Source organism: Salminus brasiliensis, chromosome 1 (genome assembly GCF_030463535.1).
Source record: "Salminus brasiliensis chromosome 1, fSalBra1.hap2, whole genome shotgun sequence".
NCBI lineage: Eukaryota > Metazoa > Chordata > Actinopteri > Characiformes > Bryconidae > Salminus > Salminus brasiliensis.
The window spans coordinates 70,859,406-70,986,811 of NC_132878.1; the positions used below are offsets into that span (position 1 = coordinate 70,859,406).

A 127,406-nucleotide genomic window follows, 5' to 3' on the forward strand; every position below is an offset into this window, starting at 1 on the left:
GTGCAGGTCAGATTTTCTGTGTTCTGGGCTGAACACTATTAACAGTTCCTAATGGTATCATTCTTCTTCTGGGTCTGACAGCTGAGCTCAGCTTCATATTGATGTCTCATCATGTATGAAGATGTAAAAGCTGTATTTACTGCATCACCATCCGCTTTCCCAACAGTGGAATAATTCGATGCGGCCAGACCATCCAGGCCTGTGTGTGAGTCAGTGTGTTTATTAAAAGTGTGTGTGTGTGTGTGTGTGTATGTATATGTGTGTGACTACTGAGCCTATTGATCTGATTGGAGGTCAGAGATCAGGCAAGAAAGCCCACTGGGGGATTGTTTCGTCTTCTCAATGGCACTGTGATTATCTACCGTTAACCAAAATAAAACAAATCAACAAGTTTCCGTCCTCCCTGTGTTTATATAATGACTCCTCCTTAATGATCGGTTGCCTTGATAAATGCTCAGCGCTCATGTGCTATTGATCAGCCAATCAGATGAAGCAACAGATCCATACAGGCCGTGCCAGGGCAGTGCGAGAGTGTGTTTAACGCTAGTTCCTCTGCTTATATGCAGCGAGAAACAGCTCAGCATATTTACACTTAAATTTACACTTATATTTACACTAAAAGCAGTGACCACTGGCTGTGTTTGCTTATATAAAAATGATTCGTGAAAAAGTTGCCAGAAAGAAAATGTCTTTAACTTGTCAAAGCATCTTAACTTCCTGTTAGTGATCATGATTGACTCCAACTGGTTGCTTCTCTGTTTGACCACTTTGACCAACACACAGTACAATAAGAATGTCCAAGGAGCTCAGTACAGATCTGAGAAAGATGATGGTAGATTCACACAAGACAGGAAAGTAAGTCTCTTGAACACATTAGCAGATTCCAAGATCATTAGTTCAAACAATTGTACATAGGTACAAGTTTTGGGAGATGTAGACACTTTCCAAGTGTCAAGATTCAACAACCCAAGAATCAAAATAGCACAGGCCTGCTGTGAACTGAACGCTGCTGGATAACCAGTGGCACTGTCTACAGTCAAACAAGGTTTACATTTCCATGGTCTGAGAGGCTACCATCCCAGAAAGAAGCCCCTGTTCCAAAAACCTACACCTTTAAGCTTAACTACGGTTTGCATCTAACCACATGGACACGGTGTTTGGTCAGACGAGACAAAGATTGAGTTGGTGAGGTATAAGCCTCAGTGTTTGGTTAGCTGGCTATATGCTTCCATTATGTAGCTACATTTCCCTGCAGTCCTAAGTGGTGGGGTATAAGCTGACATTCTTCTTTAGAGGATACAAGTACTATACTTAATCTCTCTCTCTCTCTCTCTCTCTCTCTCTCTCTCTCTCTCTCTCTCTCTCTCTCTTTCTCTTTCTCTCTTTCTCTGTCTCCAGAATGACCGAGCTGCAGGACCTTGACGGTGTCCCACTGGGAGAATGGACAGGACTCCTGTGGGTCAGTTTGTGATTAGTGGGCAGGACCAGTTTAAACCTCAGCCTTCACATTGATCAATAACTGATGATCAGCAGCGCAGAGCTGTTAAGCTCTGCTGTTTGTCAGAAGATACAGACAAAAGAGAGAAGAGCTTCTAAACTTCACTAATAGATACTCTTACAAGTTATTATACTCATCTTACAATTTCAGATTACATTATATAATTACATAATTGCATCATACTATCATATTCAGAATATGATGTTATACATGTTCAGAAGTTATTTATCATCTGGTTACTTTGTGATGCACAAACCTTTTATTAATGTTTATATTAATCACTATTAATTGGTTAGGATCTTATCACACCACAATTATACTACCATACTACAATATACATTTGCAGTTTAAATGATTTAACATTCATTATTAGCACAGTTTACAGCTTTCAACTTTCAGCTGTTTGCAATTAACCAATCAAACAAGAAAAACTTAAAAAGCTCAACACAACTAATATAACAAGTGCTTTCTCCAAATTCAACCCAAAATGACAATTCTAGTGACGACTGTAGTCTTAGAATTAGTCCACCCCTCCTGACAAGTGTTTCAGTACTTAGTATGGCACTCTTCTGCTGTTATGACCCGCAGCTCCTGGCAGAGTTTATGAGGAATCTACACTAATATTCTTGGGTTTGCTTCTGCACCCTCCTTCTTCAAATCCCACCAAAGAATTTCTGTGGGGTTAAGGTCAGGCAACTGTGACGACCACTTCAGAATCTTCCAGGACTTCATCTGAAACCAAGACTTGGTGGACTTTGAGGTATGCTTAGAGACACTTCTTTCCAGCACACGCTTTGTTCTTTGTCCTCCAGATCTACCGCTCATCCAAACATAGCTGAATTCCAGGCTCCACAGAAGTTTTGGGATTCTGTTCTATGGACCTGCGGATCAGTGGTATGTCTGGAGGAGGAAGAATGAAACACATGCAGAAAAGAACATCCTGCTATTCTAACATTCTAAGCATTCAGAAAATACTGAAAACAGCATTCTATATCTATTGATCATCTAATCACCTAGGTACAAATTACGCTGAGAGGACATAATGAGAGCACAGCAACACAATCCGGTAATACTTACAGTTTTACAGTTATACTTACAATAATTACAGTTTTGTTGTTACAGTGTTACAACTGTGCTGTAATTTGGGAGTACCTTTACTAGGTAGCCTGCCAATAAAAGCATAGCTTTTATTTATATAGAAGTCATCTGTAAAAAGAAATTCAGTGTGCTTAATTCAGAGAGTGGCAAACTGACTTGTAACAGTGTGTCTGAGCACACAACAAAATTCACATTCTCATAACTTAAAATAGTCAATAAATGCATTCTATGGTACCCTTATTAAAATTGTTTACCAAACATAATAAAAAAAACTATAATATCAGGAAAAGTACTTATACCTCTCATAAGTATAGTAAGTAAATAAAAAATAAAAAAAAGTTATTTTGTACTGTAACTCAACTACTTCTACTCCAGAGGGTTTGTGTGCTGAGTCCACCTCTTCCTTTGAGTGAGGAGTAATTAAACAGAAGGTAAGAAGAAGCATTTAAAGGTGTAAACATCAAGGAGGTCCTGGGAGTGTTTAAAGGCCTTCTTTTGCACACATGGTGACCACTGCTGATGCTAATACACCCTGTCAGCTTTTACCACAGCGGAGGCTTCGGATGCATAACTCGCGCTAACTAGCACTGACCAAAGGCCTCATTTATCTGCCTGTGTTCCACCTGGAGAAAAAGCTTCAATGGCAACAACAGGTACAATTACTGTCCTTCATTAGACCTGTTTTTGTGGGGATTGGAAACAGGCACTGTAATGGACGGTACATCATCTAATAGGTCACTGGGGTATATTGTGTGTGAGAGACAGTTTCACACGCAGCATTGAAGAAATCACAGAGGTTCAAACACAACCGACAAACAGGCAAAAACACTTCAGTAATGACCCTATGGTCACTCAGCAGAGATAGGTCCACCTGGGGACCTCATTAATGCACTTATGGGTCAGAACCAGAAAGTGATACACTAATTATGACAGAAACTTCACAGGGTGTCCATTTAGCAACAAAACTAAACTCTAGCTGCACAGCAGCTTTACAATATGAAACAACGCAGTACTGCATTGCATGATACAATACGATACTGTTTGATAATGTTGATTATTTATTAAAAGAGCAGAAGCTGTGCTATAGTGACAGTATGGGTACTGTATCACAATCTAACTCAATTAAAAGAGCAGAAGCTGTACTGTAATTAAAGTATGGGTACTGTATCACAATCTAACTCAATTAAAAGAGCAGAAGCTGTACTGTAATTAAAGTATGGGTACTGTATTACAATCTAACTCAATTAAAAGAGCAGATACTGTACCATTGTGAAAGTATGGGTACTGTATCACAATCTAACTCAACTAAAAGAGCAGAAACTGTACTATAGTGAAAGTATGAGCACTGTATCACAATCTAACTCAATTAAAAGAGCAGAAACTGTACTATAGTGAAAGTATGGGGGCTGCATCACAATCTAACTCAATTAGAAGAGCAGAAACCGTACTATAGTAAAAGTATGGGGGCAGTATTACAATCTAATTCAATCAAAAGAGCAGAAACTGTTGTATAGTGAAAGTATGGGTACTGTATCAGTGTGTAACTCACTTAATAGAGCAGAAACTCTACTCTAGTGACAGTATGGGTACTTTGCCACACTCTAACTATATTATTGTGAAAGTGTGGGTACTGTCTCACATAGTATAGTTGAGTTTAAACTTAAATAGTTTAAATAGTTTGAGTTTAAACTTAATTAAATTATGCACATTACTTTTTATAAACTTAGTGTATTTCACTTCAACACTGTATGTTTGTGTATCTCACTAAGAGCAGTTACACTCAATCACAGTGTAATGGAAATGACAGTATAATGAAAGCATATCTCACACCGAGCTCAGACCTCATTATGCTCCTCCGCTTTCTCCCTTCTTTCCTTGTAAGGAGAGGAGTTATAGTGGAGCAAAGCAGCCATCACTTTTTCAACCGACTGTAAATCCTGCCCTGTCCAGCCCAAAATGAGGTCATCCCTCTCCGCCTGTGCAGTGAAGCGAGAGGGAAAGAGAGAGAGAGAGACAGGGCAGGGTTATTATTGGTGATTTTTCTGTTGGCTGTGTCTGTCATTAAGCAGAGCTGCATCATCTCCTAAAGACCACATGATGTGTGTGTGTGTGTGTGTGTGTGTGTGTATGTATCACATTCCTTCATTAAAGTGTTAGTTCAGTAAAGCAATGAAGCTAATGGTGCACCTGAAATGAAAGCTTCTAGCCCACCAATTAGCTACAAAGCTAATGCACTTAACAAGCAATGAACACATATATTCCACCAATGCGACCTTTTGCCTTTTCCACCAGTAAAAAGGGTAAACTTGACAGTGAAACCAAACAGAAATTTATCTGAAAGAATAAACCGGATGGATTTCAGCACCTTCAGACTTTCAGTTGTAATTGTTAATTGTCATGGTGTGTTTTTCAGTGAGGAACAAACAGAGTATTTACTTATTAACTGCTTGGAACAACGTCAAGCACTCAACTATAGCCTTATACCCTAACAAACGATGAGGCTAAAGCTAACAAGTAATTATAAGCTTATTCCCCAACAATGAACATGGTGCTAACTGATAACTCATCTCTCACTTGCCTCAGTAAAGCTCTAGTTGCCTTCTTTTTCGAATGCAGCATTAGGCTGCACCATTTAAGGTGTAACAGAAACTTCTGCTGCTCAAACTATCAAACTATTGGCATTCTTAAACAAGTAAGAATTGAGTGGTATGGTGTGAGACACTCTGTTCTAGACAAACGTACAGAGTCAGGATAGTTCACAATGGTGGGGAACATAGTCCCCTGAGATTTGTTTTATTCAGTTGTGCCACTACCTTCACCAAACTTGCAAATAAAACTCACACAACATGTTTAGACTCACTGGTGGTTTTGAATAGCAAATACAATGGCTATAATTCTGTTGTAGTCACTGTGATTCCTGATTCCTTTCACCACCCCTGTAAAGAAATCAGAGTCAGTAAGTTTCTCTAGAATAAACCATTTCATAGTAAACCCACTCTCAGTGTATTGGTCTAAACTACAGAGAATATGCAGCCTTATGAATTTGGAGAAGCTGGGACAATTCTCTTTTAGGTAATCTCTAATCGACTTGTCTGTGTGCCTTCTGATGCTGTGTGACTCACGGTTATCTAGAAACATGGGCTGAAATACGGAGCAGACGTCTCAAAGCCTGAACTGTGTCAATACTTTAGCCAATATTTGTAGATAACAGAATTATATAGTGGTGTAAATCACCTGCTGTTTGTTTATCTATGTTACATTATGATACAATACAATATTTTGGTACAACACAATTCAACATGATATCACACAAGACAACACAGGGTCAGAAAACCAAAAAAAAAGTCAAATTTATTTGTATAGCGCTTTTTACGACTGTTGTCACAAAGCAGCTTTACATAATCAGTAATTAGTAAAAGAAAGAAGACATGAAGGATCCAAGACCCCCACTGAGCAAGCCAACAGCGACAGTGGCAAGGAAAAACTCCCTTAGAGCTGGAGGAAGAAACCTTGGGAGGAACCAAGACTCACAAGGGGGACCCGACCTGTCCTCCTTTGATCAGAACTATTTATAAATTATTGATAAAAGTTACCAAACCATCTATACTGTTGAACTGCTTGATCATAATTAATATAATAATCATGGTGTAGTAGAACTTAGTATAGTCCTGACAGTGATGGTCAGAGTAATGAGAGTAATGATGGCTAATAGTGGTAATATTAATAGTGGCAGATAGGTTTGTTACAGTCCAAAAATACAACCTGGTGACTGGTGGCGCTGTTAAGCAAAACACACACAAACACACACAACCTGTCTGTAATGTACCTGATGAAAAATAGAGAAAACAGTACTAGGACACACCCTGCTGTTGGAGAAAACCCTGCTGATAATGACGTTTTTGGAGCTATATATATATATATATATATATATATATATATATATATATATATATATAATGGACTGACATCAGTGGACAAACAGTAAGGATTTCTAATTTCACTGTGGTTAAGGTTAGGTTCATAATAAGGGTTAAGGTTAGGTTTAGGTCTAGATTAAGATGTAAGTTAAGGTTGGGTTAGGGTGAGGTTGGGTTGAGATGTCTTAATTAAGGAACATTTCTAGGAGCCGATCAGCTTTCAGTCTGGAGTTACACAATAAACAGAAACAGTCCAGATTTAGGCGATTACTATAAAACAGCTTCACAGAGACACTAAAAAGATTTAGACTTTCCACGCTCCTCATCTGTCCTCTTTTACACTTAATAAAGTTAATTTAATCCACTGATTGGCATGCTTTAATGACCCTGCAGTTCATCCATCACAGCCCTCTGAGCATGCCCAGTACAGAAAGGGAGAACGAGAGAGAGAGAGAGAGAGAGAGAGAGAGATGGCTAGGCCGAAAGTTCTCTATCTTCGTCCCTGATCTGGCCGATAGACCTGCTTCCATCTATCTATCACTCTCTCTCTCTCTCTCCTGGCTTTAATTAGCCTCTTCATGCGCTGTAGCCTGCAGTGATTAAGCCGCTCTGCTGTTCCGCTCCCTATAGGCTGATGAACGGCCCTCCAGCTTATTAACTGACTGATTCTGATCAATAAAGCGCTGATGCTGAACATTGGCAAGACAAAAGAAAAAGCAATGTGTGCCATACACACGGCTCAGAGTCATCAAAGCTACACAATAATTAACCAAACACACCGAGGCCTAGCGCTGGCAGACCGTCTTCATTACAGTGGAAGGACAACAGAGTTACAATTTTTCACAATTCAGCACTTTAACCATCATACCGAGCTTTCATCTCACTCAGATGACCAAAACAACTTACATTCATTAAAACACATTTAAATATTCTTAGGGGTTTGGACTGTTTGGTATATCATCTACACCCAAAGCCATCTACACCCTTCTACACCCACTACCAACCCCCTACACTCAAAATTATCTACACCCAAAACAATCTACACACAAAGCCACCTATATGCAAAAGCAGCTACACCCAAGCCTTCTATACTTAAAACTATGAACACCCAACACCATCAACACCTGGAATCCTCTACACCCAAAAAATCTTTACACTCATAGCCCTCTACGCCCAAGGCTACTACACCCAGTCCTTCTAAACCCAACACCCTATCAAATCCCTCTACATCTGAACCCATATACACACCAAAACCATCTACACCCAAGGCTACTACACCCAAAGCTACTGCACCCAACACCCTCTACACCCAAAACACTCCCAAATCCCTCTACATATAAAATAATATACACCCAAATCCCTCGATACGAAAAAAAACATCTACACCCAAATCCATCCACACCAACACCCTCGACACCTGAAATCCTTTACAAACATTGTTTTAAATGGAAAACCACCAATACCCAAAACCACCTGAATTCAAAAACCCCCAAAGCCCCCCACACCTGAAATCACCTACAAATCCCTCTATACCCAAAACCCTCTATACCCAAAGCCCTCTACACCTGACATCACCTATAAAACCCTCTGTTCCTAAAACCCTCTATACTCAAAGCCCTCTACACCTGACATCACCTATAAAACCCTCTATACCCAAAACCCTCTATACCCAAAGCCCTCTACACCCAAAATCACATACAATCTAGAATAATACATACATACATTGAACAATAATAACTGATCTGCAACATGATACATTACATGGACAAAATCAAGGCTATTAAAAATCCTGTTATATTGGTAGAGCCTAGACAAGCTGTGTGTGTACATTTGCACATCTGTGTCTGCAATGGATGTGAGAAAGTAGCTGTCCATCAACCTTTGGGCATATAGTGCCTGAGAGACTTTTAAACACATTGTTTGGGGTGGAACTAATTATTACTTTAAGTTTGATCATGCACACACACAAGTGTGGGTGGGCCCCTGATTGACACTATCCCTGAATCCCCAGAGGACCCCCTGATCTGAGCCCCACCCCCCTCAGATTCCAGACATGAGGCTTTAAGTGAACGTTCTGCCCCCCTGGAAACCGCAGTCCTGCGGAGAACACGCTCCTCAGCACATTAAATATGTTCCTGTGTTTGTTATTGATCATATCAATCTGATCCTCAGTGTCAGGAAGCGCCGAGAGCTGCAGTCAGCCACTGTCGGGGGCTTTCTCTGAGGGGGGATTTGCTTTTCTGTGAGAAATATGTCTGAGCTTTTATATTCAACATCCTCTTAATGATCAGCTTGGTATGTAATGGACACCACGGGCACCTTCACGACGGCCTGTATTGACCTCTGTTCCTCCTGTGTGTGTATGTGTGTGTGGGTTGGGGGGCTGATGGGAAGCTGTTTTAAAGATGATGTTCTGACCCATTAGCCTCACTACAGCCAAAGTAAAAACATTCTCCATTTCAGCTGCATTGATCCACATACACACACACTCACAGGCACACACACACACAAAATTAATTCTAACCTAAAGCACATTTAGAAGCTCCAAATCAGATGCTATTTATAAGATATGCTTTAATATTGCATGTTATTCAGGCCTAAGTATTCACAGCTACTGATTAAAGTTGCTGATTGTAATAAGACATATAAAGGTATGAAAACATTAAATATGTCCTATTCATACACCTTCTGTACAAAACCGTTAGGCAGCACTGAAAACAGTTTAAAACTGTGTATTTTAGCAGTGAGTCTGTTCATCTGTAAAAATCTATATAGCATTAGAATAAACCCAAATAAACATAAAGACAGTGGTCAGTGAGTGTGTTTATTGTAAAACTCTATATAACATTAGAATAAACCCTAATAAACATAAAGTCAGTGGTCAGTGAGTGTGTTTATTGTAAAACTCTATATAACATTAGAATAAACCCTAATAAACATAAAGTCAGTGGTCAGTGAGTGTGTTTATTGTAAAACTCTATATAACATTAGAATAAACCCTAATAAACATAAAGTCAGTGGTCAGTGAGTGTGTTTATTGTAAAACTCTATATAACATTAGAATAAACCCTAATAAACATAAAGTCAGTGGTCAGTGAGTGTGTTTATTGTAAAACTCTATATAACATTAGAATAAACCCTAATAAACATAAAGTCAATGGTCAGTGAGTGTGTTTATTGTAAAACTCTATATAACATTAGAATAAACCCAAATAAACATAAAGACAGTGGTCAGTGAGTGTGTTTATTGTAAAACTCTATATAACATTAGAATAAACCCAAATAAACATAAAGTCAGTGGTCAGTGAGTGTGTTTAGTGTAAAACTCTATATAACATTAGAATAAACCCAAATAAACATAACGTCAGTGTTCAGTGAGTGTGTTTACTGTAAAAATCTATATAACATTAGAATAAACCCAAATACACATAAAGTCAGTGGTCAGTGAGTGTGTTCACCTATAAAACATATTTAAACCCAAATAAACATAAAGCCATTAAATCAACCTAAAAGGTATAGTATATAAATATCATATTATATACATTATACAACATAAATTTTATATTAATTTAGTAGTATAAATATACTACAGTATAAATATACTAAATCATCCCAAAGCTATATGACATAAATACCATATTACATAAGTAAGTTTCTGTATCGTTACATAAATATCTTTCCTTATATAAAAAATACAAAATACACAGTACATTTAACATTACATTATTCAATTATAATATATATATATATATATATACAATTATCTAAAAATTTTACTATGTCAAAAACAAAATAATCTTAAAGCTATAGTATATAAACACCATATTTTGTAAAGTATATATTCTAAAGTATATAATGTATTTATACCACATCATATACTAGAGTACATAAATAGTATAACTTTGTAATAACTGCCCTTTATATTATAGCCTATTTTCTACATATTTTCCATAATTAACTATATTTACAATCAATATACATGGATGTTGGTTTATTGCTGCACACAGTACGTTTCCTGTAACAGTAACTTTTCATCAGGTTCAGACCATAAAATATCATAATATCCTAAAATGAAACCTGAATGACTGAAAACACTTGAAAACTGCAGTGCTGGACGGTGGATCAGTTGTGATGTGTTCTAGCATCAGCATCAACAGCTCAATATCACACTCACAGAGGCAGATCGGCTGAGAGAGAGATAGCGTGTGAGTGTGATAGTAAGGAATGGAAATCTGAGCAGAAACGTTAGCCCGTTAGCATATGGCATTCTCAATATGTGGATGTAAACACAGGCAGAGCCTCGGTGGGGGGGGTGGTAAAACAGGCTCATGGGGGTCCATCCCAGTGGGCCAAGGCTTTAACACACACACACACACAGAGTAATGGGGGTCTCCTGATGTACAATCAGAGACTTCTGACAGTGGAATGACATGCCGAGGTCACTCTCTCTCTCTCTCTCTCTCTCTCTCTCTCTCTCTCTCTCTCTCTTTCTCTCTCTCTCTCTTTTGCGTCAGAGTTCAAGCATTAATGGCTCCTTCTTAAGTGAAAAACATTAACAGGTCAATTCAGACAGGCAGCTCCGATTACACATACACTGTGACTGTGTGTGGGGGACACTATTGGCTGTATCGGTAGAAAGGTCAAAGTGCAGCTATTAGACTGATGTACACACGTGTAACTTTATTAATAGGGCAGCAGTTTATCTCCTTTCTCCTCCGTTCACCCACATACACACATTATTGTCAACAAATGATAAACAGAAGCTTTCCAGTATTCATTATTAATTATTACGATGGATCTATACAGTCTATGGCCTTTGCAGAAGAACACATCCTTAAATATTTCCTTAAAAAAAAAAAAAAAATAGAACAAGAATGAAATACTTCAGCAGTTTAACCAATGAACAGCCACCATCCTGCCGATTTGTCACAGTATGTGAGCGTGTTTTGTTTATTAGTCAAGCATATTTATGTGAATAGATTTGTCAGCATTGCATTTTTTTGGTCATGACTTTTTTGTTTGTTTTTTTGGTCAAAAACAAAGAGAGGCTTTTTTATACGGCCTGCCAGCAAAGTGGTGGTGCTTTAACACGAGTAAATGAGGACGTTTTAAAAATGCAGAAACTAGTGGAGACAGTGGGGTTTAAGTATGGGTGTTAAGGAGTTAGATGTCAGGAAGGATGGAGGTTAAGCGAGGGAGAGAGAAAGAGAGAAAGAGAAAGAGAAAGAGAGGGAGAGAGAGAGAGAGAGAGAGAGAGAGACCAAAAGCCCTGTTAGGGTACATTAGGCTGAGAGAGGGTCATAAGGCTTCATAAATGTTTCAGTAGAAGTGTGTGTGTATGTGTGTGTGTGTGTGTAGTCACTGCTGCCACATTGAGCAGGAGCACACGCTCAGCTTTAACACAGTGTGTGTGTGTGTGTGTGTGTGAAATGTTTTTTTTGAGACTGACGATTAAAAAACCAAAGATCCTAAACAAGTCCAAGCCAACATTCACACACACACACACACACACAACTCTGGGTTGCGCCTTTGTACTCTGTGTAATGAATCCTTGAACTGAGGCTTCTTCAGTCTTCAGTCTCTTTAAGATCTAGCTCGCTCACGCTCACTCACACAGTGCCCGTGTGTGGAATTAAGGAAAAAATGCTGAGTGCTCATTAGTTTCTGCACACGCAAACACACACTCACACACAGGAAAGGATAACAGTATTGAGTGTGTGTGTGTGTGTGTGTGATGGGCCGTGTGTGTGCATTATGCCATACTGTTTCCATCTGACTCTAATCCTGCAGACAAACACTTACTGCTTACACAGAATACACCCTGGAGAAATTTTACTTGGGGAAAAATACACTAAGGGAAAAACAGTTGTGGTGGGATATACATACATGATTGGGGCGTCAGAGAAGCCGACAGAGTTGAATTTACCACATAAATGAAATTAGAGACAGAAACACAACTTTTTATATTTATAAACCAAAACCTTTAGCAGGAAATGATGATATGTCATCAATAAACAAGTGACAACCAAGTTCTGCTTGATGCAGTGCTGAAAACTGTCTACAATCTTTTAAAAGTTTGTTTAAGATAAAGGCTAATGGGCACCTCAAACAACATGAAATAAATAAATCAACAAGAAAATTTAATCTGCAGGATTCATCCAATAAATGATTGTAATTAAACTCATGATTACACAATTAAAGACAAGGCAGAACACTGAGAGTAAAATATAAATGGTAATAAAGAACACATTGCTACACCTCAAATGCACCAGTTAATACTGAAGTGTCTCTACCACACACACACACACACACACACACACACACAAGTCAGTGTTTAGCAGCAGGAGTCTCAGCTCCAATCAAAAAGAGACCATCCTGCAATTCATATGGAGAGAGAGAGAGTATGTGTATGTGGATCTCCCATGGTGCAGTTCAGTCTCTAACTATCACTCTCTCTTTCTTTCTCTGTCATGCATTCTCTCTCACTCGCTCTCCTGCTGCTCTGTTTGACTGTGGTGGAATAACTGTGAACCAGAAACAAAAACACCTCTCCCAAAGCACCCCCCCCACACACACACACACACACACACACACACACATACACACACCCCACACCGGGAAACAACGATGAAACCCCACTGTGTATACAGAACTGGTTCTATTGTATTCGTTACTGTACTCAAGTACTGCTGTAGGAGATTTATACTTTGGCTTTTTAGTGGAAGTTTTCATTCCACCTTAAATAGTGCTGCTGTTACGTGTTGGCACCCGAATGTAACTGCTGCACCATTTAAGGTGGAACGGAAACTTCCACTAAGAAGTTCATTTGTTTGTGTGTTTCCCTTCATGATTTATACTGGATATCAGGGGCATTTCTGCTGGGACACACATAGAGTTTGGAGAGGCACAGTTGCACCCCTCTCATTGCCTAATAATAGTACTAATACTATTAATATATTGCTAATAAATATTTGAAAAAAATATTAAGAAGAATATGCTATTGCTATGAATAATATATGCTAAGAAACAGTAATGCTGTCCTTGTACCATTAATTTATGGTAGTTATATAACACCGGCTGTTATGTTGGCAATATCAAAATGCTTATTTTGCAAGCTTGTGCTATCAATGCCCCTTTAACTAGCTAGCATATATAAAGCCTATGCTAACATAGGCGATGCTTTTGCTAGTGTAATTAACGCCTTTACTTCACTAGTCTAATATGTATTATTGGTAGGTTATACTGTTAGAAGTGGCCTTAACCAAAACATACAGCCTATCCATGACCACGATCATTCCCTTCTCTGTTGCGTGGCTGACTTTCTGTTAATTATTTTACTGGGGCATGCAGGTTTAGTGATGCCCCTGCTGCACATTTATTGGATTTTTTTTAAAAATGTTTTATGAAGATAGTGACAGTCCAGTGTTTGTTAGCAACATTAGCCTAGCATCTCCCATCGTAAAACTAAAGAAGCACACCTCAGATGCCAATGTCTTGGTTGATCGACTGCATCTGGGGTCAGTGATCAATCATGTTCATTTGGTTGCTCCCGGAAGTATATAGGTGTTAGATTCACTGTGGAAATTCTTAGTCCATCCAGCTTCTGTCAGAATGGGAAAGGGGAAAGGAGATGAAGGGAGCCTGAAGCTTGAATCTCACTTCTTGATTAAATGCTCCATTCAGCCTATAGTGTGAACAAGAGGTAAGGTATTCTTTGTATCGCAGTAAGATGGCTTTAGCTCACTGTGTATGAAACATTCCAGCACGGCTCTGAACTCACGTAACGGTCAGTGTATTTATCATTTCAGTTTCTCTGAATAAAGACTATTGATCACAGCGATTATCAAATAATCTCACCAGCCTGTATCATTAGCAGTAATGCAATTTATCCATTTACACTGAAGGGCCGTTTGGCAGCACAGGAGATGAATGAGGTGTGTGTGAGTGTGTGTGTGTGTGTGTGTGTGTGTGTGTGTGTCCCAAGAGACTCTCAGTAAAGCTTACTGAAGCTTCAGTAAAGCATCTGCCCATCTGCCCCACTGCTACTGTCATCTGGACACACACTCACACAACACACACACACACACAAACTCTGAGCTTTACTGGGTTTGATCTGCCATTCATCCAGTGAGCTGCATTCAGAGTGCTGTTCTGGACTTTCTGAGGATTATCTACTGTCCCTGTGGAAATCACCACCACCTTCATCGCCATCATCAAGCTGCTGGGGAACCCGCTTAAACTGCATGTGTAAACAGTGTGCTCACACACAACCATGCCAGCGACACCTGTACTGAGGACGAACCCCCATTAAAGTCATTTCAGGTACAGGTGCTGTAGTGGTCCCTAAGCAGTAAGTGTGGGCCAGAACTGGCTCCTACCTCACAGTATAAATACACCAACACTCCAAATGGACCTGCAGCCAGGTGGGCTAATGCTAGGTTCCCCCTCCGTCAGTTTGGACCAAAGTATCTGCAGTGGAGACCTATCCGGTGGGCGACAGTAGGGGCCTTTTTAGAGCAGTGTTTATGGACCACTCAGCTAACAGCCTGAGGCCAGACTCAGACTAAACCTGTGTTGTTGCTGACTGCTATTAGAGAATCAATATAGCTGATTGATCAGGGCAGCCCTTCACTCTGCTGCTGCTGAAATAGGAACTGACAGGTAACCACTTACAGGGAGAGGTGTGTATGTGTGTGTGTGTGTGTGTGTCACACACAGAGAGGACACCATGTCCAGTGTCATTGCTTTAAAGGGTGGTCTTATTTGGCTCACTTTACCGTCTCTCTCTCTATCTCTCGCCTGTTCGATCAAGCTTTCAGGTTTTCAAGGCCCTGATTGTAGCTCTTAGAGACTTATCACCTCTTATCTTATCTTTCACTTACCTTTAATGTTCAATTCATCACATTTTTATTAATTTCAGGGGTCGATTTTTTATTTATTTTTTACATATTTACCGATTATTCGTTTTTTATAAAGCCGAATTTATCTCTTTTTCTTAGGTTTCATTTTATTTGTAAAGCAGTGTGGATGGCCGTGTGTGGAATCTGCTGCAGGGGGTTCTTCGAGAGTTTTAGTGAAGACAGTGGTTCTATGGTTCTAATGACAACTAAAATAAACATGTGAATGTTTAGTTCTTTGCTTGGTTAGGGTAGATGTTTGTAGATGGTTCTGCAAAGCACCAAATGATGCTCTTTTCCTCATTGCGACATGGACCCTTTTACTTAGACTGCATTAATATTCCTGCCCTGTCTACTGTCGCCTCACTTACGAAGAATTACTATTTAGCAGTCACTACAGCTTATTAACCTCCGACAGCTGTATTCCTCAGAGACAATATCACTAATATCACATTAATAAAGAGATCAAACTGAATTATGGATCTCCGGGGCTGAGGGGTCAGAGTTTAATAGCTGATGGGGTTAAGTGTGAAATCAATCCCTGTAAACAAGAGCAGCAAAGATCCAGAGATTAGCCCTTAAACCCACTAACAACACATCACACACCTGAGATAACAGCACTCATTAGAACATCTACTGGATATTCCAGCGCTAGTGTGTGTGTTTAGACTGGGATCCCGCAGAAGGCTAAGCAAGAGCATCCTTAATTCACACAGTTCACTTAACTCCACATTTCTCATGTTAGCATCCTAGCATCTTCAGGACAGTTAACTAAAACTGGCTTTAAAAGGTTGATGGGGATTATTAAGCTAGAACGGAAGAGTGCTTTCTGGTGGTTGCCATTAACTAAGAGGTACTCATGATTAAAATAATTAGGTACTTTTGCTAGCTTTGTGTTTCTAAAAAGATTTGCTCATAATTATCAGATTAATGTTGCTGTGGTTCAATAAAAGGCCCTTTAGGACATTTTCCAGCTCAGATTTAAGCGCATGGGGTCTAAACCTCTCAGTGTTTACCTGGAAATTTTGAATGTAAAAACTGTATGGGCTGAATGGGTAGTTTGTTAGAATAGACACAAATAATCCATTGTGATCATTGTCAGCTTGAGCATTTCCAGTGCTCTTCTGGAGCAAGACCAGTATCCCCAGTTCCCATCGAACACCTACTCAGATAGGGAACATGGCTTTATAAGGTCAGCACCCTACTGACTGTTCACTGCTGGGTCACCCTTGGACCACCCAGATAAATGTCATGCGTGCAAGATCTAACTAGTTTTTAAACTTCTCAAACAGAATTAAAGTGCACAGAGACTTTTATTTTAGAAAATAAACTTGATAATGATAATGCCTTGGACGGATATTAAATAATTTAGTGAATGGAAATGAAGCTGAAAATGTGTTACTAATCTAATTTATGAAGTAAGAAATTAAGGAAAAATAAGTCATTTGGACTGTTGGTGGAAAACAAGCAATTCAAAGTGGCATTTTGTCTCACTCTGACTTTATGTTTATTTGGGTTTATTCTAATGTTATATAGAGTTTTACAGTAAACACACTCACTGACCACTGACTTTATGTTAATTAGGGTTTATTCTAATGTTATATAGAGTTTTACAGTAAACACACTCACTGACCACTGACTTTATGTTTATTAGAGTTTATTCTAATGTTATATAGAGTTTTACAGTAAACACTCACTGACCACTGACTTTATGCCTGTTAATTTTTTTCATGTCTTTAAGACCACATGATCCATATACATTAACAATGGTTTTATTATACATATTCGCTGTTAGTAAATATTTACAGATTAAAGGGGCAGATGCTCAGGCATGTGGGGTTCAGTAAGACAGATAACCGGTATGAAAATTGGGGTCATCTCATGCTAAAAAAGTACAATGGCCCCAATTAAAAGAAGCTGAAGAGATTCAGCTGAAAGTTTACAGCATCCCACCATGGGGTCTGTCCTACATATGTATGACCAGTAGCCTGGGGGGTACTTCAAAGGCTGACCACTGTGCATCCCTCTGAGGGTTGGTTTGCCCGTCACTATAGGCCTGTATCTCTTGCAGCTCTGATATGAGAGGGTAATTGAATCATCCTTTGGGGCTCGGCCTGTCAGCCTGCTGGTTTTGTGTTGAAGCAGTGAGGGTGAAATGGCTGCGGGGGGTCCGAGTGTGCAGCTAAAGGCAGGAGGCCACTGCGGGTCCCCAGCCACATCGGAAAGCAGAGCAGGGAACCTGTCGTAACAAAAGGGATGGATATGAGCAGACAAGTGTAAATGAACTGAACCCATTCACATGCAAAAAAACACACAGTGGGGCTGAGAGTGACTAAGCCAGGAAAAAGGCCTCTGATGTGCCTGTGCTGTTTTTCTAACAGCGGGGGAAGAGCTGTGACAGGACTATAGCGGTTAATCTAACAGCCTGTGTTACACGTTTCTGTGTGAGTTCTGGGTTTTAAAGGAAGGAGAAACATATGGATGTAAACTGTGTGCAAACACTGGGGCACATGCACTTATAACACACCATATTATTCAGCAAAGCATCTTGAAATCAATCAGGGACAGAGATTTGGTCTGAAAATTGAGGGGGCAACTTTAGTTTGAAGCAGCCAACATTCAGCCATTTATACCTAAACCCAGGAGAACAAGAATCTCCATATTCTTATGAAAGCTACTGCTTTATATGTCACTATTCAAATAAAAAATATCAGTATTATTATAATGAGTAGTAACATGAGAAATCTAGTTTATTACTTTTTTGGTGTCTGCCAATCTACAAGTTTCTGTCAATATTGTAGCAAACATATTTAGCGTCACCTCAAAAATAAAGAATGTGATGATAATAAACCAAAGTCAATGGGACATGTTCCCCCACATCCCCTCAAAACTGTAGCATTGTGTTCTATGGCATTCTATGGGCCTGTATAGATGTTTTGTAGATGATTGGCTTATCTTTAATGGACATTCACCTGAATATCTATTAACCCCTTATTACACACTAAGGTGTATTACCCAGTAACTACAATGACTTCTGTACAAATTTGGGGGCTATTCTCTTGTAATAAAGTTTATAATAACACTTTTGGCCCGTTGACAGGCCATAGGCTGTTTAAGGGGTTAAAGGAAGTCTATGAAGTCTTGAAATGTGATTCTGCTAAACCTAAGCTAAAACTGACCCTAACGTCAGCCCTTGTCGAGTAATAGAGTGTCTAAGGGAGGGGAATTTGTTGGGCACCTTCATAATAAAGTGTGACAGATCTAGTGTGTCCAATAATTTTCATTTATGAGGTTGTTGTAGGAACATGAAGAGGTTATTGAACCCATTTTTATGAAGTATATGAAGTGAGCTGATCCTCCTGCACTGAATGTAAAAATGTTTGGAAATATGTTGAATATTCATAAATGTTTGTGTTTAAATCGGTGAGTTGATATCACAGTGAGAAATATTAGATGTGTATGGGTGTTTTTGCAAGTGAAGGCAGTATTAGCTGATCATATGTTTGGAAATGTCTTTACTGTAACAGTGTTCACATGGCAGTAAAACCCAAACATTGGCGGTGGCAGATAACTGATAAGATGTTGACATATATAACTAGGAAACTATTTTAACGGTATATCTGGAATGAAAACTGTCATTAGGACACCCCCCAGCCCCACCCCACCACCACCATTAAAACATTTTGTGTTTTTGTAACATGTTTAAACATCTGGACATTAAACAATATACCTAAAATAAACATATTAATCTGAAGAAATGTCTCTAAAAAATGTTATGTAATTAAAAGAAATGTAATTTTCTTCTGCAGATGATTACATTATCAGACATTTAGTTTACCTTGCTCTTGATTGGTAAAGTGAGTGTTATCACCATGGTGAGATCCAAAGAGCTCTCTGAGGCCTTCAGCAAGAAGGTTGTAAAAAAAGATCTCAGAACAATTAGAAATCAGCTGTTCCCACTGTCTGCTAAATCACTTACAAGTGCAACAACTGTCAACATGATCAGGTCAGGCCATCCTAGCAACTTCAGTCCAACAGAAGACCAGAAATGTGCTGATAAAAACGGTGTAGGCAGCTGTCAGGCAGCTTCAGTGCAGTGGTTTTAGACAGTGTGAAATGGTGTGTATTTTCCACTTTAATCCACGGCTCAGTTTACTGTGTTTGTTTACTGTGTTTACAGTGTAGAAAAGAGGGGTGGGAATGTTTTTTTATTTATAGCAATTTAATGTGATGTCAGTGTTTGCCCTTTGACCCCGGGGGGTGTGGTCAGCGTTAGTGTTACTGAGTGCTGAGAGGTCAAAGGGCACCGTGAACACACACACACTGATGAAGTAACAGCTAATTTATCAGAGTGCCTCTCTCTCTCTCTCTCTTTCCTGAAACATACTCTCAGTGTCTCTCGACCACACACAGGCTGGACCTTGGGCAGCAGATGTGAGGACTGTCTCTCTCTCACTGTAGTGGTTACTCCATTGTCATTAATTTGCTGTTGGGGGAGGTTCAGGCCCCTCCCCCTCACACCCCCAGCATCACTTAGTAAAGTACACACAGGACACTCTGCTCAGTGTGTGTAATGTGTACAGATGTGTTAAAACTACTGGAAAATCCACTCTGATGCACTCAGATAAATTCCAAGGCTTAATACACACTGAGGTGTATTATTCAGGAAGTACTTCTGTACAAACCAGTGGGGCTATTCTTCAGTAATAGAAGTTTGTAATGAGACCTTCATAAACTCCGATAAACTCATATAAACTCAATTAAACTCTAAGAAGGTTTCTATCAACTCAGATAAGCTCAGAATAATTATTAAACAGTGATATAATTATGTAATCATCTAACAACTGAAATACTATATGCTGTAAATTAAATAGCATTTTATTATTTTAATATTAATTATTTTAGTGATTTAATCATCACTTTAGAAATATGCCACTCTTATTATTACTATTAATATTAGTAGTAGTAGTAGTAATTACATTATACAATAATAATAATAATAATAATAATAATAGATTATTCTTTATGTTTAATATCTCAAACTAATTAACTTTGGATTCCTGTGATCTCACACTGACTCATACTGAGTTCACAGAGATAAACGTCTGTGCTTACAAACACCAACATGTGCGCACACACACACACGCACACACACACACGTATAAATATAAAAGCAAATAATTCGACACATTTATTCCAGGAATGTAATAATAAGAATTATAATAATAATATTAAGTTTAATGATGGTGGCGTCACAGCATCACATAGAAACCAGTTGAAACAAACAACACACACATATTAACATTAAGAATAAAAATAAATAAGGTCACAATAAGTTACAGAACAAACAACATTTTAGCATCAAAGCCGCGTTAGATAAATATAAACATCTTAATATGCAAATATGTAAATAAGCTGCTGTCAAACTGGATCAGCAGTGAGGAAATAAAAACGAAACCATCAGCAGCAGTGATTCAACTCTCTGTGCAGTCCCTTGGCTTGTGTGTGTATGTATGTGTGTGTGTCTGTGTGTGTGTGTGCGTATAGTCTATGCAGTGTGTGTGTGTGTGTGTGTGTGTTAGGGCCGGTGTGTGAGAGTGAGTGTGTTCTCCATTCCTGCTGAACTCTCCCACAGTGGCCACTCTGTGTGAACAGAACACAAACATGCACTGTTAGCACCCAAACAGCCCATTTTAGATATTGCTAAAATATTGCTACAGTGTTACCAGGTGATCATTCTGATGTTGCTAAAAGGTTACTACAGTGTTACCAGGTGGTTGTTATGACATTGCTAAGTGGTTGCTATGGTGTTACCAGGTGGTTGTTATGACATTGCTAAGTGGTTGCTATGGGGTTACCAGGTGGTTGTCGCTAAGTGGTTCCCATGATGTTGCTATACAATTGCTAAAATATCATTCAAACAACAGTAACAGAGGATGATCTCACAGAAGAGTGAGGTAACTGAGATAGTGTGTACAGAGGTACGTAGTAGCCATGTTTACACACCTGTGTGTGCAGCAGTGAGGCATGCTACTCTCTGAGTGAGCACAGAGAGTGTGTTTAGTACAGAGGGGTGTTCAGTGAGGGTCTTACTTTCATGGCTCTTCATGTGCTGCTGCAGCTCCTCTGGCCCGGGACACACACACCCGCACACAGCGCAGGACAGAGGCTTGTCCTTGGTGTGTGTACGGCGGACGTGGCTGTCGTGCGCGGCGTGTGAGGCGAAGGCTTTTCCGCAGTGGCTGCACTTAAACGGCCGCTCGCCCGAGTGCTGGCGGATGTGAGTGCGCAGAATGCTGGAGGCTGTAAATGCCTGAAACCACAATAGTAATCATGAATACATTAATCAGCATTCCTCTTTAACAATGAATTATGAAAGTGACTGAACAATTCATACTGAATACAGAAAAATTTACAGTTCATACTGCATAATTATACTGGATATTAAATCATTTATAGTAGAAAATTAATCATGCATAGTAGATACTAAATAATTAATGGTGGATACTGAGTAATTCATAGTAGATACTGAGTAATTCATAGTGGATACTGAGTAATTCATAGTAGATACTGAGTAATTCATAGTGGATACTGAGTAATTCATATTGGATACTGAGTAATTCATAGTAGATACTGAGTAATTCATAGTAGATACTGAGTAATTCATAGTGGATACTGAGTAATTCATAGTAGATACTGAGTAATTCATAGTAGATACTGAATAATTCATAGTAGATATTGAGTAATTCATATTAGATACTGAGCAATTCATAGTGGATACTGAGTAATTCATAGTAGATACTGAATAATTCATAGTAGGTACTGAGTAATTCATAGTGGATACTGTGTAATTCATAGTAGATACTGGGTAATTCATAGTGGATGCAGAGTAATTCATTGTAGATACTGGGCAATTCATAGTAGATACTGGGTAATTCATAGTAGATACTGAGTAATTCATAGTAGCTACTGAGTAATTCATAGTGGATACTGTGTAATTCATAGTAGATACTGGGTAATTCATAGTGGATGCTGAGTAATTCATTGTAGATACTGGGCAATTCATAGTGGATACTGGGTAATTCATAGTGGATATTGAATCATTTAAAGAAGGTACTGAATAATTCTGAGTGGATTCAGAATGAATCATAGTGAGTACTGAATTCACAGTAGATATTCAATCATTCATAGTAGATACTGATTAAATTTATAGTGAATACAAAAGAATGTACAGTAGATACTGATCGCAAACAGTAGATACTGAATAATTCATAGTGATTGTTGAATAATTTACAGTATATACTAACTAATTCATTGTGAGTACTGTAAAAATTCATAGTAGACAGTGGGTAACTGATAATGAATACCACATCATTCATAGTGGATTCTGAATAATTAACACTGGAGACTGAAAACCCTTATTAATATTAAGTGATATCAGTGATAAATAAGACTGCAGTCCACAAAGATAGACTAAGGCAGTTAAACTCCCTACAGCTCTGTTGGTTTGACTGTAGTTACTGCAGAGCCCCCTGAAGGAGGTATGATTATTCATTAAGGGTAGTGGTTGTGTTTGGGCTTTTGTTCCAAACACATAGGCATAGGCAGATGTCTGTATTCCAGGTTAAAGTGATAGTTCAGGGTGTGTGCTGGCAGTGTTTAAAGTGAGAGGAAGCAGCAGAAAGTCACTCTTTGTGTAAAGCAAGACAAAGCTTGGGGGAAACTTTTGTTCCTCTGCAGGTCATAAATTAAAGACATAATCCCCCTGGACAAAGGGCTGGAGGGGCATCTGTCAGTAATTAGCATGTAAGTGCAGCCTGATGAGCTTTAGTGTGTTAAAGAGCCTGAAACACTCCTCCCTCACCTTACTGCAGTACACACACTTATACGGCCGCTCGCCCGAGTGCACCCGCATGTGCTTATTCAAACTGGACGACTGAGAGAAACTTTTACCACACACTGAGCACTGCAGGGAGAAAGAGAGAGAGATAGAGAGAGAGAGAGAGAGAGAGAGAGAGAGAGAGAGAGAGAGATCAGTATTACACACAGCCTGTCTCCATCAGTCAGAACCATCTGACTGATTTAAACAGAATCATTTATCACACCCAGATAAAGGGGAATTCCACCAAATTACATAATGCATAATTAAATGGCTAAGATCTGAAAAAAGTCATTCAAAGTGGGTGTGATGTAAAAAGCTTGTGTTTTAGAAACTTCAGATTTGTGTCAATATTGGTACTAAAATGTGTTCTTATAAAATTGCTTATCATTAAAATGGTGGGATACCTGCAGGCGTTGTGTAGCAAAAGACCTGAAAATTACTAACTGTTTTTCAGATTCCCCACAATTTTATATCATCAACATTACATGTAAAACTCTTTTATTAGGATAAATTTAGGATAAAATTTGAGATAAAAACTAAAATGGCTATATTTATGTTGTAGTCATGGTGATGCTTGCTTCCTATCACTACTGTAAAAAAGTGTCAGTAAATGTATCTACAATAAATAGATATTTACAAGATATTTATTATTAATATTTACAAATTCACAAGAAGAATATGTTTATCTCAAACACTAAATTATGCAGAGAATTTTGAAAAGCTTGTGGAATTCCCCTTTCAGCAATCCTGTAATCATACAGACACAGAAGCAAGTATTCACTAAAAGACAGCATTACTGTCTATTTATAGAGTAAGCCTTTTAGATCTGAAACACTGCAGTGAAGCAATCTGCTTTAGTCAGTGTTATCAAACAGTAGTTTCTGTGTGTGTGTATACCTTGTGTGGTCGATGTTTCTCGTGAACGTGTAGAATGTGTATGCGGAGGCGGTCTCTCTTTTCGAATGACCTGCTGCAGAGGCTGCAGGGGAAGCTGCGGTCACCGCGGTCCACACAGCGCGTGTACTTCAGGTGTTTATCTCTGTAATACCTGTACGCAAACACCTTTCCACAGCGGTCACACCTGTAGCCCTCCGCTGAGTCTGGAGGAGTGATAAATATTTACATCAGTAAAGATTATTAAAGAAGTCATTTAAATGCAAAATCACATCATTAAACATGTTACACTGCCTTTAATTACTGACCTACACCTGTGTGTGCTGGGTGTGTGCGTTAAATTGTTGTTATTACAGCGTTATTACAGTATTATAACAGGGTAATATCCACATTTTGACACATCTACATTATAGCAGTCATAGCAGCATTACACAGGGCTATATTTGCATTATAACAACATTTTAACAGTGCCTAATAACGGCACTTTAACATAGGAACAGCATTATAACAGCATTATAACGACATTATAACGGCATTATAACAGCATTATAACAGAATTATAATGGCATTATTTTGCCATTAACATGCTGGTCAGTAAGTAAAGGCACTTCAGTAGTCTGTGTCTAAAAACTTTATAATAACTTCATATTTAAACACGGACACAAAAGAAAAAGCTCTTACCCTCTGCAGGTGTAACGGCTTCGCTGTCTTCCCCGAACTCTTTGAGGGTCAGTGGTATCCCGAGGAACTGGACGTATGCATCTCCATACCAGACGAGCAGCTCTTGGCCGGGCAGCACCTCCCTGCAGGCCTCATAATAAATCTGACCTTTGACCTGCAGGGCCACCATGTTCTGCTCCTCAGGGAAACGAGCACACTGGACCAGCCGCATCCAGTGACCACGCGCCCCACGGCCATCCACAAAGTGACTCAGACGCCCATGCTCGAAGATCTGAACAAACACACACACACATACGCACAGTTACACACTTTAACTGCTGAATCACTAATGAGTCAGTTGAGTGAGTTTGAAATCATTAACCTAATGATCACTAATGTTCTAATAATGTCCTGAAGGCTAAGTGTGTACCTCCCACATCAGTGTGTTGTCGTCATGTGTTTTGATTTCGCTGGTGTTGACCAGTTTCCCTCTGAAGGGTCCGAACCGGCTGCCTTTAGGAACTGAGCTCCGATCCACAAACACTCCCAAATGCCGTACACTGCCACAGAGTGACTGCTGGATCAGTAAACCTGCACACACACATACAAAAGCATCATGCCAGTGATCTTCTTTTTATTATTATTATTATAAATATTATTTATTATTAATATTAGTAGTAGTAGTAGTAGTAGTAGTAGTAATAGTATTATTATTATTATTATTATTATTAGTTGTAGTAGTAGTAGTAATAGTATTATTAGTAGTAATAGTATTAGTATTAGTAGTAGTAGTAGTAGTTGTTGTAGTAGTAATAGTAGTAGTAGTAGTAGTATTAGTATTATTATTAGTAGTAGTAGTAATAGTATTAGTATTATTATTATTAGTAGTAGTAGTAGTAGTAATAGTATTAGTATTATTATTAGTAGTAGTAGTAATAGTATTAGTATTATTATTATTATTAGTAGTAGTAGTAGTAATAGTATTAGTATTATTATTAGTAGTAGTAGTAATAGTATTAGTATTATTATTAGTAGTAGTAGTAGTAATAGTATTAGTAGTATTAGTAGTAGTAGTAGTAGTAATAGTATTAGTAGTATTAGTAGTAGTAGTAGTATTAGTAGTAGTAATAGTATTAGTATTAGTAGTAGTAGTAGTAGTTGTTGTAGTAGTAATAGTAGTAGTAGTAGTAGTATTAGTATTATTATTAGTAGTAGTAGTAATAGTATTAGTATTATTATTAGTAGTAGTAGTAGTAGTAGTAATAGTATTAGTAGTATTAGTAGTAGTAGTAGTATTAGTAGTAGTAGTAGTAGTAGTAGTAATAGTATTATTATTAGTAGTAGTAGTAATAGTAGTAGTAGTAGTTGTAGTAGTAGTAGTAATAGTAGTAGTAGTAGTGATAGTATTAGTATTATTATTATTATTAGAAGTATTATTAGTAGTAATGGTATTATTATTATTATTAGAAGTATTATTAGTAGTAATGGTATTAGTAGTAATAGTAGTAGTAGTAGTAGTAGTAATAATAATAGTAGTAATAAAGAATAGTAAAAAAAACAAACCTTCTGGAAGCTCCAGCCCTTCAGTGTCGACGTCAGCTGCTTCACACACTGAGAAACATATTTAACATTTATTATTTATCACATATAAATATTCATCTACACTCACAACCTCTCAAACTGTACAGAATGTGACAGTAGATCAGATGATCCTCTTCTGACTAATAGAAGCTGCTGTTGGAGTTAAACAGTAGGACGTTATGAACAGATCTCTGCTGAGGCTGACTGATGGAGAACCCACAGTAAGATCAGGAACCAGCAGCATCTGAGCTTTACCAGTGTGGGTTAATGTGGACTCGCTGTTTGGAAGGCAACAGGTCACTGCTGTCCTTGCTGTTCACGTTATAACTACTTACTAAAGATTTTAATAAAGACATACAGTGGTACTGTATTATGTTGAATTCTGATGGTGTTATTCTGGAATGCTAATTACCTGAGCTGGACAGTCCAGAGAGCGTGTGTCCAGGTGTTTTGTTGTGGTGCTGTCTGGAGTAACCATACAGCACGGTGAACAGGTCCTCCTCTGTGAAACTGTAGGTGTGGGTGGGCTCTGGGTGGGCTGCAGTGTGTTTAGCTGGCGAGGATGAGGTCGAGAAGGAGGAGGAGGGTGAAGATTTATCTACAGGTGGGCTGCGGAAGGGCCAGGCAGGGTCAGGCACGCTCTGCAGTGGCTCGTCTGGCTCCTGGCAGGCCGGCCGCCTAAAGCATGCTGGGCCGAAGGTTGGGTCCTGCAGCACTGCAGGGGGACTGCTCCGACTGAAGAACGGTGGCGTACCGCTGAAGGGGAAGGGCATCACCAGTGGGTGCAAGGGGGGGTGCAGGGGGTGTTGTAGGGAGGGGTGCGTCTTCAAGACACTTAGAAAGTTTGGGCCAGGCAGTGGGCAGTACGAGGTGAGCCCAGCTGCACCGCGGTCCCTCTCCACGGGGTCAGCACCACACATGGACAGCAACATACCTGCAGGCATGGAGGAGGAACCTGGGAGGAACCGAGGAGAACCCAGGAGGAACTTCAACACAGTGGAGAATGTTCTGGATTGTGTAGGAAGAGCAGAGGAAGAGCAGAGGAAGAGCAGAGGAAGAGCAGAGATTAGGCACACTGTTGTTGTTCCATCAGAGCAGCTAAGATTACAAAAATGTATGAATTTAATAAACTGTTGAGTTGTTTAGAGACTCTCTCCTGTACGTACAGTCATGTGTAAAAGTTTGTGCACCCCTGTTCAAAGCGTAGTTCATTTTCTATGTGTAAGGAAGTGAACAAATGCTCTACAGGAAACAATTTGACATATTTCTGTTATTTACTGAATTTAATATTTAAAAAATTATATTATTATTATTATATTATTTCTGATCTGTTACATTTAGTAAATACACAATAATTGTATATATTATTATTATTATTATTATTATTATTATATTAATATTATTCTTATATCTTCTAAATGTCCTATTCTATTAACTTCTTTACAACAACTATCCATTTAAATTGAACATCCAACGTTTTCCTTGTATAGATCGGTTAACAGCCTTCACCAGCATCTAAATGATTCTTTGCGTTGTCATGGTTCTACATAGGCGATCCTAAAGAGCCATTGAAAAAGCTCATTTTCAGAGTGTAAAACAGCTGTAATTTTGTTCCTTAAAGAACCTTTAAATGGGTGGTTCGTTAAAAAGCCACATTAGTAAAAGTGAGAGTGGGGAAATCTCTTTAGAGCTGAAAGAACCTCCAGCCTAATGTAGGTTCTAATCTCTGTGTTTACTTCACTGGAATATTTTTATTGTGGATTTACTATGATTATTATTCTCTGCAATGATTCAATTAAATCTGAATAATATCAAGACTGCAGATTTAATTGAATCATTACAGAGAATAATAATCATAGTAATTCCACAATAAAAACAGTTTACCTCTAGTTCACCTGCTGGAGAAAACATTGTTTACCAATTGCCTTTTAGTCACTACTACTCCTTATTCTTATTCTTATTCTTATTCTTCTTATTATGTATTTGTTCGTTTATTTTTCCTATTATTATTACACCATTATTATTATTATTATTATTATTATTATTATTATGTATTTGTTCGTTTATTTTTCCTATTATTATTACACCATTGTTATTATTATTACTAAACCCGTTAAATTCCTATTATTGCTATTATTAAATTCTGTTATTACTGTTATTATTATTTATTTGTTTGATTGATGTTTAGGTAAGGAGCAGGGGTCAACATTAATGAAGCAGAACACACTTTTTAGGTTTTACTGACTGTCACACTTCATAAAACACACACACACACACACACACACACCAGTGCAAACACTCCACAGCATGCATGCATTAATATATTTCAGTCTAATGGAATTCTTTATCCAAATCACTCTTTGTGTAAAAGTGTAAATGGAAACGATGTTAGAGAGAAGAAACAGCGCGCGGCCTCTCTGCGCGCTTTACAGTATGAAGAGACAAACAGTGTCAATATTTTGCTACAATCCTTTTAATACAGTTAAATATAATAAATATAACAATATATAAATATAACATGTAATATTCATTTAAAAGAAAATGTATTTAATTCGTTTAAAATTCTACAGTTAACTAATTTAAAATTCTTCATTTCCACATGAATATGAAAAATGATATAATCGCGCTCTCGGTTTCAGCGCGTTTGGTAATAACTGGTATTTTGGTGGTTTTACTTGATCGTTTTTGAGCCCAGTTTAAAGTGTGAGTTTACAGTGAACTGATCCACAGCGGTCCTGGTTCGGGACGGGAGACGCTCCTGCTGCTCTACACAGGGATTTTAAAAGGGTCTATAGAGATGTGTTCTCTCCTGGTGAAGAACCCTTCATGTGTGCAGGTTGTTGTAGAACCGCTGCGTTTACTACAGAACCTACAGAACCTACAGTCTACAGAACCTACAGAACATACAGAACCCTTGGAGAACCCTTTTACAATGGTACCGTTTTGAGGGGCTATCAGCAGCAAGGCGCTGCTGGAGGGTCTCAAAGCAGTAGATACACACTCAGCTCAGTTATTCAGCTGCTGACTGAACATTAAGTCCTCACTTTACTTTTCCATGATAAACATCAGCCTCTGTGTGTGTGTGTGTGTGTGTGTGTGTGTGTACTCACCGCTGAGGAGCTCCTGATCCTGACCTGCTGGAGAATCTCGGATCTCCGCGCGCTCAGAGTGTGTGTATGGACTGAGGAGTGTGTGAGGAGTGTGTGATGAACTGTAAGGGGTCGGGGTTACACAGCCTGAGCTGCTATTGGCTCGTCAGCTCATCAGCACGTGCCCCTCATCCGCCTCCTCCTCTTCAGTAGATTCAGTAACACACACACACACACACACACACCTCTTACAAAGAAAACTGGACGTTGTAAACCGCACTCGCGCGCTCACAATTATTCACCTCTTTATTAATTCAGAAAAAATACAAAAAGTTATAAAGTCTTTAACGCACGCGACCCCCCCCCCCGCCAATGTACCACAACTATCACTAAATTATTAATAATAATAAAAGAAAATCCACCAATATGAACGATGTTACATAATAATAATAATAATAATAATAATAATAATAATAATAATAATTATTATTATTATTATTATTATTATTATTATTATTATTATTATTATCATTATTTAGTGCCAAATCATAAGGTATTGTAAATCGAGTGTAAGTGTGTAATATAATGCAGTATTAAATGTGTTAATAACAGCGAATATATTTTATTATTTTTTATGACGGTCAGGTTATTAAGGAGAATATTGAGAATACTGAGAATGATTCATCTGATAATGTTCATGTTAAAGGTGAGCTCAGGTTTCTTCACCGTATTAACAAACTGAGGACCATCTTTATTGCACTGCTCGCCTTCAATATAAATAAATAGTAAATAATAAATAGTAATGTAAGCATTTCACAGATTATACATTAAACCTACAGTAAAGAGTGTGTATACTGTGTGTAGAGTGTGTATAGTGTGTGTAGAGTGTGTATACTGTGTGTAGAGTGTGTATAGTGTGTATAGAGTGTGTATACTGTGTGTAGAGTGTGTATACTGTGTGTATAGAGTGTGTATAGTGTGTATAGAGTGTGTATACTGTGTGTAGCGTGTGTATACTGTGTGTATAGAGTGTGTATACTGTGTGTGTAGAGTGTGTATAGTGTGTATAGAGTGTGTATACTGTGTGTAGAGTGTGTATAGTGTGTAGAGTGTTTATACTGTGTGTAGAGTGTGTATACTGTGTGTATAGAGTGTGTATACTGTGTGTGTAGAGTGTGTATAGTGTGTATAGAGTGTGTATACTGTGTGTAGAGTGTGTATACTGTGTGTAGAGTGTGTATAGTGTGTAGAGTGTGTATACTGTGTGTGTAGAGTGTGTATACTGTGTATAGTGTGTATACTGTGTGTAGAGTGTGTATAGTGTGTGTAGAGTGTGTATACTGTGTGTAGAGTGTGTATACTGTGTGTATAGAGTGTGTATACTGTGTGTGTAGAGTGTATAGTGTGTATAGAGTGTGTATACTGTGTGTAGAGTGTGTATACTGTGTGTAGAGTGTGTATACTGTGTGTGTAGAGTGTGTATACTGTGTGTAGAGTGTGTATAGTGTGTGTAGAGTGTGTATACTGTGTGTAGAGTGTGTATACTGTGTGTATAGAGTGTGTATACTGTGTGTAGAGTGTGTATACTGTGTGTAGAGTGTGTATAGTGTGTAGAGTGTTTATACTGTGTGTAGAGTGTGTATACTGTGTGTAGAGTGTGTATAGTGTGTGTAGAGTGTGTATACTGTGTGTAGAGTGTGTATACTGTGTGTATAGAGTGTGTATACTGTGTGTGTAGAGTGTGTATAGTGTGTATAGAGTGTGTATACTGTGTGTAGAGTGTGTATACTGTATGTAGAGTGTGTATAGTGTGTATACTGTGTATAGAGTGTGTATACTGTATGTAGAGTGTGTATAGTGTGTATACTGTGTATAGAGTGTGTATAGAGTGTGTATAGTGTGTATAGTGTGTGTAGAGTGTGTATACTGTATGTAGAGTGTGTATACTGTGTATAGTGTGTGTATAGTGTGTGTATACTGTGTATAGAGTGTGTATAGAGTGTGTATAGTGTGTGTGTAGAGTGTGTATAGTGTGTATACTGTGTGTATAGAGTGTGTATAGTGTGTGTGTAGAGTGTGTATAGTGTGTGTGTAGAGTGTGTATAGTGTGTGTGTAGAGTGTGTATTCACCTTCACACCTGTGTAATGTGATCTGACAATAAATACAGATTTTGAATTTGATTTCATTTAATTTGAATTAATTTGATTTGATTTGAATTGATTTCAATCCTGTTACTTCACTGCGCGCCCTCCTGAGTGAGAGTGAGGGGCGACACATCCCCTGGCTCTGTTGGCGGAGCTCCACAGTAATGTCTAATATAATAATGTAATATGTAATAATAAGCGACCTGGATTAGTGTAAACACTTTCATTTTTCATTTAGAATAAATTAATAATTCACCCACATTTTAAACGGCCTCGATCCCCGAAACACACACACACACGCCCGCGCGCACACAAATATTATGAGCACTGTATTTTGCGCTGCCCGAGTTCAATAAATTAAAGTATCAAAATAAAAGATTTAAGAACCCATTTAAAAATATATCATTTATACATGATAACATTCTGATTTATCCAATCAGACACCGCTATTAAATAAACAAAAGTGTTACAAAAACAATAAAACAATAACTCATCTTTAACATAAAAACACTGTAAAATATTAATCTTACAACCATATGAACACGCGATATATTAATGATAAAAATCAATGTAAAAAAGTGTGGGATAAGGATTAATAAGGATTAAAATATTATTGAAGATTGCAGTGTCATGTTTAATAATGAATGGATGTGAAGAGAAGTAAATCGCAGGTTTACAGCTACCCAATCAGCAGAAGACCGACTGAATGCTGCAGCTGATAATAATGTTTATTAAAATGAATCCGCTGAGCGCTGGGGTTTATATTTATATATATATATACTCCGTCCCAGAGACTCTCCACTGTACCGTGAGGAGACCCCTAATGATAACGTGTCTGGAAGGTGGGTGGGTCTTTTAGGTAAATTACAGCGAATGTGGGCGGGGCTTTTGAAGGGGCGGGGGTTTCTCGTGTGTGTGTGTGTTTTGTCTGTAAGCTGGTGCACAACTAACATGACTGCTGCAGAGCTGAATCCCCAGCCGCAGTCTGAAGCAGTCCTCGGTCCTGACTGGATCACTCTGAATCCGTCTCATGTTAATGTGAACAGATGCTGAACTGAGACTGAACTGTGTGCTTGGTTCCTTTTCTGAACTCTGAACCTGAAGTTTCATACTTAGGGAAATCTGACTGAAAGGTACTCTGAAGGTACATGTTTCCAAGGCTGTTCAGGTTTTCTACAGTTTACCCTTTTAGACTCACTTTGCAGTTAAAAGTTAAAACTGTGTCATTTTGGATTCGACGAGTTTTGCAGATGTTTAAAAAATTGAATTAATAAATAGTTATTCATCATTCACTCATAACATTTTCATGTAACCATAATTTGTCAAATCAGCATAATTAAACGCTTACCGTAACATTAAATGCAGTTGCTGATTAAACAAGCTTATTTATTTATATTTCATTAGAATAGGATAGTGTTTCCATCTGAAAACACACATTTTATTCAGTGCAGTCATTTTACTTGCATATATCCTCTATAACACAAATCCATTCAAGTCAGAAAAACTATTTAATATCAACATATTTACACCTTTTACCATAAAGTGTAATAAAACCATCCCTAAAGAGGAGAGGAGGAATGATCTTAACCACAGACACAGCTGGTCAGGATACACCTGGATATCCTGCGACTTAGCTCTGGAACCTTAGCTCCGCTCATTTACTCTAGAGTGAGGGTCAGGGCCAAACTCTCCCTCTGCTGCTTATTATAATCTCCATTAATTTCTCCGCAGTTGGGTGTTCAATGACTGGTTAAGCACTGCATGCTTCTGGGCATACAGAACAGTAGCTATAAACACAGTAACAGCACAGCTGGGCTATGAAAAATCCTTATTCCCTTGTTAAAGCCATCCTGCTTTCAGCCTTTTAACAAATGGTTTGAAATATGCATCCAGGAGTTGCTGAGATTTTGTGAAATCCACCCCCTTTCAACATGCTGCATGGGCAGTACTTAGTAACACCCCTTCTGGCAAGTATCACAGCTTGTAACTGGTTATTGTAGAAGCTGAGAGTCTTTCAGTTCTTCTTCCTGGCAAGACGCTTCTAGTTCTGAGAGTCTTTGACCATCTTGGTGCACTGCTCCTTTGAGATCGATCAACCGATTGTCTCTTTTTCTGCTTAGGTAAGGGGACTGGGAGGGCCATGGCAAAACTTCAGGCTTGAGCATCCGGAGGTAGTCTATTGGGGAGTTTAAGATGTCTTTAGGATAACTGTTCTCCTGTAGATGCTATCATATTTGTGCAGGTATTACTGCACAGTAAAACCAATCTAAACACCAACAGCAATTTCTTAAGCAACTTAAAACCTGAAAATGCCTTTTTTAAAGCTCCTTATAGGTCACAGAGGAAGTTGGTTGGAGTAGTCAGGAACAACCCAAGAACCACTATGGCACAGGCCTGTGATTGACTGGAAGTAGCTGGAACACCATGGCCATGACCATAAGAAAAGCTTTGAGGTGTGCTTAGAGTAAAGGTGAACCATTCAATTGCAGCTGTTAAGCATGGTGGTGGCGGCATCATGCTCTGGAAGTGGTACACTGCCACAAAGGGGATGGGAAAATGTAGGAACATCTCAGAATTCTTGAGCATAACCTCAAACCATGAGCTAGACGACTGAAACCTGGGCACAACTGGGTGTTCCAACAGGACAATGACTCGGAACCTACATTAGAGGTAGGTACGGAGTTTGGAAAAGCTTCTCAAAGCCCCGATCTCACAAATATGTAGAATGTGCATAAAAGGTAGGGTCAACTCCACTAATTGCATCCATTTAAAGAATGGTCAAATATACTACAAGAGTTCTGCCAGAAACATCTGGTCAACTTGCTTATGGACATTTAACCAAACATTAGATGTGTTGCATGAATAATTATGACCCTCTCTTGAATTCAGAAAAAAACATAAAGCTGACAGAGAGGACTATGGTGGATTATGTTGGTCTATAGTGAGTACTGTAGTGAGAGAATATCGACGAAACATCATATATTAAATCATAACTTTTAGGCCAGAGCATCAGCAAGTACAGAAACACACTCCGCACACACTGCTGCAGGTGAACAGATGATATTTAATGTGAACACAACTGGAAAAATAATAATAATATTAATATTAATAATAATAATACATCTCAGCGCGCAACACTGTAAGCTTCCTCCAGAAAGTCCATATAAATTACAATATTGCTTCAGTTTATCATTTCATCATTTATCATCTCATTTCATACAATAACTGATTAAAATCTGTACAAATCAGAGAGAGAGAGAGACCGAGAGCGAGCGAGCGAGATGGAGAATATAAAGAGGAGAGAAAGAGAGAAAATGAGAGCGCGCAGAGCGGTGATGAAACTCGTTCATTTCTGTGATTCACTTTACAAATATAATACAGACGTTCTGTAGCTCATATACAGGACATTAGAACAGATCTAAGGCAGTACGCTAGGATTCAGCATTTCAGGTTCTTGCATTTTTAGCTCTACGAAATTGGCGACTACAAAAAGACAATTCTCAGAAGAAAAAAAAACAGAAAAACAAAAAAACAAAACAAAACAACAACAAAAACAACACAAACCCCAAAATCTAATTTTTAAAAAGTAAACACAAACCGTTCTGTCTGTAAATCGGATCAGAGCCGCTGCAATAAGATTCATTTTTAGGGCAAACAGTCGTTTTGCTCCTTTTCCTGATAAAAACACCTCAACTAAAAAAGAAAAACAAAAAACCCACACCACCTTCACTTCATGGCTTATTTATTTAAAAACTGTGACAATCTTTGGGTTTTTTGCCGAGGGTAGACACACTCTCTCACACGTACACACACACGAACACATGCACATACACACTTACACAAACGCACTCATGCATCTTCAAACCGGCTGTTCAACTGGGTGCTGCTGCAGGAGGGTGGCAGCCCAAAAGAAAAAAAAAAAAAAGAAAAAAAAAGAAAAAAAAGAAAAATAATCGAATTTGTTTATTATTTATTTAGCTGACACACTAAAGGGGTCTCTGCAAATGGCAGCAGGTCCACAGATAGTAAATAATCAGCCACTGTGACCCAAAAATAACAAATACATAAATGGTGGGATAAAATCTACAAGTTGAAACGACTGCAATCACTCTGTCGTATTTACAGTCCAGCAGTGAAGGCTTAAGCTGCAGCAGATCAGAGCTGAATGTGCTCAGATTCACTCTACAGGGAAGAAAAACAATGAAACCTGCTTTAGAAAGCACAGCGCTTTAGTTAAAGGCATACATAAGTGCATAAGCACTGGATGACATTTAAAACGCAGTAAATGAGTGTTTATGAACAGCTCACGGCAGTGTTCACAAGACGACGCAAGAGGTCTTGTGCAGTACTGCCATAAAAGTTCTCCCGTTTCAACACCGGTGAAATGAGGGACTGGGTAATAATCCGTAATGAGGCCAAGGCAAAGAGTCAGAATGTCAACACAACATCATTTGCATTACTAAAACAGCTTATGTCATCTTACGAATGCTGATATTTCAAGATGACATAACATGGTCTATGAAGTAAATGACACATGGGATGACCGTTCACTGTTACTGAGCATCATGAGTAATACATGTTGGACACTGAAGCCAAGGCAGGTTTAAGACATGTTCACTTTAGTTTAAGACCCCTTATGTCAATATAAGGACAGTTCCTTCATAAATACTCATGCACTGATTTTTAAGTGCTATGAAGTGCTAATGCACGCGCTATGAAGTGCCTTTGTAGACAGCCTTAAAAAAATGGTTACTGGAAACAGACCTTGGACACACTGTTCCTGAAAGCTCAATGCTGCCCCCTAGTTGTGGTAATAAACTAACAGCCTGGTTTCAATTAAAAGAGGGCTGAGAGACCCTCCCCCGGAGTCAATCAATTAATCAATACATGATTGGCGGATCAATGACTGTGGCAAGATTTTTGGCCTGAAGAGAAACTGAGCAATGATCACTAAAACATAATGTGTGTGTGTGTGTGTGTGTGTGTGAGAGAGAATAAAAGTAATACATGCTGGAACAGCCTTCCAGAAGAGCAGCGCCACCCAGAGTCGGCCAAACCTTCAAAACCCCACCAATCACTGAGTAATGTATCGATTTGGACATCTATTATGGTTTCTTTTTTCCCCTAAATATATTTAATCCACAATAATAAAAAAAACCTCTGTAATACTGGGTCCGAAATCTGGAGGAAAAAAATCTGCATCCGGAAAAAGTTCTGTACAAAAATTACAAAACAAACAAAAAAAAAACAAAACAAAAAAAAAACACCCCTAAATTTATCATCAAGTAAAAGTTATTGCTTGTTTTTTTAAACACCGCTTTCGATTCTGGCTGTCCTAAAGCAGCTGGCTTCAGAATATGTCGCCCCATGCGGCAGAGAAAGCACACTTCAGGGTCGGGTTTATGGCTGTCGGCTTCCTCCTGTCGGGTTCAGGTTTAAAGGCTGATAAGCGCGTAGCTGTACGCACACAGCGCACCGCAAACGGCTAAAATCCTCGCTTTAGTACCGTAAGAAAGAAAATCTCTTCAAAATGTATCCTTAGAAAAAAAAAAAAAATCCACATGTGAAACACCACTCGCAATCAAGAAGCAGTTAAGACCAGCCTGGAGGGGAGCAGAAGCTGAAAATCAAAAATAAATATCATACGAAACTTTTTTTTGTGTGTTGTTTGTATTTACAATCTACCAGCTAAAGCACGAGAAAATAATCACTTTAAATCTGAAACTACTGGACCAAAAAAACAAAACAAAATAAAATATTATTTTCATTAGATTTTTCTGTTAGAAAGTGATTGGGCTGCAGAGTTGCTCAGCACCTCAATCACCGTGATTTCTCTCATAGCTACTTTAACATACATCTACACTGTTAAAAAACAAAAAAAACCTATACATAATAAAATTTTATATTCGCACACAATAAACCTCTTATCTAAATTAAGCTTAAATTTTTACAAACTGTCACACTGTCCACACACCGGCCACCTCCCCCAGAGGCCTGCAAGTAAAATGAGAGAAAAAGGCAGAGTGGCCGAACGGCGAGCGCTGTTCCACCCGCAGTCTTCCTTCGCCTGTTTCGGGAACTTCAGAAATCAAAGCGGAGACGGGGAGCATCCGGAAAAGAGGAGAAATAAAGAGTCTGAGTGGCCTTATGTCCAAAGAGAGAGCGAGACAGAGAGAAAAAGAGAGAGGGAGGAATACATTCATTGGAGCAGATCCAGATGCCACCGTTTGAGTTTGTTTGGGAGGGGAGATCTAAGTCACACTACGGTGAATGCGATATAGACTGACAGAGGGGGATTTCAGAGCGCTTGTGTTTCTGTGTGTGTGTGCGCGCACAAGAGAGAGAGAGAGAGAAACAGGGCTCCATGGCATTGGGAGAGGCGCTTGAGGTCCTGTAGATGCGCACGTACGTGTGCGTGTGTGTGTGTATGTGTGTGTGTAAGAAACAGAGAGAGAAGTTGAGATAAACGGGGCTCCAGGGCGATAGAGGGGGCGCTCAAGGTCCTGCAGATCCTTGATGTGTGTATGTGTACATGTGTAAAATCCCCTATAGAGCTTAACCCCCTGCCGCTGCTCCTGCGTGTCCTGGGTCATTTCCAGTAGAGGTCGGCAGAGTGTCTCCGGAGCTGGAGGGGTCCCTGTGGAAACATGCGAGAGGACCGGGCGGGTTCAGGCTCCTTTTAAATGACTCACTTCACACTTGACACTCATTGGACACTGGAGGCCAAGACGACATCCACTCATGGGTCAACAGTACTTCTGCAGAGTGAGAGTGAGAGAGAGAGAGAGAGATTTTTTTATTTATTTATGTATTTATTTATGATCTTACTTTTAACAGACAAAAAAAATAAATGAAATAAATGTACTTCCTATATTTTCTATTAAGAGTGTGTTTTTGAACAACTGAATACAAACACACACACATCCCCGACAAGTTGCGACAGAACTTGCCCTTTCAGAGCTACCACTAAACTCAGAAAGAATTCTCAAATTACAAGCTCTGTTGCAAATTGAATATTTTTTTTCCTCCCAAGAACTGACATCTATATTCAGTGAAAAGTTATCTGCTCATCTACTGCGTTGGTTATGTGCATGCCACACACTGTAGGACGCTGAACTTCCACATTTTTGAGTTTTGCCTTTTGCATTTCGTCAACCTTATGTTACTAATTAACATTTAGAAAATCTGATTTAGAATCACCCATGTGCATGTTAAGATGCAAACCCCCCCCCCCCCCGGCCCCAGCAGAACCTTCATCAGCTTTGAACGCTTGACTGTGAAAAAGGTCCACTGATTAACACAATATAAAACTGTCTGGCGAACACTGAGAGGATCGCATTTGTAAGAATGATGGCAAAGTCTTGAAGGGCCTGACTAACGGTCTGTGAATATCTGAGCAGGGTGAGATGACACAATCTGCTTGTTATTCAGCTTTAGTGTGTTTACTCAGTGCCATTAAAGCAATGAAGTGTTAAACACTATCGCGCTACGTCATCAGAGGTAAAGTACAACTTTAAAAGCACTTTCAGCTTGATCTAAAGCCACCCACAGTTAATTATGTGCCTTAATGCTAAACGTCAGCCAGCAGGTGATGATAAATCCCATTCCTTAAAGCTACACTAATGGCACAGTGCTGAATTATTCAGAGCTCAGTTACTATAAACTCTAAGGGAGAATACATAGGAATGGTGGGACTGGGATGACTTCTGAACTAAACCCAGCATCTGCAGCCACCCACAGCAGCCTGGTTAAATATTCATACTGGTTAACGAGGCCTAAAAGCTCCTCTGAAACAACACAAACATTTAAGAACTTTAATGGTGTTGAATGCATAAGAAAAACATTGACCCTTCTGACTGTTCTTTTAAACTTCTCTTACGTGGCCTGGCTGCTCTTCAGTAAGAAAAACGCAGAATAAAGATGGCGGTTAAAGCGGTTATTGTGTTTGTACGAGATCCAGTTCTGTAATTGTTAGCTTTTAACATAGGTTAGCTCTTTTGTTGGTTTTCAAAGCAAAGAGAGTCTGGCACCTTCATCCATTCCAGGGTCTGGCGGATTTTATTCTAAAACTAATATAAAGTTCAATAAAACTGGACATTGCTGCTGTCTGCATGTGCCTATTAGTAATATTATTATTAACATTACTAGTAGTAGCAAATTGTAGAGGATGGGGGGTTCTGCTAATTGATTTTCTGAGGTGTTCTGCAGATTTTCTGGAGAAACTACAATGATGTAACAACTCTCTGTACTGAATAGGTATCAAGTACTTATATCATTCCTGATAATGAATTACATGTTTCTACTCGATTTCTTGCAGCCAAACACTTCAAGGCTTGTCTTGAAATGGAACTATACAAATATAAATAAACTACACTTATTTATTGATTCTTTTTGTATTAAAATACACTAATAGGATAACGCTTCCTGTTGTCTTACAGGATTCACAATTCAATGTTAGCTAACGCTAATGGTGGCGAACTTTCCCACACTGGACTTAATACCCCCCAGCTCCACACCAAACACAGACACCTGAGTCTTGTAACAGACATTGAGGCAACATAGTCTTTAGCATATGTGCACATTTGAAACGCTCTTTCACTATCAGCCCAAACTCAGATGCCCTCCGACACTTTTCCACCCATCTGCGGACCCACACACACTAATTACACTTAATTATTAATGAGCTGGTTTTATAGAAAAACATCCAATCAACTGCCTATACATGCAAAGACTATAATTCGCTCAGCAGGTAATGGGTCAGTAAAGGATGACGGTCAGTAAATGTGTGAGTGGAGAGCTGAACAGAGCTTCATTAGTGATAGAGTATCAGAGGCTGAGGTCATGTCTGAGATGTTCCCCCAGTCTGACAGACCCAGAGTGAGAAATGGAGATTTTAGTGCTGACCCTGTTTAACCTTCCCTTCACTGAAATACATGCATTAGGACCTGAGTTCAAAACAGCAGCAGACCCATTTACATTCACATCAACTACAACGCTTAAATCCAGTCTTAATACTGAACTGGTTTTTAGTTTGGCATTACTTTATATGGAATGCCTCATAGATGCTGACCTGACATTCAACTGAAAATGTATTCAATGCAACTGAACTCTAAGCTGAATGTAAAGGACTGTCTATTTAACATAACCCTGCACCTAACCCCAACCTCACCCCTACCCTGTTAGGGTTAGTTTCAGGGTTAGATTTAAAGTTAGGATTTAGGGTTGATTCAATGGTGACATTAGGGTTAGGGTTACAGTGTAGGGTTATGTTCTTTAGACAACTTAGGAGTTCAGTTGTATTAAACACATATTCAGTTAAATGTGACTGTATGAGAACACATCTTCCAGCTTTAGTCTGGTCTGTGTGGTCACAACGAATGAGAGTGTGCTGACCTGTTCCGGCCCCATGTTAGCCATGCTGCCCGAGGGCCCTGAGCTCATCTGGCCACCCATCTGCCCCATACTGCTCATGCTGCTGGAGTTGGGTGCCATGTTGTTCATGCTGCTGGAGTTGGGGGCCATGGAGACGTTCAGGTTCATCCCGCTGCCGTTATACACACCGCCGTTAGACTGCTGACCAAACTGAGGAGGAGACTGCTGCGGGAACATGCTGTGGAGAGCAGGAGGGAGGGAAGAGCATGTTAAACAGCATGACTTTAAAACCGGTACAGTTTATTAGTACATTACAGTTTAACTCATTTGATGCGACAGGACTGAAAGGGATATTCTGACTGGCCAACAGTGTTGTTCAACATGCTGCTAATCAAACTGTGGGTCAGGCTGTAGTGTGTACTACTGTGGTTTGGCAGTGAATTGCACTTTAGACCAGAATGGGGAACCCGTCTGGTTAGCTGATCTTCCAAAGAGCTTGTGTTAGCAATGGGGCTTTTTCCCACCACATGGGAAACCTTGGGTGTGACCAGGCTTGATATACATGTCAAGTAAATGTAAAAGTCAATTTTTGCTGCGTGCCTTGATCAAAGAATGAATTTTGCCAGTAATTACTGGTTATTTCTCTGAAACCAGTGAAAAAAAAATGAATAGTAAAGGTGATTAGAGTACAGAGCAGCTGGCTGATCCAGATTCTGTTATACAAAAACTTTGCAGTATTAAGATCATCTTAAATGGTACAAAGAGCATTACACAAAACACTCCCTCTACTATTTAATACTGATTTTGAGTTGATGCTTTTAAGAAATGCTGCTCAATAGCTGACAACATAGATCAGAACAAGCTTAAACAAAACAAAAAACAAGATCGGCAGACCAAAACTTAAACCTTAATGGCAAAACGATAATTGTTTTGATGCTATTCCATTAAAAAGACATAAATTATGAATCCATCTCCCATCCTAATGTAAACATAGCCCTGTGCGTGTGTGGTGCGTTTGTACCTGTTGGCGTTGACATTGCCCTGTGTCCAACCGTTCATATCTGGGGAGGATTGAAAGTTGCCGTTGCCTGGAGCCTGCTGCATCATTGGGCTCTGGGCGTGGCCCATTCTGGGGGACATGAGGGGACTCTGGGGGGTCGTAGCACCTCCGAACCCTCCATCAGGCTGCTGACTCATTCCTGATATACACACACACACACACACACGTAAAAGGTGTTGTATTAATTTCTAAGTGGTTCAGTAAAGCAGTTTTACACAGCGTGTTTACCAGCCATGTTTCCCAAATCAAATTCAAATTCATTAAATCCTAGATATTTGACAGAAGCGTTTTTTATCATTAGCATTACAATTTTTTTATTTATATTATTATTAGGGCTGTCAAACAATGCAATAACATTAAATTAATGGCACCAATGTGTAAAATATCAACACATTACACTAGTACGGCTCTTCGTCTGTTCTGCTGTCACTAATGTCACTAATAAAATCTACGACTGTAGCTGCTCTCGTTCAAACAGCTTTTAAGGCAAAACCAGCACAGAGGGAGACCTGTGAAAAAATCAACCAGCAGAAAACAAGCATAAGCAGCAGCTCCAGTGGTGCTCTAGTGCCCCTTAAGAGCCTACACTATAACAAGAACCCATGATCTGTATGAACGACAGTGGAGGAGCTGAACCACTGCCTGTATATATGATTTATACAGTCATTGAGGGAAACTGCAATAAGCACATTCTGATGTGAAGTGCACAATTTGCAGTCCTACAACAAACAGAACACACTGCTTTTATACTAAAACAGTTTTCTTTAGGGGGGAATTTCTAAACAATTTAAATGCGATTCATCACAATTTGCAACTGCATCATGTAATTACATTTTCCCCCCAATATTTGCTCCAAATATTGTGATTGCAATTACCTGCACACAAACAATTCGAAAAAAAGAACCCTGCTTAATTACAGAAAAGCATGGGATTAATCACAAATGGTTACATGAGGTCAATAATAATGAATAACTGTAGAAATTAATTACACTAATCATGATTTTGAAATTATTTGACAGCCCTTATTATTATCATCATTTCACCACATACACGCACTCACAAAAACAATGAAACGTACTCACTGCACAATTAAAAATACCTTTCTTTAGATTAGCCAATGATTAAAGCAGTTATACTTTTTTTAAATGACAAAAAAACACCTGTTTATTCCTAGCATAATCACAAAAGCACAAGTTATGAAGGGTAATAGAGAAGCTATTAAAAGGATGCAGAAGGTCAGGATAAAGGCCAGAGGGTAGCATGCAGGGTAGAGTCAGCATTAGCACTAGGTCAGTACTAATGAGCAGTTATTGGAAAGTGGCGAACGGGGCGGGGCAGCAAGGGGCAGGGCACTGTATGATTGCTTTAGAAATCAGCAGCACAGCTTTCACTTGACACGGTCAGCCAATCAGCAGCACAAACACTGACAGCAACACAGCACACACAAACACAGAATTGGCCATTATACACTGATATGAATGTAAAAAAATACCCATATAAATCTTCCACATTATTCATACTGAAGGACAATTAGCCAAGTATATTGGTGTGTGCACCACTACCAGCCTACTTATAGACTACATTACTAAAAACTAAATCTGTCCTCATATCTAATATATTAAATAATATATTAGACATTAGATATATATTAAATAATTATACACTCCATGGACAAAAGTATTGGGACAACCCTGCTCATTCACAAAGTCAATGGCATTATCTGCACCAGACACTCCTGCCCTATTGGCGATATTTCTCCACAGGGGTTAGACAAGCTATGTGTGCTTATGCATTTGCACATAATGCTTGCATAATACACTTATTGGAAAAAGGGTGTACACAAACATTTGGACATTGCGTACAATCAAGTCTGTCATTCAGTACCAAGTTAAAAGGGTTTGATTTGGTACTAAATGGTTCTTTGACGTGCAGCAATAGAAGAACACTTTTTGGAGCTATAACGAAAAACTAAAGGTTCTAATAAACAACCATCTACAATATTTTTGTGGGTTTTTTTTTAATACCACAGAGAAGAACCATTGAAGCACTCACATTGTTCTTTGAATTGGCATGGTTCTATATATCTGCTTTTATAAAGAACCCTTGAAGAACCCCTTTAGTTTGCAAGAAAGCACATAACAGTACAGTTTTTTAGGTGCTGCTGCCCTCTAGTGGGCTAACCTGTTTAACACCAAACAGTTTTTAAAGGACTAATTATCTATAGCTGAGCTAAAATTTATAAATATATATAGGGTTTTATATGTATTTCTGTTTTCATATTTACAGTGCTGACAAGAAAAATATAAAACTAAATAGATTTGATATATGTATAAATATATGCCTGTATCTCATTAACAGTGACATGCTTTATACAGTGAGTATAAAACACTATATTTTTGTTAATGACTAAAAAAAAAAAAAAAAAGACAGAATCTAATATCCAAGAAACAAACTAAAACAGAGAAAATTATAATGATAATTCTGATAACTCTACTCTCCACTCCAAATTCTACTACCATTAGTAACTAAAATCATCCATAAATCTTTATAAAGGCCGTTCATTTTTAAGAGTGTGCACTGCAGTTTGTAATTTTTATTAATTATTAATAACTTGATTGTGGTACTGTTTATCAGTTTAGAAGTGAACTTCGCAAAAGCTGGATTAGTTTGAACTGATCAACCAGATCAGTTCCAATTAGCATAAATCCCACTGATTCTGTCCTATTTGCTGTGCCCATCGTTAATTAGCGGCTGATTGATTCCTGATTCCTCATCATGAGCTGGGATCTTTCTGATAAGGCTGTAGTGCTGTTGTGCGTGTAAGTGTGAGAGTGTAAAGAGAATATGTGGGCAGGTGGTCTGATCTGCATGACTAGTAAAACATTGTGGCAAAAAGGCTCAGTGTGAACATGGCAGACACAGCCAGCTGCCGGACAGCTTCAGGAGGTGGTTTTAAATGCACAGGAGCTGAAGGATGGCCTTAATTCTTGAAAGTACTGAATTTCGTCACACAGTCATAATGAGGCAGTGGCTAAACAGACTCATGTCTCAAGATGTCATGTTCAAAGCAGAACCGGTGCTAATTCGTTTTGAAAAGTGTTCAATCATTGTACACAGATGTGTGTGCAATCAGCTCTGCTGTTTTTACTGGTGACTAAAATAAAGTATAACCTGAGAGTGTGTGTGTGTGTGTGTATATAAGCACAGACAGAAAGGTCAGGCAGTGTATACCTGGGCTGGGAAACTGAAAGGCACTGTGCTGCATTTGGGGGCTCATAACAGGCCCGAACTGTCCGCCCACGCTGCCCAGAATGCCCTGGTTAGCGAGAGTCATCTGGGAGCCATGCAGGGGGGCGTGGGGCAGGAGCTGGGGGGCGGGCAGGTTGGGAGACGCAGGGGAGAAGGGGCTGGTGGAGGGTGGAGGAGAGGCCAGGCCGGTACCGTAGCTGGGCGTGTAGGGGAACTGCTGGCCACTGGCTTGAGGGATCCGTGGGTTACTCAGCGGCCCGGGTAGACCTGCAGCGCCAGCCGGCAGGTTGGGGGGCATGTTGAGGCCGGGGTTCCGCATGGCCATGCTGCGCTGCTGTTGCTGCTGCTGCTGATGGTGCTGCAGACGCTGCTGGTCCAGCTGCCGCTGCCGCAGGTGATTACTGAGCAACTCTCGTTGCCGCTGCGCCAACATCTGAGCGTTTATGGTCCCCTGAGAGAGACAGAGAGAAACTGATTTCCACAACACTTTTCTACAATTAATTAACAACTACTACATGTGTATGGGTGGGAGTGGATATGTACAAGGGGGTATGGGGGTGGTTGTGGGCTTGAGACTTGTGATTGTGGGTAATACTAGTTATGGATGGGTATGGTAGGTTGTGGGCTTGGGTATAGGTGGGTATGGATAGGTATGGGTAGTTGTACTACTACTACTACATATTTAAATGTGTGATGAAAGGTTAAAAGGTCTCCAACACTTATTAATTCAAAGCTCTTTTTAGTTCATAGTTAGGACAAGTACACAGGTCATGTCTTTATTTGCCGTTTCTGATTCTTGATTCACAAACCTGATTTGGCCCATTAGGTCTTAGAGGTAGGTTCATGTTCGACACTCCACTCATCTGATTCATCATGGGCTGACGATTCTGAGAAAAAGAGCGAGAGAAATATTAAAGATCCCAACCTAAGATAAGGAAATAGCACCGTCAGCGTTCAGAACCTTCCAGCAGAACCCAACCTTCTACATGGCACCTTTATACACACACACACACACACACACACACACACACACACACACACTAAATCCAGCCTGTTCAAGCAAATGCAACTTTATTACAAAGTATTCAGGTGGGGAGCCTCTAGTGTTCCAGAAGTTCAGAGTGATTTATGTCTTTATGCTGCTCCGCTACAAATGGGACTTTGGTCTCTAAAATGAGTCGATTGTAGGGACATGCTGTATTACATCACTGCTTAAAAAGCAGTGTTTTTCTACCGAGAATAAATTAACTCACTCAGTAGTAACAGAGGCAAAGTGTGGTCAACACGGGAATCATAAAATCAGAGCTGGGACAATAAAACTCAAACAAGGTCAAGCAGCAGTTCCATAAACATACAGCAGGGGGCAGCTAGCCACACAGTGCACTGTATTAACGAAGCATTAGATTTCCAAAGACAAGCAATGCAATCACAGATGTAGTGTCCTAATCCCCTCAGTCAGTGGAAGGTGTTACTACTGCAGTGAAGTAATCCAGCAGTAGTAAAAATAAGAATAGCTTTCCAGAATTAAAGAACAAGCAGCTCAGAAAGAAGCAGCTCAGAAAACTACAAGTAGTTTAGTACCTTAGTGCTGATGATGAATTAGAACATCCAGGAACGACCAGCACAGGACAATACTGGAAGCCCAAAACTGGCTTCTTATTCTTATTTTACACTTCTTAAATTTCATTTTGAACAAATACACCAGACAGTTGCAGCTGCGCCATTTAAGGTGGACTGCAATATTCAAAAACTACGCTGGCGAATATGAAGCTTTTTAGAAATTGAGCGCTGCAGCTGCAGTCCGAGTGTGCGACTGTGTACCTGCTGTGCCTGTAGCCGATGTTGCAGCTGCAGTCTGAGTGCATTCGGTTGATTTGGGATGACACCGGTGGGTCGTAAGCCCGGTCTGGTCGGCATACGGATCATGGGGAATCCAGGCCTCTGTCCCAAGGGGCCGGCCATGTTGTGGAAGCCGGTGGGGTCCTGCAGAGGGGGGTAACCACCCTGAGCCATGTGGGGCTGCTGGGGGCCATACTGCTGCTGGGCGAACATGGGAGGCTTCTGATCCATCAGCAGGCTGGGATCCTGACTAGAGAACTGATCAGGTTCTACAGGACCACTCTGAGAAGACACAGATTAGTCAGTTGCATGAGTCAAGTCTGAGTCAACGCTCTGATGTGAACTTTGAGTACAAAACTCGGCTGTCTATATGAATGACTGACAACAATTTACTTAAAGAGGCAGTCAGACAGAGATGGACAAACTAGATAAACAGTTCTGAAATGCTCCTTTAAAGCAGGTGCCGGGTAGCCGGAGCTGTACCTGTCCCACTAATGCAGGAATGCCTAGTGCACGGTCAATCTCTTCCAGACCATCAAAGTCTTTCAGCGCAGTGTAGAGCTGATTAAGCAGCGTCCCCTCATCAGCCGGACCTTCAGCTGGACCCAGAACATCCTCCTGAGGGGCACTGTAAACCGGCCTAAAAGGAAATAAAACACAGAAATGAAGACAAAGGCACCCACATTTCAAATCTGAGGAATCTGAGATATCAGACCCACATGAACCAAAAACTTGTTACAGTAAAGGATACTGTACGAGTACTGGCACTGCACATCAACTACTGTTTAACTGGAGAATCTCTTGCTTTTGTAATCACACTCAGCTAACGCAGCAGCAGTTCATTTGTACATTTGTGTGTGGTGTCAGTGCAAACACTAAATAAATCTGAAAACGACAGGTGTGTATGTGTCTAGGAGTGTGAGTGAGTGGAAAGTTGTAATGCAGTGTGCTGGCTGCAGCGGCAGTGACAGTAATGAAGCTGTTTACCTGCTCTGGTTCCCAAAGGGCAGCTGCTCTATGGGCATCATGCTGTCCGGCCATGGAGCCGTCTGATTGGGCGGAGCCTGCTGCTGTTGCTGGGGAAACGGGGGGCCTGCCAGGCTCATGTCCATTTCCATGTTCGACTGGGCTGGAGGAGAACGAGGGCAAAGAAACAGACACAGACATGCATACAGATATGTAAAGTCTGCTGTAAGAGAAGACCAGATGAAGAAAAAAAAAAAGAACAACTGACAAAAAGAGAAGAAGCCAAAAATCAAATGAACATGACTGATCAATGAGCCCAGATGCAGTCCATCAACCAAGGCACAGACAGTATCTGATTTGTGCATCTTTAATTTACAATAGGGGATGCTAGGCTAATGTTGCTTACAAACACTGGACTTTCACCAATCTCACAAAAACAAAAACACCCCCAAAAATGCTCGTCTCTGAACCTGTCTATCAAAACATGATTTTTACAAACAAGATCTCGATGTGGTTTTGTCCACAGAGTGCATAGACCCTGGGGCAGCAATTTGGTGTAACCATTGCAATAGAACAGGATACTTCATGTCTTTTTTTCCTAAATCAGTTTTATTATAGTTTGCATTTTTGAAAGATTGTTATTGGCGTTTGGTTTATGGTGCTGAGATTCTAGCATCTGTTAGCTCCGTTAGCCTAGCATTTTTTGTTGTAAATTTGCACATGTCGGATACGAAACATGTCTTGGCTGTTTGTCTGCAGATTTGTTGCTGAAATATTCTTGATTAAATGAGGAGGAGATTTTTTTCTGGTTCCCACCATTTTTAACTTACAAACCTTTGTAAAGAGCAAAATTATAGATTTGGTGACACAATGTATGGTACAGTTGCTAAAAGCTAATGCAACATTGCTTCATCTTGAATTGATGTTACACCATTACTACTCCAGCACCATTGACTAAAACAGGCAAGTCTTATCTCATCATCTTCTGATTAGTCTTATTGTCAGTCGAGGTGCAGCAGTGTTAGTTTAGTTGCAACATTCATATTTTACATCCTTAATGAGCCTGTAGCTCAGAGGCTTCAGAGACATTGGGGGAAGAAATCTAAGTAGGACAAAACATATGGGGCTCGGAATGTGTGTTTACCACAGGGTGAGATAGCGAGGAGCTTCTAAAAACCCAGTTAATTTCTGTCAGAAAGAAATCCAGCCGAGACCCAGAGCTCCTAATAAGGGCACGTCACCCACTACAGAAGGATGCACGGCTGTAGAAGAGCTGAAGAAATGGCTATGTACAAAACCTAAGTATAAATAACTTGCCCTCACACCGAAGTGCTGCTCTTTAATAGCAATTTAATTTAATATAACTCATAATAAATCTGACTGCATTAAAGATATTTGCCAATTCCCCAGTCTGGCTCACATTATCATCAGGATTATGACTCTGTGCGTGTGTTGTGATGATGCGTACCATTGGGCATCATCTGACCCTGCAGCATGGCTCGAGGTCCTGGCTGCCCACTGGCTCTCATGGCCATGTTGGCGTTGGCGTTCTGAGCCATGCGGCCCTGCAGCGTCCCCTGCTGGAGAGCCTGAGTGGAGGGAACCGCAGGGGATGCTGAACTGCTGACTACACCGGACCCTTGAGACACCCACACATCCTGCTGCAGGCCTGCACGTCCACCAGCACTGCTCATCACTGTGAACGACAGACAGACACACACACACACACAGACAGAGAGAGAGAGAGAGAGAGAGAGAGAGAGAGAGAGAGAGAGAGAGAGAGAGAGAGAGAGAGAGAGAGAGAGAGAGAGAGAGAGAGAGAGAGAGAGAGAGAGAGAGAGAGAGAGTGAGAATCATTTTAAGAGTGTCTTTCTTTTTCACTCTGTAGGGGTGTTACCTGCTGAGGTCCAATCACCTGTCATGCTGGGCTGGTTGGGCAAGACCCCCTGGTTTCCCAACATGCCTTGCTGCTGCTGCTGCTGCTGCTGCATCAGGGAGTACGGGCTTGTGTTCCTCATCAGCGGGTACTGACCCGGTGAACCTTTAGCGGCCATGTTCATGTCCAGAGAGACACTCCGTCCAGGAGGGGTTCGACCAGGGTGCCTTGGACCGCTGAAGTCTAAATATACAAAAACACACAGTAGATAACAGCTTTAAAGAGCAACAGCTAAAAAAACATTACAGTTATTAAAGCGATCTGGTTTTACGGATTAATTGCTTTCATCAGACTAAGACCATAGACTGAGAACTGAGCTGTTCAGATACAATATCAGCCTTTAGACCAGTCAATCAGCCATAAGAGTGCGTTATGCAAATGTATCTGGTGTAGCTGTTGTTTTCTAAGGTAGAGAGAGAGAGAGAGAGAGAGAGAGAGAGAGAGAGGGAGAGAGAGAGAGCTAGCTAGCTAGCTAGACAATTGATTGAAATTTAGCAAACTGATTTCTTGAATTCGTATGCAAACAAACATCCCCTGCCACAAGTATTTGACTAAAAGGAACTGTGCCATTCCTTCTGCAAAACAGCCAGTAGAGAGATGTGTATATGTGTGTGTACATATGTATGTGTCTTACTCTGCTGTCCCATGGCGTGCATGGCTCTTTGCTGTTGCGGGGTTCCGCCCTCTCCGGTGATCTGCAGGATGTCGTTGATGATAGACTGCTTGTCCACTGCAGCGGGCAGAGGAACAGACCGGTTCTCAGAGAACAGGCCAGGCTGAGCGTTCTGCAGGTCATCCAGAATGTCGTCCAGCTCACTCGACTACACACACACAGAAATGAAGTGTTAGACAAACATAAGCAAGTCTTGTAGAGATAACTTAATATCAGAATTTATAATTCCACCTAAAATAGTGTGGTCGCGACCGGTGTCAGAACGCTAATGCCACAACATTTACAACTTTATATTAGTCAGACTAGGACAGCGGAGGTGTGCATGTGCTGACCACAGATTAGATACACCATCAGTCTTTAGACCAGTCAATCAACCACTGGAGGTCATGTAAATGTATTCTAGTGTGGCTACTTTGAGTTCTAAGGTATAAACTGTGTGAACGTTGCTTGTTTTGATGCCTGATCGGTTTGTTGCGGACAATTTCAAGATTGAGCCAAATTTTTGCTTCACACACCGATGTTCAAGAAAGTGGGACGGCCAACATTGTCCAATAAACTGCGATTACGTAGATGCAAGTCGTGTAGAGAGCATTTAATAATTGACATTTTCCATTTCACCTTAAATGGTGTAGTCGTTACAGGTTTCAGAACATAAATGCCACACCAGAAGGAGCAACCTTCTATTATATATGATCTGCATGATGTCTGACTATTAATGATTTGCTTCATTAAGTGCATGATACAATTAAGTGCATTATGTTGTGTAATCCATACAAATGTACAAATACATATTACTGATCGTGATGAAGAGCAGTCAGTCACGATTAATCACATTCATTTGTGTAGTTTAGGAATTGGATTAATTGCGATTAATCACATTCGTTGACATGATTAATCGTGATTAACTGTAAGAAACTGGGGTAAATCTGGGCATCCTGGGGAAAACTGACTTTACGGCTTTACCGGACATGTCTGAAAGCTCATTAAACCTGCCAGCCTACAGAGCTCACTGACCAACTGGTTTCCTTTCTGTGGAACCTATAGTTATGTTGCACAGGAGTCTGAAAACCTGGGATTTAATTCCCCACCACACTGACTGGAGAGGACACACACTATGCAGCTAACACTCGCCTGCTGAAACACACACACACACACACACACACACACACACACACACACACAGGAATCTAGGCCACCCTTCACACTGAGTTAAAGGAGGCTGAATATTACTCCATTCGCTCTGGATCAGTTACCATTTTAAAGGCCAACACACGACATCAGCTATTTCACTTTGAAGTTAACATATCTGAAACAAGCACAAGCGCGCACACACACACACACAGGTCAGAAAACAGCTTGACTTCACACAGCACACAATGTGTTTTTCTTGCAATTCCTCCAAAGTGTTCATATCGAAGCAGAACACTGGAGGAAATCCAAAACCTTTTACAGTAACTGCAATTAAACACATCACATGTGTTGTAGTCAGTCACGTTATTTGGTGTATCATTCACATTCACATTATTTCCATCACAACTAAATTTTGCTGCTCATCAAGCACAACTGATCACATTTTTGATGCTCGTCAATCATAATTATGATTGGACACGGATGGAATTTGGCCTCCACCTTTAACCCATCTGTGCAGTGAACACACACAGACACACAGACACACACAGTGAAAGTAAGCACACGAGCCCAAGGCAGTGGGCAGCCATCACTGCGGCACCCGGGGAGCAGAGAGGGTGAAGGGCTTTGTTCAAAGATTTCCCTCAAATACAATTAATCACAGCTACTTTAAACTACAGGCATTGTTTATTGTAATCAATCATAATTGAATATATATTACCTGTCATAGTCAATCACAAACATTATTATTTGTTGCTTTCGGAATCTTTTTTTAAACAAAAATAAAAGCCATGTTTGACTCAATAAAAATTAGCGGCCATAGAAAGCAACATCCTCCCAAGACTAACAAGCTCGCACACACAGCACCTGTAGTAACATGGGAAATACCAAGGTTCTGCCACAAGGGGGCAGCACTCATGACATCTCTATTACAGAACAATAAATTAATGAAGCCTCAGCAGCTCAAACTCATCAACTATTAATGCACACCTCATAACGCATACTTCTCTCTCTCTCTCTCTCCTCCCTCTCATTTCCATCTCTCGCTATTCCACTCTCTCTTTTGCCTTTACTTCCATTTCTCTGTCCTCCACCCCACCCCCAACCTCTCTCTTAATAATTCTCCATTCCTCTCCCCCTCTCTCTCCTGTGTATATCCCTCTCACCTCGCCAGATTCAGGCATCATTGTAATTTATCACAATAATCTTTCATTACTGGTTAAGTATGTTAGCTTTGGTAGCTCCAGTGCAGAACTTCAGAAACACCAACCATTACACAGTTTGAACTACCGCTTTAAAAGTGGAGACGGGCTGCAGGTGAAAACAGCCCACTGTTTATTTACTTTTATTTTACTGTAGAAACCTGAAAACTCCAAAAGAGACACGCACCAACCCACACATTAGCTCTGATTAAACTCTGCTCATCTACAGTGCAAATAACTCAAACACTCCGCCACTTCCCCTGATCTGTATTACAGCATATGAGGACCATCAGGTGTGTTACAGATACAGATTTCAGCTTTACTGAACCGTAAATAATGGTATTTTATTGAAACCTGATACCCCCCCCAATCAAATCTAGACATACAGTGAGTCTGTAATAAATCACACACACATGGCAGCGTGACCATGATGACAAACCCTGCTCTGATTTCTCCCTCATCAATAATTCACATAGAGAGAGCAAGAGAGGCAGAGAAAGAGAGAGTAAGAGAGAGACTTCAGTAATACTCTGATTTGTCTCTGAAGCTAAATGCAAGCTGCACTATAGAGAGTATGCATTGAAGTCATGTTCCCGCTGGAACACGCCCCCTTTAGTTGGACTGTGTTGCAAAACCTTCTTCAACATGGCTGCGTTTATTAGGGAATATGGCCGAACCAGGAATGAAATAAGCGATTGTCTGCTCAAGTTAAAGGCAGTCGGACCTGTTATGAGGATGAAGCCTCATCTCTCCCCCCAATCCAACCTGTTTTTAGAGTGTGACTTTGTTAAACGGCAATTTCGGCAGCAATCCCTTTACTTCGCTCCTTGTTAGCTTTTATCAGTCTGTAAGAGGATAGATCTGAATTCTTGTTAAATCTGTACAGTAAATCCCACAACAGCCCTTTCCCTTTCTTTGCATTCAAGCAGCATTCCCACTGAATGCACATGCTGCAACTCACTCAGTGGGCATGGTCACAGTGACTCTCACCACCTCTGACGTCATGTGCATACCCCCTATTGTTTGTGACGCTAAACCCTAGCTGCACTTTTGTTAATGAAAGCTGCACTTGAGTCTAAACGCTTTCCTAAAGCTAAAAGCTAGCCATATTTTCATTTTCTGAAGCTAAACGCTATCTGCACTTTTAAGACACTAAATGCTGTGTGTGGGTCTGTGTGTGTTCGTGCCTCAGCATCTCTCTCATCAGTCTGCTCGCCGTCCTACTGTGCTCTAATCACCCTTTCCCTGCAGAGGGCCCTGTGATGCAGCTCGCTCAGGAGGCACTTTCAGAGGAATTCAGGGGTTTTTTCCTGGGAACTGCAAAGCAGAGAAGACACTACACCAACTCACTAAGAGCAGTTCTGCAGAACACCGAGCGACACTCTGAGGGTGGATTATAAAAAAATATAGAGAAATCGGCCCAGAAGCACAGTTTCGGAATTGTTCCATGTACTTTAATCACAAACAAAATACTAAAATATTACTATGTTGATTATTTGCGCTGTGTGAGGTGTGTAATGGGTGTTTGTGTCAGTAAGGTGTTCCTTAAACAGCTTTGGGATTCCAAACCAGATGAACCGCATACACTGAGAACTGACCTTCCCTCAGAACCCCCTCTGCCCACCCCAACTGAGACCCCCATGAGCCAGATGGAAGTTCCGCTGTCTCTTTAGCCCCTCTACAGTATGAACATTGCTGGGGCGTGTGTGTGCGCTCGCATTAGGCTCGATGGGGGCCCCGGTGCCAGTACTGGAGGGCAGCGTCAGCCGCCACTGAAACGATTATTATTTAGAAATGTCACAGCGGCACTTCTGAACATGGCTGCCAGTTTCCCACAGCTCCAGCTTCCTGTGCTGGAGGAAAGAGAGAGAGAGTGTGAGAGAGAGTCTCATTTTCTCCCAGTGTCTCTCTCTCATTCTCCCTTTCGCTTTACAGCCCACCGAGTCATTTATATCCCTGCTGTTAGCCTTGCGCCTGAATCTGGGTCTCCACCATCCAAATAAATCTGTTCCCTGCTCCACTTTACAAAGATGGGGAGAGTGAGAGTGAGAGAGACTATTAGCCATCACATCTGGGATGTGTGTGTGTGTGCACCCGTGCACCAGAGAGAGATCTCCAGATGTCTGGCCAGTACTGATGAAGGCTAAAAGTGGAAGCAGCAGGAAATACTTGTATTTAGTGAAAATCAGGCTTTGCTGTACCACCATTAAAGGCATCTGATAGACAGGTACACTTAAAGGAGCAGTTCGGCATTAAAAAAAAAAAAAAAAAAAAGTAATTGATGCTTGATCACACAAGACATGTTTGGCATCTAACAGCTTATTTAGTTTAGAATGGGTGCGGACACATGCTCAGCCAGGGCACGTAGTTTTAGAGTCAGGTACTTGCAGGAACACAAATTTGTGCATTCTTCACTCTTCCACGTGAGGATAAAGTCACAAAGCAGTAGTACATCACCAGTATAAGCTAAGGTATATACACACAATAAATTATCACCATTAGCAACAAAGTAATAGTTGCATCCTTGCATGCGGCACTTTATTAGGCCAAAAGACAAGAATCTCCACTCACCTGTTCTGTTCGCTCGTATCCGGTGTCCGGTTTCTCTAACTTCACCCCACCCATTTTAACGCCTTCCGTCTTAATCTCGCCCGGTTCCATCTTCACACCTTTGTCCTTCAACATGTTATCGTCTTTGTCCAGCAGGTAGCGCAGAAGGGCGTTGTCCTTCTTCTTGGGGCTAACTGGCTCCTGTTTGGTGACTAGTTCGGCCACATTAGCGCCCCCTCCTGAGGCATCCTGGCATAGCTCCTTCCCCGTGGCTTCTGCCGTGAGCTTGGCCAGGTCCACCGGGGACGTGCTGTTTTGGAGGAGTCGGTGGAGGATCTTGTGCTTCTCCTTTAGGGAGGTGGCATGGGTGCCAGGAGCGCCAGACTGAACTCCTGGGCCCCCAGGTTGCTCCTTGCATCCAAGTTCTCCGCCTACTGGAGGTGGCGAGGTGGAGTCTATGGGCTCGGTTTTAGTGGTCAGAAGCTGAAGGAGCTTAGTGTGCCCTTTATTGTCAGCTAGCCTGTTTTGCAAATCCCCAGAATCGGGGTTACTTTTGTCGTCTCTTGGTTCTTCGCTGCCATCTCCCTGAACGTTTCCGCCGTGCTCCACTTGAGCCTGCTCTGCGTACGACTCCGAACCCCCCAGCTTGTGCAGGAGGTGAGCGTTGACCCCTGCTGGGTTAGCTGGCGATGCCAATTTTCTGTCTGGTGAGCCCAGAGCTGGACCCAGGCTGATGCTGTGGCATTCACTGAGCGCTTGAAGGGCGTTGAGCGAGCTGCTTGTGTACCCATGCGCACCACCCACATTGCCACTGCTGGGGCACATGGGCACAGGTGAATGGAGGGTGTTTGCGGGCGAGAACTGAGGCGGAGGCATACGAGGAGACCCCGCTATGCCAGGACTTGCACGATGCCTGGGAGAAAGCATGCCAGGGCTACCCTGAGACGGGCTGTTCATTTTCAATGGGTACCCGCTGCCCTGTGGTGTGGCCCCCTGCATAGGTGCAGCGTGGCTCAGGGTGCCGGGGCAGCCAAATCTGTAACCCTGCACTGGACCCACGGCCGGCGAATCTTTAGGGGCTCCAGGAGACGGGAAGGTGGAGGTGTTGCTGCTGATGGTGCTGTCTTGACCTTGCGAGGAACCAGCGTTGGGAGAGGTCATGGAGGTCATCGGGTTCATGGGTTTGCCAATAGATTGGGCAGCACTCATGTCAGGGGTCATACCACATACAGTCTGCTCCCTGGGAAAAAAAAGGACACCAGCACAGGAAACGTTACAAACCTGAGGTTACATCATGTGTTCATGTGTCAATATATCTCATCTACCATTCTGACATTATGATGGCCAGAGGGGCCTGGGCATCTTGTTAAAACTAAAGGGCGAATGAAGCAAACCACGGCTGGACAACCTCCTGCTAACTGAAGCTTGGGAGGAACCTTTCAGCAGGACAATGATTCCAAGCACAAAAACCAAACAGTACAGGAGAGGCTTAAAAAAAAAAAAAAAAAAAAGGTTCTACAATGGTCAAATCAAAATCTTTTATCAAGAATCTGTGACGCTTTTTGAAAGCGAACCAGCCAACCAACCTGAAAAACCTGAAGCAGATCTTTAGGAAGAATGGGAGACAATTCAATGAGCAAAGCTGGTAGAAACTCACTTCAACACAAATGTGCTTCTAACAAGGATCAGTTTGACAAGATCAGATTTTGACTGGACAAATGTGCTTTACAGGTTATATTATAGGTTTGCAATAAAAATACTGGCTGGAACAATCTGTGCAAGTCTCACTAGTAAACCACATCTGATTAATTAACGGGGTCAAAGTCTACTGAAAGACACTTTATTCAAATAAAAAAAGTGATTATAATAATTAAAAACTGATTAATTATTATAATCAAACACATTCTAAAATCAATGCAGTTGAATAAACTGCCTTCAGATTGATGCATCGCAGTGGGGTTAAAGGAAACAACTCATCTGAAAACTTCAGAGTCGAACGCTTAAAGCTACACACACAGCATGTTGATTGAGACCACTGCAGATATTAACACACAAAGAGCCCTTTGTTGGTAGTGTGAAAGGGTAATCTGGAGGGAGAAGTTACACTGTCTGTAAAAGCTGTGTTTTAAAAGCTGAACGTTCCCCCCTAAGAAACACTCCGGGTTTAATGTAGATTTGTATGGTACGCCTTCCAAACACTGCTGCTATTGTTCCACTTCACGCTCCCTCACACTGAGACGGGCTTCAGTGTTTATGGGGAAACTACGTTCAATGATTGGGGGGGGGGGGGGGGGGGGGGGTCAAAACATCTCATATATTAACATTATACCACTTGTAAATAAATAAACTCTACCTATCTATCTATAGCTCTCTAGCTATCTATCTACAGCTCTCAATCTATCCATCTATCTATCTACAGCTATCTATATTATTATGATTATATTATTAAATGAATAATCTTTGTACATCAACTACCATTTAACATTAAGTTCCTATTTTGGAGATACAAGGCTTTTGAGAGACACACACACACACACACACACACACACACACACACACACACACACAGTGTGTATAAACATACCTCTGGAGAATGTGCAGGGACATGTACAGCTGCGGCTCATTGGTGGCTGACGATCGGACCAGTTTACTGCGAGTGTGAGCTGAGACGATGGTGCCGTCGGACAGAGAGAAGCGGTAAACGGGACTGAAGGCCTGACCGTGCCTCAGCACTGCACACAACACAAAATACATTATTAAAAACACACTGCTTAAACGTTCAGCAAAGCGCCCACAAAACCCACAGTAAACTCAGAAGACAGCAACATCTGATCTTTAACAACAGTATAGTTGAATACGAGCTTGTCACTTAGCCAAATAGGCCACTGTTCCCTTTAATGTATGTGCTATAATTGTGTTTTCATTATTTGCAATCTAATGACCTTTTAATAACCTTAAACCATAAACAAACCTTAAATAAAGTACTTATATTTTAGATCTAACCTTCCTGCTGGTGCCGCTTGGCGTAGCTTATGTCTCCATCGTTCTGCAGGTGGAAACGCTGAATACACCTGCGCACCAAATCCTCCCAGCCCGGCTTCATAGACGCTCTCAACAGACTGGTGTCCAGAGAGGTGATCTTCCCTGTGTACACACATGCATGCACGCAAAGGTCACACAAAAACAAATAAATCACATCTATGTGCTTAGCTTATGAATCCCCTCTGACAACTTACTGTAAATCTGAAAATAACGTTTTTAGCCGAAACAAAAAACCTTGACACTTTAACTTTTATTTAAATGTATTACGTACTAACATGTTCACATCATGGTTCGGACCTTGTAGTTTTGATAAAACTTTGATACAGTGTAGGGATGCACTGCTACATCGGACCCGATACTATCAAAAGTAGCCAGATCGGGTATTGGATAATTAGCCTGACCCAAAGGACCGATCCATTCACCGCCGGTATCAGAGTAACTTACAGACATCATACACATACCATAGCATACAGCAAGACCTGCCCTCGACTTGTCATCAACTATCAGTGAGTAATCAAGCTCGTCACGCAAGTCACGCTTTGTTCGACCTAGTGTTGTATAGTTCCCCATGTGGTAGCTGCAGCAAGAGCAACAACTTTTGACTTGTAAGGATTAATGATGGACCCCTGAGCAGTGCTCTGCACTGAAATAGGAAAACACACAAGCAGGCTGAACAGTTATCAAGTGCATGTATGGAAACACTGGTACACTTTATTAGGTGCACCTCATTTTAAGAGAAATCATTGTAGGGGGGTTAAGCTGGTGTACATCACAATCGTCATTACTGAAGCGTTGCTAATATCTTTACACCAACATGTAGATTAGAGCTGGAGTTCCAGTGACAGATGACAAGACAAGAAAACAATGCATCTCTGTTACGCTGGGTTTTTTTTTTTGTATAAATTGCTGCATGTAGGTTACAGTCTACTGATGTAGACCCCCCCCCCCCCCCACTAGTCAGTCCAAATCTGCACCCCATGTCTAAATGACAGTAATAGAGCTGATCAGGCTGAGAGTGGAAGCATCAAAACTTACATCATTCAGTTTTTCATTCTGTTCTTTTATTGACTGGAGGTGCTTGCAGGTTTTCCGCAGCTGAGAAATGATTCAGTGTGGTGTGAGTGAGTGTACAGGGTGTTGTCATGGTTACCTTGGAGATCCTGCCGTGTGGTGAAGCTCTCGTGTGTTGAGAGCATCGGGCGCTCTTTCATGGGAACTCTCCGCGCAACACAGATCAGACAGGACTGCAGATCTACAGAATGCGAGAGAGAGAGCACAGGCAAACAGTGACTTCAGGAGCAAAGCGGTTTCATTTGATTTCTGGAAATGAAGCACATACATAAAACAACTACCACCAGATTGGTAGTCCCTTGCTGATTACTGAGTCATGTGCCATGACTGGTCTTTACTGGCTGTACTGAAACAAGTAGTGTTCAATAAAATTCAATATCAGGGTATATTTCCAATTACATTACACAACCAGGGAGGTTTTCTACACTCCTAAAAAAGGTTCTCCAATGGTTCTTTAGTGAAGACAAGAACCATTACAACTCCATTTGAATGCATAACTGGTTTATGCCTGCCTAAATGATTCACCATACAAGTGCAAGTACACTCACTTGTAGATGGTTACTAGAACATTCATATCTAAAAAAAAAACAAAACAAAAAAACAAACAAAATAAAATAAAAAGATATATAGATAGAATCTATATTGCACTAAAATCGCTGTGTCAAAGAACCCTTATTTCATTACTTACATAATTAAAAATGGATTCGATGTTTTTTTTTACTAAAATGACAAACACTGGTTCCCAGTTACCACAGTTCCCAATACTAGTTTATAGCATAGGCGCCCCTTAAATCAGAGCCACTACATTTAAGTGGCTATAGTGTATAGTAGATGTGTATCCAGTGTGACTTTGCATCATAGGGTTCCTCATTTATCAATGTGACCATGGGGACCTAAAGAGACCCAGTTATTTCTGAATAAACCTCAATCTAATATGAATTGTGAATTCGATCAAGCATATCATTGCTGTCACACAAAAGTCTTCTCTCCATTTTTGCATTTTTTGCTATAATGAAACATGTGAAAGCGAGGGAAGGGGGTCTTTATAAAATACAAAATAGAAGATCGGAGGACATACGTTAGTAGTAAAGGTGTGTTTCTTTATAGAGTGTAAAAAGTTCAGGTGTGTGAAGTCTGACGTGCAATGAAGGTCTTCGCTTACCCTCTCCTTCCTCTCTGATAGACTTTGGCTCAGAAACGGCAAAACACTGCATGGTTTCGTATTTCTGCTGCGCCTCCTGCTCCTGTGCCTCCTCCTCCGGCTCGCTGTGGGGGTTCACCAGCATGCGGCAGTTAAAGGTGTGGCTGTTCCTTCGAGGATTCTCACTGGTCCACGGCACGCCGTTTACTGTCACAGACAGAACAATAACATCATTATTACCATTATCATTGCCATTATTACTAGCACTATTATTACTTAACCATGCTCTGATCAGATCTGAACAACTGACATCACACTTGGGCAAAGTCCACGGCAATGAATCTCAGTGTTAATGAATTAATTCATTTATGCGTAACAAAAATTACTCATCACACTACTAAATTGTTATGACCTCCGTGATAAAACTTAATATTTTGTAGGTTATCATCTGTTCTCAATGAAGTTCATTTCAAGCACTCAATATGATTTAATCTATTTTCTGTTATGATCAGATCGTTTTTAGCTATTTAGTTTGTAGGCTACTAATAAGCTATGTGGACAAGAACAAGCACTTAAAGCTTTCACTTTGTAGTCAAAACTAAATGTACACATTTAAGTGAAATAAATGTAAGATGCCTCATAGGTTCAATATGTGATTTTTATCAAATGCAAGTGTAATTGTTTTTTATAACTGGTAATTACTTTTTCTGATAATTCTTACCTTGTGATACTCCTGGCATAATACTGAGAAAATTGGTAAATTGGGGGTTCAGTTTCTGACTGATGGTAAAGTCAACAAAGAACTACTTAAAACTTGTCTCTAGATCTTACTGCTGCAGTTCCGACAGAGGAGAAACACCACCAGCAAAAGTCCACACATGAAAATGAGAGCTTGGGAGTAAATCTGAGTGAACCAGTCTAGAAGTCTGTTCACTTCCAGCTTCACAAACTGAAACGCATCAGTTCAGACTTCACCAGAAAGATATGGCTGATGGCACTCGCTACAACACTGCCAGTGGTTTACACGTAGCAAACTGAAACACAAACCTGTAGCAGCTGATCTCAATCAATGTTTGTGTTCTAGACCTGCACAATAAATCAATTTATCTTCAATCTGATGCCTGCCTTCATATCACAGTTCATTAATATGGAGTGAAAAAGAAAACGAAAGTTTAAAAAAAAAAAAAAAAAAAAAAAAAAACAAACCTGCTGTGTGTGTGCATGATTTTACAATCCCACATTATTACAGTGTAAATATGGAGCATGTCCAGCTCTGGTCCTTACCCAGCGATTTGGGGAGCAGGTTTTTGATGAACTCTGCGTGGTCTCCTACGTGCAGAATGCTGTAAACACTGGTGTTCATCAGCTCCTCCTGATTATAGCGCAGGTACTGAGACACGTTCTCCGACACAAACACTATGTTACCCTCCATATTCACCACAAAGAAGAACCCGTCCAGGGCCTGGGAGAGAGAGGGGGTGAGAGTTAGAAGAAATCTTACATGCTTGTCAGCTTAATTTACATTTTATTTCTTTAAACTGTTTACTCATTTTAATCTGAAAAGGGAAAACAGAATATCACATATGGATCTGATCACTGTCCTGGTAAAAACACTTCATACACTTCAGTCTAACAGGTTTTAATGAGTTAAAAAGAAAGAAAAGAATTAGAGTGAAATACTACTTAAGAGAACAGGATTCTGGTAACTTTAAAACACTGACTGTTAATATAAAGCAGATCAGATACTGGTCAGACCAGATGCTCTATGATCTTTTCCGTTATATAACGCATCTAAAATGAAAAAGAAAAAAGTAGCATGTAAGCGTCTGACTCGGCACCTCCGCTGGGTTTCATTCTGCTGTGCTCAGCCCTCTGATTTAGGATTTAGTGTGATTTAGTATACCGCAGTTTAATAGTTTACACTTTACTTCCCTAGTCTTTTACTGAAGACTAACAGAACTGTGAAGCAGTACAATCAACCACTGATAGAGTAGAGAGTAATTGTAATTAAATCATTCATTTAAATGTTAGAATATTAAAACATTAGCATCAGTTCATCAATTTTAAATCTGCAAATACTACACTAACAATTTCTCCCTTTTATTATTACCTACTAATAACAAGGCTAAGATTAAACTTATTTTATTAGGAGTGGATCAACAATATCAACATTATTATTATTATTATTACTGATCTTAATTACAATAAAAATGTACAGTTGTAGGTAATCTGTAATCTCTACAGATCTTCCCCCACAGTTCAGGACACGTGATCCACTGCAACACATACAATGTACAGTTTACAGCCACTACACACCATTAGGGTTTGTAATCATTGGGCCATGAGCATGACCACACATCTGCAGCTCCATCACTCTGGTGTGTAAGTGGAGAGCAGAGTTCTATTAGTGTGAGGTGTGGGAGTCTTATATGGACACGGACTGAGTGTGAAAAGGAGAGATCTTCCAAGTCAACTTCAGAACGACAGACTGCACTATCAACTTTCGGTGTGGAGCGAGAGACAGGCTATTCATCCATCAAAAAAAAAAAAAAAAAAAAAAAAAACGCTATATGACAGAGGCCAAAGCAAAATAAAAGTCACCAACACAAACTGACAGACCTTGACGAAAATAAAAAAAAAAGCTCACTAATACACAGTCCTAATGCACTCCTAATCATAATCATCATTATTAGTATAGTACATTCACATTTAAGGCATTTAGCAGACTCTTATCCAAAATGACTTACAAAAGTGCTTTTTTTATTTACCCAAGAATAACCTCAGCTAGTTTGAATAGGCTAAAAAAAACAAAACAAAGATACCTCCAAGTTTAGACTCTACTAAACACAAGTCAGTAAGGTGACCACTCTGCTATTCGCCCAAGTCCTCTCGGAAGAGGTGGGTCTTCAGTCTGCGTTTGAAGACAGCAAGTGACTCTGCCGTTCGGACACCCAGGGGAAGCTCATTCCACCACTTTGGTGCCAGGACAGAAAAAAGCCTGGACACTTGTCCTCTGTGGATTTTGAGGGATGGCGGGTCGATCAGAGCCATACTTGAAGCTCGAAGGGCTCTTGGTGCGGATCGGCTTTTGACCATCGCCATCAAGTACGGAGAGACTAGTCCGTTCTTGGCTTTGTAGGCCAGCATCAATGTTCTGAATCTGATGTGGGCAGCAGCTACAGGAGGCCAGTAAGGAGAACGCAGCAGTGGAGTGACATGGTTTAATTTAGAACTACTATAAACTTTAACAAAATGAGGGAATCCCATTCAGCATTCAGTTGGGAGGGTAGAATAAAGACGTGGATGATTAAGCACAAATACGCCTCCATTAAAACAGAAGGATCACTATAAAAACTGTCAGTAAACACAATTACCAACACCCGTAAACAGACCTCTCACTAAACACAGCCCCCCATCCCTCCCCCGTTTCTGCTCATACAAGATAAAGCCATGTAAAGGCATGTAATAACGGTGTTTATTCATTGAGCAGTCTGAGCATCAGTGGCATGAATGAAATGATCTGCTGTTACATTTGCTCTTCAATTCAGCTCAAACACAATGAAGTAATCAGCTCCGTAAAAACACAGCCTCTTCAGCAGCCGCTTCAGTGACGGGTCTATTTAAACAGCCGGAGTCTGTGTGCGTGTGTGAGTGGGGGGAGAAAGAAAGAAAGAGAGACAGAGAGAGAAGAGAGAGCGCGAGAGCGAGCGAGAGGGAGGAAGAGGCACACTGGAGCAGCTGCTCGCCCTCATTCCCAATGCAGATTACAGGCTACAGCTCCATCAGTACAGCACTGTGCGTTTCTTGTTTGTGGGTTTAAAGAAACGGTAGCAGATACGGTCATGTTTGCAGAGAACAGTGAGTGCAGGGTCAGAAACCACATAAACAAGTCTATTACAGATTACTGAAGAACTCGCGATCTGAGCAGAGCTTTTTGGTTGAAGTCAAAATGACCGCTATGGCCATTCTAGTAGTTATGAGATCCAGGGCTTTCTAGTGTTTAATCATTTCATACACATGAAACAAACCATTTAACTTGATTGAAGTACAATCAAATTTGAATAAAATAAATGTTATTACTTTTTATAATAATTATTTTACCTGATGATACTTTTGTGGCATAATACTGGGAAAATGGGTAAATTGGTGATTCAGTTTCTGACAGAAGTTAACAAAGAACCACTTAAAACACGTCTCTAGATCTTACTGCTACAATTCCGACTGAGGAGAAACACCACCAGCAAAAAAATGATAGAAAACAAACCAGGCCAGCTTTTTGGTTGGCTTTCAATTCACCCAGTCCCCACTTCCATTCACAGATCCTGGCACCTGATGCAGCGGTCACATTTCCGATTTTGCATTCAAAGGGTGCATGAATACTTCCAGCACAGTTTAGAGTAAAGCCACTGAGTCAGTTATGTTGAAAGGGAGGAAAACGTGACTATCTGAAGAAATGTATGGCCATAACCCATCCCACCTCACGGTTCTCTAAACCCTTCCCTAAACACTAATTATCCAATCCCACCACACCTTCTTCTAAACCCCTCCTCTAAATAGTAATTATTCCAATCACAGCTGTAAGAGACAGGAGAAGCAGAAGCTCTACGGAGTTCTGCTGAAATCTGAAATTAGAAACATGCATCCTGTCATTGCTCAGCAGTACAACGGAAGCCTACCTCTGCATTTATCCTCACCCATAACAGATGTTCTAAATATAGCAAAAATATCTACAAGTATTCAATTTACTACAATTACTCCCCTACTTAAAGTACTTTTTACTTGTATTTCAGTCAATTTAAAATGAGTACTTTTGTTCTATAAATGGAGCACTCCTATAGCAATATTTTACACACGTGTCTCCAACAGGTACAGGGGTTTGGTCTCCGGTGTTATAATGCAAGTGCTGCATTATTAAAGGTGGCTTTTTATAGAATTAAGGTTTTGTTAAATCAGTATAAATACTTATAGCAGTAGCTCACAGCAAGAAAAAAAAAATGATAGGAACTGAAGGTTTACAATAGTGCTGTGTGTACAGAACATGGTGTGTGTTGGCTGCAGTATAGAGGAGTGTTTACAAAGGAATGCAGCTTTAATTAGCACCCAAGTGTCAATTAGACCACTGAAACCTCTCACCATCCTGAAGACCCTTTGCATTCACCATTTAGGCCTGTGTGTGTTCCAATGTAAAACTATAGAAGCAAACTTCAAACCTGACTCAGCTGATTGATTTGAGATTGAACAGGCTTGGACGCAGGGTAAATCAGACGTGAACTATTGCTTTAAAGGACACAAACCCAACACTGCTGCTCAAACAACATGAAATAGCAAATTTCTACAGAAACACTGACAGAATAAAGCCAAGAGTGCGTGTGCGCACACGCGCACACGCGCGCACACACACACACACACACACACACACACACACACACACACACACACACACACAGGGCAGAGAGGTGGCCATCTGGTGGGCATATTAAGCAAACATCAGAGAGTAAACAGATAGGAATGCCAAGTCCACCTTTATTAGCCAAACTGGTGCCGCTCAGTGAGAAAAGTGCTGATGGCCTGCGTGTGTGTGGTCGGCTCTGACCCACTTTACTCCTGCTGCCCACCGCAGCACACTTGCATAATTTCCTCTACGGAGGGAGAGCGCACACACACACACACACACACACACACACACACACACACACACACACACACACACAGGCGGTCAAAGCTCATTTACTCAGTGCTCAGGCTGGGCTACAATATAACCTCCTGATCTCCCCATTTGATCAATGCAATTTAATGCTGATTATTCAGATACTGATACAATACCATCCAATCTAATATGACTGGCTAGTATAGTATAGTGAGTATCACCACCTTTTACTGTAGCGGACTAGTGTTAAGTGACACAACTGCAGCCAAAGCGTCTGGGCGAGGAGGCCTTGGACGGATTTGCTTTTCTATGCTAATACCAAAAATAAATGTGACTTCTTCAATCCCGATCTTCTCCACTGTCACCCAGTTATCTATGCACTCACAAAAAATTCCTTTACACGGGTTATAAACCCTACGTTCTTTTTGCTTTGTTCCTGTACCACGTGGGAAAGAGCAGTTTCCAGCTTCATGCTTGAACAAGTTTTCGTTAAGGTGCTACCAGCTCTAGCTTCAAAGAACGCCGTCACCAGGAACGGTGTGCAATGCTGACGATCCGGGTCCACAGTAGGTACGAACCGGCTCGAGAGAATTCTCTGCCAATTGCTATAAACAGAAGAACCTTCATGCAGAATATGGGCAGATACCAACGTGATCAGAGTAAAGTACCTGAATGCCAAGCATCAGCCTGTGCTGATCTGATCACTTATATGGCTGAGTATCAGCTAATACCAGTCTGAGTACCGTAACCCGGAGTATAAGCAGACACTGATCCAGATACAGATTCAGAGTACCTTAATGACGTACTAACCAACACCAACCTGACTATTGTAATGCAGAGGATCAACCGATACAGATCCAAGTGTCTTAATGTGCATCAGTGCGTACCAGCACATGGTCGGTGTTCTGGAAACTCTCCACTGAGAAACATTTATTATTAGGTGGTTCTAAATGCAATACATTGAAAAGAAAATGCAGCTATTTTAGCTTAGCGTCACCTAAACCTTCTGATCTTCTGGACTTCCTACAAACATGTCAAAAATACGTCATAACATCTAAATCTGACACAGATGATCTAAGATGACCAATATGATCACATATTCCTAATAACTAAACATTCATATCGCTCTTGATGATCCTTGCAGATGTTTAATGTTCTAGAAATGCTGGCTGTACTCATCCTAAACCCAAAAACAATGACAAAATAATGAGAACATTAGCAAGGCCTGACATTCTCCGAATAGGCTTTTTTTCCAGCAGGGCTGTGAGGTGCAGCTACCTGCACATATGCTTAGATTGTGTGTGCACGTGTGTGTGTGTGTGTGTTCCCAGGCCACAATAAGGGGTTTTATGGCTATGGGAGGTTTTAATTAGCCGCAGCCGGCAGCGTGTGAACCAGCTGTCCATTACGGTGCCTCAGCAAAGGAACGCACGCTGACGATGTTCCACTATTTTTAGCAGCGCGACAGTGACGTCGGACCTGCGGGGCTATAAATACTCCCAACGCGACTGCATACAGTGTGTGCAGTGTCCTCAACAGCTTGGCTGTGGAGTCACATGACCGTCTGATTTACTACACTTACAGCACTAAATCTACTGCAAGAGCCATGCCTCCACTGTCTTAAAGAGATTTCCCCAAATGTATACAAATCAGCCACATCATGACTGGTGCTACTTTATTTTACACTATGAGGCTAATGTAGCGAACAAGTAATAGAGGCTCATATCCCACCAATTAGCATGGTGCTAACTGCACACTTAAATCTCCACACACTTGCCTCCAACAACCCTAAAATATCATCCTGGGACCCACAGGTAGCTCTTTTCACAGTTGATGTCAAAGTACAGCATCTACCATCAGAAAGAAACTGTACAAGTTGGATTGGCATGGCAAGTGGGCAAGGAGGAAACACTTGCTGTTAAAATAAACAACTGTGCTGAAGACTAAGGTTTGCCATAGACCAGGCCTTGCCCCGTAATGATTATTTGCCATTATTGGTTTCCTATATGCACACCTCCCAAAAACCGCCTGCAGTCTCTTTCCAATGTTAGATGCACGTACTTTGACAATCTACTGTGGCAGGAGATACCGGTCAGGCCTAAAAGTGAATTACACTCCCCAACTGTAGGGGGAGCCCAGGAGCACACTGTTTCAAGTTAAATATAACGCTGTTACAAAAGTCCCACCCAACAAACAACCCTCGAAAAAATTAAGTTACTGCATAGGTTATGTACCATTTTTCACCAAAAAAAAAAAAAAAAAGAAAAGAAAGTATTCTACAAGGACTGCAGAAGCCCTGACCTAACTTAACAGCCTTCTGCTGACTGAATATAACCTACTCTGTGCGTGCACTGCAGGGTCATTCTAACCTACCACACACACACACGAAAAAGACACCCACCTCCAGCATCATTGGTCCGAGGGCATCTTTGTCAATAACACTTTGGCCTGTCGATGAAACATCAGCCTTCTGAACTTCCTCCTCATTGGCTGCAGCGGCTTTTTCTACACACACACACACACACACACAGAGACAGAGACAGAGACAGAGAGAGAGAGAGAGAGAGAGAGAGAGATACAGTCTCAGCATGTACTGACAAAAAGCATCACTAAAATAAGATTAACATTATGCAGATGTAAAGTTTATCATTTAAACCAAGAGTAATAATCTAAAAATACTAAAATGGCAGAGAGCATTCCTAAACACTCACCAAGAACACATTCTTAAAGAAGTACACTTACACTAAATGTCTAAATGCCCCCTTTCCTGTGCCTAGCCAATCAGAGCGCAAGTACACGCACACACACGCCACTGCTCAAAGTCTGACAATAACTTTAGCACTGCTCCTTCACCCTACATACCCTAGAAACCCCTACACCACAACCACCCTAAACAAAAACCCACCTCCACCCCAGAAGATTATCCTACCCCGCTAGTCCCCCACATTTCTTTTCATTCATTTTGAACAGACTGTTAGTGCTAGATACACCTGAGGCAGGTGGTACAGTCTGTAGAGGCTTAGGCAGTCAAATGCAGACAGTAAACATACATTCTCGCATAGGTCGTAGGTGACCAAAAGGTCACAACTGCCTACAAAACTGAAAAGTATCTGCTACAGTAAAAAAAGATAAAAAAAAAAAAAAATTATAATAATTAATAAATCCTGAGCATTAGGAGGAAGGTTTTTATTTATTTTATTTGAATACTCAAAGCCCAACTCTCCTAAAGAAGAGACAGAAAACAGTCTTTCTGATCTGAAGTACGCAGACAGGCGTTGCAGATCTGCGAGTCATCTGAACCTGCCATAGTTAGACACCAACCAGCTTAAGCTAAGCTTAGCATGGCATGTTGCTAACATAAAACAACCTGACCAGAGGAGGCTAAATAACATCAGACAAGAAATAACAACAGAAATGTCATGAAGTCATGTAAAACAGCGAGGTGACCAGGCGTCAGACTGATACCATCCAAGACACTCATATGTTCACGCGATTTTATAAAGAAGCCTGCAAACTTAAAACTAATCACTACGCCCATTCTAGCAGTGTGGGAATCCCAGGCATTCTAGTGTTTCGGGTTGAACTCATGCTTGTGAAATCTCGCACTGCGTTAGGTTCAGCAATCTTTACACACAGGCTACCATGTAATCTCTGGACAGCTGTATGCATCAACCCACTTGTCTGGACTGTGACTGTTCAAGACAAATACGCAGTCACATGTCTCATGTAAAAGATCTTTAAGATCAAATCTGTGTAAATCTGTGGAGACAGCTTTGTAAAAGCTGAAGCTGCCTACTGCATAAATGAGTCAATGCTACTGAGCAGTGGAGTGCAGAAGCAACCTGAAAGAACACACTCAAGTTCAGCAGGAGATTGAAAGCATCTGATCAAAACACTGACTACTCCACAACAGCAGCCACAGCTCCTGCAACCAATAGTCATAAGTATACCAACAGCAGGAGCAACTGCTGCAAAACTGCAACAGCGACGGCCTTCAACAGCCGCGACTCCTGCAACAGCAATAAAAACTATTATAAATGTAAATAAATAAATAAATAAATAAATAAATAAAATCACTTAGTGTTTCCAGTCTGGCTTTGTTTATAAAAGATGTTGGGTCTCAGAAAGAGAGTCCTGGACATGACCTGAGCCTCCACAGGCGCTCCCCTTGTATTGTAGCCTCAGAGTGCTCCAGAAATGTCACGCTTTCTCCAGGGATCTGGACTCTGAACTCGTCACCCAATTCACTGATTAGGAAGTGTTATTTCGGTCAATACTTTTGATAATTGGTGATTGATCGACCCTGCAACTAAATCACACGTCCACCAGTACAGCTTATTGTATTAAAGAGTGAGAGTGTGTGTGGGGTAGACAGCTTTGCATCACATTGCTCACCATTACATAACAGTGAGTTCAGTGAGTCACACACACAGCCAAACAACCCTCAGCATGAGCCTGACTCATCTGCCTGCGTCTGTGAAACACACACACCTGTCTCTTTCAGTGTAACAGAGCAGACAGAGTAATGTAAACACACACACACACACACACACACACACACACACACACACACACACACATACACACACACACACACACCAAAATAATTGGGACAAGAGTATGTCCCCTGCTTCTGCTAGATTTTGGAGCACTGCTGTGAGCATTTGATTGCATTCAGAGAGAAGTGCGTTAGTGAGGTCAGGATGTTCAGATTATCACCATCCAACCTCATCCCGTACTTCATAACTAATATTATAAGCATTAAATGGAGCAAAAGGGATGGTTTTGCAAAAGCTCCACCACCTTCTCAAACTGCCCCCAACCACTGCTGCAAACTATAGCCAAGCAGTTTGTTTGGTACGTCTCTCATTTTACAAAGAAGACACGAGGCTAATATAACTAACTAATAATAGCTCATACCCCACCGCTTAGCATGGTGCCAACTGGTGAGAATTTTTTTTTGTTGTAATTATGTACATATGCAAATGAGCGCTGTCCTGATTGGTTGCTCTGTATTGTGCCTTATTTGGAAAGCAGACCAGATTGATACACTACTCATAGCTTCAGGCTTATCCACACGGATAGTATTGAAATCATGGTTGTTTCTCTGTGTTTTGGCCTTCCGTCCACACAAAGTGTTTTAGGAGACTGCAATCTGAGGTTTCGTTAAAATAAACGTCCTTTAGGGTGGAGATTTTGGAAAACATTTATTTAGGTCTGTTTTGGCCCTTAGACCTGCTTCTTTTCTGACCTTGAAACTGTGAGGTTTGAGTAACCCCTGCTGGGTTTGCATGCACACGTGAGCATTTAGGGCCAAACCTGCATTGTTCTGTTGAAGGAGAGATCTTTAGAAATGTGGATCTTATTTGGGGGCCTAAGTGAATGGGTGGAGCTAAACTGCTGTACGCTGAATGTAATGGGGTTTATACTGGAGAAAATCTATGAGGGAATTTCAGCAATTCATTGTGACACACACACACACACACACACACACACACACACACACGTTTTGAAATATGGAGTTTTGCTATGCACACACAGAGGTGCTAATGTGATGCTGAAGAGTCAGTCTCTTGCAGTGTGTGTTGGCCTGAGGCAGAAGGCTAAGCTAATAATATTAATAGGCTGCCTGTCCTCTCCTCCTTTCTTGAACATCTGCTGAGAGCCATTCCGGACATAGTGACCGATGCGGCAGAGTGTTAATGTAAGAGTGTCTGTGAATTAAAGCCGCAAGTCTACATTTTCAAATCACATCTTGATTGAGGGTGGCGTTCTGGCCCACTATGCAACAGCATAGCAACCATCAGAAACACCCCAGCAACTCATTAGCGAGAAACCATATAAAACAATACAGCAACCATTTTAAACAGCATAGGGACCACAAAGGGACCACCAAAGAGATTCACTAGCAATGACCTACCTACAACCACCGGGGACACCATATAAACCACTGACAGTTGCACAGTCACTGCATTTACTTTTATTATTATTATTCTTAACAGCAGTAAAACATGTCGCTCCATCTAGTCTGCTGAAATGTGAACAGTAGTAAATCTCTTACCTTGCTCTTTAATCTGTCGAATCTGTTTCACAGTTTCTTTCAGGATTGCACATTTATCAGGTTTGACGTTAAAGTTGTCGATGTCATTGAAGTTGGCAAAGATCAGCTCAGCGAGCTCCTCTATGTACTTATTCTCATGCTCCCGGTTTCGCTTCTCCGTGCTCCGCTTGGGGCTGAGAACACACACACAGACACACAAACACAAACAAGTTACCAAATCATGCAGAAAGAGATAAAGAAGCTATATAAAATAAGCAGTGTATCAGTGGAAATAAAGGGGGGGGGAGCGGAGTCCGGGTCTGGCCTCTGATGATCAGAAAGAGAATGCAGCCGTGCTTGGAGTTCTTCCTGTGAGTGAATAAATAATGCACGCCGTTTCCTGTCTCTGTGGGACGTGGGATTGTACAGGAGAGTATGCTACTGTACTGTGGGGATTATTTTAGGTTACAATAGTTCATTTGGTCAGTGGGCAGTGCAGCATCACAGCGAGGACAGAAATCACACAGATGAGGACCTAGGAAACCCCTTACACATCTACGAGCATATTAAGCACAGCATTTCCCTATACAGAACCCTATATATTTTCTTCTGTGTATATTTCTCTCAGAGGATCCAGTGATGTACAGAATTACGAGGTTATTGAAGGGTCAAAATATATGAACATTGTCACATGTAAGCAAATGCTACTGCGCCCTGAACTGACCTCAGACTACAGCATCTTAAACAACCGCACAAATAATAGCACACTTTGTCAGTGTGGTATTTTAGTAGCAGTTGTTTCACACTGGTACATCAATATGAGCAACTTAACCAAACTGCTCAACCACTTTGGTCAAGCTGATGGACCACCTAAACCATCTCAAATGATATAAAACCATATGCTGGGTTTCTCAAGAGCCAAGCTGCTCAACCAGTTAGCTGACCAGCACAGGGTATGTTCTCTCCTGGATGGCATGCTTTTTTTTTAGGTTGCTGCAGCAAGCCCTACAAGTTGAGGTTACACTGCTTAACATGACCAGACTGAAAGTGGTTTTCACAGCTTTGTAATACTTTTAAGGTCATCCACAGCGAAGTATGACAAACCACAACGTGATCTGACCACTATAGCCCGGTTTACTACTAACTGACACACAGTAGCATTAGCTTTAATGTTGCAATAAAAATAATACTGCAACTCTTAAATAACCTCTTCATTAAAATGACCAAGTGATGTATACATTTTTCTCCTATACAGAACATATAGGGTTCTAAACAGGGTTAGTTATCCCAGAACGTGACAGTTTTTTTTTTGCCATTGAAAATTTTGCTTAGACCTGGAGTGCCATATATGTAGGCATAACATGGCGCTGAATACAAAATGACCAGATCGGAATGCAATAACTTTTCCACCAATTCAGCTGAGCTTTTAAATCACAGCTTCGTGCAAGCTGAAGCAGACTCCTTTCAATATCGAAATGCCTGTGTGTCGCATTGCTTGTTTAGCAGGACAAGCTACAGCACAATCGGTGTAAACACAAAGGCACAGTGCTCTCGCTCAGAAAAGGTGCCGTGAATGCTGAGGGAAGAGAAAGAGCTTCCACCACCCCCTACTTCCTACCGGTCAAGGGAATTGAACCAGCAACCTTCTGTTGTTCCAGAACTTGCTTCTCTCAACCACAGCCCCTAATGAAGTCTCTTTACCCAGAATCTGCATTTACTGGCATTCTTCTTCAAGGCAGGTAGCGAAGCTCACCAGGTTTACCCTTTCCTGTAAGGAAAGTACTGTACTGAGCTTGGAGGAAAGCACCAGGAACCTGAAGTGATCTGAAGTGATGTGGGTAGAGAGAGAATGAGCCATCTATCCATCCGGAGAGAGCAAGGCCGATTGTGTTCTTCTGGACTCCAGCTGCTAAGGCCAGGCAGCATGACCCGGGTATCGAAGAAATAGTATGTGTGTGTGTATGTATGTGTGTGTGTGTGTGTGTGTGTGTGTTGTTCAGGGAGGACTGTATAAAAATGCAGGCTGCGCTCTGAGTAGCTTAACATGGGATATAATTCACCACCATGAACAGAATTAATATTTGAAAAAAATGTGTTAGCCTATGAATGTTTGTGTTAATGTAGGATCCCTCCCAGCATGCTTAAATATTCCATTCAGTGTGCACTGGGAACAGCGTACTGATGGTTTACTATGGATTGTGGTCAATACATAAATCAATGAACCAAAGTCATGTTACGGTGAGTACTCAGTTAACAGACACTGGGAACTCACCCTGTTCATCCTATCCTGTTAAATCAGGGTCATTTGTGCTTTAATGGCGTTTCCAGGTGCAGAGGTCAGGTGAGGTTGCTAAAAATAGGAATCAAAAATGGAGCCCAACCCGACACTAAGCCTCATCTAACTCCACTACAAGCCCTGTCTTGTATCACTGCAGCTCAGAAAATCCTGAGAGACTGTAACACAAACAACGCACTCCCTCAATTCATTCCTTTGACGGGTTGAAGTTTACTGTTGGAATTGGGGTGTCTAAACTTTTGACTGGTGCAGTCGAGACAAAGCACTGTCACAATTAATACAGGAACTTATAATGAAAATGAGGATGCGTCTATGGGGAACACTTACCTGGGGCCCAGCAGATCTGAGGAGCACTCCTTGCGTTTCTGAGACTCTACCCTGACAGGGTCTGACGAGTTGTCCCCTACACCACTCATTTTCATTACATATCAGCAACTGCAGAGAAAAACACACACACATACACAGGTTAATGGACCTCAGATACATGGAATGCTGACAGGAAACACATGCAGTCACTGAAATGGATCCATATTTCAGTAGGGGTATTGCTGTACATTTATTCATACCAAACCATCATTAGAGGAAGCGTGTTATTTGCAATAACACAAACCCAAGTGCTTTGTTGCTTTTATACAACAATTCTGACAAAATAAATAACAATAATAAAAATAAGCATTTCATATTGAATATGCTTTAATATGGCCTATTCCTTCTGCCAAAATGTAGTTCTACAACAAATGAGCTGCTAATATTCAATAGTGACAATTCCAAGACCCCAGGGGCAAAACAAATGGACGTCCATTAAGGTACCCGTTGGGCTCTTGCTACTACAAGGCTCACCTTGTAATATATAAATGAGACCAGCCACTGGTTGAAATATGAACACTGATGGGGCTAAACACAACCTGTTAATGGGTAGTCACGGCCTTCAGTGTAATATCAGCATTTTTTTACACGAAAACACACTAAAGGTGTGAGAAAGTTTGTCTCTGAACTCACTGTTTACAGAAGGGAAAAGTGGTGTGAAGGCTCAAACACTACAAAAACTGCTGATACAGCATAATGACCCCCCCCCCCCCCCCCCCGACAAGTGTATTCATACACAGTATAACAATCTTCAAAATCACACCTCAACATAGTTTTGCTTTGGTGTATTTTGTCCTTTTCTATGTTTCTGTGATCCGAGAGTGAAAATTACAGATGGACCAATCTTTTGAACTGCGCAAGCCTGTGTATTCAAAGTGCCGTAAGGGGTCTTCATTAGCTCTGCTGTGGCCGATACTCACTATACTGGGTTGAGTGATGTACTTTCAGTGTGTATCCAGTTAGTTAGAGTTAAAAGTCTTCACTCTGAGGCAACTGAGTTTTACAAGTCCTACAAATGTGTGAGGAAAGAACACGCCTTGAACGAGAAACTGCAGGAACTCAAAATATGGATCATATGATCTGACCAGCATTCATGATTTAGCGATCATGATCAAGCTAAATTATCGCTGAAAAATACAATAGTGGATCGATGCTTCCATCTGCAGTCAAGAACTCTGAGTTAGAACGAAACTTGGGGGAGGGAAAAAAAAAAGGGGGGGGGTGATAAGTCTATAATAATAATTAACAATAATTGAAGGCTGTGGTGGCAAAGCAGGCCTGCACTGTTCTCTGCCCTGAGCTTTATCTGCAGTCTGTAAGCTAAGTAGGTGGAGACAACACGACACACACACACACACGACATTACGTAAGGCGGTGCAGCCTGGCTGTGGGCAGGCGGGGGGAGAGAAAGAGCCGGAACAAGATGAGTGTGTGCGAGTGAGTGAAAGTGTGTGTGTTGCTATCGGATCCCTGCTGGATTGCCGTGTCCTACTTTGACCAAATGACGGCAAAGGAAGCAGCTCTGAGAGGAGAGCAGCCACCAGTCGGTTACTTACACACACACACACACACACACACACACACACACACACACACACACACACACACACTCCAGTCAATCAACATAATCATTATGTACATGACTAACCATTACAGCAACAAATCAAATTCGGTCATGCCAAATGTAGTCAATCAAGAGTCAGGAGTCGTCAGAGTCATGTTTTGAGCTTCTTTAGTTTTACACTGGAGCTACAACGCTAATGTGGCTAACAAGAAAAGGGGGCTCATACCTCACCGATTAGAGCTGGAGCTAACTGTTAATGTCAGGGTCAGAAACTGCACAGTCACGTCTGTTAGGGATTACTGAACAGCACTCCACACGGTTTGAGAGGAGTGTGTGATGATTTAGGCATGCAGTTATCACCATACTAACTGGTGTGGCTTAATCCGCCATTATTTTTTAGCCACGGTAGTCTTGCTGCTCCAGTGTACAACTAAGGCAAAGGCAGATCTGACCTGGCTGCTAGACTACACTTCAAGAAAGGTGGTGAAACCGGGAGAGGTGGGGGGGGTGGTGATTTTTCATCATTACTTTAATCCCTGCCTTGGGGTGATGGTGCAGCGGGATTACAGGCAGCAGACTGATATCAGCCAGTGAAGCTTCAACACTGACAGAAGAAGCACAGAAGTGCAGCAGATTAAAGGTGAGGAAGACGTGGAGTAGAGACAGAACCGGTTTCCTGAAAGGTACTAGATACCCCCCAGAAGCCCTAAACAGAACAGGTTTTAAAGAAGCTGTTGCTAATGGCCCTCACTCTGCAGGCGTCAAATCACTGCAACGATTACTCCTGTAATAAAAAAGGGTGTGAACACTTACAGCAACACAGGATCTGTTGAAAGGGGAATTCTTCCCAATTTCAAAAATTCTCTGCATAGGTAAACGACAGTTATTCAGAGGGGGTTTGGCGTGCAGGTTACATTCAGGGTGTTGTGCATCAAAAAACAGTCTTCAAAGGAAAGATACTTTTCAGATTTGTCCTAGTTTCTAAAACCCTAAATATCATGTATTTGATATTTGGTGAAGTGTCCCTTTAAAGCCTGCAGTCTGTATAGAGCGACAGGCTGGAGGAGAGCATTCATTATTTACAGAGTCAGCGAGCAAGCAGGACAGCCAGGCTCAGACTGAATATGCTGTTGCCACACACACACACACACACACACACACACACACACACACACACACACACACTTCTGTCAGTGTATTGAAGCATTAACCACACCTCCTGCATTACTGTACAGCTGTGTGTTAATGAGGACGTCTGTAGCCCTCCGGTGCTGGAAAGCAGTGGTCTATAGTCATGTGACCAGATGACTGACAAATGCACCGCTGCCACAACCCCAATCAGGCCTGTAGAGACAGGGGGGGGGTGTGACTATAAAGGCACTTCCATACACACACGCACACGCACACGCATTTCACATGTCACTGAACTTCATGCTTTTCAGTTTGTAATCAAACCGGGTTTAAGTGCACACTCGACTCCCAAGTGGTGCAAAAGTCTAAGCATTGACAAAGTCCTCAGGAGGTTGCAGGTTCAATACCTGGTGATGCCATAGCCCTACATGGCCATTAGTCCTAGAGCTTCATTGGTGCAGGTAAAGTGGGGAGTTGTGCTGATGATGATTAAGGAAACCGTTATATGGCTGAGAAAAACTGTCTGAAGAAAGAGAAAACTTACTTAAATTTACTGACCACAAAGGACTGGCAGGCCTCTAGAGCTGAGGACAATTCTTACCGAAATGAATAAAAATGCCAACAGATCAGGGCAGTGAAGACTACACAGCAAAACACAAACTACCACAGCACAGATCCAGATTAACCAAGCTATATATATATATATATATATATATATATATATATATATATATATATATATATATATATATATATATATATATATATATATATATATATATACACACACACACACACACACACCATTATATATATATCATTAGTCATAGTTAAACGCTCTACAACTTGCAAACTGCAGCCCACTTAGAACTGAGACGGGATGTCAGATCGCAGAATGATCAACAGCTGCATCTACAACATAATTTTCTGTCAGTTCATAGTAAATTCATCACAACAGCAATAGATGACAGTTAGAAGGTAAGTATGAAAATGGGGCCTTTAAGATTGTTCATAAAAATGGGGGAAAAAAATAATCAGGGCTATTTTCTAGGAAAGTATAAATGGAATCCAGAAAAGATCAGGTCAAACACACACTAATGTGAGGAGTAAACAGGCCCAGAGACTTCTGTTCTGTCCAAGGAAATCCTCTGGAAATTACCACTGGAAATCGCTGCCGATATCAGCACTGATGAGGTCATGATATGACTAGCACAGTTCAAAACTGTTACAATTATCTGAATGAAATCTGAGAGAAGAAAAAATGACTGTATTCACGTTTCATAAACCCACCTCCAGATTTCCGCTACCACAACGGTACAAGGCTAATCTTGCAAACACCATCAATGAGCACTGGAGTTACAATATGCTGGCAGCTAATAAGTACCAGTTAGCACTGGAACTAACTGCATGGCTAAAGTCACACTTTTCGACTGAGCTTATGCTACGATTTTCTGTTTCACCTTAAATGATGTAGCACTTCCTATTTAAATAGAAATAAATGCATGCATTTGTACTGTACTGAAGTTCCAAACACTCTGACCTAGATCCAGCTGAAACACTAGTTTGTACTCTTCAATAATGTCAGTCATTAATATTAGCAAGTGCCAGCTAGCACATACCATTTAGGTTACACCTATGCTATCTCTTAGCCTTAGCACTTTCGCTTTTGCCTGAACTCTATAAATGTCCCAGGTTCCCCATTTGACTTTGCTGTTTGTTGCTGGAGTCCTTGTCCAGGTTTTGGGTGTCGCCATGGGAGACGGGTTGGCTGGACAGGAGACTGACAGTCTGGGACCAATTAGAAAACAGAAACACCACACCAACTGTGCAGGTATAGATCTTTAAGGTAGGAACTAAAGATCAGAACATCTGGAGGACCTTCATAGAGACCAAAGCTCTGCTGATAGAAGAGAAAGACCAACAACAAACAACCAGCAACTTTAACCACATTTTTGGAGGTTTTGGGTCTGCAAATGCGCACAACGGCCACGGTTACTTGATCCTAAAGGAAAAAATAATAAATCTGCATCTGAGGTCAGTGATGAATCATGTTAACTAGATTGGTCACTAAACTGACCCTTTACCTACCATTTCTGTGTATGTGCACGTATAAAAGAGGCTTTTATATCATTCAGTCTGATACAGAACAAATCTACCATGCAGTGAACTACGAACACAGCTGCTGCACAGTTTACACATTATAACCTCAAACTTGGAGGTAATGTACCGACGTGATGCAATCCGTATATAAATGGACAGTGACGGTTTTATGTGTTTTGGCCCTAAGCTCCAGCACACTGGCTTTAAAATGCAGCTCAGTGTTAATTCATTGGTATTTACAGCTACACTGGACTGGAACACATACTTCCCCTCAGGTTACCCCATGCTGAAGACCGTTAGAACTACTCTAGCAAACATCTTTTATGCATTTGGTCCATGGCAAAATAAGCTGGAGGATGCAGATCTCGGTACACCTGCACAAACCTGAGAGAACAACCAACAGCGCTCAGTACAACAGCAACATTCTCACAGTGACACCTATTCTAGTCCGGAGTTTGGAGCTTTTTCCAGTTTTTCTAGCAACTTTCACTTCTCTTTCCCAAAGTCAAGTGACCAGCGATTTCCTGCCAGCTTGTTTCTGTAGAGCTACAGACTGCTGGGAAACGATATGCTGCATTACGGATTTCTATACAGTGCCGTGCTGAGAGCGGAACACACCTGCAGCAGGTAAACATGCAGCTGCACAACAAGTGAGCTCAGCCAAAGGACATGAATTTTTTTTTTTTTAATTTCTAGATACAACAGTCCACAAAAGGTTTGTGTGCACAACAGGTTTCTATTAAGGATCCATTTAATCAAACATTATATAATTAGCCATTTTAATGCTGAGAAGATGGCGTGCCAACAAGACATGGAACAGGTGGTCTACAGGGAAATCAGGAGCTGATTGTTGAAACATTAAGATCCTTAAAGAAAACCCCCCAGAACAATCAACCTGGTGTCCGGGTGAAGACATCACGATCCACCGTTTGAAGTAGACAAAACAATATAGGTCAAGAGAAGAGCAGCAATATAGGTCATACCACAAGATGCAACCACTCATCAGCAGTATAAAAAGAGAGAGGAGAGCCAAGACTGGAATTTGCAAAGACAAGCCACAAAACTCTGAACGTTTTTTGGACTGATCAGATCAAGACCAGGCGCTACCAATGTGACAAAAAGGCCAAAGTGTGTAGAAAGAAAGGATCTACTCATAATTTAAAACATACAAATTCAGTCAAGCATGATGTGGTAGTGCATGGCTGTGTATGAAGATTGCTCACTAGTCTTCATTAATGAAACTCATGACTGTAACAGAAAAATGAATGCAGAAGTCCACAGAAGCCAATTTGCAGAGAAACGCTTTCGATTTAACAGAGAGGAACGTCATCATGCAACAAGACCCTGACCCAAATCACAGACAATATAACAAAAGGAACAGTGGACAGTTTTAGAGTGCTCAAGTCAATGACCAGATCTTAACCCAAGCAAGCTGCAGAAAAGCATCACAGAAGAACAATGCAATGGTTTGGTGATGTGTGATGCTGGCTTGATGCAGTTACTGCACATAAGGGAAGGACCAACCAAATACGGAGGGTAATTGACTTTTGGACTAAATACTTATTTACATGGATCAAGATTTTTTCAGCAACCTGCATCATGGCAGGATTAGCCACACACATTGTAGGTGAGCATATCAGCACACAAAAGGTGAAATTCAGAGCTAACAAGTTCATCTTTTGAGCTCAAATGCTTTCAGTGTAGCGCTGTTCCAGTACTTCTAGACATATTTAGGAATTAAAAACTGCTGAATGATTTCCCCTTCTAATTTTACACCTCTAAAAACTAACACATCCATATTAAATCTGAAATCTTCTTCCTACTGGAGATTAGCGCGATAAAGCAGAGCACACCATAATCTCAGTGCTGACTGTCTTTCTACTCCTCTTCTTCAAAAACATAACCTTAACAGCAGCACCTGAGAAACAATAAGCCACATGCGGTCGACACACATGCCTGAAACAGACCTGAGAAAATTAGAAAACATGTTTTCCATCAGCAGCCCAGTTTCAGCCTTTCAGAAGAAGAGGAAACGTTTCACAACCTGCAGATATCGCTGGACTTTCACACCACTAAGGTAGCTCAGCTCGCAGACAGCAGGGTCAGTGGCTAATTCTGAGTGACTTTATTAGCTGGGAGTTCACACAGACACAGACAGACAGACACAGACAGACACACACAGTTCCTAAAAGGCGCAGCTAAATCTGAATTCTACCCCTTAGAGCATCACTTAAACCCAAGGAAACTCAAAGAAAACATTCATCTAACAAAATCCAGTTATTACAACATTTAATTACCATTTTAGGTCCAAATCAACCCGTGTACAATAAACTGAACACAGAACAAAATAACGTCAGCTGATCTCAGAGCCATCAGCTTAAAGCTGCAGCGAAGACAGAGGAAACGGCAGAAATGAAAGAGAAAGAAAGAGAGCTCGCCAACAAAAAGTCCCGAGAGAGAGAGAGAGAGAAAAATGGAGGGACACTATAAAAGAAATTACAATCTGGAAAGGAAACATCAACCTCTCAAATACACCTGGTGGTGGAGAGCGGCAAGAAAAATAATATAAGACAGACAAGAGGAGGACAAGAGGTGTGAGGACCCCGTTTACACCTGGTCACTTCGCCAGTCTTCAGTATGCGGATCAAACCATGTCACCAATGCACGCACGCACGCACGCACACGCACACACACACACACACACACACACACACGAGACTAATTTAAACCAGATACAAATCCCATCACTCAAACCACTTCAGGAGGTGCGCAGAGTTTGCATTTGAGCCACGTTGTAGCAGTGTAAACCCCAGCCTCTTCTGACAACCAAAACCCCTCCGACTACACCCGAAACGCCAGCAATAATTGCTGCTTAATGAGCATATTTACATATCCCGTCTCACACAGCAATCAGCTCACAGTCCAACTAACTGGCTACAGAGTGTAAATTCTGGTGGCTGAAAATCTTAATACAATCCAGATACTAGTCACGCAAAGTGAGCAGGTGTAAACGGGGTGTAAAAGTCCTTTACGTGATCACATCTAAAGAAGGGGTGATCCATTTGCACACACATGCACCTGTCATGGTTACAGTATGGAGACCCATCATCGATTTACAGCTCTGCTTCTCTTTAGACCTCATTGCGCAATGACATCTGGACTTTAGCATGAAGTTAAGGCTCTGGCAGGTTCCAGCAGGACAGGGGCAGCTTTAAAAAAAAAAAAAAAAAAAAAAAAAAAAAAAAAACCTAACCTGCAGACACTGACTGAGAACCAGAAACCTGAAATTACTGCACAGCTAATTCTCTCTTTAGATTCCCTCTCTTATGTATGGGATTAGGGCAGTAATCAGACAAGCACTTAATAAAAATAAATAAATAAATAAATAAATAAATAAATAAAAGCTCATTTGTACAGGGAGTATAGTGGACTTAAGCGTGTTGAGTACCCTTAAGGAGGCTTTAGAACATATTAAAGTAGAGGCTGTAGCATAACGTAGATGCAGTGGGTTACTGTACAGTTGTAGCTTTAGAGTATAGTAGAGCTGAGGCTGCAAAGTACGATAGAGCAAGGCTCAGGTATAGTAAAGTGAAGTTTGCAGGGTCAGGTGGTAGGGTGGTAATTGACTCAATTAGCTTTTAGGCTAACATCCTATCGGACAGCCTCACAAACAGCCAACGTGTCTGCTTCACCAGAGCCACAACTACACAAGCTACAACTGACGTTCAAAGCACACTGATCCGTTTGTGTTGTCAGGGAAAGCTGGGTAGCTATACTCTAAACCAGTAGTTTAATCAGGTGTGCTGGGAGCAGAAGACGCACTACAAATGCCTACGGTACGGTGCCTCCAGGACCAGGGTTGAGAAACAATCAGCTCAAGTCCATTTCGAGTTACAGGGGTGTGTCAAAGCAGAGAATCCACCAGGATTAAGAAATGCTCAATAGATTTAAATAAATTTTAAATAGCCTGTGGGAATGTTGGGTTAGCACAGTATGCCATTTCTTGGTCCTTTATGATCAGTGTCTAGATCAAACTGTGGTCACTTTTAATATGATATGAACTGTAAATCGTGAATGTGATTCGATGTGAAATTCTAAACACAAGGGTGGAAGAAAAACTCTTGAAAGTGGATGTGGGTGAATACGGTGTACATACATTGTACATAAAAGGTGCATACACACCATTAATAAATGTATAAACTGTAATGGCACACATATTCGTACCAAACAGTTGCGGTTAAGTGTACACTCTCACAGAGAAAAACACTTCCATGTTATTAAAATATAATATGGTAAATATGGTGATTTCACAAAGTGAGTGTGTGACACCCAGAAAGATGTAAGCCATCACCCCCCCCCCCCCCCCCCCTTGAGTACAACACAGCGAAGACTACACTATACAGCTTCTACTTACTACAGTAGAGACAGTACAGTGTAGTAGAGCTGGGCAATATGGAAAGTTTTTATATCACAATATTTAAAGACATTATTTTACAATATTTATCATATTTTGTCATGTAGACCAAATGCAACAACAGCATATTTTTTTAAAAAACACTCTTTCATACTGAGTACTGTGATTTTGTGTCACAGTGTTTTTTTTACTATTATTAAATGCCAGCTTCATAAATGGTAAGTATTCAGTATAAAGTATAGCTTGGAATTTTATTATTGGGTGAATTAGCTGTGTATTAGCTTGGACTAACGTATTAGCCTGTGGCCAGAGCCTCAGATCGGGACATTATAAAGCACTGCTTTTGTTCCATACATTGAACTTACGTATAAGTCTGAATGTTGTCATAACCAGAAACATTAACCTGTTAACATTTACAGTTATATTCTTAGCTATATTTTACACACATGGCCAAAATTTTGGTGCCCTTCTGTTGAAGAAAGGAAAACCCACAATGGTCACTGAGAACTTAAAATATGCTTTACTCTATTGAATTAAATAAGACTGATTACACTCTTTGTAATGAAACGCAGTTAATCAGTGCTCTTTAAGCACTGACAATATTCACGATACACTCATAAAAGCATAGTGTATCGCGACAAATTTCATTGCGATCAAATAACAGTCATATTGCCCAGCTCTACAGTGCAGTACAGCAGAGGCCGTAGAGCAAAGTAAAGCCTGTATAGTGTAGTACAGCAGACACTGTTGAGTGCCAATGTGTGTGGCAGAAGCAGAGTATAGTTCAGGAGTCCATGTGCAAACAGGCTTTTCCTCTCCCTCATCTGCTGCTAATGACAGCTGACAAACTACCCATGCAAATCTCATCCGAGCGTCTGCAGCGGCACCTCCCCCATCGCTCCTGCCCTGCCCCCCGCAGGGACACACACACACACACACACACACACACACACACACACACACACACACACACACACACACACACACACACACACACAGCACTCGAAAATTCCTCTGGCCTCTGACACTCCACTCAGAGAGCTCTCTCCTTTTGACCAAGATAATAGCCTGCTCTTCAGTCACATGACAGAGAGGAACAACAGCAGAAGGGCAGAAAGAGGCAGAGCAGGTGGTGGTGTGTGTGTGGCTTTTTTTGTTTTGTTTTTTAAATACACATAACTATACATATAAAACCTTCCATTTCCTTTTTTGCTTTGATACATTTTTAATCTGGCATTTTATATTGCGCCAAATTCTGCTGATGAATGGATCAATCGCGATCCTCCCAAATGACTAGAAATAAAATCCTTTTACGTTGACTTGCAGTTAAGTTCCCTTCACTGTGGCCCAAAAGAACAAAAGGTGAAAGTTACTACTGCAGTGAAATGCTTAAGAAAAGTGAGAGTGGAGTGCACAAACATGCCTCAATATGTAAACAAGAGGAAGGAAAAAAAAGAAAGAGGTTCCTCTTTCTGATCTGAAGCCTAGTGCATCAGGAAACGACGTCAGACCTCCCACAAAAACCACGTCAGCTCACACTTTCATTAATTTCTCAGCACGGCACGGGCGTCTCTGTCCTGGTGCTGCCGGCAGGGGTTCTGCCAGACTCAGGCTTTATAAACGCAGCAGACGAGGAACCTGCACTCAAACATGGCTCGAGCTACAGGAACAGCTGTATTAACAGAGATGCACAGAGACATTTCCGGTGCGACATGATAATCTGTAATATTGGCCACAGTGTGGTGTAATTATTGGTTATTAGAGACTGCTTTGGTCTATATTGGCCTTCTAGTCCACAATAGCAGAAGCACTCATATGCTAATTAGCCTACAGAAACCACAAAAAAGTCTATCAACATTAAAAGTGGAATATAAAACACCCATAAGAAGATGGCAAACAAAGTCAAGAGGCAAGTGAGACAAGACTTTGAACTTTGATGTCTTGGCACCATGGTGGGGTACACACCTCAATTACTTAGTTAGCTAATAAACTATATTAATAAAAATAGGGGACATAACTGTCGATTTCTAATAAACCGCAGTGTGTTGAACAGCATGGCTGAGTGATTAATTCTCATTTTATCCTGTACACGCAATATGAAAGCTTCGACTGCAGCATCAATCGATCAACAACACTGTCTCAAGTTTAAAGTGAGGAAACTTAACCTAATAACACTAACTTAACTTAATTGCTTGCTGATGAATTAGACCAACCAGAAGCACAGACGGGACTGCTTTGTTAAATGAGCTGAATTGTTTTTGATTTTGTTAGTTAGCTAATTGTTTACCATATCAAGCTGCGAAATTACTTCATGCACACGTCATTATTGATATGGGAACATATTGCTAGTGGTGTGTTTGTTGTTTAAGGAGTTTCAGGCTTGAGATTAGCACTTTGCTAACTGGTGGGATATATGTCATTACTTGTTGGCTACATTAGCCTTGTAGCTCCACAACAGCAAATCAAATGGGTCTGAAAAGCAGAGTTGCTCGCTGTCTTCCAACGCAGACTGAAGACCCACCTCTTCCGAGAGTACTTGGGTGACGTGCAGAGTACGGTGGTCTCCACACTAACTATTGTGTTAAGTAGTGTCTAAGCTTAGAGGTCTCTTTTGGATCCTAGTCTATGCAAACTAACTACGGGTATTTTCAGAGTCAACAGTGAAGCACTTTTGTAAGTCGCTCAGGAGAAAAGTGTCTGCTAAATGCCTTCAACGTAAATGTTAAACGCCTTGGCTGATCAACTACATCGAGCTGTCTTTCACTAGATCCTCACCTGAACACTTTTGAAGGTTTTCAGGCTACAAAACGATGAGGCTAATAAGACAGAAAGAGAGACTGAGCGACACAGAGGAGAGAGAAAAATAAAATAAATAAATAATAATATTATTAATAATAATAATAAATCATCCCCACATTCACCACATAGACTCACCTCTGCTTCAGTGTAGATGCAGCCTCAGGCCATTCCTGCAGCGGGACAACCAGTGGGAACCTTCGCACATCATCAGCTTCACTGCCTGCGGTCACAAATAAGACATAGGTCAGGACTTTAATGTGAGGTTAACAATGTTAATGATTTATACAGTTTGAGGAACTGTATGAGTAAAATGAGGTGAAAGAAATTATTTAGATCACATTAAAAAAAAAAAGAATTCTGGCATCACTGCTTTATTTTGCAGCAGCATTAAAAAAAAAAAAAAAAAAAAAAAAAAATCACAAATTTAGCAAAACTAGTTTACACTAGTTTTACCAGCAAAAGCATTTAAAATCAGTGAATCATTTTCTGAATCGGTTCAGAGGCTCATAAAGCCTCATTTCTCCATCCCTACTATTCAGACACACAGGCGCACGTTCACACAGATGCTTGGGTAGCCAATCTGAACCTGATGGCAGTGGTGGCTTAGCTTAGAGATCAGACGCTCTGTTTAAAAGTGGGCGGAGCTGCTATGGCAGTGTCCCAAATTGCCAGTGCTAAACCATGTGCAAAAAGAGCAACACTATTAGCTTGAGAATGAGTTACACCACTAATAATTACATGACCCTATCTCCCCATGAACAACTAATCCTGTCCCAACATTGACACCAACTAAATGTTTTAACAGGTTTCGCTGGTTAAAGGGTTCTTCAAATACCTTTTGCAGATGAATGAAGTACTTCCAATAGAATAGGACTCTCTGCCTCTCCAAAATCTAGTAGAAATCAGAAATGAGCAGGTGTCCCAACACTTTCGTCAATATAGAGTAGCTCTAGTGATCATTGTTCAGGTATAAGCTTCCATTAATAGCTTATGAAACTAAAGCAGTACCAAATATGCCTACATTTGGGTTACGGGATATAAAAATCAGCCAACTGTCATTTTACAGACCAAAACAGTGAGCTAAAAACTGCATTTCCAGAAAGTCTGTGAAATAAAACCCCGTCCTGCAGCAGCTGACCACTCCGATTTTTAGGGGAAGCTGCAAACACAGTTCAGCCTCTTTTTCTTCTAGAGAACCAAAACCACAGAAACAGCAGCTAAAAACGGCAGCTCTGCATTTCAGGAATACTCACAGACTTACAGGGCAGAATCTGGGATTACAAATTACAACCACACTAAGAAATTCTAAGTATGCTGCATGTCCAAATGTATGTGGACACATGCACACAAGATTTATAGGGCCAGGGCTACGTTTTCCCTCAACGGTCAGCTATATTAGTGGGATTTATGCTTCCATTACTTGTTAACTATGTTACCTTTTGTAGTTTCCCTGCTTACTGCTGTCATGGGAACCAAAGAGAGCGTGACTTTTGAAGCGCCACAGAGCAAACAGTCCATTGACTGACATGGTGATTCACCAACCACAATAACTTCCTTCAGAGACACCAAGTTTTACCGCAGCATTGTCCCAAAAGTGCCCCAAAAGAGCTATTTTTACTGGCTCTGAGATGACACCACGACTACTGGATCAGAGCAGGACAATCCTGGAGTGGATATCCACAGCATTGCATTTCTGAGCGCATCACGGTAACAATGCAACATTATATTGCCCACCAACAGAGCATCCTCATCCCTAATAAATCATCTCTGAGTACCTTAGGTCTACAGGACCGCTGCACTGGTGGCCAAAACACTTCCACTGAAGACATTGAGTAGCACAAACGTCACCAAATAAAAGAAGTCAATGCAAAACCCCCTCTGACAGCGTAAGCAGGCCAGCCGTCCCTGAGCTATTAACGGAGAAAACGAGATCGTCATTAAAACAGGAAAAAGAAAGAAGGAAAAAAAACAGAAGGCGGAGGGTAGACGACAATCATCCTCAGGTTGGTAACGAGTTTAATCATGTCCTACATGTCTCCAGGGCCGGCTCGTCCACCGGGGAACCAGCTCCAGCTTATTAGATAGTAACATGAAGTACGCCTTTTTAATTACGTTCTGAAAGCAATTAGCAAAAAAAGGTTTAAATCATCTCCCGTTCCAGAATTAGCTCCTGGAAAAAAAAAAAAGCTGCGGCGGCCAACATCCTTCAGCACAGCCAGAAACGACCCGCTACCTCCTCATAACCAACACAAGCTTTTAAAGCAGCCCATATATATATATATATAACTAAATATTAATATTAGTTAATGGTATACTTAAGAATAATGACAGTAATGACAACAGTAGCTATAGTAATTATTATAAGAACAGCTAGAACAACTGAGACTTACATGGACTTACATACATCATTACAATGTTATACAAGCAGTCAAAACACCCCAAAACATCCATACAAGTAAGGAAACGGGAATCGAATCCAGCCCGAGCTCCACTAATAATATCTGTGTGGGTTTATTCAGCAAAACTGTCATAGTCCATTTTCACTTGGCTATTTTACAACAGCTGTAGGCTTGAATGGGCTAAACTGATATTAGCCACAAAGAACAGGCCAAAAAAAAATATATATATATATTTCCATACACTTCTTTTTTTAAAAAGACCATTTTAATAAATAAATAAATGGTTGTGCTATAAAGCAGTCAGTTAAGACTACACTTCTGTGGTTTTGGCCAATGGGACGATATTTATAGTAATACATTACATTAAAATGTTTTTCTGATCGTTTGGAGATTCTGCCAGTTCTTAAATAACACTGTCTGACCAGAAATGCAGAATTAGGGCTGTGTAAGTGGATCTAGTATTGTACTGGGATATTCTCTTAATGCAGCAGTGTTACGTTTATGTTGACATGTCTGGGGTGAACTGAATGTTAGAAAGTCTCCAGCCAGCAGTCCGTAAAGCACAGGCCAGGGAAGATTTCTGTCACATGACTATGTTACTGTGAGCCGACATGACAACACTGACACAGTTATAATCACTCAGGGCTGCAATAAAAGCCCAGCCCGGCCTCCTAAGTGATAACACCGCCAAAACCGAAAGCACACTGAAAGGTCAGACTTCAACGTTACAAAGGGCTTTATGGGGTAAAGGGAAGAAAGAAAAACCAGAAAAAACAAGTGTTTTAACAGGTTTAAACAAATTTACACAGAACCTCTAAACATGTGTGAACAAGGGGAAAAGTCAATTCTACACAGAGCTGATTATTCAAACAGCTTCTGTATTTTCCCTCAGATTACAGCACATGATAAAACTGCTCCCATAGAAAAACACAGATACAGCGATACAACTCAAACAAGCCATTCCTGAAGACACACATTTCACAGCAGACACTAAAAGGACTCTGAACAGCACCCCCCCCCCCCCCACCCCCCACCCCCCCCCCACCACCAACACTCACTGAAATAAGTTATAGTTCTCCACCGTTTTAGGTCACACAAGACCCCAGACACAGTTGATCAGCCAAGACATGTTTGGTATCGGACATGTGCTTCTTTAGTTTACAACAGGAGCTGCTAACAAACACTGGACTTAAACTGCCATCCCTGAAAATATACATGCCCCAAGCATTCAGCCATTTGCTACAAAAAGCAAGATAGAGTTGAACCTTTCTGTTATATTAATAAAACAAAATAAAAAGTCTAATGATAATTATTTTAAAAGGGTTGATTTTTTTTGCAACTGTACAGAAAAAGGTCACTAATTATTATAAGTAAACTCTGATCTGAAAGACATTAAAATTCGATTACACTAAATATTGATTAAATAAATATTAATTGCGCTAAAGACAAAGTATATGAACTCAAACTTCCTCCGTTCAGATGGTTCACTCTGTACCAGGTCAGTTTGACCCAAAACATTAATGCTGTTCCTCACAGCTAAACATAACAGGAGGGTTAAAAGGTCTTGCACGTTGCACTTTCTGCAGTCTGTCCTGTACTGTATTGTTTTTGTTCTGGGTTTGTTCCACGCTGCACCCTTATTCTGAAAAAAACACAGTTTCATTCCACTGTGTACTTGTACAGAGCTAAAACGACAATAAAAGCCTCTTGACTTGACTAGACTAAAACAGCATGAACAGATTTATGAACTACACCATCATCCACATAAAGTGAGACTACACTGTGCTCAGGTGAACGTGGTTCTGGGTGTGCTGTGGAGAAGCGGATTTGTGTCGATGTAGACTGCGGTGTGACACTCCAAATAAACACGGGCAATTTAAAGAGATCTCATCATGCCAAACTGAATTTCACTTGCTTGTTTCAAAATAAAAGCTTCATTTAAAATATTAAAAGTTATATTTTCTAAACACGGCATTTACTCTACAGTCTATATGGTCCAAATGTGAAACCTTAGCTGCAAAACAGAATCATTGTTTTAAGGAGGTCACATCAACTACCAGTTTCACAAATTAACCTAGTTATACCTAGGATAACACAGAAAAAAAGAAAGAAAAAAAAAATATATATATATATATATATATATGGGCCCTCCTAAAATTAGGGCCGAAAACGAAACCGCACTAAATGAAATAAGTGCAAGTGCAAAAAATAAAGACAATCAGTATGTCTAAAAATGATCACTGTTCTCCTTAATGATTTATTTACACACACATCTAGGGTTGTGGGGTTCTAGCCCATGCTGGGATCCCCCAAAATAGGCATCTTTAACTAACACACATATTGCTTTTATATGTTTAATTCAACACAAACATTGTATTCCTTTGGTTATTTACCAATCAGGGGAGCTAGCTGTGGAGTCCGACTTTAGCTTTAAAAATCAGATTTCACACTGGAACAGTAGCGTGTCAGTATTTAGCCTCAGAAGTTGTTCCACGCCTCTCTTCACCTCCCCCCATCCTCTTCCAGGTCTAAAAATGATCACTGTTCTCCTTATTTTTTATTTATTTATTTATTTTTTTATTTTTTTTTATCCGGTCTTAAAGAATAGTGCTGACATGACACACAAATAAACATGCTAGTAGTGCAACAGTAATGAATCTGAAATTTGGGTTTAATCGCAGAAACTGTACTTTTCTACTGTAAAACACACAAGCGCACACATCCAGAAATGCAGAGTGGGCGACTCCTTATGAACCAAACATGTTTCACAAGTTTAACAACTTCCAGCAATACAGCAGCTTCTACTATATTTTTTGGTCTTCTTTCACTCCTTCATTTCTCCTTCCCTCACATTTTTCATTCCAATTGTTAAGACTGCGAAAAACTAAATATCTCCCTAACTAAAGTACCAAGTCAATATTCAGCCCGAGTTCATGTTTCGGCCATCAGCTGCCATAAAAACCAAATGATGAAACACTGTCCTAAGTTTTGAATGAGGAAAACGATCCTAATAACACAGAGCTCATAAACTGCCTGTAGATGAATTCGACCAATCAGAAGAAAAAACAGTTCTCGGTCAAAACAATGGTCTTAATTTCTAGAAAGTAACTGTAATTTAGAGGCAGTAACGACACTATATACATACTCCCTATAATTCTCAGTTAATCTCCATTAGCGGGTTTGTGTCAAGTGAGGGAGTGTGAAGTGTGTGACTGATCTAGTTTAAAAATCTTGCATAACCCTGGTCTTGTGACTGTACTTCCATATGAGGAAACACACTTTCTGCTATATTTACTCCAGCGGAGTGGCAGTACACACTTGCAGCTGCTACGGGGCTGGAGTGTGCCAAACAAACAAATACGTAAACAAAACTGTTTAAAACATGTAGGATTGTGAAACACTTGACACGAAGTAAACAGTGATGCTAAAAGTGAAAGTGTGCAGAGTTCAGCATAGCATACTGAAGGGACTCCGATAAGAATCATCCACACAATCCTTTTACATATACGGTGTATCCAAATGTTGGGCACCCCATCTAATGAATGCATGCAGCTACTTTACGGTCCACCCACTGCTGACACGGATTTGCAAATGTGCACACACACACATACACCTTGTCTAGTCCCTGTAGAGTAACATTGCCAATAGTACAAGACTCTCTCGTGCAGAACCTATTGGCACCACACCCAATGCTAGGCATGGGCTAGAAGGGTATAAAGCCCACCCCCCAGCACTGAGCTGTGAAGCAGTGGAGGAACTGTGTTCTCTGGAATGATGGTGGTGCCGTATCCGATACTTTTGGGAGGAGTTAAGGAGTAGGGGATGGGGGGGGGGGTGATCAGGCAACATCCTGACCTTAATAATGCTCTTGTAGCTGAAAGTAATCAAATCCTCACAGCAGTGTTTCAGAATTCAGTAGAAATCCTTCTTTGGAGAGTAGAGACAGTTGCTCCAACAAAAGAAGGATACTTACGATCACACACATGTAGGGTTGTGGGGTTCTAGCCCATGCTGGGATCCCCCAAAATAGGCATCTTTAACTAACACACATATTGCTTTTATATGTTTAATTCAACACAAACATTGTATTCCTTTGGTTATTTACCAATCAGGGGAGCTAGCTGTGGAGTCCGACTTTAGCTATAAAATCAGATTTCACACTGGAACAGTAGCGTGTCAGTATTTAGCCTCAGAAGTTGTTCCACGCCTCTCTTCACCTCCCCCCATCTTCTTCCAGATGGAAGCCCAACCCGACACTCTGGATCTGTGCCATATGGGCCAGGCTAACTGAAGGAGCTCAGTGTTCTCCGGGCTCGTTGGTACCACTGTGTTTTTAATATTTATGTTTAATACAGACACTGGGGAGGAAGTTCTGGCCCGCCTCCCGCTGGTCAGGTCTCCTGGGGATTGGAGGAAAGGAAAAGGTTCTTCCGAACTGTCTCAGAACCGTTCTCTGTGGTAGTCAAAAAGGCCTAGCTCACGAGCCGCAGCCTGCAAATCCTGCATTACCTGATTAGGAGCGCTGCTTATTCTCCAGCGGGCAACGTAATTGGACGAGACAGCGAGAAGAAAAGAGTCTGAGGAGAACGCCGTCTCAGTCAGCGCAGCGGCCGAAAGACTGTCATCAGCCTGCCAGCGGACATCGTGGCTGTGAAATTATATTACGGCATCCAGCTGTCAAACACCATGATTATCCCAAATTAGAGCTCCGGCCAGCGCCTTTATAAGCCTTTCAAAACAAGCCGGAGTCTATGACTATCTGAGGCCCAGTTACTGTAAGATGACTTTAGAAATAAAAATAAATGTCCATAATATTGGCTAGTGAGGACTAAACTCAGCGGGCTGGTGCCAACAGCCAGCAATAAAAGATTTTTAGCTCAGGATTACCAAACGTTAAAGAGCCCACATCAATGAGGATGATCCAATCAACCTATTTACATTTACATTCACAGCCCTTCAAATTCTTATTTAGACCAACTTACAGTTGAATCATGTTTCACAGATAGACAAATGTCTCATTAGGACCCTTACTGCTATAGGGAATAGGGTAAGTCTGTCTCAGGAAAGGTGGCATACAAACTGTGCTACACTGCTAATGTGAAATTAGTCAATGAAAACAGCGTAAATCAAGATACTCTACATACAGGATCATATACATTACGTCATATTTTATATATATATATATATATATATATATATATATATATATATATATATACACACACACACACACATATATACATATATATACATATACATATATATATATATATATACATATACATATATATATATATATATATATATATATATATATATATATATATATATATATACATATATACATATATACATATACATATATATATATATATATATATATATATATATATATATATATATACACACACACACACACACACACATATACACACATACACATATATATATATATATATATATACTTAAATAACTTGTATAAGTTCTTTAACACTTCCTCCAATTGGTCAGTTTTTCTAAAGCTATTAAAAACAAACCAAACAAAACAAGATTTATTTTAGCGCTGAACCAGCAAACAGCCATGAGGGCAATTTCATTTCACTGCGTTCTCTGTCAGCATGAAGACTGTGAAGCTATTGAGGAGCTGTAAATATGACTCATCACCACAAACAGGAATTTCATTAGTGGAAATTAGTGGAAAGTCCTTAAATCGTATCAAGGATCTCCGTGAGCTTTTCGCATTACATAGCCAAATGTTAGACGACACCAGGCACTACAAAGTCTTATCGGATATAAAAGGAACTCATCCTAAAAGTATTGGATGGAGCTCCATCACCACAGGGAACACAGTTCCACTACTCCACAGTCCCAAGCTGGGGGGTTTTATATCCCTCTAGACTATGTTCAACACTACACTAAAATTAAAAGGTCCCTTCAGCGATTGGATTTTGATACATTTTTGTAATGTGTGAGAATAAAGAACCTTTCCATTTGTAAAGACCCTTCACATCAAGTAAACCAAAAGAAGTTCATCTATGGCATCGCTCAAAGAACCCATCTTTATTTTTAAGATTTACATTTTTTTTGCCCCCACAGGTCAGATTTGTGCAGAACACGGATGCACCAATAACCACTTTTTCCTTTCCGATGCCAGATTTTCAAGTATCTGCCAAAACCAAGTACTGATAACAACTCTGACTTACATACTTAATATAAATAAATCCTGATACTCAACAGCATGTACTGGTTGAGTAACTGCACATTTGAGGTTTCAGAGCTATGAAACAATGGAAATTGCCACAATGCACTAAGCATAAGAATAATCCTGCTAAGCTCGACCAAACAGCTTTTTATTTAGTGTTTAAAATTCACATTTCATTACAAGTATACGTCCCTATGTAAAAATACACCAAACTTCAGTATGTGTGTGGCCTTAAAGCTCCATTAAAGTTCCTTTAAATGTCTGTTTAATGGTAATAACTGGCTGTTTAAATGTTTGGTTTCATAAAGTGGGTAGTACTGATCCAGCATCAGTGCAACACTAGTGCAGAAACTACTACTGAGGATTTCTCAGCTCCAGAGTACTTCAGAGTGTCTGGCTTTCTTCTGAAACACAGCACTGAGGTGTGCAAGATGGTGCTCAGGTGTGCTCTGTTACAGATCTTTCTAGGTGAAGTATGGTGGTGTGGGTGAGCTTTGTCTCTGATCACCTGTGTAGCGCGCACTTGACTAACTGATGAAAGCCGTCCAGTGTCCACTCTGCAAATCCACTAATAAGAAAGGATGTCCGCAAACACGGACATTTAGTGTACGAGTGTACATAAAGTACTTAACCACAGTCTGACCTTGCATTACAGCATATCCTTAGGTTCCACCTTCTTTACGGAGCGAAACAGAAGAAACGCTCTGTCTAAAAGCAGCTCAACCTCCAGTTCACCTCGCGGCCACCTCGGCTTCACCCTCCCTGTACTCAGCATACCCTCCGACTCGGAATTTCCTTCGTCTCCTCAACCCCCAACTTGCCTACCACCCAGACGGAGAGGCCTCCTGAACCGATGCCAGTCCACTTGGTGCCAAGGAGATCACACTGCTGGTCTGCAGCCAAACACACATTTGGATTCCAGGAGAAAATCCAGCAGCCTGCAGTGAAGAACATCATCACACTGCCCAGGGCAGCCCCTCCACTCAACACAGTCACCTATAACTCTGAACCCTTCTGAGACCCAAGCTCCAGCCACACACGCACTGTTGAGCCGGTAGAGCCAGCTTACTGGTGCGAGTACGACTTCTGCGCACCTACAAGACTTCCTGGCCTGAGAGGGAGGGCTTCTTAGTAAGATTGAACACTACACTGAGGTCTGTGCACTCCTGTGTTGGCGATGTTTTGTTTACTGCGGTGAAGCATCCCTCAGTTTGAAAAGGCTGCAAAAAATAAGTCAAACGAATGATAACGTAGAGGCAATGATGTCACATCTCTATGCACCAATATGAACATTGTGGGCCGATGCTGGTATTCTACATTGTTGACTGGGCATATTTGTGGACAGCAATACATAAATGTATCATAAAACCAAAAACACATCACATTTCAGCTTCACATATTACACACATTCAGTCACCTGATACCAAACCTTCACTCAATCGATTATCTGCCAATGCAGATGTGATTGGAATATCATATTATTCCACCACTGTGTTGCTCTTTAAAAGAAGTCATCACTGCCGGGCACAGGAATACACAAACCTTCTCTCTTATTCACAAATAGCAGCAATTCCTTATAATATATTTATTAAAACCCAACCTCAACAGAAGACAAGCGGTAGAGCCAAGCTTTTGCTGAAACAGCATATTCTCACATACACAGCCGATTAGACAGATGTGTATGTGTGTGTGTGTGTGTGTGTGGTAGGGAGTGGGGGGGTTCGAGACATGCTAAGGCAGGTGAAATAAGCTGGGCAGTTCACTCTCAGTTTGTCATGTCACTGCTCCAGTCAATGTACAGCTGCCATCTCCATTCACCCCAAACAACTGTGGGTGACGCAAGTTAACACTACCCTCCCTCCAGCACCACTGACCACCGTCAAGCAGCACTTCGTATTCTAGGTGTTGAGACATGAGATGCTGTTGTAGGTCACATAATCATACTGATCTGCCATAACGTTAACATCATCTGTCTGATCTGACCAAGGTGTTAGCAGCAGATCCTCAAGCTCCAGCTAGTTGTGAGGGGGGCCCTCCATGGATTGCATCAGTGAGCCTAAGGCATCCCCTTCACCAGTTTACCTGTTGTCCTTCTGATACCGAGAACCCCTAAGACCTGTCTGATGTTCTGACACAGCTCTCTACCCATCAACATAGCTCAGATTCTTATGCTTGTCCATTTCTCCTGCTTTTAGAAACATTACCTTCAAGAACTGACCATTTACCGCTGCCAAATATATCCACCCCTTGACACATGCCACTGTAGATGAAGATAATTACCTGTCAGTGGAGCTAAGGTTATGACTGATCAGTGTATATACTGCTTAAAAAATAAATTAAAAAATAAATAAATAACCTTCTTATAAAAAGAAAGAAAGGTAAGAAAACCAAGCCATTCGCTCTATTCTCAGTCCACTACAATTCCCACAATACCATGCAAATCTGGCTTACAGTCCACGTTGAATTTATGAACTTTGGTCCCGCATGATGTTCGTCAACCTTCAACCAACATAAGGATGCATCAGCTTACCGCGTACCACATATTCTCTGTGCAACTGCACTCACCGAACCATGATGTGCATGATGTGGTACAGTGTAAATACACGTATCCTCTCACTCTTATCCAGCACTATATAACACAGACAGGTGGTCACGCGTGGTCTTGAGTCAGAATTCTGTGCGAGGGTATGATCACATTCAGAGTAAACAGTGTACAACTGCTCATGTGTTTTATTCTACACATCAGCAGAAGTTCAGCACACCCAGCCAATGGGATGCAAAACCAACTCAGTTTAAGTGAATTGTGTTTGTGAGCTCACAGAAACCGTGAATTTGCAGGGGGCTGAGCGATACGGCTAAAACATCAGATCATAATCAGACGCATTTGCCACACTATGGGTCACGATATTCTGACCATTAGAGTAAACACACTCGAGTCAGATTTACTGTTTACAGATATGATTGTAGTTTGTGGTGTAAAATACATGTGTTGGTGTTTTGACACAGCAGTCTGATTTCACTGATCACATTTATCTAAATGCAGATAGTTTATGTTGACGGATTTGCACTCACTCGGCTTAACATGAAACATGAAGTCTTTTCATTTAGAAACCACTTCAGTTAAGGTTCCAGTTGAAAAGTGAACCGGGAATCGATTTTTAAAGCTGTAAATATTCCAAGTGTTTATAACAACCATGTAAGAGGTGCTGAAACAGTGGACTTTGAGAAGCACGCTACAGCAGAGCAGGAGTGGCGGTGTAATCCAGGCAGAGTTGCCCTTTGCACCCAGAGTAATCTGAGACATTAACCAAAATCCACACACACAGAGAGAGAGAGCGAGAGAGAGAGAGAGAGAGAGAGAGAGAGAGAGAGATCAGAGCTAATCAAGGCGGATAAAGGAGGTCATCATTTTCCTGCTTTACTCTAATTAGGTCTATTCAGCATAATTTAGTTACGGTCTGAACTGTACTGGATTCTATGGACATGGCAAACGAAGACATTGTTAGCTTGCAGAACTATTTCCCACCTCTCTACACTTCAGAATTAAACTCACTATTCCTTCCTGTGCCTTAAAGAGGAGCAGTGCTGGAGAGGTGGAGAAGTGGTATGGGAAGAGCAACATGGGAAGGGAGAGTGGCTAAGGGAGGAGTGGTGCAGGAAGAGAGGAGTGGCTGGAGAAGTGGTGCAGGAGTAGCGGTGTGGAGGAAGGTGCAGTGAAGAGGGAGAAGCTGTGCATGTGGGAAGGGAGCAGCTGCAGAAGGAGCAGTGTGGGAAGGGAGGAGCAGAGGGACAGGAGAAGCGGCGCGTGTGGGAAGAGAGCAGAGGCTGGGGGAGCAGGGCAGGAAAAGCAGCGTGTGTGTGAATGAAGGAGCAGCCGGGGGAGCCGCGCATGGGGAGAGACGTAGAGGGAGGAGTGGTGGTGCGTGAGGGGACGAAAAGAGCGACTGTGGCAGCGTTGCAGGAGGAGCGGTGTGGTGAGCGTGGGAGGGGAGGAAAGGGAGGAACGGTACAGGAAGAGCCGTGTAGGGAAGGAGCAGTGCAGGTGGGAAGGGAGGAGAAGCTGGGGGAGTGGTGCAGTGTGGAGGTGAGGATGAAGGAAAGGGTGTTCTACAGTTATTCTGCAGTGAGGGTAAAGTTTAAACGTCCACTGTGATGAAATGACTCGGTCAGTGGAGGGAGGCGAAGGTCAGCAGAATCAACACTTCCCTTCCCACTGTCCGCCCGGCCACCAGAAGGTCCCATGACCAGGGAACATACTGGAGGGTCTGCTTGTGTGATCGGACATAAGCCACAGCAACCAGCGTCCGGGGCTATACCATATTTGCCATCAGTGGTATCTCAAAATTTTCTCAAAATAAACTATATGCAGGGAGCAATCTGACCTTAAGTACATTTTCATTTTATTATGTCTTTATGCCTTTTATCCGTAAATGCTGATTTATTAAGGTTATTTTTTTATCATTAGTTCAGAATGCGTTTTACTTTTTGAATTTCTTCATGGTGCCGTTTCTGCACTCAATGTAATTCTGAGAGAAAACACAGGTTGATTGAATCACGGCTGCAGATGAGTCTCTGTTTCTGTAGTGAAAATAACTCTGGCTCTGTCACTGATGTGTTTTGAAAACATTGCAAAACAGACTGGAATGGCAGGACGCAGCAGTGTAACGGCTGCACCAGTAATCAGGCCTGAGTTAAATGTTCTTTACCCACATGGTGAGGACACAGCACTGGCCCAAAGAAACAAAGCCAATAAATCTGGTCTAAAATGTCCCATACACACAGAAACCCACCATCAAGTCCGCTGGCCCACCCGCTCGCCCGCAGCACTGGAATAAATGACACGATTCCTTAAAATAGCTGAGCACCACAAAAGGCCCACGACCGCCTTACAACTGAAAATCAGCTGACCGAGGTCAGCAAAATCCTCTGTTCTCCAACAACCGGCAACCTGCTGTTTACCCACCTCACCAACATGACTAAGCATTTAGACAGCCGAACCCGCCAACGTGGAGCGCTCACACACTCCTGCTGTTTCTATTTTTTTCTGCGGCACTCGCACGCAGTACAACTTTCTAATTAGACTAGCCTTATAAAGAGCTGATCGATGCTTAAATGTCTTTATTAAATGGTTATTAATTTGCTCATGAACCCTAAAATCTTTAGTAAGTAGTTATAACGTGAACAGCAAGGACAGCAGTGACCTGTTGCCTTCCAAACAGCGAGTCCACATGAACCCACACTGGTAAAGCTCAGATGCTGCTGGTTCCTGATCTTACTGTGGGTTCTCCATCAGTCAGCCTCAGCAGAGATCTGTTCATAACGTCCTCCTGTTTAACTCCAACAGCAGCTTCTATTAGTCAGAAGAGGATCATCTGATCTACTTTCACATTCTGAGTGATCTTAGTGATCTTAATGTTAGGAACTCATTAACACAGTGATGTGTTCACACTTTACAAGAAGACCCTCTGTGGATCTTAAAGGTGTTAATACCTTATCAACTTAATAAATGGACACATCAAACTAATCAGGAGAAAATGAAAAGGTCAGACGATCCTATTCTGACTAATAAAAGCTGCTGTTGGAGGTAAACTGTAGGAAGTTATGAACAGATCTCTGCTGAGGCTGACCGGTAGAACACTGACTGACGGAGAACCCACAGTGAGATCAGGAACCAGCAACATCTGAGCTTTACCAGTGTGGAGGAACATGGACTCGCTGTTTAAATAAAAAAAAAAAAAGACAGATCACCGCTGTGTGTGCTAAAGATGCTCATAAATAATCTGTAAGCTGTTCATAACCTGGTTAATAACCATGATTTCAACACCATTTTAGGACATTAACTAAGGAGAGAATACCATTCAATTTGACATTTATTCAAAGATTCTTCCGAAAACGAATGTAATTGTGAACTAACAGAGAAACTGAGCGCTTTTCACATGAATTTCACATCCTCATGTCCACTCAGGTAGTAAGATTGGTCCTTTATAACCACACCAACTCAACTTTAGACTCAGATTAGAACATAAAATTCTGATGAACATTTAGGGCACTTTGTAAGATCCCTGTTGGGGAAAACATTAACTAATGCTAACTGCTCATTAGCTTTCACCATCCTTAAGCTCCTTTAATGCCAATCCATTAGCTTTCTTAATATCAATTTAACTTTTTAATGCTAAAGTGAATTAAGGCTAACAAAACACTGGGTTTCTGAACATCATCATATCACCCATCGGCATGCTGGAGAACACTCCAGGAAGGGGAAACAATGTTAAATGTGCTAATGGCCCTGAAACCGATCATTCTCACATTCTCAGACCCTCCTGATCCAAAACTACAATCTCACCTGGTTCTCAATCTCCATGCTGAATTATTAGGGTTGCACAACATTACCAACATCATATCACTATTAATGACCTGAAAAACGAACCAGAGATCATTTTGGTGGACAGCGGTTCTGAATTACTCTACTACACATGATGACTCCAAAAATCACAAATAAGGTGCACCAAATATTTGGCAATATTTGAATGGCGATATTTCACTGTTATGTACATCACAACACATTTTCCTGGGTGTTTTGTGAATGAATGTCATCAATCTATTCCCAGTATTGATAACATTTTTAGGTAACCTGGCAATTCTAGGACTTCTTGGCCTGTCCCAACTTAACAGAGGACAGAAAATGTTTAAGTAGCATTGCACATCATGAAACTGTCCAGTCTCATTTCCCCCTCCCATATCACCCCCCCATCTGCAACTCCTATGTTACACTTCTTTGTATGTATCAACAGTGTATGTATCATCATCCACAGACAAGTAAAATATGCACAATATGCAGAAACGCACAACATCAGCTCAGAATTCCCGTCTCAGTTCATTCCTACTAGGGGTGCACTGGCACGTGTATTCGTACCGACCCATCACTCTACAGACATCACGGTTTGGTGCATGCAGTCATATGGACTACACACAATACTCACTATTACAGTAAATACAGTCATTTCACCAGTGCACACCACCCTCCCCCCCCCTCCCTGCCGTGCACAGAGAGACATATACGAGCAGCTTTTCCTGTCTTTATTCTTTATCAACTGAAATGAAACAAGTATTTCAGCGGCATTCAGACCTTTGCCATCTTATTTCAACTCATGAAATCATGGCGGATCAGAGGAGGATGGTGTGTCAGTGTTGTTGGACAGCTGTAGAGTGTGTGTGTGTGTGTGTATGTGTGTGTGTGTGTGTATGACGATCACATCAGGTTCCATTTCAGCCAAGAACAGAAAGCTGAGGCTGCAGTGAGCACAGGCTCATCAAACACAGACAAATGCAGCCTGGTCTGAGCAACACACATGGTGTGGTCAGAATATGGCACCAACATCATAAATATATGGTCACGGTTACGGCTGAGATCATGCACAACATCATAAAGCAGAAACGTCTCAAACTGGTTTCATGAGCCTGACAATAAGTTCAGGGTTCCTCGTCGGCCTTCCCAGTCACCAGATCTAACCCCAGTAGAAGATCATTCGGGATGTGGTAGAGCAGGAGCTGAAAAGTGCATGGAAGGGCTCCTGAAGGATCTGCAGAAACTAAGTGACACAATCATGTCAAAACGAAACAGAATATCAAAGAAAATGTTTCCAACGTCTTGTGGAATCCATGCCACGAAGAACTGAAACTGTTCTGCGAGCAGAAAGAGGGCCTAGCAACTATTGGTAAAGTATTCCTACTAAAGCACTTGGGAGCCAAATCGCCACCCAATCCACGACTATCCACAAATAAACGCTCTTTTCTCAGTAATGGTGATCCAGGCCGATTTCTACAGCCCACATTTCCTACATGTTCCCTAAAGTCAAAAGATTTCAACTAAAACATCAGATATCAGCATTTCCTAATCAGTGCACCCCTAACAGTTATGGCTTTAGAGCTGAGCACTGGAGCACCACAACGACCCGTCCATCCCAGGCAAACCGTGCCCTGTCAGTCTGAAGGTCTTGAAGGCCTGAGGTCTTCATTAGGAGAGTGAGTCGGAGGGTGACTGAAACCTCTGCAAAACTTTTTAGAGAGCCGAGCAGCCTGGATGAAGTCTTTACCAGTCCCTGGGCATGCAAGGAGAGCTGTTCAGCTGTTAAAAAGCTGGTAATAGCTCCCCCAAGTCCTCACACTGCGCCTTCAACGGACAGCGACAACACGCCGATGGACTGCCGACGGACTCCGACCGCTAGCCGAGCCGAGCTGAGCCGAGCCGAGCTGAGCTAGCACAACTTTCAGCGTAAAAAGCAACTCGTCTACGCGGCCCAGTGGGAACGGCTCAAGGCTAAAGTGTCTTACACGAGGGCGCCGAAGTGTAAATGCGAGCTAAAGGCTTCATATTCGTGTAGAAAGAGGTTTCAAAAAGCGGCACAAAAGCACAAAACTCCTCCAACTCAAGTTGGCCTCGAATTCGCATTCGACTTTTCCGTTCCACCTTAAATGGCGCAGGAGTTTCATTCTGGCGCATCCTGAGGCATCCTGAATGTAGCCGCTGCGCCATTTAAGGTGGAACGGAAAAGTCGAATAAGAAGACTCGATCCCTTCGTGTTTTGAGGGGGGAGGGAGGGACAAACAAAAAATAAACAAAATACCCTCGCAAAGCGGCCCAAACCGCCCGTGACTTCTCGACGGTGGAATATTACTCACAGTCCGGGGGGTTGGAGAGGTTTGTCCGCGGTTAAATGCTGTGTTTAGGCTCCGGCTCTGACCTTCGCTCTGGGGAAGCAGCAGTTGAGCTCAGCGCCGCCGCCATGTTGCCTTTGGCTGCTGCTGCTCTACTGCGTGTTGTTGATCTGCACGGCAGGCCCCGCCCACTGAGCTCGGACTGGCTAGTACTGCTTACTCACGCACAGTCACGACGTTCTGGAACACGAAAGCCCCGCCCATCCATTGCGGAGATTGGATAAGAGTTCATTCTCACAGACAGTCACGACGTTCTGGAACATCAAAGCCCCGCCCTCTAGCAATGCGATTGGCTGATTGTTCGTTTTCTTTAATTTCGTTTTTTAATTTGCTTTTATGTTTATCTTTTATTTGTTTTTCTCCTCAGGTCCCGCCCTTCTACACAACGATTGGTCCATTAAATTTACCTTTTTTCAGTTCAATTCACTTTTATGTTCATCATTATTTATTTTCCCATTTTATTTATTTCCCAAGTCCCGCCCCTATGGCAATGGGATTGGCCGACAGCTCGTTTACTTTTATTTCATTTTAATTCATTTTTGTTTATTTTACTACAGAGTAAAAAAACACAACCATTTTTGCCAGGCTTGTCTAGTTCAAATGACATAATTTCATTTTATTTATTAATATTTAATATTAATTTAATATTATTAATATAATATGTATTTATTATTTGTAAATAAATATTGTATGAATTTCCATGTATACTCATATCTCACCATTAGTTCCATGTACTTCCTTTACTTCATTTTAAATAGATTTTTATTTACTGACTCATCCATCCTGTGATGAGGAGGATGCCCCCTCTATCTGACACACAATCCACTGTTCCAGAGGCTGAAGCTCCGCCACCATCTGCACTAGAATTGGCTAGTAAAGTTCATAGTAGAACACTTTGCATCTCTGAAGCTCAGATTTATGCACAGTTGAACAAAAGGAGAAATTACCACATTGAAAATAAAAATAAATGAAAAGTAGTTCAGTTAAAATGTGTGCTAAATAATTTAACTTCTTGTTACTGCATAAACTCACTTTAAATTAAGTTAAATTAGAGCTAAATTAGGTGTTCCATATACAAAGCCAAGGTATTTAAGCATCGGTCTGGAGAAGTGGGATTTTTACAGTATCTACAGTCCATATATGGAAAAAAGTGAAAAAAAAGAATGCATCACAAATAACTTCACCTGTTCAGGCTGAACTTATGCAAAGTGTTGACGCTTTATTGCCTGCTTTAAATCATTGAGAGTTCTAAGACTAGGGGAAGAAGAGAACAAACAAAACACAGTTTTGAAATGATCATTTAATATATTAAAGTTTGGGGGTGACCCAGCGGAATGAAACCCTGTCTGTAAGGCCATTGGCACCTGCGGCCCAGAGAGAACACAATTGGCCTTGCTCTCTGTAGGATGGGGGGATGGCACTTTCTCCCCATATCACTCCAGTGCTAAGCTGGCCAGGACTGGTGTCTGCTGGCTGATGCATCAGAGCCGGGTGCACAACGCGAGTTGGTTGCCCAGTGACGCAGCATGGCAGCAGTTTGGAAAAAGACGCTGCACACATGACGGAGGAGGCATGTGTTGGTCTTCACTCTCCCAGTGTTGTGATAGGGGAAGAAGATTGGTATGGGTTGGGTAGCTGGTGACCCAAATTGGGGAGAAAACAGATAAAAATCTCAAATAAAATGGAAATATTAAATATACGTCTATACTGAAGTTAATGAATGCCAATGTGAACTGTGTGAAAAAGTAATTGCCTCCTTAAACTGCTTGCATCATCTTTAGCAGCAACAACCACAACCAAACACTGGTGTTTGCTGGAGATTGGTCTTTCACATCACTGTGGAATTCTGTCCCACATGTCTTTGCAGAATTGCTTCAATTTAGCCATACTGGAAGGCTTTCAAGGCCGTGGAACATAGTATCTTAATGAATGTTCAAGTCAGGATCTGACTAGGCCACCCGAAAATCTTCATTCTGTATCATTTGAGCCGTTCAGAGGAAGTGTTGCTCTTGTGCTTTGGTATGTCGTCAAGCAGCCCTGATGACGGGACATTCTCCTGCAGGACTTTTTGGTCAAGAATAGAATTTTGGGGTCTGTCAGCAAAGCATCTCCACCCCATTACACTTCCTCTGCCACGTTTGACTGGTATGAGGCCAGATGTTCACTGTATGCAGGTATCAGGTCTGAATCAGACCTCTACATACATTAGCTTTAATTTATTCACATTTTTATACACATTCCCACAGCTCTATGTCCTTAGAAGTATTTGGATGGGCTTGTTCTATAGCAGTGTGCTATCTGTTCTCTATCTGCGTCTTGTGACGTGCTGAAGTCTGTAAGGCAGGTGATGGGCGATGTTCAGACAGGCCTTTATAAACTTCAGTTTTTGTGCTATAGTTCGTGCAATTCGGACGCCTCAGGACATCGCTTAGATCCGCTGATGAACTCTGGAAGCCCACGGGTTGTCATGGCAGTGTGTTCCAGGCTGTTCTCCTGCCGCATGATGATGAAGCAGTTGGTCATATCTGAGCAGAAGCTACAGTACTCATCCTGTAACAACTGAGGAAAGTGAGTGTGTGCTAGTGGTGCAGTCGGCTGCTCACACCATCTCTGCTGTTTCTCACAGACTGAGCACTTTGCTTCATCCTTTTTTCCCCTCCATGCTTTCTGCTTTCCGTTATTTTCAGCAAAATATTCAGCGTTCAATCAACACCCGCAGTGTTTTTGTGAGTGCAGCTGGGCAGATATGAACTCTTTCATCAGTAAAGCAGAAAATCTTTATAGTAGTTTTTATTTCCATGCATTGGGGACATTGCATACTGTTTTCCAAATCAAAACATGAAGAAATGTATATAATTGTTAACTACTTTACAGAAAATAACAAAAAAATGAAAATTGAGCTGTTCAAAAAAAAAAAAAAAAAAATAGCAGTGTCTGCATTTGTCTTTACAAACTCAACCACTACAAAATCTTTTTTTAGGATTTAGCATTCAGGATTTCCTGTGAATCACTAACCACAGTTGAATAACCACCGTTTTTTTTAGAACTGCTTCACATCTGTGTTGCATAGTCAACCAACTTCTGGCACCTGTCAACTGGTATTCCAGTCCAGAATGCTTTGACTACATCCCACAATTCATTTGCATTTCTTGGTTTTGCTTCAGAAACGGCATCTTTGATGTCACCCCACAAGTTTTCTATCGGATTAAGGTCCGGGGTTTGGGCTGGTCACTCCATAACCTCTATTTTGTTGGACTGGAACCAAGATTTTGCTCGTTTACTGGTGTGTTCAGGGTCATTGTCTTGTTGAAACACCCATTTCAAGGGCATTTCCTCTTCAGCGTAAGGCAACACAACCTGTTCAAGTATTCTGATATATGCAAAATGGTCCATGATGGTATGCAGTAAATAGGCCCAGCACCATAGTAAGAGAAACATGCCCATATCATGATGCTTGCACCACCATGCTTCACTGTCTTCAGAGTGTACTGTGGCTTGAATTCAGAGTTTGGGGGTCGTCTGACAAACTGTCTGCCGCCCTTGGACCCAAAAAGAACAATTTTACTTTCATCAGTCCACAATATGTTTCTCCGTTTCTCTTTAGGCCAGTGGAGGTGTTCTTTGGCAAATTACATCCCCTTCAGTACATGTCTTTTTGTTAACAGTGGGACTTTGCGGGGACTTTTTGCTAATAGATTAGCTTCACACAGGCGTCTTCTAACTGTCACAGTACTCACAGGTAACTTGAGACTGTCTTTGATCATCCTGGAGCTGACCATTAGTTGAGCCTTTGCCATTCTGGCTATTCTTCGATCCATTCGAATGGTAGTCTTGTGTTTTCTTCCACGTCTCTCTGGTTTTGCTCTCCATTTTAAAGCATTGGAGATCATTTTGGCTGAACAGCCTATTATTGTCTGCACTTCTTTATAAGTTTTACCCTCTCCAATCAACTTTTTAATCAAAGTTCGCTGTTCTTCTGATGTCTCATATGACCCATATTTCTCAGGCTTTCAAGGAGAAATGCATATACAGCATGTGCTGGCTTCACCCTTAAATAAGTGCCGCCTGATTCACACCTGTTTCCTCACAGAATGATTGACCTCACTAATTGAAGTCCACGCTGCTATTATTTTGAACACACCCCTTTCAATTAATTATTCAAATACACAGACTCAAGAGCATGCATATCATGAACGCTGAGTCTGTTGGTTTTCTAAGAATCTACTGCACCAACTGGTACATTGTTTGTCATGTGGTAATATAATTTATACCAAAAACTGGTATAGTCATATTGGACTGCTATTATTTTGAACACTACTGTATAACCATGATATAGCATGTCAATGTTCCAAAATGTACCATCTCATCCCTACAGTCCAGATATGCAAAAGTCCATTTAGGCTTCACGTATTGACCCTAGATGTCATGAAACCAATGCATTTACATATATCTGGCAATGCAGCCTACAGCAGTCAGGCTGAACAAGACACAACAGAGAGTGGCCAATTAAAAAAGAGCTTATTTCCATACATCAGTCTGTAACAGAATGAGCCTGTTTCATTCTGAAGGCTCAGAAATCCACACAAATACTATATGGAGCTCAAAGACAAATACATTATGAGTAGGATATGGGCCCTTAAATTCAAAACTAGACCCATGGAATACTTGAGAGTCTATGAAATTTTACAACAGGTAGGGAGAGGCATAATATAAATATTTACTCATAAATAAACAGTATTTTAGCATTATACAGTACTTTATTATACTATACTATACCAAGCTGTACCTGGTAAGGTCAAATAGTTTTTATTTTTAGTGACCTTCTGTTCAGACGGTGTGTTAAATGTGAAATTCAGTTACTTAACTTAAAAGTTGAAAATAGAGTTTAACTGAAGTGCGCGAAACTCAAGTTAAGTACAACATACCCATGTGGGAGACTGGTGGGCGTCCATAAGCGGGGCCAACATGGAATCCATGAACATAAAATTCTGGTTCCCAACTGACATGTTACCTGGGCTATCAGCACATTTACTACAAAGATACACTAAATGTCTAAATCATCTGTAATGGAAGAATATTGCACCAGCAGCAAATGACAAAACGTTCCCAGAGCCTCATTAAAATGTTTGCATGAACTTTATCTTTAAACGCTCATCTCGCACTAATTAACAAAATGTACATTGGAAGATGAACATGTGCTCAAATCAACGCAAAACACGAACCTGACACACATGTACATGTGTGTCATGTGTATGTACCTGTACAAACATTTGACCAGGGCAGAGCTACAGCCATCGTAGCGAGGCCTTCCTGAGTGCTGTCCTTATTAATCACTCATAGCTATTAACTTTATAACCTGCCTTCTATAACTGAGGCTTCCGGCGCACAGCCAAAAGAACAAATAAACGCCAGTACAGTCGTCCAAACACTTTCGGAGCCCCACACGTCCCACTTCCATTCACTGAGCTGCATGAAACCTCAATACAGCGACCTCCTCTTTCCTGCCAACGAGCCTTAAGCAGATTAAACCTTGAGCTTTAGACAAAACAGAACTTTATCAACAGCTTCTGATAAGAACAGCAGCAACCTCCACCCCCAGAATAACCTCTTAAATCATGGTTCTTCACAGGGTTCTTTCATTAATGCAAGGACTCTATAAAGAACCATGCAGAGATCAGCACGAATGCTTAAATGGTTGTTCACCAGATTCTTTTGTGGGGATTTCTATACAAGATTAATATTTACAAATGCTTCTTTTTTCTTTTTCTTTATATAGAACCCTTCATGTTGAGATTGTAAGAGGATCTTTATGGGTTCTTTCATAAAGGCAAGGGTTCCATGTATATGAATGTTGGAAATGTTGAAAGATAGAATCCTTGCAGTTGGTATACAAAAGAAGAATTTGCCTAGGTAAAAAGTTCCTATATTAAGCTTTTTGGCCTAGAAAGAACCTATAATGGTTCTCTAGTGTACTCTATAGAGTTCAGCCAGAGGTGGACATTTTCTGTCAATGTTCATAAACACAACATACTACTTTTACTGGCTATATTTAATACACAAAAGGGTCAATAAAACAAAATTAATGGTTCATATCGTCACGGTCAGACAAAAACCTTGTATCTCCAAAACAGCAACTTCCTTAATGTCAAAGTGAATTTCTTTTTTTTTTTTTAGTCATTTTGAAGCATTTGTATTGGTCCATTCATCATGAAATGTTGATACAATGTAAAGAACAGATTCAAATTATGTCAAAAAGTAAAAATAAATAAATAAAAAGGAAATCCAAGGTTTTTGTGTGACAATACATATATTACTATAGAAATATTATTAGACATTCATGAGGACATTGGAATCACATCAGAACTGAGTGCTATTCACTTAAAAAAAAAAATAAGATGTGATATCTGAAGCTGATGTGGTCATTGGACTCCAGAGGAGGAGACAGGGAAAGTGATGCTGCACTACTGCAACATCTGCCTCTTCATCTACATACACATTCATTTACTCAATCTGTCTGGAACTCTGATCCAGGTGGGCTTGGTTCAAAGTTATAGATACGCAGAGGAATCTGAGCTGACATCTAAAATCACTGAAGCACTGTATTGATCTTTTGGTTGAAACTTGGTCAACAGCGCCCCCACACGGTCAGATAATTACTGCATGACCATGTCAGAATAAAAGCTTCAGATAAGCAAAGATCAGTCCCCTATTAGATCATTTACAACGAGGGGTCACACTGTATGTAGACCCACTAATCCACTGTTTACAATGATCTTTATCAGAGCACAGGACAGCTAGTGAGTGGGAACAGGATGAGCAGTGTGATATTTAATCGTTATTGGGATAGAGGTCTTAATTTGTGAACACTGACAAACTGCATCTTTTATTAGGTAACCCAGTGTGTCTGCAGTGTGTGAAATGTCAATTAAAAAAAGCTGAATGAAGGGGTTAAATTAAGGACATATGACCCATACCTGAACGGGCACACACTTCAGACAAGAAAAACGAGGCAGATTTTGAGTCGCACTTCATCCACCGTTTATTGTTTTTCTTAGAACAAAATAAATTCTTAAGAAAAGTATGAGCCAGGTTTATCAAACACAAGCTACGAGTGGCCAGATGGATTGGCCCACAGGGGAGAAAAAAGCAAATTAATTATTATAAATTTCTTGGTTATGACAAAACGCAGGTTTGGGCAGTAGAGCAGCAAAAGCACTGCTGTGCAAAAATATTAATCCAATAATAACCAAATCTTTATAACAGCACTTAAGTACAATAAGGACACAAATTAAGCAAAAAAATAAAAAAGCTGCTGCTAAACACTGAATTACCAAAACACACGCGCGCACACACACAGTTGGCCTTGAGCACCTGGATCGTTACGTGTGTTCCTATTTCATACCTGCTTAAACACAGAAAAAACAAAGTTCTGTACAGATTTTGGTCGAGTTAGGCACTTAGTTTATTCACCTTTCCTGCTGGCAGAGGTGAACCATAATTTGTGATGCATGTGGGGAAATGTAGGAAGAAGCTTCAAGCATACAGAAGCATGCAGCGCTTGGACCCCTTTCAGTCTGGGAGGGGAAAAAAAACAAAACAAAAAAAACAAAACAAAAAACAAACACCTCATGCCCACTTCCCTCACCACTTCTTGCAGCTGTAGACATGCAGTGATGTTTGTGTGCTACAGTGATCAGCACCCAGCTCAAGGAAAGGGCTGTCCAGTCACGTACATCCCCAAGATACGCAGGAGTTGTACAGGTGTCTGTCCCAGACTTATGGAGCCCGAGCAATGCACATTTTCCACTTTTTCCTGCTCGCCTCGCAAAGCGAATTAACCGAGGAGTTGAATAGGGGTCTTCTACAGCAAGAACAATCAAACCTGCAGTGCAGGGGCTCTCCTGAAGCAGCTGTGAGGAGCACTGGGCTGGGGAATGATCCAGAAATGGGCTTGGAAAGCAGGGAATGGACAGCAGGGGTTAACTTAGGAGGACTTCTCCTTCTTTGCTCTCGGGGAACCTGCTCCATTGGTGCTGACAGATCCATTTATGCCATTAGCTGCAAAAGACAGAATTATGATTTTTTTAAAAATACATATAAAAACAAAACACATGAACACACGCATATACATTCTAACGAGTGAATTCATCTGTTTTAGCAACACCTGACCTCACTGACTCTCTCAATCTCAAGGCTGAATGCAAACAAATCATCTTTACAGCAATGTTGCAACATCTAGTGCATGGTTCACCAATCTTATCCACAAAGGGCCAGTGTCTACGCACTTCTTGGATCATACCAAGCAGGAGCTGTAACTTATCAGCCGTTTGTACAAATGAGAGCAACAGATGGAATCAGGTCCAGCTTGACTGAACTAAAGCCTGCAGCCACACCTGGCCTTTGTGGGCGTGACATGTGACTGACTCCTGCCCTACTGTAAAGCCTTCTCAGACGGGTGGAGGTTGGTATTGCAGCAATCGTTTACTGTTCAGACACTGCTTAGCTTAGCATGCAGAACATTAAGACTACACAAGAGTTAAGACAAACTGTTCATTTATGAATTTAACATTGTACACAAAAAATAAAACAGAAAATGCACATTTCATTCAATATTTAATTTTTTGTTAAATGTAAAAAGGCAAATACACAGAAATGGTCTAAAATGTGCAGAAAATGAAATGTTTGCCATGTTTGTTTATTAGTGAGGGTTGTTTACTTATTTACTCTTACATCAACATATGTACATTCACCAGGGAGGCCCAAATTTTTGCCTGAAACTGTATATAGTGCACTATTTTTATTCTAGGGACTGATTTCGAATGTAGTCCTGGTGGGTCATGTTTGAATCAAATGACAATCATACTGCATCGTGACACTCGTCACATTTGACACTTCCAAAGTTAAGAGGTTGAAAATGCACTCCTACCTTTCTTAGATTTGCCCTTTGCAGAAAAGGATTTCTTCTTTAAGGAAACGTTCTGAGAGTGCTCTCTCCACCTGCGCAGCTGGAAGTTGATGAATTTCCACATCATGAAAGCTTGAGTAGTGCAAATAGCAGCCAGCACTGTCACCCTGAGCAACAAACACACAGAACATGATTAAATGCGAAACACAACCACCACTCATCTGTCTACCATTTAGCCTTCATACTAGTCTCACACTGCAATTGCTTCATTAAAAGAAGCCTCAGTGATCTGATATAGCTTGTAACGTTTCCCAAAAACAATTTGCAATTTGTGTTTATATACATATAATCTCATGTCACCTGCTAGGGCACATTTAAAGAGCCTATAGCCATTTCTTTTTTTATAGCATGTGTGTTTAGTTGTAACTGCATGAATTCTGACTCCTTTCTGATGTTAATGAACACACTGCAAGTCTGATGTACTACCTTATATTGTCCAAACTGCTGTAGGCTCATAAGATGAATATGTAGTTTTTGAAGAAAAAAAGAATTGTGAAATAAACAAACATTTTTTTTTACTGTGTTTTTTTAATGATGGTGGTTTCTCTGGTCATACAGTGCAATGTTGTCATTAAACGGTCTGTGCTGTTTTACCTGACAAAGAGCACGTTGAAGTTTCCCTCGTTGAGGTTGAGCCCCTGTTGTTCAGCTCCAGCCAGACCAAAGCCCACAGTCAGCACAGACAGAGAAAGGGTCAACAACCGGGCCAGCACAAACAGCACAGCCCACACACTGAACCTGCACACATACACACACACACGTGTAAATTAGTTTATGTAAAGTTAGCCTTTTTGAAAATTGAGCAGGTGGCTCCATCAGAAGTTTGGGGACCTTTTAACGGCAACACCCATGTGCTCCCAGTGTTGTGACATCAGCTCTCATCAGCACTCTAACCTTTCAGGTTTTTAACTCTCTGGACCCTACAGATACAGCCATAATAAGACCAGTTGCAAAAAAAAAAACCACAATTACATCAATATTTAACAATAATTACATTTCAGAGAGCTAGATATTTAAGTTAGTTCGTAACAAACAGTTTTCCCATAATTTTTAAACAACATCCACAGACACAGAGACTTGCAGCATTAAGGAAAGAGTTCAGATCTGCTATTTCAGATAGAGAGACGAAGGGGTCTGAGCGCAGTTTTCTTTATCCGAAAGATATCTATCTGATAGACATATCTATCACAAACAGAACTGCGATCAGACTCCTCCGTCTCTGTAGATCACATACACAGGCAGAGAAGTCAGAGTGGGGCTCTGTTTATCATATAGCCTAAGTGCAGCTGTGTTCTAGAGGTCTGTTGGGTCTAAAGGGTTAAACCACCCTTGAGCCAAAATAGCTTTAATCCATGCTTTTAACAGCAGTTTGGTGTCAAATTAAAGTATGGCTGTTGAGTAACTCACCCTGTCTGTCTCTCCTCATTGCTGAAATAAATGATCCGGGAGACGTGGAAGAGAAGCTCCACAAAGTAATGCAGCACCAACAGCACCAGGCCCAAACGGTTCAGACTGAAAACACACAGTAAACATGTTTATAAACCACAGCTTCTGAAGGAGGTCATGCAAGCATCACCATTTAGCATTTGACAACAATAAAGCTCCAACAAACGTGATTACTGCATTAGCTCCCATGGCTGCTTTAGACCCAGGGCTTGTCTAAAAATGACCAGAGGAACAGACGATGCCATTATCATTTCTGCTAATGAGCCAAAACATCTCCAATGTGCCCAGAAGTAACTGCTGGTGTAATAATTAAATAATACAAAAAAGCAACATTTTTATTCCAGTCATTGAGAGACTCACTGGCATTGAAACTGTGATAGTCAAAGAGCTAAAATCTTGATGTCTGACCAAATTAAAGAACAGGAATAGGTGTGATTGTAGTTTACCAATGATCTTGAACCACAAAGTCAATTTTAAAAACAGACAGAATTGGGAAAAGTAACAAACTAGACTGTCTGAAGCTGCTTAGCTTAGCGTTTCTAAAGCTTTTTTTGTTTGAGGCTTTTTGAACGTACTGCCGATAAACAGGAGCAGAGACAGTTTCACGAATGTGAGACAAAGCTGTTTAGTCCTATGTGTGAACCAACACTAGGTTTGGAGAAAGGCGAGCACCACTGCCCCCGCCCAAACAGTCTTTCTATGGCTAACACAGCACAGCTCATTTGCAGTACACCATTATACATCCCTAAATGAACACTTGAAAAATCAGATAATTGCTGAAATCTAATAACTGTGATACACTGGTGTGCATACATAAAATGATAGTGAGTTCCTTCCCCCCCCCCCCCCTTTTAAACCATCCTTGAAGGCCATTACTGGGGCAACTTGTGAAAATGAAGTTATGAAATGTTGTACGTACTTTAGGATGTAAGCTCCTGCAATGTGGACCAGGTACAAACTGATATAAACCAGCTGACGGGGCATGTCCTCCTGGAAAACAACACACATTCTGTTTAAGTGTGTACACGCGCACACACGCACACACTCTCAAACCCCTCGTTTTCATGTGCACGTTAGGTTTGCAAGGCTATAGGGTGTCCCGTTACTTTAAAATTTCATCAGCGCCCCTATGGGCACTTGATGTGCCCCTTTTGCACATCAGCAGTAGATCACACTTTCACGAAGGCAATTAGCCATGTTCCACTGTAAAGCAGAGTCGTTCCTCACCTAAACCAATTATTTATTTATTTTTGTAATGGCTTGCGTATCATGTGAAAAATCTGAAGTTCTGAAAAAGGTTAAACTTGATTCTCTGCCGCCAACCACTTTATCAGCAGAAGAGCAGAAATAGCAGTGATCGTTAAAGCCAGCACTGTGGCAACTGTGGTATTTGGCATTTAAGGGCATGTGAAGCCAAGTGTGTTTCAATTCTGCCCTAAACTCGCCAATGCCTTGAGCACTCACACTTCCTTCCCCTGCCCTTCAACAACTTTATAACAGTGCACTTCCAGGAGGGACTTGGGGTGGGAATTGGGACAGGGCCATACAACCCTGCTGCATGTGCACAACTTTCAGCTACTGGTTCAGCAAACACCTCAACCCTCCCAAGAGACACGTCCATCCCCGGACAATGATGGGAAGTGAGGATGTTTAATGGTCAGACCGAGACCAAGGGAGGAGTCCAAGTGCAGTTTTGTTTATCAGCTACTTGTTCAGCAAACACCAGCTGTTCAACGATTGGTGCATTCCATATCTCCCAACGAAAAATAAGTCTTAATGGACTTTACACACTCACCTTCTTGATCTTCTGGAAGTAGAGTTCAGGAATGGCGTGGAGCCAGTAGCCGAGCTGACAGATGTAGTAAAACTTCATCTGGAACCTAAATCACAGCACAGCAGTAACAGAGCAGAATCAGAGATCATTGTCTCAAAGCCAAATGTAGTCATGTCATGGTTGGGTGTTTGCTTAGTTTTACACGGGAGCTGTGAGGCTAATGTAGCCAACAAGTAATAAAAACCATAATCCACCAGTTAGACTGGAACTAACTGCATGCCTTAATGGTCACATACTCTTCTCAACATCCAACTTGACAAACTGGCGTTCAAATAAAATTCAAAAGCACCAGTTTCAGCAAGACCAATGTAAGGGTTGCATCATTTAAGGTGGAACGGAAATATCAAAATCACCAGTTTAAGCAATACAAATGTAACAGTTGCACCATTTAAGGGGTGTTTGAGCAGTCTAAGCATAGGTCTGTTTAGTGATTTGAGGTAGAGAAGTCCGAGCTTTTGAATCTTTTAAAAATGTGACCACATGTAAATGTAGTTCCACATGGAAAAGCATCTAACCTTAATAAAATGCCTGCGATCCAGAATAGATTTATGTTGGGGTCTAAAAGGTTAAACCACTTTTAAGCCAAAATAGCTTTAATCTGTGCTTTAATTCAAAAACAACAGTTTCAGCAAGATCAATGTAACAGTTGCACTATTTAAAGTAGAAAATTCTATTGGAGAAATGTTACGCACCCTTATAGTAACCGTTATAGTAAACAGCTGAGTTCAGTCATTCTGACTCACTGTGACTCTGAGGAAAAGCAGAGTGATGAGTGACGGAAATGCTGCTGAAAGATTACGATCTCCTCTTAATCTACTCATCCAGCCTCCACTTCGTCACACTACATTAATCACACACCCACTTAAACACAAGGTCCTATGAACCTTAAAAGCATAAGGGCTCTCCATCCATTCATTAGTGAATCTATTCAACATACACACTGACAGACCTCAAATCACTGTCATTTTATTTTATTTATCACAACATATGAATGATCAAGAGTAACCTCATAATTGAGTTTAACCAAGTAACCATAAAAAAAAAATCCAATACAAAAAATAAGATATGTTGTCTCCTATCTGATAAATGGACAAAGTGTGGGGAATGAAACCATGGATACGTCAAGTGGGAATTTGCTGATAAAAATGAACTGCTTTAAAACATAGTAATAGCATCGAGTGGTCACCACTGAGAAGGTTACTTACGGCATCAGGGTGTGGGGGTAACCTTCCCATAGGCTGACCGGGTTGGACAGGATATTTTCCTACAATAATAATATAAAAAATATTAATGGCACACCAATGACACCAGAACTAGTTTGTAGAGTGAAGCTGAAGTTTGGTAAGTTTATCTTACGGAGAACAGAATGCTGGCTCCCCATGCACACGAAAAGAGGTAGAAAGCACTCAGCTGGCCGGACTCATTAAACTTGCTGTGCTTGGTCTTGGAGAAGTGCATCTTCCTGTTAATTTTCTGTTTTAGAGAAGAAAAAGAAAAGATCAGTAAGGACACTGTTGACCACTACTGGAGCTTCAGTGCAGAAATAAATGCAGACAACAGGAGGATCAGGGCACAAACCTACAACAAATCACAGACAGAACACACACTTAAGGCAGTCTGGCATGTCAAAAAACAACTAAATATACAGACTGACTCATTCAGAACATTAGGATTAGTTTGAGACAGCTGTGGCTTTGTGACATGCTGCATTACCATGCAGGACACCACCATTAGAAGATGGGTAAATTATGAAGGGACGCATATGGTCAGCAACAATACTTAAATAGGCTGTGGAACTGCGAAGCCTTGGAAATGTGCAGAAATTAAAGTAAATATTGCCTTGGTTTGCTTTGACTTAAGGGTTAGCCACACGTTAGAGAAACCCCTCATCTTTTCAAATAAAAACTGAAAAGTATAACGTACCAAATTTCTTTTAGTGCTGACTTAAATAAAATCTGCATAATGAGGTCACTGGCAGCCTGGTTAGTGGGGTTATAACAGCCAACCAGTTATAGCTACTTCTATCGGATAAGTTCTTCCAACACTTACATCAAGAATGTACTCCTGGATTATGGCGTGCATAATAATGGCCACTAGCATGTAGAAGAAGACAGTGGCCACATCCTTTAGCCCATGGTGGAAGTAATTGACAGAGGTTTCCTCCGGGCCTTCTGATGAACAAACAGACACAAACAAGGGTGATGTCCATGATTGCTTCAATCTTCTTCATTAGCCCTCCAAGGTCTGAGACCATTTCTGCCTTTTTTAATAGCCAGCTTTAAACAAAAGTTTGCTAATACAGATTATTATAACTCAACCATGTGGTTTCAGATTTTAGGTTGTCAGCACAAGCAAGGCTGTGCGAGCACTGTAGATTAAACTGAGTCAGGTGACTGCATAAAACAACCTGCAATGGCCTGCAGGCAGGATGGTCCATGACTATTACTGAAACAAGAACACTGGTTTTCCCCCACCCATTCCAATCACTGATGACCTGTAACTGTACTGCTGGATGACTCGACTGATTGGTGTAACTGACTGCTATCTGCATACATAACATATAAAAAAAAAAAAAAAAAAGAACAAAAAAAAAAAAAAAAAAAAAGAACAAACACAAACAGTAACAAATGTATAGAAACGCAGTGTGTTCATTCTTAACCGAACACCCTCATGTTTTTCACAGCTAAACTGTAAAGGCTACGTGGGGATTTGGACCTGTAAAAAAGTCTGGACCTATGCAGTAAACCGTATACAACATGTTATGTAGGGGAAGGTTTTTCACACCACCTGAGACACAGTCAACTTCAGTGAGTAAAGTGTATGTACACAGAACATAAGTGGTCTTTCTGCAAGTAGAACAAACAGGGTTTTTTTAATGACCTTACAGTTCTTTCAGTAACTCGGCTCTACAGACCCCTTATCTAACCCTCCAGGCTGACCTTGTCTGGTTTGGGTTTAGCAGGAAAGCGACACATTAAATGTAACACTTGGAGAAAAAGAAAGAAAAAACTACAAAAAGCAGACAGTCGAGAAATAAAAGATCATTAATATCCAGACTTATTGGTCAGGGTTAAAAGGCACATTAACGAATCTAGAACTCTTATAAAACCTAGAATAATGATCTAACCTGTGTGATCTGATCAAATGTGGATGGCACCAAGTAAAGGTGTGAACAAGGACACAGGGTGGCTCAGCGGTGGCCAGGAAAACATGTTCATTAATTGTACATTAACATCTTCAAAGGTGTTACAAAGGATACACCGTGACTGTTTGTTGACAGCAGGTGGAAAAAGGTGAACATGGCTAGCTTACCGTTGGCTGTTACCGTGACGTTGTACTGGACCGTTATGAACAACACTGCGATCTTTGACGTAATCTGTAACAAGACAGTGGCACAGTCAACACTATCCAAGAGTGGATCAACCGCTACATAATTTAAAATATTTCTACTTTTATTAATAATAATAGTAATAATTTATCTAATTTAATAACATCTCATTCATACTAGTTCTACCTGCACCTTCTAACATTGACATCCTTTCATCTCAAGAGGTATGAACTACTAACAGCTGTCAGAAGCTTATATCTAGAACGTTTATGAAGGGTTATGTCAGGTAACAAAAACCCTTGTGTAAGTGTTAGGGACGCCTTCCAGTAAAACATTCATTATTATCATCATCATCATCATTATCATTTATTATTAATAATAAATTATTAGTTATTACTACTGTTTGCTCCATGAAAACCCTTTCAAAGGGTGGTTCATTAAAAAAGAAAAAAGAAAAAGCATTAAAAAAAGCTGGACACAGCTTAAGCACATGTCTATGATTGGGCTATTTACTATTACAGGTACACATGACTGAAGGGTATTATTAATAATACTTAAAATAATCAACCAAATATACATAAATTGCATTATTACTGTAAGTCGTCTTTGAGTAAGGCTTTAGAAAAAGCACTTGGCAAGCTGAAGAAATGTATTTATTTATTAAGAACCACTTTGGCAACACTTTTTTGAATGTTAAAGATATAGTATCTAAGATCACCTCAAAGAATTGTAAATGATCAAATCATTTCAAATCATTCGTAGCTATATTCGTAAGAATTATTCATATAAAAGAGCAAAACAACGAAGTGCAGATCCCCACAACTGCTCGTTTAATCAGTTGAATGCCACGACAACCGTCCATCTCTCCAACTCCTACAACTCCCATGATGCACTGCGCTCGCTAAATCCTGGCGCTACTTTTTTTTCCAGAAAGAAAGAGGCTAAACTTTGAACGTGTGACTAAAAAGGGCCACGTTAGAGCGCGAAGCCCACGAAATTAAGCCCATCTTGATCAATCGTGCGGTTTAAATAAACGACTGCGCGCTTAAATCAGCCTCTAGACTGTGTGCGCGCACGTGAGTATGTGTGTGTTCTGGGCTCTGAGCGTCCACTGACTGCCACGTAACACTAAAGCTGCACGCACACACACACACACACACACACACATAGCTACACACACACACAGCGGAATCGTGCTGTATAATACCACTAACGTTACTAATTAGTGCGATCGTGCAGTCTAAGATGCGGTACAGTCTAAGGGGTGCGTTTTAAGCACTAACGTGGCTAATATCGCGCAGCGTAACAGCTGTTTTTTGTTTACTGTGAGGTGTTTCCAGTCTGAAACGATGGGACATTGCATATGTCCACCTTACGTCGCGTAGAATTAGTAGTAGGGTGCTAATTTGAGGTTTTACTGTGGGTAAATAAGCTGCCTAAGAGTTATACGCCTGCTCCTTGTTGGAGATTTCGGAATTGTCCGTTCCACCTTAAATGCTGCAGCAGTTACATTCTGACGCCTCAGGCGTCAGAATGTAACTGCTGCAGCATTTAAGGTGGAACGGACAATTCCGAAATCTCCAACAAGGAGCAGGCGTATAAGAAACAAACCCAGCTTATTAAGTTCATGATCACTCCTAACTAAGAGAAAAATCTCAATTACAACAAAATAAGTCCAACTAAGTGAGAAATCGCTCAATCACTGATATGTAGCTAGCGCATGCCGTTTGTGATTTAACTAACTAAAGCTCTTAACGAGAGCCCCCCAAAGCACCACAACACACCGATCGCACTTTAATTAAAAGACCTGGTTGTGAAATACAAAATAAATTTAAAAAATCCCACCTCAAACATGAGCCCCAGCAGGAACAGCATGGCCACACAAGAGACTATGTCTGCATGGTTCTGGATAACAAACTCGTGGCTCAGAACCGCGGGGTTCTTGCTGCTCTTCTTTCTGATCCCCATCCTGCTGAATTCCTGCTGGGAAGCACCTCCAAACTTCTCGACTCCGAGCTGGCGAAGTGAAGAGGATCCGACCGATCTCTGCTCAACTCAACCTGGCTCGCCTCTATTTGCTTCATTCACTGTACAACCGCCGAGCGCCGCCTACGCCGCGGCGCCCCCTGCCGGCCTGGAGGCTGCTGTCGGCGCTTTCAAAGGGAGGAGCGCTTTTAAAGGGCCCATAATCTGGCAAGCGCAGTCCTTCCTTACCTTTTGTCTGGGGTGCAAAAAGACCTTCAACGTGGCAGTGAATTAAGCAGAAAAGCAGCCTGTTTGAAATGCTCTGCTTTTGGGAGGTCAGGGCATGAGTGTGCATTTAAAACAACAGCTGCACTTAGCAGCTTAGCTTAGCAGGGTGGCTGGGTTTGCTTTTCTGTTGGAACAAGAGGTTCAGAGGTTATACATGGCAGTCAGTCAGAAGAGAGGTCATTAGCTGACTAGCTAACATAGTAAACTCAGACAACCCACAGGTAGCTAGCTAGCTAGTTATGTCACAGGAAATGAGTATCTCGGCTCTTAAAAAAACATAAGGGGAAATGTGAATAAAGGGGAACTACACTGTTTAGCTACTTATTTATTCATTTGACACATTTCCTGCAGAAAATGTTCTCAGTTTTCAGATGAACACACTCAGAGGGTGAAACTGTGGTTCCCTGTGGGGAAACGTAGCTAGCTACTGACTTACTGATTTATGGACAGTGGTGATGATGGGTAGCAAAGCGTCACTTCAACACAAACACAGTCATTATACAGTGGTTATTCCTCTCCTTTTTCTCCTTCACGGTTCAAACACCGGCTGCGCTGTATTTCTGGAGTCGATCCGATTGATCATTTTTAAGAAATGAAAAATCTCCATAGAAACGCATTGACGGAATGTTGAGATATGAATTGTAACTGACAGCGTGATGTCACACTCTCACACACCACACAGACTCACGCACGGAGCCCAATGTCTCCCATGCTCACAGCCCAATGCTCAGCAGCAGCAGCAGCAGCAGGAGACACAGTCAGTTCTTTAAGGTGGAACTGTGCTTAAGGTGGAATTGTGCTTAAGTAGCACTGGATTTTAAGGTGGAACTTCTTTTAAGGTACCTCTCAACTCTGAAATAACCTTCCAGATAATGTTCGGGCACAGACTCAATCTTTAAATCTAGGCTGAAAACTCATCTGTTTAGTTTAGCATTTGGTAATTAATGTTTCCCCTTAGATAAAGGTTGCAGGTCCAGGGGTTCACGGACACAGGGAATTGTAGTATGCTGAGATGCTGGAGCTGTCGTCTCACTGCATGCACGCGACCACTCAGGTTTGTGGACGGTGGAGCAGACGGACGCTAGCGTTTCAGGGTGCTCCCGTGTCTGTGTTACCTTCTGGCTCTCTCCTTTTAATTAGGCTGGTATAGTCAGACCTGCTGGAGTCGTCAGACACACTCTGATACTGCTCAACATTCTCTGCTCTCTATTAAATCCATTCAGAACTAACTCTGTCTCTTTAGCTTCTCAGAGTAAATGGTCAGCTACTCAACCCACGCCCGACCTGCTGGAAGACTGCCCGCTGAGGTGCCCTCTACCTGCGTCAGACCTCCTGCCACCTACCAGTCCGACCAGCACTGCAATGACTATATTAAGTTCTACTACACAATGATTCTTATATCATAATTATAATTGTGTTGAACAGCAGAGCGGTCCAACATTATAGATGGTTTGGTAACTTTTATCAACAATAATTTATAAATAGTTCTTATCAGAGGAGGATGGGTCGGGTCCCACCTGTGAGTCTTAGTTCCCCCCAAGGTTTCTTCCTCCAGCTCTGAGGGAGTTTTTCCTTGCCACTGTCGCTGTTGGCTTGCTCTTTTACTAATTGTCTTTTACTAATTACTGATTATGTAAAGCTGTTTTATGACAACGGTTGTAAAAAATCACTATACAAATACATTTGACTTGACTTGACTTGACTACTGACTTTACACTGACACTGAATTTTGAGGTGGAACTTACAGGTAACATGACTAAAATTAAGATGGCACCTGGTACATCATAGCAACTGCCTAGCAACACCATAGCAACTACCTAGCAACACCATAGCAACAACCTGTGACACAACAGCAACAACCAAGCAACTCCATAGCAACCACTTGGGACACAATAACAACCATCTTAACAAGCCACATTTCAAGCACTGTTGTAGTTCCTTCAGGAACTGCACATCTAGTTTTATTTGCTATCTAGAACCACCAGTGAGGCTACACGTGTTCTCTGAGTTTTTACACACCCTGATGCCCGAGACACCGTTTTTACCATCGTTTGATAAGAGTTGTTTTTAAAGTCTCATTTCTTTACAATAAAAATTGTGTGGCAAAAAGAAGTTCCCAAAGAAAATGTGTTTTGTCCGATTTGCCACTATTTTACCATCACCAATATTCCAACCAAACACCTAATTTCTACCATCACCACTGCAAAGAAGCCAGTTAAAAAAATCTGATTCTTGCTTTCGACCAAACCCACTCTAAAACTAAACCGAGGTGAGGCTTGGCTGTGCGAATGCAGAAAGTGCAGCAGCGAGTGAGGGCAGTAGAGATGCCAGCTGTTTATCTGTTTATCTCTGTTTCTGAATGCGGCTGTGGAAGAAGCAGCTAAAGCTCGGGGAACAGTGATAAACAAGCCCTAAGCTGTCTGTGAGTTTCAGTGAACTTTGGACGTACAGGTTTCAGACGTTCAATTAAGCACGCCTGCATTAAACTGGTCCTACTGCATTCGTCTGTTCATTCTTTTCCAGTGTAACGAAAGCAAACATGCATAAATTAGCACCTACAGTGCATACAGATTACCAGTAGATTTTCAGCAGGAATGCAAAACACGAGACATTTCTACTGCAGAAGTACTGGCTAATGTAACTAGCAGTCCCCTGAAGTAAACAATGTGAGACCCCCCCTCTCCTCCCCACCCCATATACATTCACAAGAGCTGGCGTTTGGGACACAGGTTGATCAGGAAGGTTCTGTAGATGTGATGGAAATAAAGTCTAATTGAGTTTGAAGGGGCTGATAGTAGCTGTTCTACTCTGTGGTGCAGAATTAACGGGTCAGTGTTCGCCACAGTGGCCTCTTCTCACTGACCACATTTAGATCATTTAAACAGATAATTTTTAATGTGTTTGGGTTGGAAAGCTTGTCTGCTTTGAACAGAATAGAAGTTGTACTGAATGAACTGAATGTTTGTATATAAGTTGTAGATGAAGGTAGAACTACAGAAACTTTCTCAGAAAGTGTGAACTGCTAAACACCCACACTGTCTGCACTCTCGGCCTCTTTTTTTGCGTATGACCATCAATGCAGTTTCTATTACCACAGCATCTAATACTTGTCATGTTCTTCTGTATTTAGCTAGAAGAGGTATTTATTTGCACGGTTGAGTGCATGAATATTTTTCCTTATTTTAGATTTACAGAACAGCAATCTGCTGGTGGCATAAAAAAACACATTTTCATTAGATAAAATGACTTCCTTTGGAAGGTAGAGGTATTTTTTTACCAGGGTAGAGAATCATTTATGCATGGTTATTTGGGTTGCTGTCACCTGTAGCAACTGACCTTGATAAACTTCCTTCTTACAGGTAAAGGTACATGTATTAGTCACTGTACTATGTACAGCGAAATGTGTCTTCTGCATTTGACCCATCTGTGGTAGTGAACAGACACACACACACACACACACACACATACAAGTGAACTAGGGGCAGTGAGCACACACACACGGAGGGTGAAGGGTCTTGCTCAAGGGCCCAACAGTGACAGCTTGCTGAGCCTGGTTATCGAATCCAGAACCCTGTCATCAATATCCCGGAGCTCTACTCACTCAGCCACCACTGCTAAAAAAGTCTTAAGTGGTATTTTGCATAGCTAGATTGTACCACTTGGGCATGGTTCTTTGAAGAGCTGTAGAGCTAAACTGTGCAATAAACAGTCAAATGGCTTTCACTTTTCTTAGTCAATTTGTTAACTGAGATGACTTACAAAAGAGTTCCTCGACAGTGTTTTAGTAAAGTCAATGGTTCTATACAGATCCACAACAACCTGAATAACTATGTGGATGCCTAAACGTTCTTTGTTTGCCTGATCTTCAGATTGGTGAAGAACCTTTTGTAAATGGTTTCACTTTTGTTATGAGCCTCACACTAAGAGTAATTTTAATGACTATTGTATCAATATACCTTTTTTTTTATTACACTCAGGTTTTTCTGTAAATACATCCAATACATTTTTTAAAGAACCATGTTTATGTATCTAAAGAGCCTTTCTGATAATGACTTATATTGTCTGATGTGTCTGATATGTAAGAGAATATTATGAGATCATGGAACCGGTGGAAGCTTATTTTTTCCCCCCCAGAAGCCAAGAGCTGTGTAGGAACCTTTCATATTTAGAGGAAGATGAGATATGATAGATGCAGACACGCAGCAGTGTGAGGGTGTGTGTGCATGTGTGTTACGTCATACTGACATTGTGACTTTGTGGAAGGAAAGGAGTGGCTTTCTCAGCTGGGTTAAGAGAACACACACACACACATAAAACAAACTGAAAGTGCTCAGAGGTGCTTTTGAATGAAGTGACTATCGGCAGGTCCTGGTGAGTACAGTTTCACTTCCGTTCTTTTTGATCAAAAACCTCAAATATTTACCCCAAGTTCTCTCAAATGAAATCAGTGAGTGATTTAGTATGGTGTAGCACGGATCACAAGGCACTTCATGGGTTCTTTAGTAGAACCATGGCATGCTTATGCCTGGCTAAACTGTTCTTCTCTCTGATTGAGAACCTCTTGTAGATGTTTTAAGAACCAAAGTACTACACACTTTAAAAAGAGAGTTATTGATGGGCTCTTTAGTTAAGGCAATGGTTCCATATAAAATCATGACAAGTCAAAGAACCATTTAAAGAACCATACAGGCATAATTGGATTTTTAGATAGAAGGAAAACATTGTATGGATGTGTTTTATAAAACCTTTTTAATGGTTCTAATTTGCATCTAAAAGCATTCCACTACAGCTAGGAGTCAAAGAAGCCCTATTTTAATTACTATACTATTTTTAATGTATTGGTTCTTTAAGGTTAACAACTCAATAGAATTCAAAGAACTACTTGCATACTAAAATCGTTCTTTGCCGGTTCAATAAAGTATAGTATAGTATAGTAAAAATAAAGAACCTCCTGTAGATGGTTCTTTATTAAAGACAATAGCAACCAGCATCTCAAAGAAACATCGGCGGAAATGTT

General features: G+C 40.9%; 3 protein-coding genes across 4 annotated transcripts; all 3 read right to left on the minus strand.

Moving 5' to 3' along the window:
• Window positions 1-20,988: 20,988 nt before the first annotated feature.
• Window positions 20,989-27,371, minus strand: prdm14 (PR domain containing 14). The gene is made up of 8 exons (XM_072657131.1): window positions 26,840-27,371; window positions 26,410-26,457; window positions 25,277-25,437; window positions 24,868-25,138; window positions 24,190-24,392; window positions 23,275-23,376; window positions 21,504-21,723; window positions 20,989-21,053 (listed from the first exon to the last, which is right to left on the minus strand). The coding sequence occupies exons 1-8, from the start codon at window positions 27,369-27,371 to the stop codon at window positions 20,989-20,991; spliced, it is 1,602 nt and encodes a 533-aa protein (XP_072513232.1).
• A 7,334-nt stretch (window positions 27,372-34,705) lies between these two features.
• ncoa2 (nuclear receptor coactivator 2) lies at window positions 34,706-104,629 on the minus strand. 2 transcript variants are annotated; one of them, XM_072688426.1, is made up of 22 exons: window positions 104,528-104,629; window positions 87,383-87,467; window positions 75,201-75,308; window positions 72,599-72,771; window positions 68,939-69,042; window positions 62,175-62,352; window positions 60,912-61,097; window positions 59,829-59,930; window positions 58,640-58,780; window positions 58,221-58,368; window positions 55,658-56,876; window positions 50,718-50,904; window positions 50,063-50,266; window positions 49,616-49,843; window positions 48,169-48,310; window positions 47,665-47,821; window positions 47,164-47,463; window positions 46,152-46,229; window positions 45,535-45,793; window positions 42,055-42,232; window positions 41,055-41,271; window positions 34,706-38,419 (listed from the first exon to the last, which is right to left on the minus strand). In XM_072688426.1, the coding sequence occupies exons 3-22, from the start codon at window positions 75,293-75,295 to the stop codon at window positions 38,408-38,410; spliced, it is 4,308 nt and encodes a 1,435-aa protein (XP_072544527.1). In that variant the 5' UTR covers window positions 75,296-75,308; window positions 87,383-87,467; window positions 104,528-104,629; the 3' UTR covers window positions 34,706-38,407. The 2 variants fall into 2 exon arrangements, with proteins under 2 accessions (XP_072544527.1, XP_072544519.1); XM_072688418.1 differs by having other exon boundaries at window positions 45,325-45,793.
• Window positions 104,630-111,577: 6,948 nt separating this feature from the next.
• On the minus strand, window positions 111,578-122,216 carry tram1 (translocation associated membrane protein 1). The gene is made up of 11 exons (XM_072657145.1): window positions 121,982-122,216; window positions 120,121-120,184; window positions 118,858-118,979; window positions 118,165-118,281; window positions 118,014-118,072; window positions 116,770-116,854; window positions 115,894-115,964; window positions 114,936-115,040; window positions 114,123-114,266; window positions 113,490-113,635; window positions 111,578-112,621 (listed from the first exon to the last, which is right to left on the minus strand). Exons 1-11 carry the CDS (start codon window positions 122,102-122,104, stop codon window positions 112,548-112,550), a joined length of 1,110 nt encoding a protein of 369 aa, XP_072513246.1. The 5' UTR covers window positions 122,105-122,216; the 3' UTR covers window positions 111,578-112,547.
• Between the last annotated feature and the right edge of the window lie 5,190 nt (window positions 122,217-127,406).

What these genes read in the sequence shown, in the direction of transcription:
- tram1 (XM_072657145.1), bottom strand. Translation starts at nt 122,104, where the DNA reads ATGGGGATCAGAAAGAAGAGCAGCAAGAACCCCGCGGTTCTGAGCCAC. An exon ending in TCCAGGAGTACATTCTTGAT is followed by an intron (nt 118,282 to 118,857) that starts GTAAGTGTTGGA and finishes TCTCTAAAACAG; the next exon opens with AAAATTAACAGGAAGATGCA. An exon ending in AATGAGGAGAGACAGACAGG is followed by an intron (nt 114,267 to 114,935) that starts GTGAGTTACTCA and finishes GTATGTGTGCAG; the next exon opens with GTTCAGTGTGTGGGCTGTGC.
- ncoa2 (XM_072688418.1), bottom strand. Translation starts at nt 75,295, where the DNA reads ATGAAAATGAGTGGTGTAGGGGACAACTCGTCAGACCCTGTCAGGGTA. An exon ending in CAACCAGCCCAGCATGACAG is followed by an intron (nt 49,844 to 50,062) that starts GTGATTGGACCT and finishes TGTCGTTCACAG; the next exon opens with TGATGAGCAGTGCTGGTGGA. An exon ending in CTTTCAGTTTCCCAGCCCAG is followed by an intron (nt 42,233 to 45,324) that starts GTATACACTGCC and finishes TGTGTATATCAG; the next exon opens with GAATGAGTCAGCAGCCTGAT.
- prdm14 (XM_072657131.1), bottom strand. Translation starts at nt 27,371, where the DNA reads ATGCCTGCAGGTATGTTGCTGTCCATGTGTGGTGCTGACCCCGTGGAG. An exon ending in AGCCGTTACACCTGCAGAGG is followed by an intron (nt 24,393 to 24,867) that starts GTAAGAGCTTTT and finishes TCACTCCTCCAG; the next exon opens with ACTCAGCGGAGGGCTACAGG. An exon ending in GCACATGAAGAGCCATGAAA is followed by an intron (nt 21,054 to 21,503) that starts GTAAGACCCTCA and finishes CTGTTCACACAG; the next exon opens with AGTGGCCACTGTGGGAGAGT.